At 43.5% G+C, this 136,316-nt stretch overlaps 1 protein-coding gene, 1 long non-coding RNA gene, 1 other non-coding gene and 1 pseudogene across 5 annotated transcripts; 3 read left to right on the plus strand and 1 right to left on the minus strand.

The window, feature by feature from the left end:
• Window positions 1-8,607: 8,607 nt before the first annotated feature.
• Window positions 8,608-70,837, minus strand: Virma (vir like m6A methyltransferase associated). 2 transcript variants are annotated; one of them, XM_075966966.1, is made up of 24 exons: window positions 70,731-70,837; window positions 60,632-60,747; window positions 56,213-56,299; window positions 54,141-54,189; window positions 51,535-51,703; window positions 49,893-50,015; window positions 48,646-48,918; window positions 42,932-44,072; window positions 38,104-38,592; window positions 36,228-36,382; window positions 34,736-34,818; window positions 31,049-31,142; window positions 30,362-30,906; window positions 29,637-29,872; window positions 28,765-29,017; window positions 25,172-25,389; window positions 22,878-23,010; window positions 19,438-19,590; window positions 18,813-18,973; window positions 17,311-17,407; window positions 14,605-14,771; window positions 13,649-13,980; window positions 11,023-11,166; window positions 8,608-8,943 (listed from the first exon to the last, which is right to left on the minus strand). In XM_075966966.1, exons 1-24 carry the CDS (start codon window positions 70,791-70,793, stop codon window positions 8,789-8,791), a joined length of 5,436 nt encoding a protein of 1,811 aa, XP_075823081.1. In that variant the 5' UTR covers window positions 70,794-70,837; the 3' UTR covers window positions 8,608-8,788. The 2 variants fall into 2 exon arrangements, with proteins under 2 accessions (XP_075823081.1, XP_075823082.1); XM_075966967.1 differs by lacking the exon at window positions 19,438-19,590.
• Window positions 21,684-21,784, plus strand: LOC142847421 (U6 spliceosomal RNA; annotated as a pseudogene).
• LOC142847458 (U6atac minor spliceosomal RNA) lies at window positions 25,869-25,992 on the plus strand. The gene has a single exon (XR_012910210.1). It is a non-coding gene; the product is annotated as a U6atac minor spliceosomal RNA (small nuclear RNA).
• Window positions 70,838-71,064: 227 nt separating the features above from the next.
• LOC142847317 (uncharacterized) lies at window positions 71,065-89,238 on the plus strand. Of its 2 annotated transcripts, XR_012910144.1 has the most exons (4): window positions 71,065-71,149; window positions 73,480-73,537; window positions 77,912-77,974; window positions 88,968-89,238. It is a non-coding gene; the product is annotated as an uncharacterized LOC142847317 (long non-coding RNA). The 2 variants fall into 2 exon arrangements; XR_012910143.1 differs by having other exon boundaries at window positions 73,480-77,974.
• The last annotated feature ends 47,078 nt before the right edge of the window (window positions 89,239-136,316 follow it).

Consider the following 136,316-nt stretch of genomic DNA (forward strand, 5'->3'; position numbering starts at 1 on the left):
CAGAGGTAGGCGGATCTCTGAGTTCGAGGCCAGCTTGGTCTACAAGAACTAGTTCCAGGACAGACAGAGCTGTGACACAGAAAAACCCTGTCTCGAAAAAAGAAAAAAGAAAGAAAGAAAGAAAGAAAGAAAGAAAGAAAGAAAGAAAGAAAGAAAGAAAGAAAGAAAGAAAGAAAGAAAGAAAGAAATCTTAAATTAGATACTCCTAAAAAGAGAAAGTGGTTAAAGGTCATTCGCTGAATTTTATCAAACAGTTTAACAAAAATTAAAAATCTTTAAAAAATAAAGTGTTTAATGAAGTTTGTGAACTAATGAGAACACGCGGTGCTGGCAGAAATATAAACAGGTGTGTTCACTTAAGAAGTAGCTTGACAGCATCTAATTAAAAGGAAAGGTGTGCTTTAAAGGTTTTAGTCCTGGAGACCTTTCCAAGTCTAAGGAGACACTTCATAAATTGAATCTGGTTTCTGGCAACTTCAGGAGCCAGGGTTATAAAGTTGGAGTACAGGGCCTGCTACAGTAAGATGCGTTCCTAAACCACACCACCCCTCTTCTTCTAAGGAACACAAAAGAAGGGTGATGGCCGGGCAGTGCTGCAGCCTGTCTTTAACATCATCTGTACCGAGCCAGTCCCAACTCACCTCTTACTTCACCCCGACTCTGCTGCAGTTCCCACCCTTTTCCCTAGCACGCTTGCTTCTTGACCGTCTCCGAATTCCTCTCAATTTGAGGGGTGTTTAGAGCAGGCTTTCTGCTTTGCTCCCTGGTATAAATAGTGTTTTGTCATAGCTTAGCCTGCTATACAGACAGCACACCAGAGGAAGGAGAGTGACAGTTGTATTCACACATCAAGACCAGCGTCAGAATCTCTGAGGAACTGCTCAAACACAGGTTTAAATTCTGTAGCTCTGAACCACTGCTAATGAGTTCCCAGAAACGCTGACACTGCTGGTCCGGATCACACTTAGAACCGAATCTACAAGGCTACTCTGGCAGGGACCGGGGCTGGCGGAGGGGGCAGGGGACGGGCACACAGACAGGTGCTCAAAACCTGGGAGTGTGGATGAGCTTTAAGAGAGATAAGCAGTGGCTACGCAGAAGGAGGAAGCTGGAGAACACCAAAGGTGGCCCCAAGACAGCAAAGTGGCATGGCAGGTGGAGCGTACTAGGCAAAGGGGGCGCTCATGTCACCAAAGGATCTTGCAGATTGGACATGCAAAACGATTCCCATTTCTTGTTGGTTCAGGTGCAGCAGGGACCTGCCAGTCTGCCTTGTTCTCTTGAATCTTCAGCATGTTTCTCTGGTCTCTGCATTTTGGATTTCTCCATATTGAATTTTTTTTTTGATGTCTGATCTTTGGGGGATTAAATGAAGATTTAAGGAAACAATAGAGTCTTACATGATATAAAATTGATCTTACCGTGATGCTAAAAATTCTCAGTGACAGATTTACACTAGAACGTGTAAGGCCCCTGGTTCACTCCCCTTCGCTGAAAAACAAAGTTGCCCTCTTACACTGCTGTTCAACACACTGTAATATCCTGATGGAGTGACAAGCACAAGCTTTTCAGACCTCCGGAGTCAGCCCTCTCCATCCAGTAGACCTACCATGACTTACCATGCAATGATGCTGCTTCAGAACACCAAGTGCCCCGGGTTCTCAGTCGATGTTTATCTGATGCCTCCTCTAAATGCAACAAAAATCATTGCTGTGCTTAATTAAAGACAGAGACACACTGGTGTTCAAGCTAGCTTTATTTTATTTATTTTTAGGTTTTCGAGATAGGGTTTCCCTGTAGCTTTTAGGACAAGCTAGCTTTATTCTGTGTTAAAACACATGTAATTTTTTTTGTTTGTTTGGGTAGCTTTGTTTATGTGTACTTATGTTGGTTTCTGTGTGTGTGCTTAAGCTAAAGTGTAAATGACCTGGGAGTAAGGGCTTACTCCTTCCCGGCTATAAACCTGAAACTTTGGGGGAATCTCACCAAAACCATAAACTCCCTACAGTGCAAACATGCCTGAACTCCCTCGTGAGCTATAGTCCTGCCCAGCACTCCTCAGGGACCGTGCCTGTGATGGCTATTCTTGACTGTCAGGGCGAAAACATCCCAAACCCCTGGATGTGTGCGCACAACCCTCTCTGCAGCCACCCTATTACACAGCTCATGCTAAAACTTCCTTAAGATTCCTGAGTGGAGGGGCTGGAGAGATGGCTCAGTGGTTAAGAGCATTGCCTGTTCTTCCAAAGGTCCTGAGTTCAATTCCCAGCAACCACATGGTGGCTCACAACCATCTGTAAAGAGGTCTGGTGCCCTCTTCTGGCCTGCAGACATGCACACACAGAATACTGCATGCATAATAAATAAATAAATAAATAAATAAATAAATAAAGTATCAAATAAATATTATTTTAAAAAAAAAGATTCCTGAGTGAAAACGAGAGCTTCTAAAAACAGTTTCTTCTTCATCTTATTAGGGTCCACTTCATCTGAAAGACTACAGGTGCAAACATTAGATATAGGCTTTTTTCTTTCTTTTTATTTTTTGGAGAGTTTCACTGTGTAGTCTTGGCTGTCCTAGAACTCACCCTGTAGATCATGCTGGCCTCAAACTCACAGAGATCTGTCAGCCTCTGCCATCCGAGTATTCTGGTACTAAAGGCCTGCGCCACCACCACCCGGCGTTGTACATAATTTTAACGTTGTGATTGTCTACAGTTTCAAATACAACACAACCACTTAGTAAGTTCTCAACCCCTTTCTACTTCACACTTTCCTATTTTTATTTTTTTAGAAAATGTGGCCCAGGACTGCTAAGCGAAAGGCGGAACAGCAGGCTGGCTGGTTTGTGGAAGAAGCTGGCACATCATTACCCTCCAGGAAAGACGCTAATAGAGGAAGGGCCTCACCATGAGGACCTCTTGTGGAGGAGCATGACAAGGGCTGAGGCACAGGGTACCAGAAACAAAACAGGGCCGCAGAAGGAAAAGAGCTCTCACTTAGAACCTGGAGAGCTTCCTTAAGAAGAACAGTTAAGAGAGAACCATCATGGACAGGATGGCATAATGAGGGACGTCCCAAGAAGAAAGAGAAAATCTCCCGAACAAAGGAGGATATCGGGTTCTTATAATTAGGGAGCGGGGGAGTGCCTTACACCACCTGACTTAGCTTGGGACCGCCTATGTCGACAGTGGAGGAGCCAGACGCTGGGTAAGAATATAAACTGGAGGCTGTAGACCCTCTGCACAAACCACTAGGAAGAGCGCTGGGGGTGAGACATGGGGCATCTGATCCTTCAGGCTGTGGCTGCCCCCTATGCTGAACAGCTTCTTAAGGGAGCAACAAAACTGATTTAACACCTATTTTCAACAGAGTTGTACTACGTTGCCCAGGCAAGCCTGGAGCTTGTAATCCTCCAGCCTCAGTCACTATGCCTGGCTCTAGTCATTCAAAACACAGCATACATTTCCACTCACGACTGTAGTATAGAAAACCAGAGCTAATTCCTATTAACACCACAATCCTAGGTCGACATTTCTGCTGGCTGGGGAGTCGACCATCTCCTCTCCTCGTGGTCTCTGTAGCGCCCCAGCTGTCCCTAGCTACCACATTCAATCCTGAGCTGCTAGGTTTGTTACAATGAACACCTGTGGCCTGTGCCTTCTGAGTCACACTTCCTCTCACACATCATGAGCGTCTTATATGCCAGGATGTGCGTTTCTTTAAAAGCTTCAGATAATTGTGTTTACATCACAAAGTAAGTTAATGAATCACAACACCAGGACTAGCACATAGCGCTCCTTGATTACTAATTTTCTTAGATTTCCACCAAAATCAGTTTCGGGAAAAAAAAAGTTACTAATAGCTTTTGATACTTTCACATGCTTCTGGAGTTATTCAGATGCCATAGTTAGCCAGGAAATAGCAACAGTATCATTCTGGAGTCTTCAGCCATCTAACTGCACCAGCCCCAGAGAAAGCAACTTCAAGCAGCTGCTTAAAAGGGGGATCAGGTTGCTTCACTTCAAAGCAATCCACAGTACTTGTGAAGCCTTTTCGAGCAAGAGCCACCACAGAGCAAACCCTGTTCCCCAACTCTGGCTCTTTTTCAAGATCTTTCTCAAGACCTTGAGAACAATTTTTTAAAACTAGGTTTTCATTTTGATTTGGTTTTGCTGTTGTTCTTGGGTATGTGTGTGTTTGTGCTCACATGTGCGTGGTGTTTGTAATCCCAGCACTTGGAAGGCAGAAGGATTCCAAGTGAGAGGCGAGCCAGCCTGCAAAAGCAAGACGGTGTCTGGGGTGGGGGTGGAGAAAGATGCAAAACAAAATGCCCACATATTTCACTTTTATTTTGCTTTAAAATGAAAACTATGCAAAAACTTAATTTTAAAACCCCAAAAAATCAGCCGGCGGTGGTGGCGCACGCCTTTAATCCCAGCACTGGGAAGGCAGAGGCAGGCGGATCTCTGAGTTCGAGGCCAGCCTGGTCTACAAGAGCTAGTTCCAGGACAGGAACCAAAAGCTACGGAGAAACCCTGTCTAGAAAAATTAAAAAAAAAACCCAAAAATGTATGACACACTAACAATAATAAAGCTGTCAAACTTACATTTCGGACTTGGAAGATGGCTCGGTTGGTAGCGCTAGCCACATACGCATGAGGGGCTGAGTTTGGATCCCTACCACACCCACATAAAGTCAGGCAGGCACAGGGACACACGTGGAATCCTAGTGCTGGGGAGTGGAGACACTAAGATCCCTGGAGCTCACCAGCCAGCCAGTCTTGCCAAATCAGTGAGCTCCAACTTCAGTAAGAGATTCTGTGTCAAAAAATTAGGAGGGGGCTAGAGAGACAGCTCGGGACGTAAAGGTGCCTGCCATCAACCCAGACAACTGAGTTCAATCCCTGAGACCCACATGGTAGAGAGAACTGGCTCCCAAACACACTGTTCTCTGACCTACACACACACACATCACATGAACACATATAAAAGAAATGTAGTTTAATGTCATTTTGGTTTTTTTCCCCCAGTAAGGAGAGGGCAAAAGGGCTGGCTCCATGGTTGAGAGTGCTTGCTGCTCTAAATTCTAGAGGACATGAGTTTAGGTCCCAGGACCAACACAGTACATCACGACTGCCTGTATCTCCAACTCCAGAAGGATCCCTGACCTTTGACCTTCTTGGACACCTGCATTTGAGTGCACAATACCCACACATACACATATTTTCTTATTAAATCTCTAATGGTTACAACCACAAATCTTATTTACCATAAAAAACTTCTTTCTTGTGTGTGTGTGTGTGTGTGTGTGTGTGTGTGTGTGTGTGTGTGTGTGTGTATATATATATATATATATATATATATATATATATATGCTTTGTTTTGTTTTTTTTTTCAGACAGGGTTTCTCTGTGTAGCCCTGGATGACCTGGAACTCACTCTCTAGAGCAGGCTGACCTGAAACTCACTCTGTAGACCAGGCTAGCCTTGAACTCACAGAGATCAGCCTGCCTTAACCTCCCAAGTGCTGGGATTAAAGAAGTGCACCATACCACTGGGAAAACATTTTAATCCTAAGAAACAGATCATAAGTTGCTTCAGTCCTCCCACAATCAACGGAAGCTCAAGAGCTGTTTAATCGGGAGCGCCCTACAGGGACACTGGCACCCGCTTGGCCCTGGCTATTCCCTGGTTCCCCACTGGTCCTCCATTCACCCGATACGTCTCAGCCTCTGTTATACTCCAGTCTGGGTCATTTCTCTAAATTAGAGGGCTATTTCCCCTTTAACATCTTCCTCATTATTTCTTTTTAAAGAGTTTTTTTTTATTTGATACAGGGTCCCACTAAGTCATCCGGACTGGCCTGAAACTAACTGTATAGACCAGGCTGGCCTCAAACACACTGATCTGCCTCTGCCTTTTTAATGCAGGATTGAATTAACTATTTGTCATCACGCCCACCATGTAATTTAGTTGTTTTTTAAGATTTTTGTTTTTGCTTGAGACAGGATCTCACTGTATTTCTAGTTAGCCTAGAACTCACAGAGATCTGCCTGTCTCTGCCTCCCGAGTGCTGAGATTAAAAATGTATACCACCACACCTACCTCTAAATTTATAAAACTAAAAATTGGCATAGATTTTTCACCTTAGCCTTCATTTAAAATAGTTCCCAAAAAAAGTTGTTACTTACTCTAACATTATAAAAGTGGCATTAAGGGCTGGAGAGATGGCTCAGAGGTTAAGAGCATTGCCTGCTCTTCCAAAGGTCCTGAGTTCAATTCCCAGCAACCACATGGTGGCTCACAACCATCTGTAATGGGATATGGTGCCCTCTTCTGGCACACAGATAGAATATTGTATACATAATAAATAAATAAATATTTAAAAAAAGTGGCATTAAGAATCCCTCCCACTTTATCTGTTTAGATATTTGGAAGCAGCTACTGTAGAGCACCCACAATACAATTAGATTGGAACATATTGGTTGGGTTATTTAAGAGTTCCAGGTCATTTCATACTTATACATTTAGAACTTCATATTGTTCTTTTTTTTTAAAGCTTTTTACTTTTCAAATTTTATTTATTTATTATGTATACAGTGTTCTGTCTGCAGGCCGGAAGAGGGAACCTGATCGAATTACAGATGCTTGTGAGCCACCATGTGGGTGCTGGGAGTTGAACTCAGGACCTCTGGAAGAGCAGCCCGTGCTCTTAACCTCTGAGCCATCTCTCCAGCCCCCATTATTGTTCTTTTTAAGGACGCTATTTACACGATCATTGTCTTTACTGTCTTGTACTTTTCCTGAGGGCAGAAGATAACCCTGCTGTAGGACTGTTGAGATGGCTCAGTGACCACATGGAAGCCTGATCCCCAGAACCCACATCAGAAAGGGAGAGTGTGAACGCTCTCAAGTTGTCCTCTGACCTACACACACATGCATGGCAGACATGCTTCCTCTCCCCCATATCACACAGACACACAATAATAATAACTACATAAAACATAAAAAAGAGAATACCTTGCTTTACTATTAAGGGCTGAACTAAGGCACATGGACTACAGGCCATGCCCAGGTGTGTTCTAGCTCTTGATCTTCTGTAGGTTTTCCCAAGCTGTTGTAAAAAGCAATAAAACTAAGCTGACTAAACTTCTACTGCCTGAAACACACTCATTACTACCAGCAACACTTTTTTTGCCTGTGTTTCTTGTGTGGCCCTGGCTGTCCTGGAACTAGCTCTGTAGACCAGGCTGGCCTCGAACTCACAGAGATCCGCCTGCCTCAGCCTCCCACTTGCTGGGATTAAAGGCGTGTGCCACCACCACCCGGCTTGCCTGGCTAATTGCTAACACCCTCTGTCTATGATTCATGGAAGAGAGCCTCATCTACACGCTGTGGAAAAGTCACCAGAACCCAGTTACACCAAAGGCCTGACCTTGGACTTCCAAGAACTGTGAGGTTTCTATTACTTAAGCCACCCAGTCTAGTGTATTTTATTAGAGCAGCCTGAGCAGACTAATAGCTTGGGTTGCTCCAGGATATTATTCAAAATTTTCATCACCTTGCACTTCAGCATCAGAATCTTTACACTGGAACTTTTCATGCACGTGCACAAATGTGGACACGCAAGCATGCGCACACACGCACATACACACACGCTGCTAGTGATTAATCACACATGTCAAACAAGCATTTCTACTACTAAGTTAAACCCTCACCTCTAAAGCTGAGCTTTTCAAGGCTCTTTTTCCTAATAAACAAATGTTAAATTCACTCACAATTAATCCCCCAAACACAGAATGTTAAGATGCAATGAGACTCATACACTTATTTTTGTTTAAGAGAACTCTGTATTTTATGCCATTTGTATAGGCTCAATGAATTAAGACATACCTTGGGGGAAATATGGCTCCTTTGTCAAAGTTATAAGTTTTATTTCTGAATATAAAGTAGATGCTTCTGATTCCCAAAATAACCATATTAGAATACGCCGAATTTTAGGCTTTAAATAACTATATAATAAAACAGCAACAGTCGGCCCAAAGCTGAAACAACGTTTGTACATCTAACATACAGAAGTGCTTTTCTTCTGCTGCAACAGCTATGATTTCTAAACTGTGGGGGGCACCTCAGGAAAAGAGCATGGGTGCTACACAATGTCTGAACTTTCCGGAAACCGCAGCATCTGCTGGACGCCACACAGACTACTAACCTGAGGTAGTTCACATTTTCAGCACGGGTGATAGCAGCACACACTTGTAGCAAACGGTCAGCGGTTTATGCACAGCACTGCTGGAGAAACCTGGGGAAAGGCTGCTGTCTCCAAGGCTGAAGCACTGAGCAGTGTCCACGGACCTGTGCTGATGGCGGAAAGGCTTCAGCTGCTTGGACCTAACTGTTTAATAAACACAAGTATTACATCTGCTTTTGACTGGGGACACTGTGAAATTACTACTGACACATTAAAAGGTGTCACAGGCTAAGAAAGTTTGGGAATTTATGTAGTATACGCAAGAAAAATACAAAACAAGTCATTTCTTCTCTTTCTATCTAGAAATTTTCTAAATAAATACCATATAAAAATGGGAAATATACAAACATACATACAAAGTTTGGATTTTTATTGAAATCTCGTTAAGTATCAAACAAAATCTCCTTTCTTCAGATAAAAATATTCTCTCAGATGTCTTCAGGTATAGCTGCTAAGTCTAAATTGGTCCTTCAATGTCTTTTTTTTTTTTTTTTGTCCTCATGAAATGTCCATTTCCTTGGAGTGTTCCCAAGTCTATCGAGTAAAAGACCGTACATGACGACCTCTCCCACTGCCTCCACTGACAAACTTCCCTCTGGAGCCTCCACTGCCGCTGTTGGTACTAGCCCAGGAAGGTCCCAGCCCCCCGCGGCCTCTGGAAGCTCTATCCCGAGGACTCGGGCGGTAACCTAGAGAGGAAAAAGACCACATTTAGTTCAACATCCTTCCTTTCCTGTGGTGTAAGCACTTAGACTTTTAAATAGGTAAGCTGATTATATCCCAAAAGAATTTATTTCAGAGCTGGAGAGACAGTTCAGTGGCTAAGAACATTTGCTGCTCTTTCAAGACTGTGCTCCACGCCTTCTCAGCATCTGTCAGGTAACTCAAGATCCAGGGAATCCAGTGCGTTCTGCCCTTTTCAGGAACCCATCTACCCCAACCCACGCGCGTGTGCACACACACACATGCTAGAGAGATTTGCATTGGTATGAATCTTGGTTTATTGATACAAATTTAAGGTCAATTTTGTTATATATATATATATTTCTGCTCTTGATTAATGTACTGTGTTTATGTAGCTCATTTAAAAAATGTAATGTATAATTAAGAAATATAGGTAAATAGAGAGTCATCTATAATAGTCAAGCTTATAGTCATGTTAGTTAGGTTTTCTAGATATGTAGAGATATATTTCAGTTAGATAGGTATTCTTCAAATCTTTCAGAGACCTTCAGAATATGGCAATTAAAATGTTCTAAGAAGTTAGGACTTTTTATGACAATGAGACACATCTGTTCCTGGCAGCACCAATCTACTTCAAGAGCATGATGGGCATTGAAGAGGGTCCTTATGGAGTTTGTTAGCCATTTGGGTAAGAAACTGCTCTTGCCTGGACTGCTTGATGCTATGCTGTATGAACTGGACATGCAGGACTCACAGAAAAATGACTGCTGAACTTGCCTAAAGGTGAGATAGTCCTTCAGGGTTCCTGCTTCATGAAAGAGTCTGCCAGACATTCTGCAGGACACAGAAGAAAGTGACTGACAAACTGCCAATATAGGCAGAACTGTCTTTGAAATTTTCTGCTTCATGGAAAGGTCTGCCAGATACTATGGGCCAGTAGACTGAAGATAGGTGCTCACAACATTACAAAGGACCTTTGGGTGACTGTCCAGGTAACAAGATGTCTCTGTCAATTCTAGTTTTGGAAATTGCTTATAATGCACTTCCTGTTTACTTAGGTAATATTATATCCTTCTGGAGTCTTTGATGGAGTTGAAGAATAGTGTAATTCTTGTTTTGTTAGATATAATTTTACTATGTTAAAGTTAAAACCTTCCATTTTATTTAGACAGAAAGAGGAAGATGATGTAGTAGGTCCTTCTGTACATGTGTTGCTTTAATGGTAAATGAATAAAGAAGCTGCTTTGGCCTGTGATAGGGCAGAGTAGAACTAGGCAGGGAAAACTAAACCAAAAGCTGGGAGAAAAAAGGTGGAGTCACAAGAAGCCATCAGGAACAGACGCGCTGGGACCTTGCCAGTAAGCCACAGCCACATGGTGATACACGAATTAACAGAAATGGGTTAACCAAAGATATAAGAGCTAGCTAGCAATATGCTTAAGTGATTGGCCAAGCAGTGATTTAAATAATACAGCTTCTCTGTGATTATTTTTGGTCTAAAGGGCTGGAAATGAACAAGAGGCCTCCCCCAACACACACACTTATACCCATATCTACATACTCACACTCCCTTATACAATACCCCCACCCCTATAAAATACCCCAAATACACCTATACATAATCTTTTTAAAAATGACTCACTTTTAGAATGTTGTTTTAAAACAAAAGCTACTTCTGACAAGAATCCTAAACTTGAGGTAGTAATGCAGAAAAAGGTTCTATGCTTATAAAACTGCACACTCAACAGCACCTACTGTATGTATGATGCTACTTTGCTATCAATACAGTATCTACCATACGATGCTGCCTTTGCTATCAATACAGTACCTACCGTACGATGCTACCTTTGCTATTAATACTTTGCAGTTAAAAAGCACCATAACAACTGGTTTGTTTTTAAATATAGTTTATCATCATGAGACATTCATTACTTATACTAATGGTTAAGTTTTTCATTCCCAGATATAAATCTAACTCTAAAATAAGTCAACATACTAAAATAGTCTCTCCCAATACAAAAGTGAATGACCTTTGTAAGCTGAAAGAGAGATCTCAGCAAGAACAAGCAGGGAAGAACATGTACCTGCAGAACTAAGTGGTCGTAATGGTGGAAGAGGACCCCTGTTAAAATTGCTCTGGCCGCCGCGACTTTCATTATAATTTCCTCGAGGAGTATTCTGAGCACTCCAACTAGAGCCTCTGGTTCCTTCCCGACGACTGTAGTTCCCTAAACACAAGCAATGTAATCAAAAGGATTATTTCCCTTGCTTGGGGATTTTTGAGAAAGGGTCTTGCCTTGTCACAGCCCAAACCAGCCTCAAACCTGCAGTCTTCCTGCCTTCCATCTCCCGAGTGTGGAGGGTACAGGTTGCTCAGCATCACACACTACCATCCAACTGAATTAATGAAAATCTCACAGGTTTTTCCTTCCTTCTTCTCTCTCTTTCTTTCTTTCTCTCTCTCTCTCTCTCTCTCTCTCTCTCTCTCTCTCTCTCTCTCTCTCTTTTTTTGGGGGGGGGGGGGGTTCTAGACAGGGTTTCTCTGTAACAGTTCTGACTATCCTGGAACTCACTTTGTAGACCGGCTAGCCTCGAACTCAGAGATCTGCCTACCTCTATGGCATCCCAAGTGCTGGGATTAAAGGCTTGCACCACTACTGCCCAGCTCACAGGCTTTTCTTAATCTTCAAATGCTATGAAACAGAAGCTGAAAGTCTCTACACTGAAGAGCATGTCACAGTGGTGAAGAGCAGGTAAGCACAGCCCAGACTGTCAAATAGTAGTTCTGCCACTTACATTCTCTTCTGTAAAATGGGTGCCAACAGAAATACACCATGGGTTGATACAGGGTGCTAGGTGAAGTTCTGAAAACAGTTCCTGATGTCATATGTTTGCTACTAATGCAAACATTTTCCTCTCATTCATACCCTCCTAACTTAGCAGATGTGAAAACACGCCATAGTTCACCAGTAAAGAATCTGGCTGGCTTGTGGTGGCACATGCCTGTCATCCCAACACTCATGAGGTAAAGAAGACACGTCCTTGACTACACAGTGAATGTGAAGCCAGCCTCCACACGTATTCATGGAGGATACATGAGACCCTGCCTCAAAGCGAGAAAGAGAGAAGAGAGTGAAGTGAAGAGAAGGGAGAATGAGAGAGCAAGAGAGAAAGGGAGCAGAAGGGGGGGAGAGGAAGAGAGGGAGAAGGAGAGAAGAGACAGGTCTCTGAAGCCAGTGGAGTAGCATATGCTTATGTTTCCAATACTTGCTGAAGCAAGAGGATCACAAGTTTGGGGTGAATCTTGCTAAATAGCAACACTTTATATAAAAACAAAACAGTAACAAAAAAGGAGTAACAGCTCCAAGTATAATCAATTTCTAAACTCAAGACAATTTAAAGTAAACCAAATACAACATTAAAAGAAAAGAAAGGGCTGGAGAGACGGCTCAGCAGGTGATAGCACTTCAGGTTCAATCATGAGGACCAGACTTCAAATACCAGACCCATGTTGGGCAGCTCATAAATACCTGTAACTCTAGTTCCAAGGGATCCAATGCCCACCTAGTCTGGACGCATATACACATGCACGGTATATGCCCTGGGAAAAGGAAGGCAGCAGGACTATGAGTTCCAGGCTAGCCTGAACTACATAACACCTGTCTCAGAAGGGAGACGGCTCAGAGGGGAAAAGAGCTGGCTACAAAGGCATGAGTAACTGACACACACATACTGGGCAAGCATAGGAGGCCACTTGTAATGCCAGCACTAGAGAAGCGGTGATGCTGGCTAGCTGGTCCAGCTGACCCAGCAAGCCCTGGAGTCAAGTGGAAGATTCGGTGTCAGGATATAAGATGGAGACCACTGGAGGAAGACAACCCATATCAACGCCTAGCATCTACATACCCTTACCTTCCTCCACAGACGTCCCCACACATAGCACACAGCAGGGAACACAGAAAAGACAAGAAACTAGTTAAGAAATGAACTATACAGAGAATCTTAAGAAAATGTTAAGAGGGATAACTGTAAAAATGATACATGTGTATTACTCAGGAAGGATATATGAAATATTCATTATAAGGGCTAAGTAGATAGCTCAGGGTTAAACGCACTGGCTGCTCTTCTAGAGGACAGGGTTCAATTCCTAGCACCCGCATGGTGGTTAGCAACCGTGTAACTCCAGTTAGAGAGGATCCAATACCCTCTTCTGGTCTTGTTGGGCAACAGGCACACGTGTGATGTACAGAAACACATGTAAGTAAGCAGAATACCCTGAAATAAAATATATTAAAATTGTTTGCAAGGGTACACTGTGCGACACTGTCTCAAAAAAAAAAATCCAATGTAAAAAGGAAACTAGTAAAAAGAAAAGGAAAAAAAAGTCAGGTGTAGATGGTGCACACCTTTAATCCCAGCACTCAGGAGGCAGAGGCTGGCAGATCCTGAGTTCAAGGTCAACTTGGTCAACACAGCAAGTTCCAGGACAACCAGGGCTACTGTCTCAAGGGGGTAAAAAAAAAGAAAGGAAGGAAGAAACAAAGAAAAGGAAAAAATAAAACACTAAAACTAAAAGAACAACATATCACAGGGAAGTAAACAAGAGAGCTACTTGTGGTTTTATTTTGTACCCCATGCAATAGCACTCTGCACACTGACAGAGGAGGAGTGTCCTCTGACCCGCTCCTATCTGGGCCACATGTTAGTTACCTTTCGAGGCAGGCGGTGTGAAGAACCTGTTCTGACTGTGAAAAGCGCCCCGTCCCCCGCGATTGCCTGAAAATCCACCGCGGGAAGAGATCTTCTGTGACACTTTGAGTGGCCGCTTCGGCTGGGGAAGTCCATCCTGAGGGACCACTTCTTTACTTTCAGCTGCTACAAAGTCATCCACGTGCATAGACGGTGGCCTACTTGTGTTCTGCTTTCTCTGACGAAAAATATCATGGGGTCTGATGCCCTGCCCAAATCCGCCCCGGCCCCGGCCTCGTGGTGGTGGCACAACATGAGCTCGCTTGGCAGGCTCGATGTATTCAGATTTTCCACTGTTAAGACAACATGGGAAAACTTCAGATTTCCAGTGAAAATGTTATGATCCATCTTTACAATACTAAAAGTGGAATTTCATTGTTTGCTGCTTCTATTTACAGGAACTGTTCCAGAAATATTACTTTCTGTAATAACTATCAGGTATGCTTGTTTGTTAATAAGACTATTTTTTTAACAATCCAGTCAGTCTGCTTCTTGCTCAAAGGAAAAACAGTACGATGAGGGCTCACAATAGCTCAGTGTGATCAGGAATTACAATGCCCTGGATTCAAACCTCAGCAACAGCAGCAACAAGAGAACATAATGCACCGGTCACCCTGACAAATTACTCACTTTAAAAGCTTATATTACAATTAAGCCAACTAAGGTGGTTCACACCTTTAATCCCAGCACTCGGGAAACAGAGGCAGGAGAATCTCTGTGAATTTAAGGCCAGCCTGGGCTACAGAGTAAATTCCAGAGTAAATTCATGATATTCAAACCTAGGCTTAATGTCAGAGAAACAATGTCAGAGTTACACAGAGAAACCCCACCTCAGGGGAAAAGGGGGTGGGGCAGATATGTGTCTATCTCCACAAGAGCAGCAAGTACTCTGAACTCTTCTATGGAATAAACATTACCTTGAAGTTATGAACGTTTCATGTTTATGCTTCCCAAGTTTAAATCCCTTAGTAGTCTTGGTTCTTCCTGGAGATGACGGTTCTGATAAAAATGAACGCTCTAATTCTGAGTGCAAATCGAAATCACTACAGCACTTTTCAGAGAGCTCAATCAGGTCAACCTTCACCTGTAGTCAAAAACATAAAATTAAATACATTAAATTTAAGCTTGTGTAGCTTCCACTACAGAAATTGCCATTACCAACCAATTCTATTTTACTCTCATGGTAAATTAGTTATAAATCTACTTCTCTATGTTTTCAGAAAGTAGCATCATTGGTATTAACAAAAAAGAAAGCCCTAGGAATTCAACTCATTATTTTGCAGCATTCCTCCTCAAAGTTGCAGGTCTGTAAATCTAGAAGACTGTGTTCAACCTTGAACTCAGGATTACTCTAAATAAATTAACACTAGAATACCTAACGAACATTTCCAATCACTATGGAAATAATGCACTGGGCCACCTAATGCACTACCCACACCTGTCAGGAAAGGGTTGCGTGCTACAGACTCTCAAAAGCCTGATGCATCTCATGATATTCAAACCTAGGCTTAATGTCAGAGAAACAAGAATTAAAGCTGCTTACAAGATGTAAAATTTCTCTAAACTGTGGTCACAGTGATCACTGGGAAACAGTGTGGCTCCGCTTTAGGTTAAAAATGGAAGGCTTAGCCAGGAGGTGGTGGCGCACGCCTTTAATCCCAACACTTAGGGGGCAGAGGCAGGTGGATCTCTGTGAGTTCAGAGCTAGTTACAGACAGCCAGGGCTGTTACACAGAGAAACGCTGTCTTGAAAAAACGGGGCAGGGGGAGTAGTTTAGCTGGCAGTGGTGGTGTACACCTTCAATCTCAGCGCTCAGAAGGCAGAGGCAGGTGGATCTCAAGGCCAGTTCCAGTATGTATGAACACACACACACATACAAATGGACACACACGGACACTAGGTTTAGTCTTGTTTTCTTTCTGCAGCTCAGTCTGGCCTGGAAAGATTCTGTGGCCTTCAAGTTTGAGCGATTCTCCAGACTCTGTCACCTTAGTGCTGGAGTTTCAGGTGTGAACCACCACTCCCAGATGAAGAAGAACAACTTCTCACACAAATATTTTAAATTATTTTTTAAAAATATTAAAATATTTAATATTATTAAAATATTAAAAATTACTTAAAAATATTTTAAAATTCTATCGCCTAATATAGAAACTCAGCCCTCAACTACATGTGAGGTTTGGTTTTCTTTTAAAGGCTATTTATTTACATTATGTTTATGAGTGTTTTGCCTGCACGTGCCCACAGAGATCAGAAGGGGCATCAGATCCCCCAGAACTGAAGTTACAGGTAACTGTAAGGGACTATGTAGGTGAGAACTAGAGGGATTCCTCCACAAGAGTAGCGAGTACTCTCAACTCTTGTGCAGCCTCTCCAGCTCCCATATGTGAGTTTCTAAATAAGAATTAGAACTCAATCACAGTAAAATTCAGTGCTTTTTGTGAAGAGACAGCTTCTTAACATGTGTAGCCCTGTGTGCTTGGAGCTCACTGTGTAGAGAGACTGGCCTTGAGCTCACAGATGCTCTGCCTCTGCCTTTCCTAAGACTGAGATCACAGGTGTAAGACACCATGCCTGACTAAAAGTCAGTGTTTTAGTCACACTACCTAAATTTTAATTTTCCAACAGTCACACAAAGCTACTGGCAACAATACCAAAGCCAGAAAAGTGAGGAACATTTCTACCCCTAAACAGAGTTTACTGGACAGCACAGTTCTAATGAATTCATTAAAAAATTCAGACCAAAAACAAATTCTTTAATGTAATTTTAGCTATGTGTATTTTTTTCCTTAAAGGAAAAGCAGCTATCAATACACTAAATGTTATCTTAAATCCAAATTATTTCATTCTTTCAGGCCCATTACTCATGATGAACACTAATATATTTTGGACAAGGAAATACCTAAGTAGATTTCTGGCTGGAGAGATGGCTCAGAGGTTAAGAGCACTGATTGCTCTTCCAGAGTTCCTGAGTTCAATTCCCAGCAACCACATGGTGGCTCACAACCATTTATAATGAGATCTAATGCTCTCTTCTGGCCTGCAGGATACATAATAAATAAATCTTTAAAAACAAATAACTCTCAGCTTTAAAAGAAAAAAAGAAAAGAAGAAATCAATATATAAGTTCAGTAAGCTATGGATAAAATTCTACAGAAATACCCCTCTTAGAAGCATCAAACAGTCGGTCTTTACAATCCTGAACCTTCAGCACTATGCTTACGAACATCAATTACACTGATACCATAATACACTGTACGAGTTCCCAGGGAAGAGACCGCACCATTCCATCCCTGAACCCAGTGAAGAACAAACAGCGCTGTGTCAGGTACGTTACTCTGTGCCCAGCAGCATAGAGACCACGTGCTTCAGAGGATGTGTGCACAACAGAATGCCTTACCTCATCACAGTCTCAAAATACAAATCAATACTAGACTGAAGCAAAACCAACAGAATAAAAGTAATGAGTTCTAGATTTCAGTAAGAATGTGACTGTCATAAAGATAACGCCTCCAATGGACATTAAGAGTATATCATATAAACTACTACTGGAATGCTAACAACACACAAAGCAACAAACAGAACATCTTCTTCCAAAACTTAGTAATCAAATCCTTCATACCAAATCTAGATCAGTATCGATTTCTTCAGCCTGAAATGGAGTAAACCACATAGACTTCAACTGATCATCCATGACATCAGCTAGCACATATGCAGTCCTAGAATATAAAAAAGGGATGTGAATAAAAGCAGAATCCCAAAACAAAATATTTTAGCTTTACCTAAGTAAAATCTATAGAAGACATAACTAAAATGATTACTCTCCAGATGACTAATAAGATTCACCCTTAATCCATCCAAAACCTATTCAAGAATAAAGTATCCTTAAAAACCAAAGCTTCAAAATAATCCTACAGTTGTGGGGGGCAATGATATGATTCCCACATCGGTGCCTAGTCCAGTTGTCAGAGAGGCTTCCTGCAGTAGCTGATAAAAGCAGGTAGAGATACAGTCAAACATTAGACAGAGAGAGAGAGAGAGCCCAGGTTGGAGGTCTCTATCCAGTCCCACCCCTGTGAAGTCAGGGAATCCTGCGGAAGAGGAGGAAGAGTAATTGTGGGAGCCAGATGAATCCAAGGGCACCATGAGGACATGGCCCAAGGAGTCAACTAAGCAGAGCTCATAGGGGCTCACAGAGACTGAAGCAGAAATCACGGAGGAGGCTGCATGTGTCTGTGCTAAGACCTCTGCATGTACGCTATGGCTGCTAGCTTGGTATGGGTGGGGGGCCTCCTGACAGTGGGAGTGAGGATGACTCTTTGCTATTCTTGGGACCCTTTCCTCCTACTGGGTTGCCTCGCCCAGTCTTGATGTGAGGTTTGTGCCTGGTCTTATTTCATCTTCTTGTGCTGTGTTCAGTGATATCCCTGAGAGGCCTGCTCTTTTTTGGGGAGATGGGAAGGATGAGTCTGGGGGACAGAAGAGGTTGCGGGAGGGGAACTGGGAGGAATGGAGGGAGGGGAAGCTTCAGTCAAGATGTACTGTATGGAGAATAATAAAACTAAATAAAAAGGCCCACTGTAATAGGCTTGGGGATTTCAGTAAACCAAATAGCCTGGTTTTAATTTCCAAAAGTGCAGGCTGATAGCACTGTACTAGTTTTAATAGAAACTGCTAATTCTTATAATTTCTATACAGAGACTATGTCACATAGGATGCTCAATAAGGCTTCAGTGCTCCCAAAGTTAAGAGGTGGACACCTTCCTCTGAGTACAGTGGTTCGCAGCTTTCATCCCAGTAGTCAGAAGGCCTAAGCTATAGGAGATCCTGTTTCCAAACGAACAACCACAAAAAAAAGTTCTACATTCTCAAAGCTCGGGGTCAGTCAACCTTGTTCTGCCAGCCTGTTTTTACACAGTCTGTATGTCCAGCATAGTATGCATAGTTTTTCCTTTTTAAAAGGCAAACAAACAACAAAAACTATAAAATATGCAAGAGGCTGTAGGTGGCCTACAAACACTGGAATTTTTGCTATCTCACTCTTTACAAAAAGTTTGTTGCCCCAACCAAGATTCCTGCAGCCATTATTTAAATCATCTAAACCTCAAATCCCTACTGACTCACCTATTGTTGAACAGATTCTGCAGAGATTCTGGAGCCGACAGTACGGGCTCTACATCCTGGTCACTGAGAGGCAAAGGGTCACCAGACGACTCCAGCATCTGCTTCAGTCCAACTACATTGTCCAGCAAAGAATCCAGATTGTCATCATCTTTGGAATGCTCCTAGACACAGACAGAAGAATAAGAAGATGCCAGCAAATAAAGCAAGAGCATTTGAGCCCTGCTCCGCTGAGTCCCATGTTCTACCGACTGAGCTAGCCGGGCAGTTCCCTGCTCCGCTGAGACCCTGCACATTTGGAACACCATCCAGAAGTCAACAACTTAACATTAAGCATATTAAAATAAAACAAACATCAAAACACTTGTCATTTTATTCCTAAACAATGGCAGCAGAGGCATCCTGCATTGAAAAACAAACAATCCAAACACACTTCCTTTGTTTGCTCATGAGACTCATAACATGATGGAAAAGTATATCCCAGATTATTAATCCAAGGAGCTACCTGGAGGGTATAAACACCCAGCTAAGGGTTATAATATTGAAAAAGGCACCACGGAAAGCTTGTACTAGTCACACTGAGAAGGAATGCTGATTTATTACTATTTTTTTCTGGTTTTCTTTTTACCAAAACAAGCTTCTCTAGTTCAAGGAACAAACTCTCTGGACCCTCTTCTTTGCTCTGTAGCAGCTGTTTGAGCTCTGCAGCATTAATGCTCATCGTCCGGGGTGGGTGAGCGCCCTCCACCTCCATGAGACCACTATCATCTCCACAACAGCCCTGTAAAGGTCACACACAAGTTACATTGACAACGGGAAATCTACAAAGATGCTTCTAAATTTATTCATCTATTTCAGCCATCTGTTATTATGTGCCCCTTCATGTTAAAACTTTTACAGCTCAATAAATGGCTAGCTTTAAAAAGGACTTAGTTTACTGAAAGTGGAAATGTTTTGAGTAAGATTAGTAAAATAAATAGGTAAACATATTTAAATTACTGACACAGTTTTCTCAAAAACTATTTTATAGCCATCAGTATTGGTATATTTATACTGGCACTTGATAAGACAGTTAACTGATGTATGTTCAAGAGCTAGGAAGACTCCTACAAGAACAGACAACTGAAGGAAATTGAATTATATCTCTCAAGACAATACAGGCAATAAAAACAGCAACTATCATATATAAGACCTATTGGACAGAAAAACAAGCATTTTCTACTTTAAAATCATACATATCACTATACACACAAAAAGATATACGTTAGATCTCTATGTACATGCCAAGCAGTAGCTGCTAGTCTGTCTAACGTCCTTTATTTTAAATGACACAAAATGAATTATGCTCTACCAGGAGTAAAGTTCCAAAATAAATGTGTCCCCACTAATCCTGATGCAGGATTTAATACTTTTTCGTGTGAGTTTTCCTAAGTTTATGTATACCACGTGCGTGCAGGAACCCATGCGGGCCAGAAGATGGTATCAGATTCCTTGAAATTGGAGTCACAAGCAGTTGTGAGCTGCTTGAGGTGCATGCTGGGAGCCAGGTCCTCTGCAGAGTAGTATACACTCTTAACACTGAGCCATCTCTCCAATCCTGAAGATTTAGTATTTTTAGTTTGTATAAAAATTTAAAATTTTGTTTGGAGTTAATAACATTTGTCCTATAAATGTTCAAATATCAAAAGCTAAATGATCGTTGTTGTTACTTTTTTTTTTTTCTGACAAGGTCTCCTGTAGCACAGTTTGGCCTCAAACTCACTATGTAGCCACTGATGCCCCGGGTCCATTTCCCAGTTGCTGGGCTTACAAGTAATGTGTTGAGTGAGAAAGTATTTTTAACAAAGCCTACCTGGTCTGAAAATGAGCCCGGAGGAGCACTAGCTCTTTTCAGAGGACACTAGAGTGAGGAAGGAACTTACTGTGCAGGAGGGCACTGGCTCTTTTCAGAGGACACTAGAGTGAGGAAGGGGCTTACTGTGCAGGAGGGCACTGGCTCCACAGCCCTACTGCTCTGCATCATCAGGGAAAGGTTAGACAAGTGAGACGGGGTGACTGGAGGAGGTGAAGGCTCTACCTAGACCACCCTCTAAAGGCGCCCTTCATAAACAGGGAATTCCGGACACCAGCCGTTAAGAGCCCAACCCGAGCAGTAGTCGGCTTGCTGGTTTATTCGCAGTGGGGTCAGGCCCAGGGCTCCCACATGCTCGGCAAGGGCTCCAGCATGTGTCATACTCTCAGTCACTACCAAGTTTATAAACAAAATACTACTCATAAAATACAACCCACCTGCTTCTAATTAAAAGTAGTCTTAGAAAATAGTGGGCACATCCCTTTAAACCCAACATTCAGGAGGCAGAGGCAGTCAGATATCTGAGTTCAAGGCTAACCTGGTCTACAGAGTGAGTTCCAGGACAACCAGGGCTACACAGAAAAACCCCGTCTCGAAAAACAAAACAACAACCAAAAAAAAAAAGCAAGAAAAAAATGGAGGGTCAAATTCAGCCTAAATCTTTAGAAAACACAACTGTCAAGATCAACAAAACTAACAAACATTTAGCCAGACTTAGAAGAAAAAAGAAAAGCAAGTAAGGGATGCAGAGCGCATCTTGCACATGAGGCCCCAGGTTCAATGTCAAGTACCACACCAAGAGGAAGACTCCAATTATAAAACAAGGAACAAAAAGGCAGACAGCTTACCAGAAAATTTTGGGTTTATAAGAAAATACTAAAGACAATTATATGCCATCAGATACTGAAGATAACACAGAGAAATACATTCTTAAAAGTATGAAAAGGCCTAGGCTTAAAAAAATCTGAATAGACTTAAATTAATTAGTACTTAATTGAATTAGCATTTTTAAGAAAAAAGGGGCTCATGTCAGCAGAACATTCTCTAAAACTGGAAGAACAGAGAAGATAAGCAAGGCCCCAGCACCAACAACACACTAATCTGTGAAGTATTCCCACTTTACACAAAATAGTTTCCCGAAAAAGAAAAGCCCAGACTCCAAATAGCTTCATTAGTGAAGTGTATCAAATAATTAAAGAATTAGTAATCCTTCACAAACTTCCATTCCTAAGAATGAAACCTGCTCAGCTTACTCAACGAACCCAAAAACATCACCAGAAAAGACAGCTACAAACCAAGATCCTTTATGAATACAAACATAAAATCCTCATTAAATAGAACACACAGAATGGATCAAACTGGAATAATCCTAGGAAAACAATGCTGGTTCAACAATCAAAAAAGCCAACCCATTCAAAATAATATGGAGAAAACCCTTGTGCTCATTACAACAAAATCCTAAGAAGCACTGGCAAAACTCAACAACTGTTCACGATATGAACGTAGCCTGCAGGCAGAGCAGGACAGCCTTGAACTAATGTTTCTCCTTCCTCTGCCTCTGAGTGCCAGGGCCAGAGCACGAACCACCAAGAACAGCAAGAACTTTGCAAACAAAACTGAAGGATCATGTCTAGACAAGGTCACCGAAGAGCCTTAGACAGATCACATGATAAGGGAAACACACTAGCTAGGGAACTCATATTTTTCTCATGGAATCTTTTATTTTGTAACCATGCAATAAAAGATACTTTACATTTTTTCTAAACAGTAACCCTAAGTGTGTGCTGAATTTCTTAAATATTGGAAAGTATGCAATAACCCATAAGATGTGTTACACACACACACACACACACACACACACACACACCCTAGTCAGTATTTTTATGCAAAGCTAGATTATGGTGCAACAAAAACATGCAGGAACTCAAGAGTTTTTAACAATATATTAATATATATAATGAATTTCCACAGCAGGAAACACTGCCAAACTATTTAACCCTAAGGCAGAGGCTTCTGGAATATTCACTACAGAAGACTCTGAATCATATTTGAACAAATACGAGCAAACAACCGTTCTGTCTTTTGCACAGCCCTCACTTTACAGAGCGATGGAAAAGGCATTACTATGCATTCCAATACATTTTGAAATAATTATTTTAGCCTGTGGTATTTCTAGTGTTTACAGACAGCAAACAGAAACACTAATGCACTCTTACCATGGCATCAGAGCTGAGGATCTGTCTCATGAACTCCAGAAACGAGGAGGCGAGCTCCCCTGTGTCCTTACTGAACGTGCTGACCACTCGCTTCAGCAAGCTGTGCAGAGCACTACTGTTCTTCCTTAGAGAGCTGAAATAAAGGCAAGAGCACAGACAGTCAGAGCCAAAAGAGAATGAAGAGGACAGGTAGACATGGTGTGCACCTGGATGGCCAGATCTCAGAGGGAACAGGAAGGAGAAAAGCCCTAGGCTGGTGATACTCCACCTCCCTAATGTTGTGACCCTCATGTCATGGTAACCTCCAACTAGAAAAATATTTTGTTGCCATTTCATAACTATAATTTTGCTACCATTATGAATTATAATGTAAATGTATGGTATGCAGGATATCTGATATGTGAGCCCTGTAAAAAGGTCATTAGATAACCAAAGGGGTCGCGACCCACAGTCTGAGAACCACTGTTCTAGGCCAAGTAGAGCTTCATGATGAGGCTGTCTTGAAAGGAAACAAGACAAAGCAAAAAAAAAAAAAAAGAGAGAGAGAGAGAGAGAGAGAGAGAGAGAGAAAGAGAGAATGTGTCAAAATGTTAAGTATATAAGAGTAGTATGAGAAATAACTAAGTTCAGAATACAATTTATTTCACCATTTAAAAAACATAAAGACATACATGTCTCTGTTCACAATGTAACAACAAAAAATCAGCTCATTTCAATATTTGATTTTTTTTTCTTTTACAAACTCTCACTATATAGGACAGACTAACCTCAAACTCACAATCCTCTTGCCTCAGTTTCCCAAATGCTATGATTACAGGTATGGATACAGTACATTTTCCAAAGCTATCATAGCCCACTTGCTAGCTCCCTATTTAAACTTCTACTCATGATGTGAGCGATCCCCTAGCATCAGAGGGCTGGCATTATCTCAGAGACCATAGGGAACCCTAACTGAAGAGTTACAAACAACAGGGAAACAAGGGTCTAGCGCAGAGCTCAAAGAACTTCTGCTTAAGACCCAGCTGGTAACTGTTTTGGCTTTGCGTGCTGCACAGCTCAGATTTCCCGCTGCAGCTGCTGGCGCAGTGGCAAGTGCTGGGCAATGCAGATGATGCCTGTGCCGCAGCAATGCCCTATATGCTGTACCCACAGAAAACTGGACTCCGCTCACAGTCCAGTTTGCCAAACTTGCATGACAAACCCCCTCTGGCGTATGTCTAAAGTCCTGATCATACTCTGCACTTAACACCGTTCCCAGTTTCAACAGAATTTCAAGGCGAGCCACTCCAATACTCAGTTGTCTCTAAAGCTCCAACACTGCCAGCCAGATGGAAATAAGCACATTGACAAGCAGGGCTCCAGCTACCAAATGGTCAGGTTGTGAGATCCCACTGACCATGGTAAAGCAATAAAGAGGAGAAGATCAGCCCCTCCTATTCTGAAGAACTTTTTAAACACAGATAAACAGGGATAAAAATCACACCTAAAGAAAAAGATAATAATGGAAAAATAATAGGCTCAAAACTAGACCTTCACAATTGCTACATAAAATCTTAAGCAAATGAGTTATACTTGTGCATTCTCTATCAAAAACTAGGGTCTGTTTTAAGCATTCGTTCATGGCTATACTCTTAGCATTCCAGGGGCTGAGGCAGGAGGATTACACGGTCCAGGTCACCCTAGGCTACAGAACAAGGTCCTGTCTCAAACAAACAACCCAAAACAAGAACAAAAAAATCTACAGCTAATATATCTACTAGAATGTCTTTTAGGAAAAGCACAGCAACATAATCTGGCAAAGCCAGGGCATGACGTGCATGTCTCTCCTCCTCACCCCTCGCCCAGGAGGCTGAGGCCAACCTGAGCAACACTGGCTGCTCCATGTCAACAAACAGAACGACCCCACGGCAGGAAGTCGCGGTGAGGCTAAGGGCTCTAATGCAGAGGGAATGGAAAGCAAACAGAGATCACTTTGGGAAACAGTGCAGCAGTGCTTGATGGGGTTAAACAGCTGCCTGTCACATGACCTAGGCACTCCACAGAGGTACCTAGCCAAGAGAAATACAAGTACCCACAGAAGCCAGGCTTATAAAGACTTATAACTGTCATTCATACATACTAGAAAGTAGAATCAACTCAGACAGTTAGAAAATATTTTAAATCCATTACTAATTATCAATGAAACTCTGCTATATATAAAACTTTTCCTACAAAAGACATCACACTTTCAACCTTCCATGAGTACAAACTAACTAAACGACAGGGCACAGCACACTAAATCCTGCACAGCCCACCTTTTCAAGTGAAACAGTCCATAGTCATGCTCTGCAAGGAACATCATTGTGCGGACACACGTCAGCAGGCAGTTGTAACTGCTTTCGGAATTAGCCAGAGTTGCCAGCAGACAGTCACAGATGGCCGTCATCAGTTCTTTACTCGGGAGGGAATTGGAGAGCTGCTCAAGCTCAGAGGCAGGACCTTCAGAAGGGCTTGGCAAAATGAGTGCAATGTCCTGGGGGGCAGGGAGAAACATTTCAAAATGATTATCACCATCACTCCTGACTGCTATTTCTAAACACACGCAATTCACACTTAATAACAATACCATTAAAATATTACTGCTGGGGGCTGGGGATGACTCAGCGGTCAAGAGCACTGGCTGCTCTTCAGGAGGACCAGGGTTCAATTATTAGTACCCCCAAGGTGGGTCACCACCATATGACACTCAGTCCCAGAGCCTCTGATGCCCTGCTCTGGCCTCTCCAGGGAGTGGGCATGCAGGTAGTACACAGACATGCATGTAGACAAAACAACCATACAAATAAATAAAAATTCCGAACATTATTGTTATGGTCCCATCCCAAACAGATTCAAACAGATAAATAAATCCTCTTTTCTAAAAGTTAATGTGAGAATATATAAGAAAATAGACATAGTGTTTTCCTTTATACTACTTTCTACCTTTAAAAAAACTTTTAAAATTTATCTTCCATTTACACAAGAGGAAGAGAGTTTGGCATTGACTCTGAAAAGGGCAGAAGAGTCACCTGGGCCAAACAACATAAGATAGATAAGGCATTATCAGCTACTTTCTGCCATCTAACTAATTTTTTATTCTCAGACTCAGAAACACAAATACCATTGTTCTCTCTCATACATGGATCCCAGCTCCTCATTTTCATGTTACTTGTGTGGGGCTGAGTGTGATATAGATCATGATTGTATAAGGGGAAAGAGGTTTTCAAGGACTGGGAGTATACTGCTCCATGAGATATGACGACGGAACGCAGACTAAAGCAGGCAAAGGGCACAGGCAGGCAGGAGTGTGGACAGGAGAGGAACAGAGGAAGAGGACTGACTGGCCAAAACACAGTACATATGAAATGCCATCTTCTCCTGCGAAAGTCAGTTTTTTTAGGGATGTGGCCTTTGATAGGCTGCCCGTGCTCTGGTAGATGGTCCGATACCCATGTATATGCTGGGGACACTATGTGGATTCAGTGGGTTAGAGAAAACAAGCACATGAAATTGGGAGATAATACTGGTGAGAAGAGAGGAAGAACTGGGGTGTACTGGAGAGGAAGGAGGGAATGAAGGTGAGGGGTGGACTTGATCAAAACAGATTATATGAGTGCGTGGAACTCTCAGACATATTTATACTTTACAGCAAAATAGAGATGATGGCCTTGGAAGGAAGTAAACGTGGCATAGTTTCAATTTTAAAATGCTTAAAAAGCTTTGATAGTAAAATACCTTAAATCAATCTATTATTCATGAATTTAGACTTCTTTTAGATTACAGAGGCTTCTAGAAATAAAATTTTTGGCTGAACTTTTAGTAAACTTATCAATAGTGGAATTTAAAGCTTCATAAAAAGGGATGGATAGAACAAACACTAGGCACAATCTTCAATTAAATGTGTCCTTCTACTTTTTATACTTTTAAAATTCAAGCAAGTCAAGTTAATCACACCTAAAGAAACATCCACTGCTCATTATGGGAGTCAACTGGGCTTTCAGGGTTCTACAAACACAATCTGCATCAGAAAGAAAAGCGGCATCAGGGTAGCTCTTAATGAAGTCTGAGGGAAGGGAAGAAAGGGGCCCTAGCCTTGGTCAGCAGTCACATGACACAGTGTGAGCACTTTATAAGCACCGATCACAGGCCCACTACTACAGTCTACCACTTCTGAAAACAAGTCCCATACAGTCCGAGGTCTTCAATGTAACAAAACTGCACTTCAATCCTCTAGCACAGGCTTTTCCTAACTATACTCTGTCTGGAAAAAGAAAAGCCATCTGCTGACTGGGGGCACAAGCATTCTGACCGGCAGGATCGCACTGACACATGGAAATGTTCCAGAAAGAACTGACGGCAAGAGGAAAGCACAACTGCTCAGGAGCAGCTGCATGCATCGGTCAGAATGCACGGACAGCGGTGACTCTCGCTGCTGCACAAGCATCGGTCAGAATGCACGGACAGCGGTGACTCTCGCTGCTGCACAAGCATCGGTCAGAATGCACAGACAGCGGTGACTCTGGCTGCTGCACAAGCATCGGTCAGAATGCACGGACAGCGGTGACTCTCGCTGCTGCACAAGCATCGGTCAGAATGCACGGACAGCGGTGACTCTCGCTGCTGCACAAGCATCAGTCAGAATGCACAGACAGCGGTGACTCTCGCTGCTGCACAAGCATCGGTCAGAATGCACGGACAGCGGTGACTCTCGCTGCTGCACAAGCATCGGTCAGAATGCACAGACAGCGGTGACTCTCGCTGCTGCACAAGCATCGGTCAGAATGCACAGACAGCGGTGACTCTCGCTGCTGCACAAGCATCGGTCAGAATGCACGGACAGCGGTGACTCTCGCTGCTGCACAAGCATCGGTCAGAATGCACGGACAGCGGTGACTCTCGCTGCTGCACAAGCATCGGTCAGAATGCACAGACAGCGGTGACTCTCGCTGCTGCACAAGCATCGGTCAGAATGCACGGACAGCGGTGACTCTCGCTGCTGCACAAGCATCGGTCAGAATGCACGGACAGCGGTGACTCTCGCTGCTGCACAAGCATCGGTCAGAATGCACGGACAGCGGTGACTCTCGCTGCTGCACAAGCATCGGTCAGAATGCACAGACAGCGGTGACTCTCGCTGCTGCACAAGCATCGGTCAGAATGCACGGACAGCGGTGACTCTCGCTGCTGCACAAGCATTGGTCAGAATGCACGGACAGCGGTGACTCTCGCTGCTGCACAAGCATTGGTCAGAATGCAGACAGCGGTGACTCTCGCTGCTGCACAAGCATTGGTCAGAATGCAGACAGCGGTGACTCTCGCTGCTGCAGCAGTTGTCCACAAGAAGCAGACAAGTGGCACACATGGTAGTCCAGCACTTGGGAGACAGAGGAGGGAAATCAGCGATTCAAGGTCAGACTTGGCTACAGAGCGAGTCTGAGGGCAGTTGGGGCTACAAAAGACCTACTCTCCAAAGAGTAACCACACAAAGAAGTTATCCTCACATTAATCAACTAATATCAATGTTATAAAACTAAAGAACGCCTTGGCACATGTTAATATAATTAGGAAGGAAAGCAATACAGTAAATACTAATTAGCCATAAAAAGCATTGGAAATTAGCACAAAAGCAACTACCCAGGATGGCAATACTATTACAAAAGGACATAAATCTCCTCAGAGACCCAAAGCTAAGCCAAAGAGAACTAGAATGCACTAAAACCAGCTTGCTTTTCTTCCACATATCAAACAAGCTTTCTAAATCCAGGAGTCATAGAACATAGGTAAGCTCTGCTCCCAGCCAAGATTTACATTAAGACAAGCACTCAGGCACACACCAACACACACACACTGACAATAAAAAACTCAATACCTGGTCACAGAGAGACTGCAAAATGGACGTGACATATTCCACACACTGCTGGCGAATAACACTGTCCCCAGGAGACCGTACCAAAGCTAAAAGATCCTGGAATATCTCTGCATATCTTTCATCGCCTTTAATAGTTCCGTTAATTAGATGCAAAATAGCTAATTTACAAGCTTTATGTGAAGCCAGAGCATCGAGAAGAGCAAGCAACCTGGTGGTTTGGCTAGTATACTGTTTCTCTTTATCTTCTGAAGTGCTGAAATAAAATCAATATATTCAGTAAACAAGCTTCTTGATGATAAAGACATTATTTAATATTGTCTATACTATCGATTCATACAAATTTTGCATAAAACATACATCTCATTCCTTTGATATAATGGTGGTTTTTTTCTGGAATTGTTTTATAAATTCAGGTCTTGAACAAATACCTCATGTCGGAGGAGTTCTTTAGACCTCGCCTTTTGAAACTGCACAACTAGGGTGGAAGGTGACTCAGTAAGTAAAGGCTCCTGCAGGGCAGCCCTAACGTGAGTTCAACCCTAGCACCCATGTAAAGAAGGAAAAAAAGCAAATGTATCAAGTTGCCCTGACCACACACACCAGCATATATATGCACACGTGTACACATTACACAGTTAAGTTAAACAAAAGCCCCAAATCAAGACCTTCACATGACTTGCATATGAAACAAGATAGTCTTCTGAAGAAAATAATTTACATACAATTAATTTATGCATACATGTGTGCATGTGTGTGTTTACACATCCATATGTTATCTGAGCTTACTAAACCCTAGTTTCCAAACTATGTACAGGAGGGTATCTGTATCAAGAGCAACGTGAGGAAAACTTCTTAAGGTGTAATAAAAATACCTTTGCACGTCTTCTACAATCAAATCCAACACAGTTCTCATGATCAGAAGAGCGGTTGGAGATGCAAGGTCACACAACTGAACACAAATACGCCGTAACATATGCTGGATGGGCTGGCAGGTTGTGCCAGAGAAAGAACGAACTATGTCTTGGAGCAACTTTGCTTGAACATGAAGGTGCATGCTCCACAACTTTCGGGTGTTGAGTGCCACTGAAATATCATGTGGCTCAATAACCTGTTAAAAAAGTATAACGTGTGTGTACATAGATTTTTAATATTTATTATAGTCGCAAAACTGTTCAGGAAGACTGTTATAAAAACACCTTTACTGCATGCTTAAACATAATTCACTATTGCACAATTAAACACTGTTTGAATTCATCAGGGCTAAAAACATTGTTCTCAGGTTGGCAGTCAGTTGAGCAGAGTCCATTGGCGAAGCAATCTAATTGGCAAATTCTAAACCATGATAAAGGGAGAGAAAGACGTGAGATAACAGAAAAACGCAAGTACAAGCGTACATGACATCATAAGACTCACTTTGACAAAGGCATTAAAATGTTACCCCACATTTCCAATTGGCGTCAGTTTCATCTCACCCTCAACTCAGTTACTCTGTCTTTGGGAAGGAGGATGCAGACTTGCTTGGGTTTGACCAGCATCCCTGCTTTATCTAAGGAGCTACCGCAGTCATGACAAGATGCATGTGATATGGAAGTGATACCTGCGTGGTCTGCATGGGCAAGGGAAGAGGCAGCAGCTCTGAAAGGAGTATGAGTCCAGAGAAGAAGCCTTCCGGAACCTTCAAGATAGAAGAGAGCACTTCCTTTAACATTAAAGACCAAGTATTATTGGCCAGGGTCTCTTCAGAGATCGTGAGCTTTTCATTAACTCCTTGTGTAAAAGTCAGTAAGATATCAATGATATCGTTCTGAATTTTCTGCTCATCACTATCCAAACGACCTGAGAGAGGGATAGAGCACAGGAGCATGTGTAAAGTAACAAGTGCTGAAGGGACACGCATGTCCTTAAACTCAAAGGATCCACCTCTCAGGAGCTCCGTCAGCATAGTTTTAAGGAGAGTGAGCGTGCAGCGAGCCATGGAAATAGTAGTAACTCTGTGCAGGGTAGTCCCCATGTTCACATGGAGCCTCCAAGGCTGCGTCAAAATAGTGTTCAATTTTTGCAGAACCCGAATAAAGGTGTCCATTCCTTCAGCAGAAAAAAGCTGAATGACAGCAAGGTTCCATTTCAGGTCTTTCTGCTGACCTTTATATAGGATAGGAAGAAATAGGAAAAAACTAATTACTTACATGCTAATAATCAATCAAGAATATTTTGAATATTTAGTAAATGATATTTACACTAGGCTGAAAGTATGGCAGTTTTCAAAGTATACGAACTATATTACCTTCGACAGGAGGTGGTGGACACGCCACATTACAGAGAACACGCAAGGCAGTGGTAAGGCCAACTCCTTCTGCAGTCATCAAGTTATCAATATTCTTTAAAAAATGAAAGCAGACAAGTTTAAGTTAGTGAAAACTATGAGCTTCTAGAGGTAGACCATGTACTTGCACGTGCAAGGCCCCAGGTTTGATCCTCAGTAGAGGCCGTAAGCACACACCATGACACTTTACCATGTTTTACACAGGAGAAAGCTGGCTGCAGTGGTGCAAACTGCAGCAGCAGCACTCAGGAGGCTGACACAAGGACAACAGTGCTGAGTCTGAGGCAGCCACGGTTAGACAAATACCGTCTCAAAAAAGAGACAGTATATAAGAAAAATCCTAGTACTAAAGAAATTAGTGTAAATTATATCACCTTGGATATGCTTTTTTTCTTATAAGATTTTCATGTTTTTTAATTTTTTTAAATGATTTATTTTTATTTCATGGGCATTTGGGTTTTGCTTGCCTGTATGTGTGTGAGTGTCAGATCCCCTGGAACTGGACTTACAGACAGTTGTGTGTTCCCTCTGTCTCATAAGTGGCTAGAATTACAGGTATGCATCCTGCCAGACTGTATCTTAAGAACCCCTTAATTACTAAAACTTTTTCAAGACTTAGGGGGAAACTTTGGATATTTATAGACTAAACGGCATTCATTTTTTTAAAATGCAGACACCAAGGGAGAAAAAATGTAATTGTTTTCTGTATTTAACAGATGACTACATTTTGTTTGCAAGCAATAAATAGTTTTGTTTACATTCATAGCTTTCAGGTGCTGGGAATTGAACCTGGGTCTTCTGGAAGAGTAGCCAGTGTTCTTAATCACCGATCCAGATCTCCAGTCCCATTATGGGTACATTTTGTACTGTATAATATTATGTAGAGAAAATATATTTGCATATTTCTAGTACTAAAATAAAGCCAGTAAATAAAAACCAATAATTCTTTGTATTAAGAATTTAAAATAAATCAGGTAATAGTGGTACACGCCTTTTAATCCCAGCACTCAGGAGGCAGAGACAGGCAGAGTTCTCTGAGTTTGAGGCCAGCCTGATCTACAGAGCAAGTTCTAGGACAGGCTCAAAAGCTACAGAGAATCCCTGTCTCAAAAATAAATAAATAAATAAAATAAAATAAAATAAGCAGGCAGTGGTGGTGCAGACCTTTAATCCAAGCACCTAGGAGGCAGAGACAGACAGATCTCTGTGAGTTCCAGGAAGCCTAGTCTACAGAGTGAGTTCTGAGACAGTAAGGCTGTTACGCAGATAAAGTCTGTCTCAAAAAACAAAATCACAAAACAAAACAAAGAGCCGGGCGGTGGTGGCGCACGCCTTTAATCCCAGCACTCGGGAGGCAGAGGCAGGCGGATCTCTGTGAGTTCGAGGCCAGCCTGGTCTACAAGAGCTAGTTCCAGGACGGGAACCAAAAAGCTACGGAGAAACCCTGTCTCGAAAAATCAAAAAAAAAAAAAAAAAAGAATTTAATATACCTCTTTCTTTCTATATACCCATTTTATATTACCTTCTCTCAAAAATGAAGCGCTGACTATACTGACAACTGAGCTTTTGTGTTTCAGGGGGTTTTGTTGTGTTGTTTTGTTTTTGTTTTGAGTCCAGATCTCACTAAATGTCTAGACTAGCCATGAAGACTTAGGGGGAAACCTCGGAACATTTGTAAACTAAACAGCATTCATCTTCTAAAATGCAGACACCGAAGACAAGAAAGAGGACAAGAAATGTAACTGTTTTCTGTAGTAGATGAAAATGTTCTATTTGCAAATACCAAATAGTTTTTTTTTAACAGTTTTAGCTTTCACAGACTAACATTATAAATAAATTCATAACTTGAAAAAATTATATTAGAGGCCTTTAAGTATTCCAAAGACTTCTAAATCTCAGGTATAAGCTTTAAAAACAAACCACGTCCATTTCTCTTTGCCCTTTCCCTTCACCCTTTTCTCGCAGTTCTACAGATTACTGTGACAAGAAATCCTAGGTTTCACACCGGATCCACTGTGTTTAGTGTATCTTAGGACAGGAGTCACTGACAGCATCAAAGTTAACGGGACAGCTGTCTGAGAAGGATGCAGCGTACACAACTGTAACCTTGGGACTTGGGGAGAGGCCAGCCTACATTCCAGAACCAGATCCCATCTCAAACCAAATCCCAAATAGAGATAAATAAATATAAGGTAATATAAAAATCAGAATTTTGTTCTTGCTGTTTTGGATCTTTGAGTTAGAGTCTCAGGTAGCCCAGGCTGCCTTGGACTGGTATGCAGCAGAGTATGACCTCAACTCCTGAGCCTTCTGCCCTCACTTCTAGAGGGCTGGGGTTACAGGAATGTACAACAGGCTCATGTAACTCAACTTCTAAAACTAAATTTCTTACTAGTTAATACTTTAACTCAAATCACTATACATTTACTGCACACATCATCAAAGATCACTCTACCATGTCCACATTAAGAGAATACACAACCAATCTGAGTTTACAGAGCATTAACTAACTACCAATGAAAGAAAAAAACAGACAAGTTTCACATGTCATTTGCAGCACTATTAAGACCACAACAGCATCAAAGGAGATAAAAGTATTCCTAAGAGCCAGGCACGGTTGTATACACCTTAATCCTAGCACTCAGGGGGGCAGGGACAGGTCAATTTCTGTACATTCTGGGCTGACTTGGTCTACACTGTGAGTTATAGGCCAGCAAGGGCTGGCTACACAGTGAGACCTTGTCAATAATAAATAAATAAACACCCAAACAAACAAAAATATTCTTAAGAGACACAAAACAAAAAGATAAGAATCACCAAAACAGCAAGACCTGTGACAAATAACTCTAAACAGTATCTTATTACTTCAAAATAGCAACAAGTTGGCCAATATATATAAATTACTTTATAAATTACTGCAAAATCAAAGAGGCTTTCCCTCTCACATACACAAACACACAGCGCTCATCAGATAGACAGTAGAAGATAATTCAGTCTATACTGATGTAGTTTGAAATGTTCACAAGTGTGTGCCTTCAGTCCATCTTGCTATGCTCTACACTGGGTCAAATAAGAAGAAAAAGAAAAAGAAGAAAAAAACTTTCAAGATTAATGATGAATGTACTGATTGTATTATGAAACATCCATGGATTTTTCAATATTACTATTATGAAGCATAGATTTTACAGATTTCAATTTTTATTTCAACTACAGTTGTCACTATTCAAAATTAGTAACAGAGAAAACTGGTCACACTGGAATTATTTGGGACTGGCTGTATCAATTTTCACCTAAATATTCTGAGTTAAATTATTTCACTAATTAAAGTTAGGCTCCCATATTGTTAACTTTAAATGTTTTTAGAGCCTAGGACAGTCCAGCAGGTAAAAGTGCCTTCCAAGAAGCTTGCTGACTTGAGCTCCAGCCCTGGACTCCACAAGCTGCCTTCTGACCTTCATACACGGAGTATCATATGCCTGTGTGTTCACGTACATGATTATCTACAGCCACGAATCCAATACTGTACTACAAAGCTAAAGGGGTCAATCAAGGCCATGACTTCTACATTATTTAGAAAGTAACTGCAATATTATCACTATGTATCATCACAGTTTCACAACAATCAAAGCCCCTTTAACTTTTACTCACCTGTTTAACATATTCAATTAGATTTGGGATGCAGTTAATTTCAAATCTCAGGTTTTTCAGAGGTTCAAGCCACTTGCCAAGTTCTTAGAAACAAAAAGAATAATCTATAATATTTTTAAATGTAAGTCTTTATAACAAAACTTTTTCCCCAAAGGAAAACATCACATCTGCAATCATTTGAATCATCTAGACTTTACGAAAGGATGAACTCTGGTGTCTAGTTCACTTTTGTTTTTTTAAGCTAGGTCTCACGCTATACCCCAAATTGGCCTTAAACTCATCATCTTTCTGTTTCAACCTCCCAACTGCTAGGATTACAGGTGTATGCCACTATACCGCTTTCTCCATATAATTCTTTACATGTACTTAATAAAATAAAAATGGAGCCCTGCTATGCTGACTCAAAACTTAGTAATTACTATTACCTATCTAAGTGCTTATCCAGTCTGCCTAATCAAAATGAATTTATTGCAGTAGTGAATGAAAACACTAAAACAAGATTTAGAAATATGATTATAAACTAATATAATGCAGCATTTATTTATCCATCTTTACTGTGCCTCCAACCTCCCCAAACAGACATATATACTTAAATATATATATATATATATTAGAAATATACATAGTACAGAAATATATATTTTTTCTAATATAAAGAGACATTTAGTTGAGTAACCCTTGTTCCTTTAGGAGAAAAATTTTCTTTTGTCTCTTTTGTGTGCTCCTGGGTTAGATTAAACCTGGGCTGCCATGCATGCTAGAGAAATATCTGTACATTGAACTGTATCACTGGCCTAATTCTGTCAACTTCTTAACTTGACATTTTAAAATGAACTACTTTTAATAGTATAATGTGCTATTAACTTATAAGAAGTCTTATAAGTTAACTCAGAACAGCACAAACATCTCAGTGTAGCAAAATATGCAGAAACAAAACTAGAGCAAAAACTCGTCTATCCTGGTTAGCTAGACCATTACTAGGCACTTTCAAACCTTTTCATTTATATTCTAAAACCTTAATGAAACCTTAAGTTTTACAAACTCTTTCCCTAAAAGGCAACTCAAGAAATTAAAAATGGATTGGAGAAATGGCTCAGTGAGCAAGGCGCCTGCTGTGCAAAGCATGAGGCTCTCAGTTCAGATCTCTGACACTCGTGCAAAGCCAGGCATGGTATAAACAGATGCCACACACCTGTAACACCAGCACTGGTGTGGCAGACAGATGTATCTCAGGGGCTTGGTAGCCAGTCAGTCTAGTTAAAATGACAAGCTTCAGGTTCAGTGAGAAACCTTGTCTCAAAAAAATGCAGTGGACAGCAGTTAAGGAAGACATCTGATGTCACCTTATAGAGTCAAGGCCTATGCATGCACACATGCATACACACCCCCACACACATAACACACACACAAATATGAAAAGGCAATGATAACAAGAATTCAGCCTTTTCTCTTCATGTATCACAAGTGTTTAAAACAGTTCCAGGTACCATACCTTGCAATTTAGCATTATTTTCATCTGCTTTACAAAGCTTCAAGAGAGACGCTGCATGCTGTTCCAGCATCTGGACATCACTGGAAGACTGAACCACCACCAAAATAAGTATGCATGCATAGTTATAAGCTACTGACTTCTTAGACTTGGAATCACTGAAATAAAACAAGGGTTTTAAGTGTGGGGTATGAAAATACTTTTTCAGGAATAATAACAATACTTTTTTGGTATGCTTTTTTAAAGAGATCAAGGAATTCACAATCCAACATTATCAACATCACCTAACTTCCTGAAAAAAAACAATCAGATTTTACACTTCACTTTCAAGTCACCTGAAAAAAGTATTAACAGTTGTCCCTCGGTATCTATGGAATACCGGTTGCAGGACCCCACAGACACCAAAATCCATGGTGCCACCAGTCCCTTGTATAAAATGACACAGTATCACATATTATGTGCACATCTTCCCATCTGTTTTACATCAACTCTAGACCACTTGGGATACTTCTATGTGAATAGCTACTGCATTGTTTACAGAATAAAGACAGAAAAAAGCTTGTACATACTCAGGGCAAACAATCTCACTATAGGATCCATGATGGCCCGAATTCCCAATCCTTTCCTCAGCCTCACATACTGGGATTACCGACAAGCACTACCACGCCAAGCTCAGAAGCATTTCTTCCAAGCCTATTTTTTTTCTTGAGATAGGGTCTCGTTCTGTTGACCAAGCTGCCCTCAAATTTACAGGTGTGCTCCAACATGCCCAATCTAAATATTTTGATTCACTGATAGCTGAATATTATAAACAGAACCCAAAGGTAAAGAGAGACAACTGGATATAAAAACAAACTCAAAAACATTACAGTGGGAAATAAAATTAATAAGAACAAATGAACAATAAAACACTAACGAGCATATTTCATTAACAATGACTGTTAGGAAATATGCTTCACTGTCTCCTTTAAAATCTTCACCTAAAGCTGGGCGGTGGTGGCGCACGCCTTTAATCCCAGCACTTGGGAGGCAGAGGCAGGAGGATCTCTGTGAGTTCGAGACCAGCCTGGTCTACAGAGCTAGTTCCAGGACAGGCTCCAAAGCCACAGAGAAACCCTGTCTTGAAAATCCAAAAAAAAAAAAATCTTCACCTAACCTTAAAAAATCAGAACAAATGTGATCACCTGCCATACTGACTCAGCCTTCCAGTGCAGCATCACAAAGACTCACTACAGCTAGACAGAGAAGCCACTAGAGTTTGGCTTTCATAATTACAGTGAGTTGAATCAAGTCCCCACTGACAGGGCAATGGGATAGTTATACGCTACTTAGTTATACACTACTGTTTTGATGACACTGTGGCCATGCCACCCTGAACATGTCCGATCTTGTCTGTTTTTCCATGACATAAGTTAGGAAGAGAGCAGATCTCTCTTCTCATATGCTAAAATCCTCTGCCCTATTGAACAGTTCTTTATATCAATAATTTCCTCAATTCCACCATTTAACCAAAGAAATTTCAGCAGAGCACCACGAATGGTAAGAGAGTAAATGCATCATACTTAAGGCAAATATTTCTGGGCTTTAGGATTCCCTTCTACACAGGGCAAAGGGATACTGTAAGTAGCCCTTTTAAGAGGTAACGGAGAGCAGCTGGAAAAGTCCTCAACATTGCTTACTAGTCACATTACAGGGGTTCTTGTTAGCCTGATTCTTAATTACCACAATGTTATGACAAAAGACACATATCTATCTTTAGATAAGCATATATATGTAAGTGTGTGCACACACGCAGAGACTTCTTTTGTAAAGAAGCTATCCCATTAGTGATCTAGTTCTCTACTGTAATTGAGATTGTAAGGAGGAAGCAGGAAATTACCCTAGGGCTTCTTTGGAATAATACTCCATTAGAGTAATGAGACTTTGAAGGTTTTTGTCAAGGCTGAAAACATGACCAACAGCTGATCTTCCCACAGGATTAAAAGTAATCAAGTAAAGATTGTGGAGGGTGCCCAGGAGATCCGAGTGGTCAGTTTCCTCACTGGCTGTGCACCGCTGGAAGTGGCTGAACAGCTCTGTAATGCACTGCAGAGTCTGGGTGGAGTCCTGCAGCCACAAGGCAAAGGCATCATCAGCTCCATCAGACTGAAGACCTTCTTCTTCATCCTGATCATAGAGGTGGCACAGAGCTCGGATCAGTAAGTTTGTCGCTTCATATTCTGACATGAAAAAGAGAAGGCCCTTTTGTGACTGTGCGAGAAACTTTAGAACATCCTTTGTGGCTTGCAGTACACCAGGGTGGGCACTTGTTATTGGAATTGACAGAAGCAGTGTAACCAACTCCAAGAAGTGATGGCTGTGAAGATACCTGTGGAAGGCAAAGCAGACACTTCAGGTGGAGCAAAGCATTCTTCATTAACTCAAAATCACAAGACTGGATAAAGTAAACATCTTAATGGCTTTAATTCTCATCTTCAGAAATAGTTTTCCCATAAATGGAAATAATTATTACAATGTGAGTACCAACTCTCCTCTGTGGGGGTCAATGAAAGTTCTGCATCATCAACAGACCTCAAGACATGACAGGTGACAGGCTTCTCTTTTTACTTGAGCATCACTGATTCAGGTTCTCGCTCCTTTTTCACTATGGTCTCACTCTACTTCATAAAATGCCAGTCTGTCTGAATTAGTGTATCCAGGAAATATACTGTCTATACAGGGCAAAAACATCTCGTGGATTTAGATTTACTATAGATAAGAGTTAGTATCACCAGGGAGAAATACTACAAATTACAAAATGTAAGTAGTGACTACTAAACACAAACTTTTGGTTTTGTTTTCTACATCAAATCTAAGAACTATTCCTTTTTTATTTTTATTTTTTTAATTTATTTATTATGTATACAATATTCTGTCTGTGTGTATGTCTGCAGGCCAGAAGAGGGCACCAGACCTCATTACAGATGGTTGTGAACCACCATGTGGTTGCTGGGAATTGAACTCAGGACCTTTGGAAGAGCAGGTAATGCTCTTAACCACTGAGCCATCTCTCCAGCCCTCCTTTTTTATTTTGAGTCAGGTTCTCAGGTTGGCCTCAAAGACACTATGCAGTGCCAGCTAACTTCAAATTCATGGCAATACTTCTGCCCAACCAAGTGGTACGATCACTGATGTTAATCATCAGGCTCTGGCTTCAGAACTATTTCTTTTTAAAATTGTGTGCGCGTGCACGCACGCGCACGCTGAAGTTAGAGGACAGCCTGAGGAAGTGGATTCTCTCCTTCCATTATGTGGGTTCTGGGGATTAAACTCAAGTCTCCAGTCTCGGGGGCAATGCCTTTTCCTACTGAGTCACCCTGTCAGACGCAGAACTCTTCTTAGTAAGTCTAACAGCTTTTTAAAGATTTACCTTTATTTTTCACCATGTGTCTGTGCGTGACTATATAACATGGCTATGGGTGTACGAGGAGACCTGAGGTGGTCAGAGCCAGCCGATTCCCTGGGAGAGGGAGTTACCAGCAGCTGGGAGCTGGGAACCAAGCTCTCCTCTCAAAGGGCTGTGCTCTTGAGCGCTGCACGAGCTCTCCAGCCACTCCCCCCATCCCCCCAATACACAATGTTAGGAGGAGAGAAGGTAAAACTGACAAAATTGCTCTAAGGACATCCTTACCTTCCTTATAGACTGTCTGGAAGTAGTTAACACAGCAAGCCTCACATAGACCCAGTTTGTAAGGTTGGCTCTTGGCTAAAACCTGTGAACCTGGATTTCACAGAGTCCTACTCCCCCAAAAGTTAAGGATGGCTTACCATGTCTAAGTTATTTGTGCAAACAAAATAGTTTATGTAAAATATCTGCTTCCTTTCTGGATGTAGAGAATTCTGGAACACTATAGGTAGTGAACGGAATCCTGGTGCCAACTAGTTTGATATATTCATTCCACATCGCACAGACACATGGAAATAGCATCTTCTTTGTTTAAGCCTCAGCGTCAAGTCTCTAACTCGAGTAGTAACACTTCCACTGACACAGGCTGCTCCTGGGGGAGTCAGCGGGTTCCACACAAGTCACGAGCTCTGGAAGGCTGCTAAGGTGCCTCCCTTTGCTAGCACGCCTGAGCCCTTGCTGAATACAGCTGCACACTGAGTCTGAACCTGCTAGAAAATACTGGGGTTGATGCTGTGGACCCTCAAATGTATGGTTAGAGCCTTTCTGTCACATCAAAGAAATCTTTCCAAAATGTAATTTCTTTTTCCAAGATGTCTGACTCCTAATGTACAAGTTCCTGTCAATAAAATCATAGTTCCAACTCTTGCCTTGACCAGAAAGCTCCAAATGCTGTTAGCTCCTTCTCACAACCTCTTACCTATGAAGTCCCAATGCTAGAAATTACCTCCTCCTAGACTCTCCACGACAGCACAGCATTTGGTCTCCCCTTACATACCACTGTAAACTAGCAGAGTATTTAGCATCCAGTACTCTAATTTTAGATCTGCTCATTTACCCAGCGACTCCAGTGACTTTTCCCTCACAGTTATCCTGCAGTGTAAAATTTCACAACATTACTTTAAGCAGATCTGCTACTCCAAACAGTCAGTGTCTTCCTAATTCCTCAGCACAGCGTCCAGGCCCCTCATTTCCTCCTCTCACCTGGAACGGGGAGGGCCGACATCTAATGAGCAGCTGATTACTACTTTCTCCTCAGCAACTGAAAGCAGCTCTTTCTTTCCTTCACTCAGTACCTTCAGCCACCAACAAGATACAACTTTATAACCCAGCAGTGGTGGCACATGCCTTTAATCCCAGCACTCAGGAAGCAGAGGCAGGCAGATCTCTGTGAGTTTGAAGCCAGCCTGGTCTACAAGAGCTTGTTCCAGGACAGGCTCCAAAGCTACAGAGAAACCCTGTTTCGAAAAAAAAAAAAAAAAACATAAAAAACCCAACAACCACAACTTTCCACCTCCCACCCCCAACCAAGTGACCAGCAGCAAAGCCTCGGTTTCTTTGTCTCTCTCCATATTACAAAAGTACCTGGATTTGCAGTCACATGGTTTCTACACTCCTGCCATAGCCAAAGTCTTCCTTTTTAAAGCTGGGCTTCTTTTTAGACAGGGTCTCAAAAGGCTGGCCTGGAACTTGCTAGTACAGCAAGCTAGCCTTGAACTCTGGAGATTCAAATGCCTCTGCCTCCCAGCACACTTCTCTGGCCCTCATCTCCTAGCAAACCCTGTTCCAGTAACTGATCTTTACTTCCCACATCACACCTATGTCCCTCCTTACTGAGTTTCAAACCCTGTCATCCTCCCAGTTTACAAACACACCTTTCTGGCTGTTCCCTTATCTCTTCATTTTCTAAGAGACAGGTTCTCACATAGTCCAGGCTGGCCTCAAACTGAATGCACAGACAAAGATGACATGATATTCGTGATCTTCCTGCCCTTACCTCCCAAATGCAGGAAATACATTCTGAGGATGTGACCCAGGGCTTCCTCAAGCGAGGCAAGGACCTACCAACTGAGTTACACCCCCAGAGCCTGCCCCTCATCTTGGCTTTGTGATCAAGTATCTGAGAAGAGTCACCCACACAACTTCCACATCCCCCTTCTGAGCCCGTCCACACTTCATCGCCTACTGTTACAGGTAAAACTATTCTCCCAGAGTTCTAACCACAATCCACACACCAAACACTCACTACATGACTCCCGCCCTCACTTTTGCAACGTCTCGCGTATACTTGGCTAAAAAGGCCATTCACTGCTTCCTGATCCTAGTTTCTGCTCTAATTTCTTGCTTTGCTAACTGTGCTGCCACCATCCCTGCTTCTCATTCTTGCTGGTTTCCTTTTCAGCACCGACTCTGCTCTCGGCTAACAGATTTGTGCTCCGCAGTGCTCCATCACTGACTGTGCTCTCAGTTAACAGATTTGTGCTCCGCAGTGCTCCATCACCGACCCTGCTCTCAGTTAACAGATTTGTGCTCCGCAGTGCTCCATCACTGACTGTGCTCTCAGCTAAGAGATTCGTGCTCCCCAGTGCTCCATCACCGATTCTGCTCTCAGCTAAGAGATCGGTGCTCCCCAGTGTTCCATCACTGACCTCTTACAATTCGGTCTGGCCTTATGGGTCTGCTTGGTTCTGTTACCTTTCTCAGAGCTTTCTTGAAAGCCGTGAGATTGCTCAGACCACAAGGAAGAGAAGCTCAGAAGCAGATAGGAGTGCCTAGTGGCCAATCTTCAACCTAAGAGGGAAAGGATTGGTGAACAAGGGCCCCATGCGAATCATTCAGTGGGATAAGGAGGGACATATTGTAGCCAGGTCCTCAGAGAAACCACAGGAAAATGAGCCCCATTTATGCACAATAAAAAGTATCCTAACACTTCCTTTATTAGCCTTCCCCCCCCCCCCCAGTTTTGTAGTAAAGTGAAAAGGGCTCTCTCCTTCCCAGGCCGTCCTTCTCTACCACGTCCCCGGAGGCGGCAGCTTTCATTTACACTGCTTACAGACAAGCTTACACAAGCACTGCTCTCATTCGCAAGCATCTGTGCTCCTAGTGTGGCTTTAACTAACACCACGCAGGCTCATTCCAATCAGTGGACTTCTGGGTTTGCTACTGAACACCTATTCTGAAATACCAAAGTCCTTAGGTACTGCACATGAAAGACCAACATCACCACATACAACTACCTCCGGATATTTGTGAAGTATCTTACCTAAAGAGAACAGGGTATGGGTCATCCCTCTCCGGAGGTCCAGTAATCCGTGCTATTGTTGGGAAAGACTTCACGGGCGGCTGGACCATTGTATGGGGTGCAGTTTCCATTAAATGAAAAACCTCCTCTAAGAGACTAATAAGCCTCTCTATCTCGCCTTCACTTATGTTTGAGGACTCCAACAGGTCCATGTCCATAGAGGCCTCCACTTCATTCTCATAGTCTGGGTTTGCTCGCTCAAGCCCAGCATCTGTCTCATGATCAGGTTCGCTGTGGTTAGGGACAGATGAAGTCTTCTCTGCTATATGGTCACCAAGTCTTTTAATCTCTGACAAGATTTCATAGAAATGGCATTTTTGAAGAATAGCTGAGCCTGCAGTGACAACCCTCACAGTCTGATCTAGAAGGATGAGTTCTAGTAGCTTTTGATAGCCACTTTTCTCACTCTGGGTGCCTCTTAAAAAAGCCTCCATTCCTTCTGTCATGCTAATGACACTGTCCAAAGCCTTGAAAGCATTTAACTTAAGGGAAGATGAGACGTGATCAGCAAACAGGAGATCAAACAATACGCCGATCACTCCTGCTTGCAGCAGTTCTGTGACTCCTGGAGCCCCACACTCTGCCAGCGAAGACACGAGCTTGGTCCCAGCTTTGAGCTGTCGGACATTTAAGGCTATGGGCTGGCGAAAGGCTACCTGTAAATTTAAAGCTTGCATTGTCCAGTCTACCAACTGACCAAGGGAGTCTTGTTTTGTGTTTTTCAGCTGCAAATAGCTTAATCCTTTTATAATTAAACTGGGAATTTCCTCGAGAGCCGTCACCCATTTTGCGCCCCTATCTTCGCGATAGAGATCCAGCAGTTCAGTTAACTTCACCGAGGCTTCTATTGCTCCTGAATTTTCCTTATCTGGACCCTGATCTTTCATTCTACTGATTTCAATCTCAAAAGTAGTCTTATATGGGCAGCTGAAATACAAGAGTGGCACCAGCTCTCTGTCATACGGGTCGTACGTCATGGGAGGAACAGACGCCAGGTCTTCTGGAGTGTACTCAACATCGAAGTTTGGATACTTAAAAGTTTCACGTTCCAAGTCGGCAATTCCATCTTCATCACTAGAGATCTGTTCGTAACCATCATCCCCTAAAAATAAGTTTAAACAGCATTTAAGTACTGCATCATTCTTATTCACTACGTAAACTCTGATTAATCAATAACCTTTTGGGTGGTAAACCAAGCATTCTAAATGACTGATTTCCTCAAAAAAAAAAAATCAACTTTTGCCCCTACTCATAACAAGAATCGACAACTTTAATAGGATAATTATTGATAAACTTATTAATCTATAATAGGATAATTATTAATAAGCTTATTAACAAATTCTTCTATTATGCCTGCTAAGCTCTATAACTGACTCTGAGATGACCTCTTTTCCTAACAGAAATGAGAAACTAAAAATAACAAAAACACCTCTCTTAGAAGGGAGGAAATGAAGCTTAACTTCTGAAATATCAAAATTTTTTAAAATTATGTTTAATTTTGCATGTATCTGTGTATGAGTATGTGCACAAGTGCCCAAGGAGGCCACAGGAGTCAGACACCCCAGGGCTGGAGTTACAGGCAGGTCTCAGCTACCCACGGGGGTTCTGGGAACGAACTTGGGTCTCCTGCAAGAACAGTTCATGCTCTTAACCACTGAGCCATCTCTCCAGCCGCTTTAGAGGGTTTTAAACACACTACGTACTTCTTTACTGGAGCTGGGAACACGTGTCACAGCACGTGTGCAGATGACACTGGCACGAGGCATTTCTCTCCTTCCTCTCGGGGAGATAACTCAGGTCAACAGAGTCGACAGGAAGCGCCTTTACTTGCTGAGCTATCTTGCAGGGCCAAGATTTAATTTAATTCTATTCAATTACTTATTTATATTTATTTATTTATTTATTTGAGATAAATAATAACTTATTCTTGATAATAAATATTCACTATTTATGACCTGGAATTCACAGAGCTCTGTCTGCCTCTGCCTTCTGGGTGCTGGGATTAAAGATGTGTGCCACCATGCCCAGCCTGAGGTTATTTTTAAGATTAAAAAAATAATAATATTAAGTGGTAAAATTAAGTAAGAATATTACAAATCAGGCATGGTACTCAGTAACTGTGATCCCAGTACTGAGAAGACAAGAGGACTTCTGTGAGTGCCAGGCCAGCCTGGGCTATATATCAATACTCTCTGAGGGCTGAGCTACGACTCAGAGGTTGAGTACTTGGTGCTCTGCCAGAATGCCCAAATCCCATTTCCAGTGCCCACACGGTAGCTGCCAACCATCCAGTTCCAAGGAATCTGATGCCTTCTGTCCTCTGTGAACACTGTATGCATATGGTACAGAGATATACATGCAGGCAAATTGCCTATACATACAAAATAAAAATACTTTTTTAAAAAGACTGTATCCAAAAAAAAGGGAGAGGTAGACTGAGGAGATGACTCAGTTGGTAAAGCGCCTGCCACTCAAGCACAAGACTCTAAATGCTGAAATGTATGGGCCAGTTGGCCTGGAATATACAAAGCTGTCAACAAGAGCCCTGTCTCAAAGTGGAAGACAAGAACTGACATCTAAACTTGTCCTGTGACAACCACACACATGTCTTACTCAAACACACAACATACACATATACACGCCAAGATAAAGGAAAGAGAACACTGAAATTACAAGATGAAGTATTTTCAAGAAAAAAATTGCTATAAGGGCTGATGCTCATACATATTTTCCAGAGGACCAGAGTTTATTCCCAGCACCCATATCAGGGGGCTCACAACCACCTATAACTCCAGCTCCAGGGGATCCAATGACCTCTTCTGGCTTCTTCAAGAGCCTGTACTCACGTAAACTTACCCATACACAGACACACAAACACAATACACAGAATTAAAAATAAAATAAATATCTAGCTGGGCATGGTGGCACAGTCCTTTGACCCCAACACTCAGGATGCAGAGGCAGGTAGATCTCTGTTTATCAGAGACCAGCCTGGCCTACATACTCAGTTTCACAACAGCCAGGGCTACATAGTGAAAGCCTATTTAAAAAATAAAAACCCAAAAGCTAGACTGTTCCATGCATATTTTCTTTTTTTTTTCTTTTTTTTTTTTTTTTTTGGTTTTTCGAGACAGGGTTTCTCTGTGGCTTTGGAGCCTGTCCTGGAACTAGCTCTGTACACCAGGCTGGTCTCGAACTCACAGAGATCCGCCTGCCTCTGCCTCCCGAGTGCTGGGATTAAAGGCGTACGCCACCATCGCCCGGCCTATATTTTCTTGTCTGAGTTAAATACCCTATGGAAAACAACATAAGCAAAAAAGCTAAGTTTTGCCTAAATAAAGCTTTCTCTTATTATTTTTGTAGTTGTTTACTTATGTGTGTGTGTGTGTGTTGAGTGAACCCAGAGCCTCATAAATGCTGTGCTGATGTAGGAGAGTCTTCTGTTTTGTGTTGATTTCATTGGTTAAATAAAGAAACTGTCTTGACCTTTTGATAGGACAGAAAGTTAGGTAGGCGGAGTAGACAGAACAGGATGCTGGGTAGAAGGCAGTGTGGCAGATACCATAGCTCTCTGGCCAGAGACGGATGTAGACTAGAATCTCTCCAGTAAGCCACAGTCATGTGATGATACACAGATTTATTAGAAATGGGTTAATTAAGATGTGAGAGTTGGCCAAGAAGAGGCTAGAGATAATGGGCTAGGCAGTGTTTTCAATGAATACAGTTTCTGTGTAATTATTTCGGGTAAAGCTAGCCGGGCAGTGGGACGCAGCCCGCTCACCTCATCACTACACTGTGCCAATGTTCTACCCCTGACCCACACCCCCCCCCCCAGTCTTTTACATTTCAAACTGCTGTGTGATCCAAGCAGCCTCCATTCACGACCTTTCTGCCCCGGCCTAAAAAACACCACCCAGCTTAAAAATAAAGCCTCTTAGTTGGACGGTGGTGGCGTATACCTTTAATCCCAGCACTCGGGAGGCAGACAGGAGGATCTTTGTGAGTTCAAGGCTAGCCTGGTCTACAAAGCAAGTTTCAGGATAGCCAGAGCTACAGAGAGAAACCCTGTCTTGAAAAATCAAAAGAAATGAAAAGAAAAGAAAAAGAAAGTCTCTTTTGTTAATCACAAATAACCAGGTTTTTTTTTCCCTCTGTATCAAAACAGATTTAAAGCAAAGACATAGGTACATCTTATTTCCTAACAATACTACAGCCTACCCTATAAAAAGGTAAAAACGGGCTGGGTGGTGGTGGCACGTGCCTTTTATTTCAGTACTCAGGAGGCAGAGGCAGGTGGATCTCTCTGTGAGTTAGAGGCCAGTCTGGCCCACAGAACTAGTTCAAGGACAGCCAGAGATACCCAGAGAAGAAAACCTGTCTTGAAAAATAAAAACCACAAAAAAATTAAAAGTGTGCAAAAATGGCCCCAAAAAGTAAATATCTCTAGACAACTGCTCCAGTCCTCTCGACAGTCCTTGGCAACAAGGCTTTTTGAAAAGAAGGGTCTCTGGGATCTGACTCTCCAACAACCTGGATACGTTCTAAGTCAAATTAACCTGTTCATTCTTGCTATCTCTGCAAAGTTGTCCTGCCTAAGAAAACATAGCCATCTGCCAGCCATACACAAGAAATCTAAATATGACTATTTGGCAATCTGGGAATGGAGAAAGCTAAAAAAAAAAAGTATCACTTAGTATTTAATTATGTGTATATCATACAAAATCGTGAGAATGAGAGTTGTTTTAGAGTTGCAGAGGCATTTGTGAGCTCACAAATGATTGTAGCATATTAGCCCACACACACCCCTGTAAGGCTAAAACAACCCTCACTATATTTTTAAGGCCAAGGCAGACTGTTACTTTGTATAAATGTTTAGTATTGCATGTTGCTTCTTGGGAAATTAAGAATTTAAGATATTTGAGTTAACTGATCAATTACATGTGTCTAGTCTCACACACACAACATATAAACAGATACATGTGCAAACATAAAAAAGAAAAGAGCAATGTAATAACAAGATGAAGTATTCTCAGGGATAAAAAAGTTATATGAGCTGATGCTCATACATCTTCTCCAGAGAACCAGAGTTCAGTTCCCAGCACCCATATCAGGGGCTCACAACCACTTATAACTCAAATTAACCAATTAACTAAATTAATGACCAATTAACTCAAATATTTCATTTTGTCTTTAAAAGAAAACTCAAACCTAATTAAAAGACTGCAACTTCAGCCACATGTACTTATAACTGAGCTACACAGGCAGACAAATTTCTAAAAATATCATAGCATTTTGTCAAAGTATCTCTGTGCCATCTATCTTTAGAAAGTTGGCCCAGCTTACGATACCTCATTGCTTATTCTAAAAACAGCCTACTTTTAAATTCTGCTTCTCTGGCTAACCCTGATGAACCAAGTAGCAACTCATGCATGAGCCAAATAAAACCTCTCCCCAGGGAAATGACAGAGTCAACACTTTGAACTAGTTAAAGAGGAGGATAACACTGTCGCATAAATAAGTTAGTTGACAGAGAGTAAGAGACAGAAACTTCATTTGCGATCATGTCTTAAGGCCAAACTATACGACTGACAGAGCTCTTCCAATGCATTTACTGCGACTGTGAACTTCTGCAATGCTCAAACCAACATGGAGAAGTCCTAGTTAGCATTTCCCACCTTCACCGTCTTCATCCTCTTCACCTTCTTCCTCTTCCTCTTCCTCCTCCTCATCAGGGATACTGTCTACTGTATGGCAGTCATCCTCATCGTCATCCTCTTCTTCCTCTACATCCACATCATCTTCATCATCCTCTCCTTCTTCTTGCTGTTCTTCTTCTACTTCCCCTTCATCAGAATACTGACCTTCCTGGGGGACAGAATTCCGATCAGGAGAAATGGGCTCAAAATAATCTTCTCTATGGGGGACGTCCTCTTCCTTGTCACCAGACACTGGAAAATGAGATTGAAAGCAGATTATTCAATGGTTTAGATATTATAAGGCATCAGGACTGGAGCCTACAGCCACATAATGCATGTTGGATGATTTAGATCACTAATGCTCTTTTAAAAGATGGTAGATTATTATTAAGACTGTTATGGTAACATATGCTTCTAATCCTAGCACTTGGAAAAGGAGTTTCTCATCTCCATAGTGAGACTAGCCTAGACTTAATAAGTGAAATCCTGACTCAAAATAAAAACAAGTCTCACTCACAGTATATACTACATAACTTCATTTACAATTAATAAAATATACTATTTTATAGTATTTTATGCTCTGCAGCAATATGAAACTCTTTTAGTTTTTAAATTAGTAAGTTGGTTTGTTTTTTAGACCAATACATACTACTTATTTCTAAGTGCTATATACTATCATGTTACATTAATACTCTATCCTCAAAGCACTGTTGGTATAGCTTCAAATTAACTGATTTTTTTTAACAAGTTGCTCTGCCAATGGGAAAAACAAAAATACCTGACAGGATGAGGGAGTCTAGGGAGAAGGGGCAATCAACAAGACTCGATCACCTCATGCTTTTCTGTAATCAATAAGCACCTGAGCTGGGCATAGTGGCGCACATCTTTAATCCCAGAACTTGGGAGGCAGAGACAGGTGGATGTACGAGTTTCAGGCCATCCTACTCTACAAAATGAGTTCCTGAACAGCCAGAAACCCTGTCTCAAAAAAAATTAAACAAAACAAGCCAGATGGGTTTTGACACACACCTTTAATCCCCAAAATTGGGAGGAAGAGAAAAACAGGGATCTCTGTGAGTTTGAGGCCAGCCTGGTCTACAGTGTGAGTTCCAGGGCTGTTACACAGAGAAACCCTATCTCAAAAAACAAACAAACAAACAACTGAACAAAACAAACAGAAGCACCACATATCACGAGTAGTGGAAAACCTAGCAGAGATTCTACACCTGGCAAAGACAGAGGATCATCCTCATCATCATCAGGGGGAGGAGGTCCTGGAGGAGTTCTTGGTCCGCGTGGCTGGGGTCTTGGAGGGCTTCCATTAAACTGATCTTCTTTCTCTCCGTCAGCTATAGGGGAAACAATGTGTTCAAATTATTAAAGTATACTGAAATGAATTCATGAAAAAAAAATTTTATCATCTGAACTTATCCTCAAAACTGAACGATAATACAAACTTTTCCTGCCTAGAGATTTAATAAAAATTTTGCTAACTGATCTAGAAATCTAGAATTTCTAACTGTCCACAAACAAAAACACAATATAGTCTAAGGAACTATATTTCTAGGTAACACCCTGGAAATATGAAGAATTATTTGTTTGTTTTGTTTGTTTTTAGATAAAGGGTTCCTCTGTGTAGTTTTGAAGCCTGTCCTGGAACTCACTCTATGGACCAGGCCAGACCTGAACTCACAGAGGTCCTCCTGCCTCTGCCTCCCGAGTGCTGGTACTAAAGGTGTGCACCACCGCTGCCTGGCTGACAGGTTAATGAGCTGTGGCGTGAACTGGGGTGAGGTTAGAGACAAAGCGCATGCTCAGCCAGCACGGGTTCCAGGTCTGAATCCCAGCACCTCATAAAGAGCAAGCGCAATACACGCACACTCACTTTCTCACACGCACACAATCTGACACAACTCATAATTAAAAAATAAAAATATTTTACCAGTACAAAAGAATAAAGCATTAAAAAAGAGAGAAATCCATTCAAATAAATTTGAAATCTACTCCTAAAAAATAAACATAAATATTCCAGCGAAGCCGGGCGGTGGTGGCGCACGCCTTTAATCCCAGCACTCAGGAGGCAGAGGCAGGCGGATCTCTGTGAGTTCGAGGCCAGCCTGGTCTACAGAGCTAGTTCCAGGACAGGCTCCAAAGACACAGAGAAACCCTGTCTCGAAAAAACCAAATAAATAAATAAATAAATAAATAAATAAATAAATATATATTCCAGGAATACATCCCAAACTTCCTAACTATTCTTCAATTCTTTCAGAGATCTTACTTAAATAAAGAAAAAAATTAATAAACTAGACATTGTGACGCCTACCAATCTATAAACACAGAGATCAGGAACACGGGCAGAAAGACAGTAAGTTAGAGGCCAGCCTGAGCTACAGATTGAGGCCTTGCCTTTAACACACACACACACAGGGGAGGAGGGCTAATACTGGGATTGCATTATTTTAAATGGAGCCAATAAGAAATACAGGAAGGAAGGAAAGGAAGCAGGGAGGGAGAGAGGGAGCCAGCCAGCCTTGGGACTATCTAGAATGCACTCCAGGACCAGGTGTGGTGGCACACACCTTTAGTTTCAGCCTCAAGCAGGCAGATTTTTGTGAGTTCTAAAATAGTCAGCACTATATACTAAATAAGACCCTGACTGAAAAGCAGGCAAGCAAGCTAGCTCTTCGGAAAAACAGAGAAAGAAGAACTAAAAGTAAAATCTTACTGACAAGAACAGGAGACTGACAAATACCATGTGAGATCTCATACAAGGTTAGAGGAAAGGTAGCAAAGGCCTTTGCATCGGTTTTTCTGGCTAGAACAGAACCAAACAGTTTCACCAGGGAAAGCAAACTGATTTCTCACCATGCTTTGGATTCCTTTTCAAAGTCGTCTGTGGTTGAGGAGGAGGTGGAGGTGGAGGAGGAGGTGGTGGCGAGTCTCTGTCATGGCTTATCACTCTATCTACTGATCCATAGATTGCCAGGGTCAGACAGTTGTACCAGCCTCTTAGCACCAGACCATCAGTATTTACCTGATTTTTAGGGATGGTGAAAGATCTCAAATTAATGTTTTAATATGCCAAATGTAAAGTGATATTAGTTTATGGTTCAGCTAAAGTCTTTAAAGCACTGCTGAAGGAATTGGAGGTTTAGCTCAGTAGTTAAAAGTGTTTGCCGGGTGATGGTGGCGCACGTCTTTAATCCAAGCACTCAGTGTCCATGAAGGCCAGAGGAGTATATGAGATTGCCTGAAACTGGAGTTACAGATGGTCATGACATGACTTGTGTGCTGGAAATAGAATTACAGTCTTCACTGCTGAGCCATCTCTTAAGCCTCTTTTTATTTTTTAAAAAAGATTTTACTTTTAATTATGTGTATATGTGTGTATCAGTATATGGATATGTGCATTTAAAGCTTAAGTGCAGTGCCTCCGGAGACCAGAAGGAGCACCAGACCCCCCAGAAGCTAGAGTTAGTTGTGAGTCCCCTAACATGAATGGTGGTAACTCAACTTAGGGCTTCTAGAAAAGCTGCAAACCCTTTTTTTTTTGTTTGTTTGTTTGTTTTTTTTGTTTTTCGAGACAGGGTTTCTCTGTGGCTTTGGAGCCTGTCCTGGAACTAGCTCTGTAGACCAGGCTGGCCTCGAACTCACAAAGATCCACCTGCCTCTGCCACCCACCCAAGTGCTGGCATTAAAGGCGTACACCACCATCACCTGACTAAAAAATAAGGTTTTTTTAAATTAAAATAAGCAAAAATAAATACAAGCATTCTAGAAAATGGAAAAGGCAAATATTGGTGAAAGTCACTCAGAGGCACAGATTTTATACGGTCCTCCAGATTTCTGCACCTAACCCATGCTAAGACCAAATCTTCCTGTCTATAGTTCATGTGGACTTTGTTCAAAGTGCATGGATAAGCTCCCAAGCAAGGAAGAAAACTGAGAATGAACTATTTGAGAGTCAGGGAAATACAATGCCCACAGTATGTGCGGTCTCCAGAATGATAAAGGTCCATAAAGTTCTAGCACTTCTCCCATCAGAACTGGGGGTATGTGAGATGCTAACAAATGCTGGCCATGAAATGAGTCATTCTCACAGGGAAACTTTCAGGTGATACTCGGGTTGCTATCTAGCCCACTGACCCCACCCTACCCCTTGCAGTATTTAATAAACTTGTCCCCTTTTTGGAGAAGAGGTTATTTCTTCAAGACAGGGTTTCTCTGTGTAGTCCTGGCTGTCCTGGAACTCACTCTGTAGACCAGGCTGGCCTTGAATTCACAGAGATCCATCTCCTTCTGCCTTCCCAAGTGGTGGGATTAAAGGTGTGCGCCACCACTGCACGGCAAACTTGTCTTTCTTAAAACAATTTTTTTTCCCAAAAGACCAAAGACAATACCATTAGCCTTCAATATTTATTATAAACTAAACAGATATGACAAATTGCACTTTTTTCAGAACTGAATCCGTGGCTCCACACATTAACTGTGAAGGGTAGTCTCAATCCTTCCCGTAACAAAACGTAAGTGTGTGAACAGCCGGCACTGCACCAGGCACGGCAGTGCATGCCTCCTATCCCAGCGCTTGGGCAGCAAGGCTGACGGCTGCTGCGAGCTTGTCTCACACACAGTAAAAACTAACAAGAGCTGAATGAAGGCAATGGACGCCAATTATGAAGAGGAGGTAAATAAAGATAACTGTTAAGTTCCGATTCTGTCATGGATTTTTTTGTATGTTTCAGTGGTGGATTACTACACAAAGATATTTGATACTGAAAGCATAAATTTTAATGTGGAGCTTCATAGTTCCTGTTCTAACTGTAGAAGCTCATGGGGATATTCAGACTTTTAGTCTATTTAATTTGGGTGTGTGATGTTTTGTTCATTTCCTTTTCTTTCTTTCTTTCTTTCTGTCTGTCTGTCTGTCTGTCTGTCTGTCTGTCTGTCTGTTTTGAGACAGGATTTCTCTGTGTAGCCCTAGTTGTTCTGAAACTCACTCTGTAGACCAGGCTGGCCTCAAACTCACAAAGATCCACCTGCTTCTGCCTCCTGAATGCTGGGATTAAAGGTGTTCTCCACCATTGCCTGGCTCCGACTTTTTTAATAATAAAGTGTTTGTTTTTACATTTTTAAAAAAAGGACCCCCCCCAAAATAAATAAATAAATAAATAAACAATTGAAAAATTAAAAAAAAAAGGAACAACTTGTCCTAGAAACCAAAGCCCCTGTCTTCTAAACTCCCTTCCCAGTGGCCTTCCTGGCTGAAGGTGAAGCGGCAGGAGTCACTAAAGCCCTCTACAGGCACTACAGGACAAAAGCAGTCATCAACCACCTGGACAGATGCAAAGACTGCAAGATGCTGACAAGAGGTAACATCCGAACACAGGGTCCAGTTCTGTCTCTGACTTATTTAAACCTGAACAGAAATAAGAACTTAAGAAAAAAGGCAAAACAGTAATATCTATAATTACCTTTGAGTTTGGTCTAAAGATGATAGATGTATTCTCATCATATTCCAGGCTGTAAAAGGGGGTAAGAATAGACACAAAGGATCAAATAATAATTTTACAGATTACAAAGTTTCGGCTGTTAGATGACTCACTGGGTAAAAACACTTAGCACATGAGTCTGACGGGCTGCACTCAATCCCTGCATCCTACACAAGGGTGGAAGGGGAAGCCCCTCCACAAAGCTGTGCTCTGACCGACACACCCTCACCACAGCATAAAACTAACAAAGATGGCGCTGTGGTAAGTCCTGGGGTCTCAGCCCCAGACCAGCCAAGCTGTTGAGAGTGCTGAAGGGCGGCCTCAGGGCTGGGCCTGGGATTGAACCTTGGGTTCCCGACATAGACCTGGGCCTACAGCACATGTGCGCAGTGTCCTATGTTTTTATCTTCCATAATACTTAAGAACTGATTAAAAGTACACAAAACGGGGGCTGGAGAGATGGCTCAGAGGTTATGAGCATTGCCTCCTCTTCCAAAGGTCCTGAGTTCAATTCCCAGCAACCACATCGTGGCTCACAACCATCTATAATGGGGTCTGGTGCCCACTTCTGGCCTGCAGGCATACACACAGACAGAATATTGTATAAATAATAAATAAATAAATATTTAAAAAAAAAGTACACAAAACGTAGGTTACTAGAACAGCTAATAAATTCTTTTCCTCCCAAGAACAGGAGGAACTTCTGTTGCTCCTGCATGGCTGACATTAGAGTACACAATTTGCTGTAATCTACACACCGAGTGTTACAAAGGTATCAGGGATAACCCTACAGCCTTGGCTCCCAGAGCCCACTCTCGTCAGTCCGGCACACTGATTATTTTGGACATTCTCACTGTCTGAAATCTACCACGTGTCAGGCACTTTAACCTATTTAAGTGTTGATCTGTTGACAGAACTTGTTCATTTTTTCAGTAACTCAAAATCAGCAAGGAAAACAGTTTTCACCAGCACTGCCTAGGTTGGAATGAAGTGGTATTAAAAACAAAAATAAATAAATACTTCTAAAAGTTTTTCTACTTTTGAATATTTCAATGTAGTCAAATATCAAATACTTTCAAGCCACAAAAGACTTTGATGTAACTGGTTTGGGATAAGCACACACACTAAGATTTTAAAAGTACCTCCACATAAATTTAATGTACAGACAAACAGAGAACCACATTATACTCTATGGGCTGAGGATGTCATTCTGTGATAAGACTGTTTGCCTGGTGTGCACAAAGACCTAAATTTAATCCCAGCATTGCTCCCCAAAAAGCACACTAGGACCAAAATTTGAGGAAATACTCTACAGTTGGGGTTACACCTCAGCGTAGAGCATCTGCCTAGTTGTCTGAAGTCCTGGGCTTTAAAATTTTTAAATTGTCAATGCAATCACCCATGAAATCACGAGAATCAGGAAAGAATAAGTAAAGTTGCTAATTCCTACTAGAGGCATATTTTTTCATCTTTAAACTGCCTTTAATTTTTTTCATGTTGTAATGAGTTCTTACTAAACTCATCCAATGGTTACACTGGCAGCAAACATGCAGTTTTAGCATCTACCACATATTAGGTAATCTAAAAAGGGCGTATCTACTGCTAAGTCTAATCTGACAGTCTGACCATGAAGCAAGCTAAGCAGCAGAGTGGTGTAAAAGAAAGCCACCAAGTTCTAGTTCTTGCTGCTAACAGAAGTTTTAATAATCAAAAGGCTGCCTTTCCCAGACCAGGCTGGTAGTAAATCACAACAGTGACGTGTTTATAATGCACATACGCACAAGTAACAAGAAACAAAAGATGGCTATTATTTCACACACTTGAGCTTTTATGAAAATCTCTCAGTTCAGCATTTCTTTCATAATGCCCACAGAGAAAATTAAACCCTGCATTCTTGTGTCTACCACCAGACACTTCCTTCTATCTACGTAACACAACTCAGTGAGGTTTCTGATAAAGTTATTAGTACATACATACCTTCCCAACCTATTGAACACTTCTATCTACGCAACACGACTCAGTGAGGTTTCTGATAGTTATTAGTACATACATACCTTCCCAACCTATCGAACACTGGAGCACTGGGTTTGCTCACATTATTGAAGAATAAGTCTAGCTGAAATGTGTGTGGAGATGTCTCCCTGTAAATCAAACAAAGACAAACCATCAGCCTTTTTAACAATTCGCTCCTATAGTAACACAAAACCACAGTAAGTACAAAGTCCTGAGTAATTTTAAGACCTGGAAAAAATATTCCTCAGATTTAAATAAAAGAGCAAATGACTTACATATTTTAACAAAATTCTATCCAATACTCAAGTAAGTCATAAAAGTATTATTAAAAATGAACTTTTATCCCAGCACTAAGGAGGAAAAGACAGGTGGTTCGAGGCCAGCCTAGTCTATAGAGCTAGTTTCAGGACAGCCAAGACTACACAGATGAAACCTTGTCTAAAAATACCAAAACACCAAAACAGCCAAAAAAATTTTTTTAAAAAATGACTTTAATCATGAAAATTAGAAAGATAGGAAGATAAACGTAGTCCTTCTGCCTGCTGCTCGGTATCTACCTTAAGCATTTGTGTCAGGGATACAGCTGAGCTCCTGCCTAGGATGCAGAAGGTTCTGAGTCTTATCTCCAACACAACAAAACAATCAAAAGGTAATCTGACTATATTAGACTTTTACAATTTAATGACTTAAAAACATAACTTTATGTAACATGGCACATTTATAAAAGTAACAGCACCAGCAAAATGGCTCACATGACAAAGGGCCCTGCCACCAAGTCTAATAACCACAATCCAATCCCCAGGACCCACATATGCAGTGGAAAGAGAAAACTGTCTCCTGAATGTTTTCCTCCAACTTCATAAACACACTGTGGCATCCACACATCCACACATCCTCTCCATATAGGTAGACAGACAGACAGACAGACAGACAGACAGACAGACAGACAGACAGACGCTGTTATCCAAAGCCAGATTTGAGTGTGTGCCTGTAGAAAGGTGAGCTACAAATTCAAGGCTAGCCTGGGCTATACAACGAAAAACAGGCCAGTAAGTAAAGAACAAAATGGGCTGGAGAGACGGTTCAGTAGTTAAAAGCAAGTACTGCTTCTACAGAGGACCCAAATTTGGTTCCTAGAAACCACCACCTGGGCAGCTCACAGCTTCTGGTAACTCTAGTTCCAGGGGTTCCAACTTCCTCTTCTGGCTTCCATGGGCACCTACATGCACACAAGCATGAACAAACACACATACACAGAGAAACAGAGAGATACATATAGATACAATTAAAGCTAAAAATAAATCTTTTTAAAAATACATCAAGCTAGGTAGTGGTAGTGCATACCTTTAAGAAGAGCAGTTGGGAGGCAGAGACAGGTGGATCTCTGAGTTGGAGATCTACAAAGTTAGTTCTAGGACATCCAAAGCTACATGAAGAAATTCTGCTTTGAAAAGCCAAAACCAGCTGGGTGGTGGTGGCGCATGCCTTTAACCCCAGCACTCAGGAGGCAGAGGCAAGACAGATCTCTGTGAGTTCAAGGCCAGCCTGGTCTGCAAGAGCTAGTTCCAGGACAGGCACCAAAAAACTACTGAGAAACTTTGTCTCAAAAAACAAAAACAGACGAAAAAAAAGAAAAGCCAAAACAAAAACAAATAAATAAAATAAAATTTAGGATTCTCCTCTCAGGATAGAGATATTACAGGAATTTTATGTTTACCTGTAATTTCTGAGTTTTACGGGAAGAAAAAAAACATTATAAGTATGTTACATTCTTAGCATTACTTTTGAGCTTAATATTCCAGGTTTCAGGGCAGGTAAGACTGCTGCTGAGACTCACACAGTGGAAGGAGAGAACTAATTCCCAGAAGATGTCCTCTGATCTCCACCCATGACACATGAAGAACTACACAAACACACACATACACACAAAGTATGCAATAAAAATTTGTAAAGGAGGGCTGGAGATATGGCTCAGTGGTTACGAGCATTGCCTGCTCTTCCAAAGGTCCTGAGTTCAATTCCCAGCAACCACATCGTGGCTCACAACCATCTGTAATGAGGTCTGATGCCCTCTTCTGGCCTGCAGGCATATACACAGACAGAATATTGTATACATAATAAATAAATATTAAAAAAAATTGTAAAAGATTCCCTATAGATTTCTTTTTATATCTGTACTATTCCATTAATCCTTAATTTTATCGTTCTACATGTTAAGCATGTGTAAATGTTTCTGGTACTTTTGTATCTGGAGTTACTACAGCATAAGGAGCCATTCACTCACTCCCAGCTAAGAAAACAGGGAGAATAGAGAAAAATTATATTCTACACATCGTAGTAAGTGCCCGAGATCTACTTTTTCTGCTGTGATGGCCAGCCTCCAAGATGTCTCCAGTGGCCCATGTTTCCTGTTATTCTCAACCTATAGAGAGTCCCCTCCTACACTATACTAACACACACAGCTGAGACTCCAGGAAAACTAACGGTGTGTCACGTCAAGCAAATTGCATAGCACACTAACTGAAGCTTCTTCCAAGGGACACTCCCTTGCACAGCACTCATTCCAGAGGAAGCTCTGTCACGATATGAGCGGGGTGAATCTCCAAGGAGAGTATCTGCTACCAAGGAACTACGACTTCTCACCAGCAGCCATGTAAGTGAGCGTCCAAGCAAACTCTCCAGCCCCACCCCCAGAGAGCCATGCCAACTGCATCTAGAGTACAAAAATGAAGGAACTGAAGCAGCTTAGCCATTGGCAGACTCCTGGCCCTGAGAAACAACGAGAGAAGAACTTACTGTTCTGTGTTGCGATGCTGGGGACTGAGGCTCAAGCATGCTAAACAAGCGCTCTACCACTGAGCGATGTTCCTTTCCAATAGTTACTGCTTACAACTGCCAAACCTGCAGTCGCTTGTTACAGAAAGATAATAGCTTGTTCTTTTGTTTTTCAAGACAGGATCTCATGTAACTCTGGCTGTCCTGGAACTCACTCTGTAGACCAGGCTGGCCTCAAACTCAGAGATCGGCCTGCCTCTGTTTCCTGAGTGTCAGAATTAAAGGTGTGCACCATCACTGCAGCTATATCTACTTCTATAAATAACCAGCCATTTTTCACAATTAGGAAGAAATAAACTTTGAATCTGGGCCATAATATTCACCATGAAGTAGCTGATTGAACCATGGAGTTACAAATAGTATCAATAAAACGAAATAAATCAATATATAAACCCAGCGCCTGGGCTATGAGTTAAAAGTTCTTTTAAAATCACATTCATCATATGTATTTACGTTTCATGGCCAAACTTTGGCTTCTATCTCCAGCCTATAGTACTAAAATTGGAAAATAATGATTATTCACATTATACAAAAATCAAACCTCTTTTATGTCAATTATTAAAGTCATCTCATGTCAGGATTAAAGGTCTTATATTTTATTTCCTACCTAAACCAAGAAACAGAAAGTTAACAATAATCACTTGCTAATTCAACCAAGGGCTCATTTGAAGCTACAAGTGTAGAAAAAGCCGTATGTATAAGGTCTGGAGAGTGGGTCAATAGATAAAATGCCTGCTACAGAAACATGGGGACCTGTGTTCACTCTCCCAGCGCCCTCATAGAAGCCAGACGTGTCCATAACCATGCTGGGTGCAGGGCAGAGGTGGGAGAATCCCAGGAGCTTGCTCGTCGTCCACTCTAGCCCAGCAGTTCAGTGAGAGGAACTATCTTAAAAACTAAGGTGAGGGAGACACTGACCTCTGGCTTCTGCACAAATGCACAAAATCACATGGACAGTGTAAGCTAGGCACAGTAGTGTATGCCAATAGTCTCAGTTGCTCGGGAGACTGAAGTAGAAGCCTACATAAAGGGTTGAGCTGGACAACTTAGTGAGACTGTCTCAAAATAAATTAGGAAACAGGAAGTGAGGAAACAACACTGGAGAGGAGGTCAGTGGTCCTGAGTCAGCCCCCACTACCCCAAAACAAACAAAAATACATACTTTAAAATATTCAAACTAGAGGCTGGAGAGATGGTTCAGCAATTAAGAGCACTTGTTATTTTTGAAGAGGACCCAGTGGCTCATGATCATCCGTAAGTCCAATTCCAGGGGATCCGACAACTCTTTTGACTTCTGCAGGCACCAGGCATGCATGTAGTACACATACATACATGCAGACAAAATCCTTATATATGTATATACATACATATACGTAACAGATATAAAATGAATTCTCTTTTATCATAAAAGGAAAAGTCCGATCAAATCAGTTCACTAAGGCTGTGAATGGAGGCACCACCAAAGATATTTTTAAAAAAAACACATATGGCAAGATTATGGAGGTACATGCATTTGCTAACAGCACTCAGGAGAGAGAGACAGACAGACCAGCCTCGTCTACATAGTATGTTCAAGTCAGTAAGTCTTCTCAGACACTCACTCAACACCGACAGAGTTGACTTACCCATACGCTCTGTTGTCAGGCAAGCCACTATGGGCTCGTACTCCTGGGGGTATAACTCGGACTTCATTAATATAAACCACACATGGAAAACGAACCACATCTATATGGGAACTTTGCTATAAAAAAAGAGGATGAAAACATCTGTAAGTAAAACAATTATTTTTTAGTTCAAAATACACTTTTTTTTCAGCTTAAAATAACACAAACAATCTTAAAATCCAGGGATGAATATGTAACTCAGTTAAACAACATGCCTCACATGTTCAAGACCCTGGGTTGAATCCCCATTACTAAAAATTAACAAATCCGTATCAGTAAATCTATCATTTACACTAATTAAATGCTGTATGAATCACTTTCTAAAAAACAGTTGATGATGGGACCACAGAGAAAACTCAGCAGTTGAGAAGGGTTGCTGTTTCTCCAAAAGGACCAGGGTTCAGTTCCCAGCATCTACCTCCAATAAGTCACAATTCCAGTGTCCTCTCTGACCCACATAATACTACACACAGAGAGATACACACATATACATGTAAATGATAAATATTTTTAAATAGCTGGTGATTTATTGTGATGATAATGTACCTAATTATCTTTCAATTAGTATAGATAAATTTTCTGCAGCACATTTACTTCCCCACTGATGTTTTGCTTAGATCAAGGGTTCTCAAACATTTTATATCATGACTCCAGATACTCAAGATATTTTTAAGGCTCTATGGACAAAACAGACATCCATTGATGACGGAAATGGAAATGAAGCAGGCAAGTCTGGGTCATGTGATGGAGGAAGGTCATTGGTTAAATAAAAAAGAAACTGCTTGGCCCTCATTGGTTAGAAGATAGGTGGGAGGAGTAAACAGAACAGAACGCTGGGAGGAAGAGGAAGTGAGCTCAGACTCCACAGCTCTCCTCTCGGGAGCAGACGCCTCAGAGAGAGACGCCATGCTCCCGGCTCCTGGGCAGACACACGCAATGAAGCTCCGACCCAGGATGGACATAGGCTAGAATCTTCCCGGTAAGCGCACCTAGGGGCGCTACACAGATGATTAGAAATGGGCTAGTCCAGGTGCGAGAGTTAGCCTAGAAGAGGCTAGATAGAAATGGGCCAAGCAGTGATTAAAAGAATACAGTGTCCGTGTAATTATTTCGGGGCATAAGCTAGCCGAGCAGGCGGCCGGGGTGCTGGGAACACAGCCCCGCCGCTCAATTACTACAGGCATGTTATTCCTAGGATTTTCAATTCTTTCCAAGATTATTTAAGAAGAAAATCCTATCCCATGTAAGGCCAAACAAAACAAAATAAAACAAACACTTTTTTATAGTTAGTTTTGCACACTTGAGCTACAGCAGAGCCCCCAAAGAACAACTTTAAATCAGAATAACCTTGAACTTTTGACCTTCCTGCCTCTGCTTCCTGAGTGCTGCAATTACAGGCATGAGACACCAAGTCTAGTTTTATGTGGGCTTCATGCACGCTAGGCAAGCACTGTACCAAAACCCACACCTCCAGCCCTAAAATGTACTACTTATAAACAGGAAATCTATAGCCAGGCAGTGGTGGCACACGCCTTTAATCCCAGCACTCGGAAGGCAGAGGCAGGTGGATCTTTGTGAATTTGAAGCCAACCTGGTCTACAAGAGCTAGTTCCAGGACAGACTCCAAAGCTACAGAGAAACCCTGTCTCGAAAACATCAAAAAAACAAACAAACAAACAAAGCGGAAATCTTCTCTATTAGCTTTTACAAGTCCACCCCAAGACAGGTTTCTCTGTATCCTGGCTGTTCTGGGAACTCACTCTGTACACTGGCTGACCTCCAACTCAGAAATCCACCTTCCTCTGCCTCCCGAGTGCTGGGATTAGAACAACCACCACCTGGCTTATTGTTATCAATTCTATTAAAATATATTACATATTTTTGTAAACTCAAGGCTAGCCTAGACTGCCTAATGGGCTCAAGGTCAATCAGGGCTATGCACTGAGATCCGTCTGGGAAGAAAGGGTTTGGGGAGACCAGTGAATGAGGGAGAAGAGCTTTCTGGTCAAAGGGAAAGGGACTGCATCAGAGGAAAGCAAACAACTTCAAGTTTCAAAAAACTAGGAGCACAGTTCACTAGGCCTAGAGGGCAGAAGAGGGAAGAAGAGGGCCGGGGCTGAGCAGAGCACAAGCAACAGGTTACAGAAACAGATCTCCACCTAGGATCCTTCTACTAAGGTCCAGGGATGTCTCCTTTTGAATGTCTTCAGATACTTCAGACCTGGCCAGTTCAAACTGACTCTGTCCTTCACCCTGCCAATCACTGCCACAAAATGCCCACTACATTGTCATATTTGGCTCCCATCTTTTCATTTCCAAACCGTTGGACTGAATGTCTGAACAGTAAAGTCTCGGCAGCCCCGTCATTCCTGCTGCTCCCCAGATCTGCACACTGGACCACTCTAACCTCACACATGAGTAGGACCCAAACTGTCTTTGTGATTCTTACTCCGCTTCGCCCCACTTTACAACTGAAAAAGTGATGTGGTCTTTTTAGAATATAGACATCTAGGAAGTCCTTCCTGCTTTCTTCCTTCAGCAAAGCCAAATTCCCAGGTCTAAGAAACCTGACCTCTTTATACTCCAAACCAAAATACTGTATGTGTGAATTTCCCTGACATGCCATGCTCTTTTTCACCTGCACAACCTCAGTTCTGCTGCTCTCTCTGATCAGACTCCCTCACCCCAACTCTCTGTAGATGTCAACTCTCTCTCAAACCTAAAACAAGGCAGGTTAGGTCCTCTCCATGGTGTGCCCAAAGTTCCTTCTCGAACTCATTTATCACTCTTTTTTACCTAGCCCATTAGAGCATATGTTTCGAGATTTACTGTAAATTCAGTATCTGGCATATTCATTTAACAAAAGACCTGTTAGTAGGTGTTTAAAGTAACTTGTTTTAAAGAGTTAAAGATAAAACCCTGGGCTGGGAAGACAATGCATTCGAATGCTTGTCTAACATGCATGGAAGTCCTAAGTCTGGTCCCCAGGACCATGTAAACTGGCAAGAAGGATCAAGAGTTTAAAACTCATCTGCTAGCCTGCTAGCTACATAAGATTCTGTCTCAAGAACTAAAATAAACTCACGACAGGTTGAGACTGAGAACTCTGGGAAGGGTTAAGATCATAAAGTAGTGTAAATATGAACACAATAGTCAGATTTCTTTTCTTTTTTTTTCTTTTTCTTTTTCTTTTTTTTTTTTTGATTTTCGAGACAGGGTTTCTCCGTAGCTTTTTGGTTCCTGTCCTGGAACTAGCTCTTGCAGACCAGGCTGGTCTCAAACTCACAGAGATCCGCCTGCCTCTGCCTCCCGAGTGCTGGGATTAAAGGCGTGTGCCACCACCGCCCGACTAATGGTCAGATTTCATGACCTTATTTTTCCACATTCATCCATAGGAGTCACTCAGAATACACTGTGCTATCTTCCTGCCTGTCTTAGTCAGTCTATCTCTAACTGCCTTCTCTCTCTACCCTCTCCCTGACCTTGTTCATCTACTGTCACTTACGCTGTCCCTTGTGCATACATGATGCATATTGTTTCAAAACTAAATTCTAAAGCAGTGGTTCTCAACCCCCTTCACAGAGGTCGCCTAAGACCATAAGAAAACACGGTTATTTACATGGTGATCCATCACAGTAGCAAAACTTCAGTTATAAAGTAGCTACGAAAATAATTTTATGGTTGGGTTCACCACAACATGAGGAACTGCATTAAAGGATCTCAGCATTAGGGAGGCTGAGACCCACTGTGTTAAAGGTCTCAGTGTTAGGGAGGCTGAGACCCACTGTGTTAAAGGTCTCAGTGTTAGGGAGGCTGGGGACCACTGTGTTAAAGGTCTCAGTGTTAGGGAGGCTGGGGACCACTGTGTTAAAGGGTCTCAGTGTTAGGGAGGCTGAGGACCACTGTGTTAAAGGTCTCAGTGTTAGGGAGGCTGGGGACCACTGTGTTAAAGGGTCTCAGTGTTAGGGAGGCTGAGGACCACTGTGTTAAAGGTCTCAGTGTTGGCCGGGCGGTGGTGGCGCACGCCTTTAATCCCAGCACTCGGGAAGCAGAGGCAGGTGAATCTCTGTGAGTTCGAGGCCAGCCTGGCCTACAAGAACTAGTTCCGGGATAGGCACCAAAGCTACAGAGAAACCCTGTCTCGAAGAAAAAAAAAAGGTCTCAGTGTTAGGGAGGCTGAGAACCACTGTGTTAAAGGTCTCACGTTAGGGAGGCTGGGGACCACTGTGTTAAAGGTCTCAGTGTTAGGGAGGCTGAGAACCACTGTGTTAAAGGGTCTCACATTAGGGAGGCTGGGGACCACTGTGTTAAAGGGTCTCACATTAGGAAGGCTGAGGACCACTGTGTTAAAGGGTCTCACGTTAGGGAGGCTGAGGACCACTGTGTTAAAGGTCTCACGTTAGGGAGGCTGGGGACCACTGTGTTAAAGGTCTCACGTTAGGGAAGCTGAGACCCACTGCTCTAAAGCAAAAGCCCTTCTAGATCACCCACTCCCTTCACAGTGTATCTGAACCCAGCAAATCCACTCAGACAATATTAAAGGAATAAAAAGTGCATTATCTAACCTCTTTGGGGTTTCTATAAAAAGTCAGAAGCATAAATCACACATGTTTAGTACACGGATAATAAATACTATCACCACTTAAAGCCACAGATGTCCAGCTGACAGTGATGAGACACTTTTTACTGGACACCCTTTGTACCTCTTAAATGTGTAACTCACACAAGTCAAAGCACAAAAGGAAGTTTTCTTTACACGACACTCACCTTCACGCACGTTTACTGTAATATGCTGTTAAGTGGAAAGAGAAACCACAAACCAGTACTAGGACGCTAATATAGAAGGGTATACACATTCAGGCTAAGCATATATACTGGGAGATCTGGAAAATAGTAACATAAAGAAATCTGCTATTCAGCTACAAACTATAAAGTACATTCTAATATAATGTTTGGGGGCACAGATGAAAGAAATTAATACATCAAAATATATTAGCTAATTTACCAAATATCTATGTAAATCTTACTTTTCTGAAATACATATGTGCATACTAGAGTTTTATCTTGCTTTTGTTTGTATTTGTCTGTCTGTCTGCATCTGTGTGTCATACAGCTTAGGCTGGTCTCAACCTTTCTATGTAGCCAAATATAATTTCCTGATCCTAATGCCTCCACCTCGTGAGTGCTGGGCTCACAGGCACAGGCCACCATGCCCAGGGGACTTTGTAGTTTGATTTGCAATACTGTTTTGTTCTTTTATTGGAATATCCAATGGCAGTTAGTCTGAAACAGAAAACTGGACTTATAACTACCTAAGCGAGGAAGCGACTGTTGGCAAGAATGGAGGCCAGAGGAAGACACTGGGCACCTCGGAGCTAGAGTCACAGGCTGATGTGGGTGAGAACCACACATCTTAGGTCCCTCAGCAAACAAGTATTCTTAATCACAGCCATCTGCAGGCCCAAAGGATTTTTTTTCTTGAGACAGGGTTTCTCTGGGTAGCCCTAACTGTCCTAAAACTCGTTTTATGTAGGCCAGGCTGGCCTTGAACTCACAGAGATCCATCTGCCTCTGCCTCCCCGATTTGCTGGCATTAAAGGCGTGCACCACCACCACCACCCGGCTCACTTTTATGATTTAAAATCCTGTGCACTAGCCGGGCGGTGGTGGCACACGCCTTTAATCCCAGCACTCGGGAGGCAGAGGCAGGCAGATCTCTGTGAGTTCAAGGCCAGCCTGGTCTACAAGAGCTAGTTCCAGGACAGGAACCAAAAAAAAAAAACTACGGAGAAACCCTGTCTCGAAAAATCCAAATAAATAAATAAAATAAAAATATAAAATCACATGCACTGGTGTGTGCTGAGGGGAGTTATGGGCAGGTGACTATAAGCACCCAGAACTGAACCCAGATCTGTGGAAGAACAGTATATACTTTTTTAAGGTTTATTTTAGTTTTAACCATGTGTATTTGTATACAAGGAGAATATGTTGTATCCCATGGAGCTGGAGTCACATCTCTTTTCCTCCTGACATGAAAACTAGGAACCAAACTTAGGTCCCTACATAAACAATATGTGTGCTTAACCACTCAGCCTTCTCTCCAGCCCCATTTTTGTTTTTATTTATTTGTTTGTTCATTTATTTATTTGGTTTTTCGAGACAGGGTTTCTTTTTGTAGCTTTGGAGCCTGTCCTGGAACTCTCTCTGTAGACAAGGCTGGCCTCGAATCCACAGAGATCCGCCTGCCTCTGCCACCCAATGCTGGGATTAAAGGCGTGCGCCACCACTGCCCAGCTCAACCCTATTTATAAAGGAGGAGTAATACAAACCAGGATTTTGTTTTTTTTCTTTAAATATTTATTTTATGTATAGGAGTGTTTGCCTGCACATGTGTATGTGCATCACATGTGAAGCATCACACACGTGCTGGTTCCCAAAGAGTCATCCCCTGAACTACAGTTATACAGCTCGGAGAACCTGGACCCTCTTGCAAGAGCAGCAAATGCTCTTAACTACTGAGCCATCTCTCCAGCCTGTTCAAACCGCCATTTGTAACTCATTTAGAACTCTTCGCAACCTTCTTCTGTGGAAGTTTACTCTTTACTCAGAGGTTAACTTCCCCGTTAGATTACGAATTTCTTTAAAAGCAAAGCAACGACTCTTTTTTTTTTTACTTTCATTTTTACTTGCACTGCCCCTCCTGCATAATGTGGCCTACACGTATTTCTTTCTACTCAGTCCCACTGCAAAACGGAACAGCACCGCTTTAGAGTCAGGAGAAATGGATGTTTGTGTATTTGTTACTCTTAATAGTTATTAAGGGGAAAGCCCTAAATGGTTTCTGTTTAGTTGATTTTATTGACTTATTCCGTGGGGGGGGGGTCTGTGGGCCACAGTGCTTGTGTGGAGTCCGAGGACACCTGTCTGCAGTCAGTTCTCTCCTTTGAGAAAGTGGGGGAGTCCAAGAACACCTGTCTGCAGTCAGTTCTCTCCTTTGAGAAAGTGTGGAGTCCGAGGACACCTGTCTGCAGTCAGTTCTCTCCTTTGAGAAAGTGGGGGAGTCCGAGGACACCTGTCTGCAGTCAGTTCTCTCCTTTGAGAAAGTGGGGGAGTCCGAGGACACCTGTCTGCAGTCAGTTCTCTCCTTTGAGAAAGTGGGGAGCCCGAGGACACCTGTCTGCAGTCAGTTCTCTCCTTTGAGAAAGTGGGTTCCAGAACAGGGAACCATCAACATACCTTGTTTTTGTTTGTCTCCCATGTGGTCCAGGTGGCCTTGAGCCTGCAGTTTGCTGCATATTAGGAAAGCAGACACGCACAGCCAGCACACAGAATGTCATTTCACCTTAATGCAGCCTTGTCAGTTTAAGGAAACCACCTAACCTTCTACCATAGTTTTCACAACTATAATATGAAAACAACTTTCAAAACTAACAGAAGAGCAGAAAAAAAATTAAATAATCAAAGCACTGTTCCTGGCGCAAAGCCATCAATAAACACCCCACATGTCAACTGCACGTACTGACCATCTCCCACTACATCTCACTTAGGCTTCCTGAGTTTGCTACCCGTTCTCTCTGAACTGTTCTGAATACGACTGACCAACTCGTCTACCCAATGGAGTTTACTAATCATATAATTTCCCTGATCAAGAGCTATAGGCTTCCAACGAAGAGTCTATACTACTCTAGAATATTTAAAGAGAGCCATGATATGGTGGCAGTCCACACAGCTACTCTGTGTAACCTACCAGAAGACTGACTGCAATAGTCCCCTTGTCTCACAACTAAGTAACAGTTCCCATTTTACCAAGACCAACATATGTGCCAAATGCCTTGATAGTCACAAAAAAGTAACCTCTCTCTAAAATCTTGTACCCTTTATGTTCAAAGAGAGAGCTAAATAAATATCAGCTGGAGCAGTCTACATCAGATTCTGATTAAGAACTGTGTTTGCGCTTGCTGGTTTTTGGTGGTGGCACACATCTTTAGTCCCTGCGCTTGAGAGGCAGAGGCAGTTGGATCTCTGTGAGTTCAAGGCCAGCCTGGTCAACAGAGTGAGTTCTAGAACAGTCAGGGTAACACAAAGGAACTCTGTCTCAAAAAAAAAATTGCTTCATTTCAAGGCCTCTGTTTCGTAGACTTTGAATTGTAATTTGAATTATCACTCTTTTAAGGACTACACTCCAATGATTAGGCATTTGGAGACAAGAGGGCAAACTTAAGGAATTCCGATGCCTCTTTACACACCAAATTCTAGCTCTAACCCAAACACGTCGGTACTTATCTCCCACGCACCCTTACTCCTTCAAGAGAAGTTCAACTGTGATTTCTTCTAAAGCTCCTTCAATCCCTCCCAGAAAGTCTCCTAGGATGCTTAATGTCTAAGACTGAGGAGAGAAACCAGAGATGAAGGAACGGCAATCCTCCTAAATTAGATGCGTACTCCACATGTATACTTATTTCTTCAAAAACCATTCTTTCTAAAGACAAGTTTCTCTGTGCAGCCCTGGCTGTCCTGGAACTGGCAGAGACCACAGCGGCCTCGAACTCACAGATTTTCATCTGCCTGTTTCCTAAGTACTGGGGTTAAAAACATTCACAGCAGAGCCTGGCATAGTGGTGTACACCTTTAGCCTGAGCACTCAGGAGGCAGAGGCAGAGGCAGGTGGGTCTCTGTGAGTTCAAGACCAGTCTGGTCTACAGAGTGAGTTCCAGGACAGCCAGGGCCACATAGCGAAACCCTGTCTAAAAAAAAGAAAAAGAAAAGAAAGAGAGGTAGAGAAAAAAGAAAACAGAAAATAGATCAACACCATGCCTACTTTTTCCTTCGAATTCTGTGGCTCTCCTCTTCTATAAAGACATCTGCTCTGGTAACGACAGCTTGCCATTTAGAGCTTTCTCAAGTCTAGCTGAACTATAGCCTAACAGTCACTACAAGCACTGTGTGACCCACTTGAAATGTGGGGACACAAATAGGTCCGTTGTCAGTAAAATACGATAACTCAAAGCACCAACTCTTGACTTTCACAGGTCTACAAACCATTCATTAAAGAAAACTGACCTCCAACCCAGTTCATTATTTCATAGGAGAATATTTTAAACATTTTGATTCAGATATTTATTAAATCTGTCTTTCCCTAGACACTGTCCTAAACACTGTATACAACTGAGGAAGAACATGAGACACTCTACCCTAGTTTCATGGTACGTCCATCACATAACAGCACACTCTTCATAAAGACAAAACAATCCCCATAGAATGCTTCTCTAAACGACCGAGTCTGCAGGGAGACAAGAGATATGAGATATGCTCATCCGCTCTTCCTCCCACCCGACATTCTCTGTGGACTTCGTTAAAGTTCATTTTTATTGCCTTTTGGGAACTTTCGTTAATAAGCCATATTCAGTATATTCACTTTCAGTGTCTGATGGCCATTCGGAGACGCTCAAGAAAGTCTGCACACGAGACTACTCAACACCCCCTCGCGCCCCCTGAAAACAGCAGACTTGCTTTCTGATGACAGCCTTTATTATGATCCTTCAATTCTGCAGGCTTCGGAAGGATTTCCCGTGCAAAGGAGACTCTCGCAGGCATGTCACATCCTAAGAGGCAAATTCCTGCCTACAGCATTCAAGTGTCACGATCGACTGAGCGGCAAGACTGCCGTTAGGAGAGCGAAGAGAAGGACCTGGAATCGCGGCCACTCGGGTACCCTGAGGGCATCAGAACCCGGCAGGGCTGTCAAACGCCAGAAGCCCCAGCTCGTGCCTGCATCCTCCTGAGCCCCGGGAGCCTCCTCGGGACTCAACGCCGACAGGACAAACTACGCACCGCCAGCAGCAGGGTGGACTCGAGCGAAGACGCGGGGCCCTCGAGCAAAGCAGGGCAAGGCCGGGCCGCCGCCCAGGGCCACGGGGCTCGCACCGGGCTGGGGGAGGGGGTGTGGACCGGAGGACTTCCCAGCGCCACGGCGGGAGGACGCAGTCCGGACGACCCCCGCCTCCACAGCAGGGGTACCCGAGCTGACGGACCGTGTCCAGGTCGGGTCGCGAAGCCTTACCTCAGCGCTCGGATGTTTAAAAGTATCTAAAAATAGCAGCTCCATGGACGAGTCCACCGCCATGTTTGCCGCGGGCGGGGGACGGGGAGATGACTTCCGGGGCAGCTCTCCAACCTCCCGGGCTGAGGCTCGGGGGAGGGAAAAACGGCGGCACTTCCGGCAAGCTGGCCGCCGTCGCCTCCAGCCTCGGCCTATCGCGTCGCTTCTCCAGCCTCCAGTCGCAGGCCCCGCCTTCCCCAGCGCGGCGGACTGGGCCGAGGAAAGAGGGGCGGGGACTACGGCGTCCGCAGCGGTCCAAACCCCGTCGTTCTCCTGCGCTGCGGTTCCACGACGCTGGGAGGATAGGAGGAGACTGCCAAGTCGACACACACAACACCGTACACCTCCCACGAAGCATCGTTTCCAAGCAGAAATGTTCAGTGAGTCAATCTGGAAAGACAGTGTTTGGTTTCCTTTCTTTCTTTTTAAAAAAGGGCTTATCTGCTAGCCAGTTTTCTGGAGGTAGAAGCAGGAGAATTAAGGATTTAAGACCAGCCTTGACTGTATTGTGAGTTGGAGGCCAGCTTTGGCTACATGAGACCCTGTCTCAAAGAAAAAAAAAGGGGGAAAGAGAAAAAAAAAATACTTGTCTGAGTAAACGAAAGGAATATTTTCTCATTTTTAAAATGTAAAAAACGATGAATTCCTAACCCAGGGACAGATTGTGAGGATTAGTTTGTAATGACGTTAGAAAAAAAGTATATAAACGAAATGTCACGAAGAGTACAAAAGAGACACAGTGAATGTCCCCTCTGACTGATGTGAATTCTGTCAGTTCCAGCACACCAAGGACAAAGGGGGAGTTTGAGCTCGAGGCCAGCCTGTACTACTCAGTGAGACCCTGTCTCAAAATCAAAAGTTTGTTTTAATTCTGCCGAATGTTGTGAAAGACCTCCTGAGCGGGGAGACTCTCACTCAAGTCTCGGGATAACACGACCCCCCAGGAACTCATGAGAGACTGTCCTTGCTGCAATCACACCGAGGTTTATTGACAGGACAGAAACCAGTGCACTGGGCCGAAACTCATTTCCCACGCAGGGGTCTCTACTCTCTAGTTCGACCCCGAGTAGCTGGGAGAAGGGGTATTTTTTTTATTTATTTTATTATTTATTACAATATTCTGTCTGTGCGTATGTCTGCAGGCCAGAAGAGGACACCAGACCTCATTACAGATGGTTGTGAGCCGCCATGTGGTTGCTGGGAATTGAACTCAGGACCTTTAGAAGAGCAGGCAATGCTCTTAACCACTGAGCCATCTCTCCGGCCCCCCGGGAAAAGGGGTATTTAAGGAAAGAAACCACAACCCAGTAATCCAAAGTGGGGAGGGAGGGCGTCATTGGAAAATTCTGAAAATACCAGTGATAATCACAAGGGGGTAACTCCCTGTTTCTCAAGATTATAATCTAACTTTATCTTCAGCTAGTTTCTGAAACAGAGTCACTGAACCCGGCTAACTTAGATTTTTGGCTCTTCTCTTTCAGCTAGATGGGTCTGGATTTATCTGGGTCTTTCAGTTGGATACCAGCAATTATATATAGTCCTAGGGAGAGTGTTGGGGAGCTTCCCTCAATTCTAGAACTCTCGGGAACCATTGATCAAGACACAAAGTGGTAGCAAGTAAGCAAAAGCAGTTATGTAAAAGCAGGAACAGGCGGTGGGAGAGAGTGAGGTGGATCAGCTCACAGGGTCTGCTTCTCGTCCTCTGATAAGCAGGCTTGAAATGTTGCCTCTCTCTAGAATGTTTGCCAGAATTGCTTTCAACTACAGACTATCTACTCATTTTTTAGGTTTGTCCAAGGTCTTATATTTGATCTCATGGCCTTCTCTTAGAACATTTTCTTCTTTTTAAAACTGAGGTTTCACACTGAAGACTGAAGCCAGGGTAAACAAGAACCAGAACTCAAGCTGTGTGTGGGAGTTCCTTCTCCCACACCCTTGCTCATGTCCAGCATCCCCCTAACAAGATATGCAGGAAATAGCAAGGAAAACCTCACCTAAAAAAAGCCTGCGTGTATGTCCAGAAACACCAATTCAAAATGTCCACACACACTTTTGCTTTTCTTCAGTTGTGGGACTCAAACCTTAGACCTTGAGAAGGTTTGGCAAGAACTAAATCCCTAACCCCCAGGCTTTAAAGACTCTTAAATAGCGCAAGGGGCTGTAAAAAAATGCAGCCCTTCTACCTCCACCTCTCGGATTACAGAGATGCGCCAGACCTGGGTGCCTTGTTTCTGAGCAGTTTTACAAGAAATCGCCCAGACAGTATAGAGAGATCCATAGTTTCTCTTTCCCAACTCAGAGTCTCTGTCCATCAATAACTTGTGTTAACATTGTGCATGTATTACAACTGATCAGCCAATATTGATAAATTGTTATTATGTAGTGTTATACAGTTTGGACAAATACATAATGCTACGTAGCCACTGCCACAATCACTTACAGAATAATTTGGAAAACTTTTATTTCACTCTTTTTCCTAGGAGACATATCTGTTGGTTTGTGTGTAGACCCTGTCATCCTGATTGCTCTGAAACTTACTATGTAGATCAGACAGGCCTCAAGCTCACAGAAATTTGCCTGCTTCTGTCTCCCAAATACTGGGGTTAAAGCTTTGCACCCCATGTTCGCTTGCTTGCTTGTTTTTATTTGAATTTGTTTGTTTTGGTTGGGTTTGGATTTGAGTTTCTTTGCTTTTGTTTTTCTGAAACAGGTTCTCACCACCTAAGTGTTTCAGCCATTCTCTGATAGATTGGATCCTTGATGCAGAGGTATTTCATAAGCCCATTCCTTTGCGTACACTATGCTCTTTTCCTTGACCAAGACGTCTTCACTGTGGCTTTTAAAATCCACTTTTAGATCCGGGGAGATAACTCAGCTGGTAAAGCAATTGCCTTGCAAGTATGAATGGGGTCCTACATTCAATCTCCAGCACCCACATAAACAGCCAGCCACAGTGGTGTGGTTTTGTAATCCCAGTACTGGGAAGGCAGACACAGAATCCCCGGAGCTCACTGGCCAGTCAACCTGTCCTGGTTGGTAAACAACAAGCAAGGTGGACAGTCCCTGAGGAACTAACCCCAGAGACTGACCTCTGCTCATTACATGAACATGTACATGAGCATTGCACACACTCATACACACAACACATCACACATACATACACGCGTGCACACACACACACGATGGGGGGAGTAAAAATTTATACACAGTTATGTAATATCCGAAAGAACAACCTACCTGTGTCAGCTTTCATTTCTGAGACAAAATTAAGATAAAATAGCTGAGAGAGTCAACTTACTACAAAAGGAACAAAGATCACTTGGCCCTATCCCTTTGGGCCTGTGGTGAAGCCAACATCTTAGCACAGCAGTGGACACATTCAGAGCAGAGCAGAGGCAGTCAGGTTTTTGCTCATTCAAGGCCAGCCTGGTCTACATAACCTAAATAAGGAGTTCCAGGCCAGCTACAGCTATACAATGAGAACATGTTTTAAAAATAATAATAATAATAATATAATAATAAGGAGAAGGGCAGGTCCTGTGGCGGTTTGAACAAGAATGGCCTGATAGGCTCATGTATTTGAACACATGGTCCCCCGTCAGTGAAACTGAGACGGCACAGGAGCTATATCCTGGTTGGAAGAATGTTGGAGGAAATGTTGGAGGTCTTGTTAATATGGCAATACCAATCAAACTTATTTTCAGGTTCATCTCACCAGCTTCCAAAATGCTAGAGGTCAGTCAATACATGGTGCTACACACTCAAAATCTCAGCATATGGGGAAGGAGGGTCTTGAATTTGATGGCTGCCTTGGCTACATAGGAAAATCCTTTCTCAAACAAACAAACAAAAACCACAGCAATCGAGCCAGATCAAACAGAACAGAACACTTCCAGTAATCTTTTCCTGAAGAAATAGAAAAGCTAAACAGATAATCAAATTCACAAGGAATTTCTTAGGACCCCAAACGTACAGTACAATGTTGAGAACTAAGAACAGTTTTGGAGGACTCAAAGTTACTGATTTCAAAACTTACTGCATACACTGCCGGGGTCAAAATGATGAGGCGGGAGTTGGAGAGCTGGCTCAGCAGTAAAGAGTGTTGGATGCTCTTCCAGAGGACATGAGTTCAACTCACAGTACCCACATGGTGGCTTACAGACATCTCTAACTCCTGTCCCAGGGGGATGTGACGTCTTCTTCTGTCCTTCTCAGGCACCAGACTTGCACATGATGCACAAACGTGCAGACAAAACATCCATACACAAAATAAACAATAAAAAATGTAATTACTGTGTGACAATGACATCAGAATAGACATAGAATAGGCTCTCTGATTCATAGAAAACGTTCCAAGCTTCCCAAGACATCCTCTACATGCAATGTGATTTCCCAAATGTACACACACGAACGTAACGTCTTTTCCACCATAACCACATTACACTGTTCTTACGTGACGCTGCGTCTCTTGTCACTGAAGTTGCCATGCAAAACCAGCACAGATTTCTTGCTCTTCTTTACCATTTGATGACTAGAAGGTTTGTTCTTCCCGTGTCTTAGTCACAGTTCTGCTGCTGTGAAGAACCATGGGTGAGGCTTGCTTACCGTCTCAGCAGGTTTCTCCACTATCATCATAGCGGGAAACAGACAGGCATGGCGCTGGAACAGTAGCTAAGAGCTTTACGTCCTGATCTGCAGTGAGCAGGTAGAGAGAAAAACTGGATCTGGCGTGGGCCTTTGAAACCTCAACGTTCAACCTTAGTGACACACTTCCTCCAATCTCCTAATCGTTCCCTAACAGTTCCACTAACTGGTGATCAAACATTCAAACATATGAGCCTAAAAGACAAAACAAAACAAAAGCTGGGCAGTGGTGGCGCACGCCTTTAATCCCAGCACTTGGGATGCAGAGGCAAGCGGATCTCAGTGAGTTGGAGGCCAGCCTTGTCTGGTCTACAGAGTGAGTTCCAGGACTGAGTCCATAGCTACTAGGAAATCCTGCCTTGGAAAAAACAAAAACAAACAAAACAAACATATGAGCCTGTGGGTGCCGTTCTCATTCAAACCAGCATAGCATAGATCTTTGCAACATCAGCAACTTTTTTCTTTCCTAACTAAGTTAACTGCCTTGTTCTTTTCACTTAATAGCAGCAACTTCTGACTTAACTCTGAAATATGCAGCCTATTGGCATCACTGCTGGTGATGGTTAATCTGGTCCATTTGCCTGGATTTAGAATCACTATGGAAACACACCTCTGGGTATGTCAGTGGTGGCATTTATAGAAAGGTTTAATAGGGAAAAGAAGACCCATCCTGGATGTGGGAGTCTCAGATTGAATAAGAAGTCAAGCCAAAGCACTGAATTCATCTCTCTGCTCTCTGTCTGCAGATATAATATGATTGATGTCATGCCATTCCTTCCTTTAAGGGTGGACTATACCCTTAAACTGTAAGCCAAACCAAATATTCGCTCAAGGTGGTTTAGTGAGTAAGGTCACTTGATGCCAAGCCTGATGACCCATACTCAATATTCAATCCCTGAGATACACAGTATAGGAGAAAAATCAACTCTCTAAAAGGTCTCCTATATGCTCTCTCTCTCTCTTGTTCTCTCTCTATATATATAAAATTTTAAATTTGATCACATCAACATGAGAAGTCACTAAAACACTACTCAAGCTTTGGGATGGTTCTTGGTTTTTGTGGATAAGTTATGGGATTTGGGGGTTGGAGAGATGGCTCAGTGGTTAAGAGCATTGCCTGCTCTTACAAAGGTTCCGAGTTCAATTCCCGGCAACCACATGGTGTCTCATAACCATCTGTAAAGAGGTCTGGTGCCCTCTTCTGGCCTGCAGACATGCACACAGACAGAATATTGTATACATAATAAATAAATAAATGTAAAAAAAAGTTATGGGATTTGTTTGGGTTTAACTTTTCAAAAGACACTTTTCATAGCACTTCACTTTCAAGAAAGCCATCTCACTAGAAACTGAGAAAGACATTTAATGCGAGAATATAAGCTCCACGATTCCTCCTGGGAATAGACACTCTGGTCAGTTTCCTCAGCAAAGGTTTGTGTCAGACTTCCCTCCCAGCTTCTACTAAGACATTAATACAAGGTCTGTCTGTGTGGACTTTTTCCAGAAATTACAGTGAAGATTAAGATCTTACTATTTTGGTCTTTCCAAGTAATAACACATCAGAAAAAATAAAAATCACTTTTCCCAGGGGGCCGTATGTTGGCTTGTTACAACACGCCTAAGCTAGATATTCCCCGGCAGGTAGGAGAGGCTCACAGCAGCGTACATATTCTAAGACCACTTCACGTTTTTCCCAGACCAGAGAGTTTTTATATTCAGAGACATGTGGCATGTCAATTAGGCTGATAGTCTTGGATTTACTAGTTTGATAAAAAAAAATATGTTGCTTCAAGTTTCTTGGGCTTGTTCAAATAACATTCCAGAACCATTTTCTTACCTGATGGTAGGTGTAGGGTTAAGACAACCCCTCTAGGGGGCGGGGTTTGCCTCGGGCGAATGCCTGCCAATAAATGGGTGCATGGGGAGGCCGCTCGCTCTCTTTCCCTCCCTACCTGTACTACGCTGGAACTTTGGTTCTGTAAGTTTATCATTAAAGTGGTAAATATTCTTTGATATCTGCATTGCATTTATTTTGTGCGGGTACAATTGGCGCCCGCCCCATGGGGCTTTGCCGAGAACCGGCCCCAAATCGGAGTCTTGCACCCCGGGCCGCTGCGGCGGTCTCTCTGGGCGCGAGCTGAAGCAGCTGAGATTCTGAGCGACTCGATTTTCCCTGCTGCTTGCTAGAGTATCAAGCAGCGGGTTTGAAATCGACAGAGCCTTTTTAACAGCGCCTAAGTCTCTGTTCCGAGCCGCCCCAGCCAGAGCCACCTTTTTCCCGTGCCCTCTCACGCCGGCGTGCGCGCTCTATCTGTTCCCCTCCCACCTCCACCGGCGCCCGGGTCACGTGACAGCGGCCTGCGAGCCCTAGCACAAAAATGCCGGCATCCCTTTGATTTGTTTACTTTGCTGGCTTTTCTTTATTCCTTTCCTGGCCCAATTGCTACTTATCAGCCTGGTGTCTGTTTCAATTTTGTTTTTGAGTCATTTTATTTCAGATTTAGGACACGTGGATTCAACTGGACTCTTTCGCCACCACTGGCAGGAACCAGTTATTACAGGTAAGAGAATTTTTTCTTTTATAAATAATGTCTGAGAACGTGACGATTTCAGATTTCAATAGCTTTTTTGAGTGTACCATTTGGGAGATCTTACAAGAGGTGTCTACCACACCACATATATGGATATTCCTGGGATTCTTAATTTTCCTTAGCACTGTTTGGTTTGATAATAGGAAAATGATCAAATCTCTTAAGGCAGAGGTTGAACGTTTGAAAACTATTGAGAACGACAACAATCTTCTCAAGAATCAGTTTGAAGTTCTCCAGGAAGAAAACAAATCTTTGTTTAACATGACTCGGTTAACTGAGCAAAATCTAGAAAAGGTACAGGCTGATGTTAAGGAGAAATTCATTACTATGGAAGAAGGAACAGCTGAATTAGATCGTAAGTTCCAGCAGTCCCTTTCTGTAGGAACTGAAACATTAACTGAGAGAATCAAAACTGCTGAATGTGGCAATCGAATTTTGTCTAAAGCTTATGACAGATTGGCGGAAAGATTGTCAATACAAGAAGGCACGGTTTATGCCATAAAAATTATGTCCAAAGATGACAAGTTATCTCTACTGGACAAATTTGATACTTAAGAATCCTCAATGAAGGCTTTAGAACATAATTCTGGGCAGGAGATTCATACATTACAAAAAGCAATGGTGAGTAGAATTGAAAAGATTGAGGAATTTCTAAATTCTGATGAAGAAGAGCAAAGGGTAGAAAGGCAAGTTTTAACTACATCTGTGGATAAATCCCTCCGGGACAATTTCCACAAAGCTCTACCTACAGCCCTACATGCCTTTCCTGTAATAACAACAGAAAAGGTGATTGGTTCCAGAAACCCTAGGGTCATCAAGGAAGATACATGGGAGCCTGTCCGTATAAATGATCTCGAAATTAAATAGGCCGTCATGTCTTTTGGGATGCAAGCCTCTTTTGTTAAAGAGATGCTAAAATCTTGGGCCACAACAAGCAGAGCAACCCCCTTGGACTGGCTCCAGCTGAGCTCCGCGGTCCTTGAGAGTGGACCGCAATTAAAATGGAAATGCTTATTCGGGCAAGAGGCTAGACTTTTAGAACAGCAGGAAAAGGTGAAGGGAATTGACGTTTCCCTAGATAAAATTCTAGGTGAAGGGCTCTTTTCCGACCCTCAGGAACAAGCTAATTTGGATGAAAACATACTCTCCATGTGTACTACAGCAGCCTTAAGGGCTTGGGACAGAGTACAAGACCCAGGACAGAGAATGGAATCATTTGTCACAGTTAAACAGGGTCAGAGAGAACCCTTTAGTGACTTTTTACAAAGATTAACTAAGGCTGTACAAATAGGGATACCTGACCCAGAAGCAAGACGTATAATAATTGAGTCTTTGGCTTACGAAAATGCTAATGTGGAATGCAAAAGGATCTTGGGGCCTTTAAAGTTCAGATCAGCGTCCTTGGAAGAATGGGTCTTGCATACACTAGATGTTGACACATTTGACTATGGCACTGAAGCATGGGTAGAAGAAGCAATTTCCAATGGTAAAAGGAGACACCACAATACCAAATGTTTTAATTGTGGCAAAATGGGTCATATGAAAAGGAATTGTAAACAACGGGTTTTCAGAAATAATAATAATGCATCTTCTAGAAATAACAGGAATAGAAGGACTCAGCCTTCAGGTTTATGTAGAAGATGTGGAAAAGGCAGACACTGGACAAATGAATGCAGGTCTACAAGAGATAGACAAGGCAACCTGATACAGACGGGAAACGTGAGAGGGGGGGGCCTCTCAGGCCCCCATGGCAAACATGGTTCAGTCATTTCCAGTTTCTGCAGAGAACATGCCTCGTCAGGACAATTAGAAAGCCACATGCCTACTGTTACAAGCAATAGTAATCAGAAAGATGAGTTACGTGTGTTTTGGCAAACTTCTATAAATGATCAAAGACCTAAGCTGAGAGTGTGTGTAAATGGCATTTTTATTACTGGCCTGCTGGACACAGGTGCTGATGTAAGTATCATTACCCCAGAATCTTGGCATCCGTATTGGCCTCTTCAGAATGTAAATGTTCAGCTCCTGGGAATTGGAACCCTATCTCGAGTAAGGCAGAGCACGAGATGGGTTGAATGTATAGGGCCTGAGGGACAAATAGGAAAATTAAGGCCATATGTAGCCAATATTGCAATGAATTTATGGGGTCGTGACCTATTACAACAATGGAATACTCAAATTAACATTCCTGCTACTTCTAGAGCCCATATTTCTGAAAATAATATTAAAAGTTATTACAAACGGACAAAACCGGCCATTAGGGCTGTGCAAGAACAAGCAATTGATGTCCCTTCAGAAATACCAACAGCCTTGCCTCTAAAATGGTTGACTGAGAAACCAATATGGACAAAGCAATGGCCTTTAGCTGAGGAAAAGTTACAGGCTTTAGAACAGCTGGTACAAGAGCAACTAGATGCTGGACATATAGAAGAATCTACCAGCCCTTGGAATTCTCCTGTATTTGTGGTTAAGAAAAAATCAGGTAAATGGAGAATGGTGACAGATCTCAGGGCCATCAACAAGGTTATTCAACCTATGGGCCCTCTGCAATCTGGAATTCCTTTGCCCTCTTTATTACCAAAAGGATGGCCTCTCATAGTTATTGATTTAAAGGATTGTTTTTTCACTATACCTTTGCAAAAGGAAGATAGAGAAAAATTTGCCTTCACAGTGCCTACTTATAACAATTATCAACCTTCGAGGAGGTACCACTGGACCGTCCTCCCCCAGGGTATGTTAAATAGCCCCTCCCTGTGCCAATATTTTGTGAACCAACCATTGCAAATAATACGCAAGAAATTTCCCAAATCTATAGTATACCATTACATGGACGACATATTTTTATCTGATTCAAACATAGATACCTTGAACAGACTGTTTGAAGAAATACAGATACTGTTACCTAAATGGGGATTGCAAATTGCTCCTGAAAAGATTCAGAAGGGAGATTCTGTTAATTATTTAGGTTATAGAATAGGTTTGCAAAAAATTAAGACACAGAAGGCACAAATTCGGAGAGATCGCCTACGGACTCTTAATGACTTTCAAAGACTGTTAGGAGACATTTCCAGTTTACGACCAACTATTGGGATAACACTTGATCTAATAATTCATTTGAACAAGACCTTGGATGGTGATAAAGATTTAAACAGTCCCAGAGAATTAACAGCTGAAGCAGAAAAGGAACTGACAATGATTGAGGAGAAATTACAACAGGCACATGTGGACAGAGTGAATCCAGAGCTCGATTATATTCTCGTCATATTACCATCAAAAATTTCTCCTACAGGAATTTTAATGCAGAGAGATGATATTATCTTGGAATGGATCTTTTTACCACATAAACCAAGTAAGAAACTGAAAACTTTTTTTTTTTTTTGGTTTTTTTGAGACAGGGTTTCTCTGTGGCTTTGGAGCCTGTCCTGGAACTAGCTCTTGCAGACCAGGCTGGTCTCGAACTCACTGCTACCACCTCCCGAGTGGTGGGATTAGAGGTGTAGTCATAGGTGTCCAAGTTACCAGTCACAGGAGGACCAACCCAGGGCAAGCGTTCTACTAGCTGAGCTATCTCCCTAGCCAAAAGACAGGTTTTAAATATAGAATTACACATTAAGACTAGTATCATAAGGAAATCACATGTGATAGAAAAATAATGCTCTATATAATGTATGTTACCAAGTAAGATAAAGGAACTGGCGGCCAGCGGGGCTAGGACAGAGTGCCGTGTGCACTGAGCAGATGGTAGGCAGTGTTGCTGGACTGCAGCAAATATCGGCCGTGGATACTCGTTCTTCTCCTTCCCAGAGTAAGGGAGAGAGAATGCAGTCTTGGGAGGGGGAGTGAAAGCCTGAAACATGAGTCTAAAGGTGAGTGGTTAAGGTGGTCTTGCTAAATGACAGCTCACATGGCTGGAAACCAAGGGGCATCATCAAGACTGTGAAAAGGCAGCCCCACCACGGAAAGAAAACACTGGTGAATCCTACATGGGATAAAGATGTGCTCTGCAAAACATATAGTCTTACAATTCAGCAACAGAAAAATAACCATTCAATTAAAATAGGAGCAATGGGCTAATGAGATGGTTTAGAGGATCAAGGCACTTGCACGCAAGCCTAAAGACCTAAGTTCGATTCCTGGAACCTGTGCAAAGGTAAAAGGGGAGAACTGGTTCCACAAAGCTATCCTCTGACGTCCACATTCAGTTGGGACATGTGCTTGACAACAAACACATCATGCATATACAAGCACATTAGTAATAATTTTTCAAGTTAAATATAGAAATGTTGGAGCTGGAGAGGTGGCTCAGCAGTCAACAGCACTGACTGCTCTTCCAGAGGTCCTAAGTTCAATTCCTAGCAACCATGTAGTGGCTCACAACCATCTATAAAGAGATCTGGTGCCCTCTACTGACCTGCAGGTATGCATGCGGTAGAACACGGTACACCTAATAAATAAATAAAAAAATTTTAAAAAATAGAAATGTTGTTCACTGTTCATAATGCTCCCAGGTTCTATTTTTGTACAGTTTTTTTCTTTTCCTTTTTAGTTTTTTGAGGCAGGGTCTCTCTGTGTAGCCTGGTTGTCCTCTGTAGACCAGGCTGAATTCAAACTCAGAGATCTGCCTAACTCTGCTCCCGAGTGCTAAGATTAAAGGCGTGCACCATCACGTCCTGACTTTTCTACAGTTCTGAGTAACATTATTCAGCAAGTTTTAACCTGAGACTGCAGTCACTGGGAAGAGGAAGACGGACTGAGGTGTGTGCTCTGACTCCTGCTTGTCACACTGGGTCCTAACCCTGCCCATTGGGTGGACTCAAGGCAAGAGCTTTTCTTCTCCATATAGACAGGTCTGACTTTGTAGCTCAGGCTAGCCACTAACCTGTGATATTTCTCAAGTGCAGGATCACAGGTGTGCACTACCGGGCACACCTGGTCTATGCTGTCCTGGGATCAAATTCAGGGCTTTATTAGGTGAGCGTTCTGTCAAATGCTCTACATCCCCAGGCTTAATCTGGTTATTTGTTTTTGTGGGCTTTTTAAAAGATTTTTCTGTATTTATTATGTACATAGTGTTTGTTTGTATATTTACCCGTATGCCAGAAGAGGGCGCCAGATCTCATTATAGACAGTTGTGAGCCACCATGTGGTTGCTGGAAATTGAACTCAGGACCTCTCAAAGAGCAGTCAGTGCTCTTAACCTCTGAACCATCTCTCCAGCCCATTTTTTGTGGTTTTAACTACTAGATATATTGATAATAATTTGTACTTAGGTGTCAAATCATCAATTACAGAGCCAGGAGCAATTTACAATTTATATAATGATATCCTTTTATAACTTTTAGCAATAAGAGAAATCATTTCATAATTTCATGAGAATTTTGTCTGTCAAGGATTGTCATACAAGTGTGCCTATCTCTTGCTTATAACTTAAGAGTTTCCTTGGTGAACGGCTGGCTGAGGAGCACAGTCTTGGCACAGATTGAGCTCTGAAATCACAACCATACCAGACTGTATCCCTTCCACCACTGTCACAAAATGAAGAGCACCCACATGTGTCTTTGTGCAGAATGTGTACAGACTTCCCTTTTAATTGTGTGTAATACGTCAATTTCTTTGAATGTTTCTTCTCACAGGTTAACCGATATAAAGGCAACAAGGAAATCAAAGTCCAAACACAAGTAATACAAAATCAAAATACAAAAGCCGTCATTCTCCACTACAAAACAGAAAAACAAACAAAAATCCAGTCATGACAGTTCATACCTGCAATTCTGCCGCTCAGGTAGTGGAGGTAGAAAGGTCATTGCACACCCAGCTTGAGCTACAGAGTAAACTAAAGGTCTGCTTCACACTCAGCGCCCAGAGAAAGGCAGAATTCCCAGTGTGATGTTTGAATGGTACCAGACACCAGTGCGATGGTAGTTAATAGTCTTGCCGGCTCTCTGCCTTCCTGTGGTCATCTCTCCCTGCCTTTCTCCCCATGCTTCCCTCATTCTCTCCATCTTGCCACCTTGGATTTGGATTACACTTTCATATAAAACTCCAATTTTGCATTACACTATGGTTTAAAATCTATATTGCCAGGTTATTGCCTTTAATCCTAGAATGCACAAAGGCAGAAGAATCTCTGTGAGTTCAAGGCCAGCTACTTCTTGAGTGAGGACTGCACACACGTTTTGCCAGGAGGCTGCTTGCAGACAAAAAGTTACCTTTGGTGGGCACAAGGATCCCAGTGACATGAGACTGCCTTTGGAAACTCCTGATTCTCCATTTCTTTCTTTCTTTTTTGATTAAAAGATAGTCACTTCGTTTCCATTTTTCCCCCCAGTCCCCAGCAGCACAGATGAGAACCCTCTAACACACAAAATATTTTAAGAAAGCATGTTACAAGATACAAGCTATAAGAAATAATGTGGCAGAACTTTATCAACTCTAGAGTTCATAAGCCCCTCATCCAAATTTATAATTTAAAAATAAAAGTTAACTGTATTTAACATATATTGCAGCTTAACATATACCACCACACCTGGCTAGTATAAATAAAAAACTTTTTTTTTTTTTTTTTTTTGGTTTTTCGAGACAGGGTTTCTCTGTGGCTTTGGAGCCTGTCCTGGAAATAGCTCTGTAGACCAGGCTGGTCTCGAACTCACAGAGATCCACCTGCCTCTGCCTCCCGAGTGCTGGGATTAAAGGCGTGCGCCACCACCGCCCGGCAATAAAAAACTTTTTAAAAGATAAACATTATTTTAAAACTTGCAAATCAGTAAAAACATCACATACCAAAATGAACCAGATCTAAAGTCTACACAACTTGATGAACCTCCATACAGTTGGAATTGGCATTGAAACACAAAGCTCCACATTGAATTTGACACTTTCAGTAGCTAATCTATTTTATGTAGCTATCCAACACCAAAATCAGAAACTTTTTTTAAAATTTATTTATTATGTATACAACATTCTGTCTGTGTGTATGCCTGCAGTCCAGAAGAGGGCACCAGACCCCATTACAGATGGTTGTGACCCACCATGTGGTTGCTGGGAATTGAACTCAGAAACCTTTTTTAAAGATTTATTTATTTATTATGTATACAATACTCTGCCTCTATGTATGTCCACACACCAGAAGAGGGCACCAGATCTCATTACAGATGATTGTGAGCTGCCATGTGGTTGCTGGAATAGAACTCAGGACCTGAAAGAGCAGCCAGCACTCTCAATCTCTGATCCATCTCTCCAGTCCTGGAACTTTTTTTAAAAAGATTTATTAATTCATTAAGTATATAGTGGTCTGCCTTCAGGCCAGAAGAGGGCACCAGACCTCATTACAGATGGTTGTGAGCCACCATGTGGTTGCTGGGAATTAAACTCAGGACCTTTGGAAGGGCAGGCAGTGCTCTTGACCACTGAGCCATCTCTCCAGCCTGAGAAGGTTTCAGGTTTTTGTTTGTTTGTTTTGGTTTTGTTTGTTTGTTTTGTTTTTTGTTTTTTCGAGACAGGGTTTCTCTGTGGCTTTGGAGCCTGTCCTAGAACTAGCATTTGGAGACCAGGCTGGCCTTGAACTCACAGAGATCTGCCTGCCTCTGCTTCCCAAGTGCTGAGATTAAAGGCGTGCACCACTAGGCATGAAACTTTTTTAAGTATGCCAAAATCAAACTTTTCCCTTTCCTCTTCATTTTCGTGAAGCAAGATGTCACTATGTAGCCCTGGCTGGCCTCAAGCTTGTGGGAAATCCTCCTGACTCTGCCTCCTGGATGCTGAGATCATAGGTACATACAACCATGCTGGGATACTGCTAATTATTGGTCGTTCTTAATGTAGTTGCTAGGGTGCATTGAGTCATCTTGAACTTGAACTAGTTCACAGGCTTATTACATAAGGGATGCAGCAATACTCTGTGATTATGCTGATTACATTGGCTTCCTGTCTACTGGAACATACTGGCATAAACAGATTCGGCTGGCAGTGGTGTTTGCCTAGCATGCAACGCCCTGGTGCAATCTTCAGCACTGGGGGAAGAGCCACAGGTTTCTTTTTCTGACAGTTCTAAAAGCCAGCAATCTAAAAACCAGTCACCAAAGTTTGTTTTGGAAGCTCTTTGGGAAAATCTGCTTTGTGGCCTGTTGCTGCTCCTAGGGGTCACTCTGAATTCCTTAGAGGGTCCCTCTTCCCTCATGTTCAGAGTCAGAAGTATCTCAAGCCGGGCTGTGGTGGCACACGCCTTTAATCCCAGCACTTGGGAGGCAGAGGCAGGCAGATCTCTGTGAGTTCGAGGCCAGCCTGGTCTACAAGAGCTAGTTCCAGGACAGGCTCCAAAGCTACAGAGAAACCCTGCCTCAAAAAACAAAACAAAACAAACAAACAAACAAAAACAAGAAGTATCTCACATTCAATGCTCTTTCTCATCTATGCTTCCATTATACTCTTTGCTTAAAGGACCCTCATGGTTGCAAGGGGTCCACTTTAACAAGCCAGGACAGTCTCTCCATATCTAAATCATTAATCACATCATCAAAGCCCTTGGGCCACTTAAAATAATATAGTGTACGTGGACTTTTCTGTCCCACCAACTGGTTCCCAAATAACCACAGAGACTTAATATTAATTATGAATGCATTGCTGATAGTTGTTCTTAGCTAACTCTTATTACTTAAATTAACACATTTCTGTTCATCTATGTGCTGCCCTGAGACTCGTTTGCCTCATGAATGTACTGATGTGCGATAATCCTTCTGTATGCTGTGAATATGTATTACTCTTGCTGGTTAATAATAAAGCTGATTGGCCTATATAGCAAGACTGGATAAAGTTAGGTGGGACAATCAAACTGAGGACTCAGATGAAGAAGGGTGGAGTCAGGGGGAGATGCAATGCTACCCAAGAAGCAAGATGCTAGAGAACAGATAAAGCCACTAGTCATGTGAATACATAGAATATTAGAAATGGTTTCATTTAAATGTAAGAGCTAGTTAGTAATAAGCCTGAGCTATTGACCAAGCATTTTGCAATTAATATAAACTTCTAGACTGGGCAGTGGTGGTGCACTTCTTTAATCCCAGCACTTGGGAGGCAGAGGCTGGTGGATCTCTGTGAGTTCAAGGCCAGCCTGGTGTACAGAGCTAGTTCCAGGACAGGCTCCAAAGCTACACATTGAAACCCTGCCTCAAAAAAAAAAACCAAAAATAAATACATAAATAAATATATAAGCTTCTGTGAGTTTATTTGGGGTTAAGCAGTCAAGGCAGGGAAACCTCACCTCTGCTTACAATGCCCTTCCCATCCTGCCTGCTTGCTCTGCATCTTGTGATATCTCCTCTATTTGATCCTTCTTCCCAGCATTCTCTCTGCCCCCAAAATCCTGCCTAGCCATCGGCCATTCAGTTTTTTGTTAACAATGAGAGCAACATGCCTTCACAGGGTACAAAAGGCTTATCCCACAGCACTATAGTGACAGGTTCTGAAGACTGAGATGTGGAATTGGAAACAGGGATCAATATTCAGTCTACTATAATGCCCAGTATTACAGCTATAACAAAGAAAGCATCCCCAACATGAGTGCGTCACATCAACAGACCCAGTGCTGAGCTGGCCCTTGCAACAGCTGCGTGGTAGAGAAATTGCCTAGCATAAACAAAACCTGCTTGCCCAATAATCTGACCCAATGCTAAAAGTATTCTCTCACTTAGAGGCGTCTAGAAAGAGTTATGTGCACCGCTGGACAAATATTGAAGACTGTGGACACAGACCCTGCTCTGAAGTTCAGAGATTAGTGCAGGAAGGAAGACATTGAGTAAGCAAATACAGTCATGAACAGAACGCCAATCCCCAAGTTCATAGGCTGAATTAATGCCTAATTCCCTAGGTAATGGTATTGGGAAGTAATGTCTTTAGGAAGTGGTTAGTGCCCTTGTCAAAAAAGACCTGAAGAGTTAGCCAGCATCTTCTGCCATCTGAGCAATATGAATGGATCTGGGATCTGTGAGCACCCACCAGGATTTCTGTATTCTGTGTCCAGGAACAAAGAATTGAGCAGGGCAGGACACAGTCATAGAGAAAAACAGAAAGCAGAGAGACAGTTCACTAAGAAATAATATGCTGGGGCTGGAGAAATGGCTCAGTGGTTAAGAGCACTGACTGCTCTTCCAGAGGACCCGGGTTCAATTCTCAGCACCCACATGGCAGCTCACAACTGTCTGAAGATCCAGTTGCAGGGGATCTGACACCTTCATACCAATGCACATAAAATAAAGTTAAATAAACCATAAAAAATATTTTAAAAAATATTAAAAAAAAAAGAAATAATATGCTAGCCGGGCATGGTGGCGCACGCCTTTAATTCCAACACTCAGGGAGGCAGAGGCAGGCGGATCTCTGTGAATTTAAGGACAGCATGGCATACAAAGCAAGTTCCGGGACAGACTCCAAAGCTACAGAGAAACCCTGTCTCAAAAAAGAGAAAGAAAGAAAGAAAGAAAGAAAGAAAGAAAGAAAGAAAGAAACCACCTCCAAGGACAGAAGGGTAGAAGTATATAGCACATGGGGTAAGGCAGAGCTCTCTCTCTCTTTTGTTCTTTCTTTCTTTTTTAATTTATTTTGTTTATTATTATTTTTTTATGAGACAGGGTTTCACTGTGTAGCCCTGGCTGTCCTGGAGCTCACTCTGGAGATTAGTCTGTCTCTACCTCCCAAGTGCTGGGATTAAAGGCATTTGCCACCACCACCACCTGGTATTTCTTTTTTTTTTTAGGTATAATATAATTAAATCATTTCCCCCTGCCCTTTCTTCCTTCTAACCTCCTCAAGTCCCCCTTACTCTCTTTCAAATCCATGGCCTCTTTTTTCATTAATTGTTGTTACATGCATATATGTATGTGTAGATTCATATATATTCCCTAATATAACCTGGCCTATATAATATTACTTGTATTTTAAGAGTATGCCAACATGTGTTTATGTGCTCCAGGTGTGAGCTACCACGTGGGTACTGGCAACGGAGCAGAGCAGCAAGCTCTCTCTCTCCAGCTGCGGGAAAGGTCATCCTCTTAGCGCCGGCTCATCCTACGCGAGGTCTCTCTGCTGCAAGCTGGCCTAGGAAGAAATGGCTTCCAGCGTTCCTCTTGGCTAGCAGGTGTTTACTGAGTGCTAATTCCAGTTTTCGCTCTTCTGCCTCACGAGGAAACAGCAAGAACCCATTGTGAACCTTCATTGCGCGCTGACGTTGCCGGCATCCTGCACTTAGACTTCTAGGCTCCAGAATGGCGAGATATAAAATTTTATTGTTTATAACCTAACAAGTTTATGGTATTTTGTTACAGAAGCTCAAACAGACCAATGTGAAAATCAATAAATTCAATCAATAATTAAAAGCTGCAAAGAAGGAAGCAAACAGAGTCCTGAGGGAGAATCAGTAGGGTGGCGAAGACGGACCTGCAGAAAACGGTTACACGTAATAAGAGATTTGCAGGACTAGGATCGAGTGCTGTGTAGGCAGAGGAGAGAATTTGGCAGAGGCCCTACCTGCAGGAAAGCTTACGGGCTGGACCAAGCATATTCAGGTAGCAACCCTGCCTGTACAGGGCCACGGGGGAATGTGACACACATCAACCCTTTGATGTGTCGGCTGGGCACAGGTTCTATGAAGAAAGAATACTCGCTTCCTTACAAGGCTTGTCATTTTGAGGGTTCATTCACCTATGGCCGGTTCCTCCCTGTCTCAGATTGGCCACTGCCCAAGTCCCTCCCCTTGACCAGCTACATCAGCAAAGAAGTCTTTGCCCCAGTTCCTGCCTCCTCACTGCTGGGAGTTTGGTCAAGGTCTTGCAACAGACTGCTTTTCTGTAGGAAAGAAAAATCAGGTTCCAGAGTTAGGTGACCAGTATCTAACATCACTGGTGTGATGGAGCCGTGGATGACGTCATGCTGACAGGGTCTAGGAGTCAAAGCTCTGGGCATGTCTGTGAGGGAGTTTCTAGACTGGGTCCCCTGGGGTGGAAAGCTTCACCCTGCGTGTGGGAAGCACTGGCCGCGGGCAGGTGTCCTGGGTCAAACTGAAGAGTGAGTTGAGCATCACCTTATCTGTGCTTCCTGACTGCAGAGGAATGTTCTCCATGTTCATGCCACGATGCCTTCCCAGCCACGACAGACTGCGAGCCGGAACAAACCCTTCCTGCCTTAAGATGATTTTGTCCCCTAATGAGAATATTAATGTTATTTATATTTATGTTATTTTAAATCTACCAGACTACCCAGGCACGGTGGCACACACCCGTACTCTCAACGGTGGGAGGATCATGAACTTGATACCAGCCTGGGCTATTTAGGGAGGGCCTGTCTCAAATGAGCAAACTCACGTTCTCACAGCCTTTATAATCACGGAACGAAGCAGCTATCCTTTAACTAAATACAAATTAGACACAGGACTTTAGCTATTCCTCAAGTATTTGAAAATAGCGATACTGGCATCTCTTATCTCCTAGAGCTCGCCTTTCTCCTGGGTTTCTATTTGCCGGTCCGCGGGCTGACATTGGCACATCCCTATGCGTCTCACTGCTAACCACGTTTCAATCACCTAGACTTTGTATTCTATTTTTAGGACAGAATGCTTGATTTAATAAACAAGCAAAACAGTCTCTAAACTAACTTCCTGGCATGTAAAGACCTTCTTCAAAGGAGGCCAACGGAAGGCCACAAAGGAAGGAAGTCAGTGTGTGGATCGCTGCAGTGTAGTGACTTGATGTGGCCACCAGAGGGAGGCACACTGTAAGACTATTTTACCAACGGCCCTGAGCCAGCCTTAGGTATTATCTTTGCCTTTGAAGCCCAGATATGAGTCTAAATTGGATTGCGGCTGCCTCTCTGTCTCTATCCATGACTCTCTCACTCTGCTTTTCCGTCTCTGCCTCCCTTCTACCCCCCCCCCCCCCCCAAGAGCCCCAGGGATCTCTACCTCCTCTGCACCAGGACTACAAACAGATGTGGTTGCCAGAGACTGAACTCAGGTCCTCCGGTTTGCATGGGAAACGCTTTACTGACATGTGCCCCCAGCCCCGCAATCCAGGTTTGCTTCCCTCGGATACTATAGTGTCCACAGGCTTTCCAGGTCTTTTCACCCAAGTGTTTGAGATGTCAGGATGATGAAGTGCGTCTTCTAAACAGAGCTCTTAGGATTCGGGTTCTAGCCGCTGCCGTGCAAAGCAGCCTTAGTAGATGCAGATGCACCGGTGAAAACCCCAAGCAAGCTAAGCTTTTCACGAATGCTCTCCTCTTTTATTACAGTTAGACTAGAACATTCTCCAAGGTGCCAAAAAGAGAGTGTAGGAACCCTGCACCCTGAAAAGACATCGTGGCTTCTGCCAGATTGTAAGCAGCATTAAAACCACAAAGGGCGACGCGCAACAGACTCTGGGCCCTGCCCACCGGTTTCACAGAGGTAGAATTGCGAGGATAATCTCACACGTGGGAGTTCCGGTGACCGATGCAGTCACCTGATAACTAGTGGGCCACAGGGACTGTTCCAGCATTTATATTAATAACTATGTAACGACAGAGAAGGCCCTGGTTATTTCATGATGAGCATTCGAGTCCGTGGGAATGTGACCCCGTGCTGCGGCTGCATCTACTGAAAGGAACGAGCCTGGAGTTATTTAAATTCTCTAGGTTTTTTTTTTTTCTTTTTATTTAGGGTGCTGGGAATAGAGCCTAAGGCTTTTTTTATACTTACCAAGTACACGTTCTTTTTTTTTCTTTTCTCTTTTTTTTCTTTTCTTTTTTTTTTACTTTTTCAAGACAGGGTTTCTCTGTGGCTTTGGAGCCTGTCCTGGAACTATAAGTACACATTCTATCCCCAAACTATAATTTTAGCTCCTTTTTTTAATTTTTTAAATATTTCCTACTAGGTTTTTTTTAAATGGATTTTTATTGAGCTCTACATTTTTCTCTGCTCCCCTCCCTGCCTCTCCTCTCCCCTTCAACCCTCTCCCAAGGTCCCCATGCTCCCAATTTACTCAGGAGATCTTGTCTTTTTCTACTTCCCGTGTAGATTAGATCTATGTATGTCTCTCTTAGGGTCCTCATTGTTGTCTAGGTTCTATGGGATTGTGATTTGTGGGCTGGATTTCTTTGCTTTATGTTTAAAAAACACTTACGAGGGGCTGGAGAGATGGCTCAGTGGTTAAGAGCATTGCCTGCTCTTCCAAAGGTCCTGAGTTCAATTCCCAGCAACCACATGGTGGCTCACAACCATCTGTAATGAGATCTGGTGCCCTCTTCTGGCCTGCAGATGTACACACAGAAAGAATATTGTGTACATAATAAATAAATAAATATTTAAAAAAAAACACGAGTGAGTACATGTGATAATTGTCTTTCTGGGTCTGGGTTACCTCATCAAAATGTTGTTTTCTAGCTCCATCCATTTGCCTGCAAAATTTAAGATGTCATTTTTTGCTCCTATGTAGTACTCCATTATGTAAATGTACCACGTTTTCCTTATCCATTCTTTGGTTGTTTCCAGGTTCTGGTTATGACAAACAATGCTGTTATGAACATAGTTGAGCACATGACCATGTGGCACTATTGTATAGCCCTTTCTTTAAAAAAACAAACAAACAAAACAAAACCCCAAGTCTACTGTGTACTCCAGGCCAGCCTAGAATTCACTATGCAACTGGTTGTAAATGTGTGATCCTCCTGCCTCTGCCTTCCAAGCCCTAGGTTTATAGGCACATGCTGCAATACCAGTCTACTTTTATTTTTAACTGTGTCTTCTGGATTTTCGTATAGTGCTTATAGTATTTCTGGCTCAGAGAAACAATTATTTTTTCATTGCATAAAAATAACAGAGTTGGGGCTGGAGAGATGGCTCAGTGGTTAAGAGCATTGCCTGCTCTTCCAAAGGTCCTGAGTTCAATTCCCAGCAACCACATGGTGGCTCACAACCACCTGTAAAGAGGTCTGGCGCCCTCTTCTGGCCTTCAGGCATACAGACAGAATATTGTATACATAATAAATAAATAAATATTTAAAAAAAATAACAGAGTTGGATTGGAAATATGGCTAATTGGTTAAGAGCAATGGCTGCTTTTTCAGAGAACCCAGGTTCAATTCCAGCACCTACATGGTGGAACACAACTTCTGTAACTCCAATTCCAGGGAATCTGGCACCCTCACACAGACATGCATGCATGCAAAACACCAGCAAAAAAACAATGCACAGGGCTGGAGAGATGGCTCAGTGGTTAAGAGCATTGACTGTTCTTCCAGAGGACCGGAGTTCAATTCCCAGCAACCACATGGTGGCTCACAACCATCTGTAATGAGATCTGGCGCCCTCTTCTGGCCTGTAGGCATACAGGGAGGAAGAATGTTGTATACACAATAAGTAAATAAAATCTTTAAAAAAATGCACATAAAATAAAATTAAATCTCTAAAGATTATAATGCCTGGCAATGGTGGTGCATGCCTTTAATCCCAGCACTTAGGAGACAGATCTAGGTGGATCTCTGTGAGTTCACCACCAGCCTGGTCTACAGAGTGAGTTCCAGGAAAGACAGGGCTACAATGAGAAACACTGGCTCGAAAAACCACAAATAATAATAATAATAATTATAACAGAATTTATTGACTGAGTAATTTAATATAATGTCTTTGTTAGAGTTTCTGTTGATGTGAAGAGACACCATGACCATAGCAACTCTTAAAGGAAAGCATTTCTTTGGGGATAATAGCTTGTAGTTTCAGAAGTTCAGTCCATTATCATCATGGTGACAGGGTGCAGGTAGACATGGTGCTAGGGAAGGAGCTGAGAGTTCTACATCTTGATCATCAGGCAACAGGAAGTGAACTGTCACACTGAGCATAGCTTGAGCATAGGAGACCTCAAAACCCGCCCCCACAGTGACACACTTCCTTCAAAAAAGCCACACCTACTCCAGCAAGGCTACACTTCCTAACAATGTCACTCCCTATGGGCCAAACATTCAAAGACGTGAGTCTAGGGGGGGCGGGGTCAATCCCATTCAAACCACCACAATATTGTTGCTTGTTTGCTTTGTTTTGTTTCTTTTTTTTTTTTGTTGGATTTTTTTCGAGACAGGGTTTCTCCGTAGCTTTTGGTTCCTGTCCTGGAACTAGCTCTTGTAGACCAGACTAACCTCAAACTCAGATCTGCCTGCCTCTGTCCCCTAAGTGCTGGGATTAAAGGTGTGTGCTACCACTGCCTGGTCAGTATAGTTGCCTTCTGTGCAAGACTGTCCAAAGGCTCTCTCGTCCTTCCATCCTGCTGACCCCTTCTCACAGGGACCAAACTGTGTGCATCTTCATGCATTTCGTTATTGACTTTCTTTCTCAGCTTAGGAACACCATCTCCTTGCGGTGCCCTGCCTTTCCTAAAGCGCTGCTTTTGGTTTCATTAACTCACTCATTCATTCATTCAGGAAACATTACTAAAGGTTTGCAGTATATCTGTTACAGTCTTAATTCGATAGGAAACATAGACCATAGAGAAGGCCCTCCCATGGACAACAAATGGGAACATCTCTAAGAAAGCATGCTTAGAACTGAAAATCTATCATAAAATTAATTCCAGAGTCTCATCTGAAACAGATACCAGAAGCAAGCACCACAAGATACATGCTATATCCAATGGTATTTAATATTTATATCAAAATACATGATTCAATGCATTTTATTTTCACATTTGTATAAGTAAAACAATTATATGTTTGTCCCATGTCCCTCCTATTATTTACAGTCAATGCACTTGGGAGGGATCACAAGAAACTAAAGGGAGAGTCAGGCACAGCAGCAATTCTAGACAGAAATATAAGAACTGGGAAGTTGAGGCAGGAAGACAAAAAGTTCAAGTTAAATAGTGAAACCCTGCCTCAGAGTAAATAAATATTAAGCCAGGTGTGGTGGTGCACTTCAAGGGCTACTACACAGGAATTCTCACAAGTTCAAGACCAGCCTGGATACATGGACCACATCACACGGAGCTTCATAACGAGTCCCTATCTCAACAAAACAAAATAAAAATAAACCGGAGATGAGAGAGTGAACCAAGGACCTTGGTTTGTCTTTTTGTTTGTTTCTATATAATTTGCTCATTGCATTTACTTATATATTTTCTTAGCATGCAGGAAGGAACACTAATGCCAGAGTTTACATGCGGAGGTCAGAGGACAACTTTCAGGGGTCAGCTTTCTCCTCCTAGTGTGTGGATCCCGGGGATCCCATTCAGGTCATCAGGCTTAGTGATAACTGTCTTATCTGCTGAGCCATCTCGCTGGCCCAGAACTTCTCTGTCCATGCATTCTCTACACTATCCCGAAAGCTTTAGGTGGTAAAATAAAGGCAAAACCAAATTTGTCTTGAGTGCTCTGTGGAATTCCAAATTGGATCACTGACCCTAAAACAGACAAAGATGAGAAATTCAGTTAGGGGTTAGGAGCGTTCTGCGGAGGGTGTGTGGATGCTGGAGATCAAGCTCAGGTCCTCACACTGGTGGACTTCATTGACTGAGCCATCTCCCCGACCCCTGATTTTCTTCCTCTTCACAAATGTGTCACAGTACCGTAAAACAATACATTAGGGGAAGCTGGGCACAAGGACACAAGTGTCCTTCCAAGCACACCCAGCCTTTGGCACCACAGGGCTGTCATTCACAAAGTGCATGCAACGAGACACTAAAAGAGACTCTCATGATGTTTTGAGTAAAATTACAGTTTTATATTGAGTCATGTTCATAGCTGTCCTGGGGCACCTGAAGTCCAGGGGCTGCAGGCTGGACAACTCTTCTATTGTTTTCTGCCTGGTGTTCTCACTCTCTCTTTGTGTGTTGGAGGGCTACGACAAGGTCTCTAGCCTGGGTCTCAAACTCTGTCAAGGGTGATTTTGAACTTCTGACTGTCCTGCCCCTACCTTCTGAGTGTTGGTATTACAGACATGCGCCACCATTGCTTTTGAACAGTGCGGGTATCATGCGTGCTAGACACCCTTCCCTACCAACCTGGCGACCTTGCCAGTCCTCTCCTGTAAATCAAAGCTTCCAAAATAAAAAATTTAAGCACAGTACAGTGGTGAAAACTGTAGCAGCAGCTAATCAAGAGGCTGAGGCAGAGGATTACAGACAAGCCTAGGCAATATAGAAAAATGCCATTGTTATACACCTATAAATGAAATGAAATGGGGGCTGGAGAGGTGGCTCAATCTCAATCAGTCAATCAACCCACCCACAACTAACCAGCTTTGAGTGTAACTCAGGGGTAGGATGATCCCCCAATATATGCAGGATCCTAACAGAGAGGGGGTGTGGCTGGGAGGCCGGTTTTTATGTAGCAGTTTCCTCTGAGATTAAACACTCCATCCTGCAGGAAGCTCCTTAAACAGGAAGGCAAACAACTCAAAATGGCTTCAAAAAGTCCCTGAAACGGACCAGATTTTCAAGGCCCCTCCTGCCTAGATTAGCAATAAAAATCAAGCAACCCTCTCAGACTAACTGAGCAAAGCTGGGGAGAAAGATCAGCTGCCTGCCGGAAACCAACCAGCCATTTGCCTGGATGTTGAAACCAACGAGACACCTGGAGAGGGCACACTCCAGCCTGGTGACGTGCCTGCAGGCTGTGCAGCGTGCTCCTGGTTCCCAGCTTTGTGAGCTGTCCCAAGTGGGGTGCACTGTGATGATACATCTGTCTTGGAGTCGTTTCTGCTCCTGTAAGGAACCCTTCACCACACTCCTCTAAGTAAATCAGTAAACTGAACTTTGATGGTGTCTGTACTCTGTCCGTCATGGGCTTCTGTTGGGGTGACGTCTCCCTAGGAAAAGTTCTGTCACACAACAGCAGGGGAAAGGACAAATGGTTCCAAGATGAAGAGCATTGGCTGTTCCTGCAGAGGAACGGGCTCCCACGTGACAGCCAACAATGCATCTGTAACTCCAGTTCTGGCTTCCAGGGCACTGCATGTGCACAGAAATGCATGCAGGCAAAACACTCATGCACAGAAAGATAAATTCTTAACTCTTAAGAAAAGGTTTTGGGCATGGTGACACATGTCTTTAATCCCAGTACTGGGGAGACAGAGGCACGTGGATCTCTGTGAGTTCATGGCCAGCCTGGTCTACATAGTGAGTTCTAGGACAGCCTGGTCTACATAGTGAGTTCATGGCCAGCCTGGTCTACATAGTGAGTTCATGGCCAGCCTGGTCTACATAGTGAGTTCTAGGACAGCCTGGTCTACATAGTGAGTTCTAGGAAAGCCTGGTCTACATAATGAGTTCTAGGATAGCCTGGGCTACATAGTGAGTTCTAGGACAGCCTGGGCTACAGAGGCAGCACTTCCAGCTGTACCTTTCCACTAGCTCACTGCGCATGCTCCAAAGACGCTATTTATAAAAAAAAAAAAAAAAAAGCCCGCTCCTCCCCTGCCCACCATAGTCGCTGCGGCCAGTCAGAGGTAGCCACTATTTTGTTTCTCTCATGTGATGTTTGTTACATAGTGTGACAAACTATAATATATAACTTAAAATGACAGTTTCAACTGCTTGCGATTATTTCGCTCAGCTAAGAGTACATAAGGCTGTACAACCACAGCTGACATCTACCAGAATTTTTTATAGTTCATTAAACAGCTGCCCGTTTCTTCTCCTGGCAGCCAGTGCTCTGCTTTCTGTCCAGTGAATTTGATGACTCCAAGTACTTCTGATAGCGGGGTCATACGTCATTCACATATGACTTATCAATCAGCATATGGTGATTCTGCCACTCCACCCGGTGCAGTTCCCTCGATACTAGTCCAGTGGGTGCCGGTGACAGCCACAGGCAAGCGGCTGTTTCATGAATTTGTGCCCCACGTTTGCAGCCAGATGAAGTGTTAGTCTAAATAATTCTTAATCAATAAAAACCTGGAAGATCAGATAACTGGGAGCCATTGCCACTTGCTTCCTGTCTCCTTCCTCTTCCTGTCCAAAAATGCATGAGATTCTGTCTGCACCCCACCTTATGACTTCCTGTCTCCACCTTCCTGTCTCCACCTTCCTCTCTCTTCCTCTCATGCTGGGATTAAAGGCCTGTTTTACCACTGCATGGCTTCCATAGTTAACTAATAGCTAGCTCCGCCCTCTCATCTCCAGGCAGGCTTTGTCAGAACACAAACAAAATACCATAGGACACTGTTGGCGTCATTTTGTTTTGTTTGTTGCTTGTTTTGGGGACAGGCTCTCTCTGTAGTCCTGGCTGACTCTGTGTAGACCAGGCTGGCCTCACACTTGCAGCCCCTGGGGTACCACAGCCATGCACCGCCACACCCCACTCTCTCGGTATTTGTGTGCGTGTGTGCGCTATGGGTGTGCACACCAAGGCGTACGTGGAGGCAGGAGAACATCTTGCAAGAGTGGGTTCTGTCTTTCCACCACGTGGGTCCCAGGGATCAAATTCTGATCAGGTTTGGCAGCTGGCCTATGCCCTAGTTTTTGTTTATTTTGAGACAAGATCTCACTGTGGAGCGCAGATTCACTCACACTTCTTGTTTGGTAGCACAGGCTGACTGGATTTGCAATCCCGCCTCCTCGGCTGGGACAAAGACGCGACCCACTGTACTCATTTTAACATAATGTTCTTCATGTTCATCCACATTGTAACGTTGCATCAGGACCGCATTCCTTTTAAGACGGATAGTCCTCTAGTCTGTGTATACTTCACCTTTCATCCGTCCAGTCCTCTGTACGTAAACATACTGGAGACTGAGTAAACAACTCGTGGTGGAAGCATTTGCCATGCAAGCCTCAGGACCTGTGTTTGATTGCCCAGAACCTATATACAGATATAGACATGGTGCCATAACTCCTACGGTGAAGCGTGAGGGCCCGGTAGCCTGGAGTGTCCTGCTCAGCAACCAGAGAGAGACGGTGCCTAAAAGTGGAAGGAAAGAACTGACTTCTGATGCCAGGCAGCATTGGCCGGTGTTTTTAATCCCAGCACTTGGGAGGCAGAGGCACAACACACATGCACAACACAGACACATGCACACACACAAATAGAGAATGAATAATAAGTACGTCTTTTAGAAACAGACTGTTTCTACCATATGACTATCAGGAATATTTTCTGTGTCCTGTGTATCCTTAAAAAGTAAATTGTCAACGAACAATTACACTTATGTATTAAGATTTGTCACACTCAAGCAGGGCAGTAGTGGCGCACACCTTTAATCCCAACCCTTGGGAGGCAGCAAAGGCAGGTGAATCTGTGGATTTGAGGCCAGCCTGGTCTACAGAGTGAGTTCCAGGACAGCCAGGGCTACACAGAGAAACACTGCCTCAAAAAAAATTTTTTTTTGTTACACTCATTAATATCCCACCTAGGGAAACGGGCACAGAATTCTGCTGGGAAAACATGGCAGGTGAGGGCAGAGAGAGATACCAGAGAGACCCTGCAAGGCATAGAGCCCAGAGGACACTGAGCTAAGCCTGGCTGGGTGGTTAAAGAGTTAAAGAATAGAGCCTAGATCCCCAAAACCCAAAAGCAGAGTCTGCCTAACCGGATGGATCAACAACTGTCACTCACCCAAACAAAGCCACCAGAAAAGCCAGTTTGGTGGCTTAGGAGTGTAGAGGAGCAACCTCAAGCCTTTGATTTGAACATTGCAAACATAATCTGGGCAGAACCCTTTCACAGTTTGGACTTTCTTGTTTTCATTTTTGTTTGTTTGTTTTATTACCCTGCTAATGCCTACTCTGCTGTAAGTAATTTCTGAAATCTTTATAAGCATAACACATGCATAAACCATCCAGGTATCCACAGTGAAGGTCTTGCACCAGCTTCTGAAAATGCTTGTCTGGGTGTGCATAAGCAGGGGATGCCAGGGAGTGTGTCTCAAGTGTTAGCCTACCCAGAAGGCCTTTCATGGAATAGCAGCACACTTTCACTTTTTAAGTAAAAAAAAAAAAAAAACTTTCCATTTCTATTTCCTTTTTCCTTTCCTTTTGTTAGAATTGTTAGGTTTGGTTTTTTAGTGTGTGTGTGTGTGTGTGTCTGTGTGTGTGTGTGTGTATGTGTGTGTGTGTGTGTATGTGTGTGTATGTGTGTGTATGTGTGTATGTGTGTATGTGTGTGTGTGTGTCTGTGTGTGTGTGTGTGTGTGTGTGTGATGTGCTCATGCAGTTGCCTGTGGAGCCCAGAGGGTAACCTTGGGTACCATTGCACAGGGACTGTCTACCTAGAGTTTTTTTGAGACAGGGTCTCTCTCGATCCTCAATCTGATCAAGTAGACTGGGCTGGTCAGTCAGTAAGCCCTGGAACCGTGTCTGACCCTGAGCCTGGCACTAGGACCACGTGCACAGACCACGACACCGGCCTTTTTCCACGTGGGCCCTGGAACCGTGTCTGACCCTGAGCCTGGCACTAGGACCACGTGCACAGACCACGACACCGGCCTTTTTCCACGTGGGCCCTGGAACCGTGTCTGACCCTGAGCCTGGCACTAGGACCACGTGCACAGACCACGACACCGGCCTTTTTCCACGTGGGCCCTGGAACCGTGTCTGACCCTGAGCCTGGCACTAGGACCACGTGCACAGACCACGACACCGGCCTTTTTCCGCGTGGGCCCTGGAACCGTGTCTGACCCTGAGCCTGGCACTAGGACCACGTGCACAGACCACGACACTGGCCTTTTTCCACGTGGTCCTTCAGGTTTGTGTCACCAGCACTTTACCCGTTGACCGATCACCCCAGCACCTCTGCACCCAAATACTAGATTTTCTTATTTTCTTTTTAGACAGGGCCTTAACATGTAAGCCCTGACTGGCCTAGAACTTGCTATGTAGCCCAGGCTGTCCTCAGACTCACAAAGGTCTGCCTGCCTCTGCCTCCTGAGTGCTAGGATTAAAAGAATGTGCCACCATGCCCAGTCCCAAATGTTAAAATTTCATATTCTTCTCGTCCTCCCTCCTTTTTTCATTTTGAAAGTGACTTTTTTTGCTATATATAGATCTTGCTGACTTCCAGCTCATAGTGATCTTTCTGCCTCAGCCTCCCTTGTGCTAGGATGGCTTCTTCATCATCATCATCATCATGCCTGAGGAAATACCTCTGTAGTAGATTGTTTATCTAGCATGTGCAAGTCCTGAGTTTTACACACACACACACATACACTCACACACACACTCCCCTTAGATGAGAGACCATAACTATCAACACAGAAAGGGGAAGACTGATTCCAGAGATATTAAAAGATAATCACAGGCTTAGGACCCACTGGCTGTGGGAACTGAGGAGACAGTAGCATGCTCTACGGTCAGAAATCACTAGGGGATTGGTAATGACGATGATAAGGCAGGCGGGCAAGGATCAGGGCTGGGAAAGATAATGTAGTACCTTCAGGATATGCTCAGGAGCTTGTACTTCAGAGTCACCGTGCCCAGTAAGGACAGGTCTGGCCGGAGGTGAGACCTCGAGAGAATGCAGAACGAGGAGGAGACTATTGTGGCCAGTCTCGCAGTTCAGCGCCTGTGCCTCTCACCTCACATCAGGGCCGAAGTGGTAATGCTCTTTTTTTTATCTACGGTTTTGACTACAGAAGACCACCCACATTTAAAAACAAACCAAATTGGGGAGCTGGAGAGATGGCTCAGCGGTTAAGAGCATTGCCTGCTCTTCCAAAGGTCCTGAGTTCAAATCCCAGCAACCACATGGTGGCTCATAACCATCTGTAATGGGGTCTTCTGGACTGCAGGCATACACGCAGACAGAATATTGTATACATAATAAATAAATAAATAGATTGTATACTTAAAAGCATGTGGTTTGCGAGGCTGAAAGCTGGTGCAGACATTATGAGTACATGTTGCTCTCCAGAGGACCGAGTTCACATTCCAACACACACATGTTGGCTCACAACCAAATATCTCCAGTTCCTGGGGATCTAATGCCCTTTGCTGGCATCCAGGGGCACCAGGCATGCATGAGATGCATACATACACACATGTAGGCAAATCCTTCATATGCAAACAAAAATATTTTTTAAGATGATACAGTTTGAGTATCTGTGAAAATTAAAATATGGGCTGGCGGGAAGAATTGGGTTCTGGGGCAGCTGAGGTGGGGGTGCTTAGTAGAGTCATTCATGGAAGCGGAGGTTTTGCATGTCATTTCCCCTGTAAACAGCCAGCGTGCATGCTCTCGATGGCCGCTGTACCCTGCGTGCGCGCTCTCGATGGCCGCTGTACCCCGCGTGCACGCTCTTGATGACCACTGTACCCCGCGTGCACGCTCTCGATGGCCGCTGTACCCTGCGTGCGCGCTCTCGATGGCCGCTGTACCCCGCGTGCACGCTCTTGATGACCACTGTACCCCGCGTGCACGCTCTCGATGACCACTGTACCCCGCGTGCACGCTCTCGATGGCCGCTGTACCCCGCGTGCACGCTCTCGAACAGTGAAGCCTGGTGAAAGGACAGGACCATTTGGACCTCAGAGGTTCAAGGTTCTTAGAAACATGGAGCTTTTAAAGAATCTATTTATTCTTTAGCAATTTTGTACAAGTATGTGATAGATTCAGGCCACACACACGCGTTCTTTTACCTTCTCCCTGTCCCCACTACATACCACCATCCCCTCAAGTCCCAGCCCATTTTCTTTTCCCCCACATTGGTGTTATGCCATGGAACTGGAGTGACAGACAGTTGTGAACTGCCATGTGGGTGCTGGGAACTGAACCCGGGTCTTCTGGAAGAGCAGCAAGTGTTCTTAACCACTGAGTCATCTCTCCAGCCCCACCCTTGTTCTTATCTTTACACTTTTGTTTTGTGACCCACTGGGTTTAACCAGGGCCTCTCCAGGGAGGATGGGTGTGGAGCTCCACCCCTCATGGATAATCACATCACTGAAGACAATTGCTTTCTTTCCCAGCAGCCTTCAGAAGCAGTAGCTCCTCTGGATGAGACTGGGCAGCATGAACTGTCCCCATCCATGACTGAATGTTTACAGGTTCAGCCTTGGGCAGGCACTATGCATGCAACACCAGCTACTGCAAGTTCGTGAGGAACATGGCCCTGTTGTGCCCATGAAAAAGCATTTCACAAACCTCCTCCCCATCCTCCTAATCATACACTGTTTTTCACCGTCTTTTCTAAGAGGCTCCCTCAGCCTTGGATTGGGTGATACGGGTGCCACAATGCAGGCCCTCAATAGTCAGTCACTGTTCTCAGCACAACGGCCAGCCACCTCTCTCAGCACCGACCTGCCTTTCGACACAAAGAGAAGCATCTTTGACCAAGTCTGAGGACGCCAGTCTACTTTTGGACAATATGCCCATTTTGTAAAATGAAAAGGTAGGCTCACCCCTGGACCTTTTAACCTACAGATCCACAGAACTACTGGGCATAACCCCCTCCTGAAGATGGGGCCTCAGATTCAATCAAAAATCAGTTGGCCACACCCATAATAATCATACCACTATTATACCAGAACACACCTCTTACCTAGCAAGCTGGGATTGCAGCATGCAAGATCCAAAGTTAAGAAAGACCATTGCACATGTTCCTTCTCCAGCAACTCCTATGAAGGCTAGTCAGCTAGGAAGAAGCTTGCAGCTCAGTTCCAGTGTGATTCCTCTGTGCTCAACAAGCAGGTACATGGAGGCTTCATCTATGGAGTCTTAGCATCCAGCCAAGGGCAGTGTTTTGGGGGAAACCTCTGGGGTCTTCTTGGCTATCAACTATTAAAGAGGCGTACCATACCTGACACTCGGATTTTTGTTTAATAGCCCATGGCTTTGCTGGGCATGGTGGCACACATCTTTAATTCCAGCAGTCAGGAGGCAGAGGCAGGTGGATCTCTGAGTTTTAGACCAGCCTGGTCTACAGAGCAAGTTCCAGGACAGCCATGGCTATACAGAGAAACCCTGTCTCAAAATGACAAAATAAAATAAAAAGCCAAAACCAAAAAAAAAATGACTTCTGGGATCATTATTCACCCACACATTGTATCTCTGTTCAAACTCTTTTAAAATTAGGAACATAGTTTTTGTTTTTACTTTATTCTGAGACGAGGTCTCACTATATAGCAACATCTCTCAACCTGTGGGTTGTGGCCCCTTTGGGGCTTGAGAAACCCTTGCACAGCAGTTGCCTAAGACCCATAAGAAAAACCAGATGTTTATATTATGATTCATAACACTAGCAAAATTACAGTTATGAGGTAGCAACAAAAACAGTTTTAAGGAACTGTATTAAAAGGTCACAGCATTAGAAAGGTTGAGAACACTGCTCTATAGCCTTCTGGCCTGGAACTCGCTCTGTAGACCAGGCTGGCCTCATGGAGATCTGACTGCCTCTGCCTCCCAAGTGCTGGAATGAAAGGCATGTGACACTATGGCTGGCTTTGTTTTTAACTTTTATACATTTATTTGAGGGAGTGCACAGGTCGCCATGCACATGCCGAGGTCAAAGGGCAACTTATAGCCCATTCTCCTCTTCTACCCGATGGGTCTCAGGTTCCAGCTCAAGTTGTCAGGCTCAGCACCGATGTCCTTACCTGCTGGGCCATCAAACCAGGCCAGAAACATAGGTTTTGATTTTCACCTAAATACCAAACATCTCTGCCCCAAATACAAGGGCACCCTCACATGTAAAAGAAATACTTCTAAAGCTTAAATCACACATTAAACCCCACAGACATGGGCTAGAGTGATGGCTCAGCCATTAAAGGCTAGGCTCACAACCAAAAATATAAACCCCACAGACTACTAGTGGAGGAACATCAACACCCAACTCTCACCACTGGGCATGTCTGCCAGACAGAGACATCTATAGAACATTCCATCCCAACATAAAAGAATATACCTTCTTCTCAGCACCTGGTGGAAACTTCTCAAGAATTAACTACACACTAAGTAACAAAGCAAATCTCAACGGATACAAAAAAATTTGGAATAACCCCATGTATCTTATCGGATCTCTATGACTTAAAATTAGAATTCAATAGCAACACTGATTTCAGTAAGTCCACAAACACATGGGAATCAAACAATGCTCACCTGGATCACCAATAATGAAAATGACCACATACCCAAATTTATGGGACACAATGAAAGCAGTGTTAAGAGGAGAGTTTACGGGATAAAGGCAGCTACATTCAAGGTTGATATTTCATCCTCAGTTAAATGCTCACACGGAGAGAAGTGTATCTCCTAATTGATTCTAAATCCAGTCAAGTTGACAGCGAAGATTGCCCAGCACATGTAGTTACTGGGTAGCTTCATAATGTCTTGCTTATGAACGGAACAATAAATGATACAAAGTTCTTGTTTGGTTGGTTGGTTGATTGGTTGGTTGTTTTTTTTCCAGACACGGTTTTTCTGTAGCTCTGACTATCCTGGGTTTTTCTGTAGCCCTGACTCTCCTGGAACTCACTCTGTAGACCAGGCTGGTCTCGGACTCACACAGATCCGCCTGCCTCTGCCTCCCAAGTGCTGGGATCAAAGGCGTGCACCACCACTGTCCAGCGGATACAAAGTTTTTATTATGAAAAAGGTGAAGCAGCCGTTCCCACAGGTTTATATTATACATCCCAGTTTCTGTGGAATGGATTCGGTGTAAACTCTACCATTAGAAGTACCATTCCCAGCCCCGCCCTAGGGGCTGTGGAGAATACAAGCGTGGGGGACGTAGCCAGGAGACAGGAGACAGTGTGAAATGGCCTTCATGGTGCCACAGAGAGAGCGGGGTCGGACCCTTTAAGCAGAGAGACAGTAGAGCGCCTTTCACCTTCTTCAAAGGATAGCCCACCAGGAGGGCAGTTTGAGGAAGGGAGGACAGTCTTTCCAGGGACACGCGTGTGCTTCCAATTTCAGCTACTAGAGGGCAGAATTGCAGCACTGGTAATGGCGAAATGGTCCCGGCCCCGAAGAAGCTGGAAGCCAAACTAGACACAAACCCAGTTTTAAAAAAGGCAAGGTGCAAGCCAAAAAAGGTACAGGAAACAAGGGCAGAGCAGCCCTGGGTGGGTGGGACCGGGGTGTGGCCGGACCAGGAACGCACTGCTGAGGTGGCATCTAACAACTGCTGATGGAAGAGAGGGTGACCCCCGGGTCCTGGCATCGCCTCAAATGAGACTGTCGAAGGTGTGGCTGCCACAAAGGAGAAATCTCTGAGCCTGGAAACTCAGACTTCTGTTCAGAGGTGGGGGTGAGGGTGGGGAGTCCTCCTAGGGAAGAAAGTTTTCCAAGGGAAACTCCCAGGAAAGTTGGAGGGGATCCAGAAGCAAGTACAGACAGAGTGTGGGGGTGGCCTGTAAAACGCAAGGGATGACTTTTCTGGGGAGTGAAGAGATTCTCCTCAGTTGGTAAGCTGGTAATTAAAATCTCACCAGCCTGCTGATCTTAGACCTCTGACCTGAGTTCCAAATCAATGCCCCAAAAAGACAGAGTCCCCTGAGTACCTGCCAGTCATCTAATATACGGTGTGGATTACTAATTAAGAAACATTAATCACAGAGAAACCCTATCTTGAAACCCCCTCAAAAAGAAACATTAATTGGCACTATTGTGCACAAAGAACACATACAGTGCAAAAAGGTTTTAATTTAGAAAAAGAAATCTTAATTGAAACCAAGCCTGATTGCATAGAACAGGAATCCCCAGCTAGTCAGAAAACTGAGGCAGGAGGGTCATTAGTTCAAGGTTTACATGGGCTATAGTGTGAGTTGAAAGCCAGCCTTCGAAACTTACTGAGATCCAGTCTCAAAATGAAAAATTTTAAAAAGGGCAGAGAATGTAGCTTTGTGGTAGAATACTTGGCTAGCATGTGGAGGATTGAGCCCCAGCACCATTTAAAAAAAAAAAAAAAGGAAGGACTTTTAGCCAGGTAAGTATGCCAGTTTAAACCTGTAATTCTAGCTCTTGGTAAAAGACTTCAGGTCCTTCTAGGCTATGTCAGCATTTGAGGTCAGCCTGGACTACCTGATCCCGTGTCTCAAAGTGAGTTCCGTCACTTTGGGGGTGGGATGAAAGGTTAATTGAGCCCATGACTTATGGAGCTAGAGTACCATTTAGGTTATCTGGATCATAAACAGTGGACAAGTATATGGAGAGAGAGCAGAAAGGAGTAAGGAAGGCTGGGCAGGTTGGGGTGTCCCTCGGAACACGTGGTGGCAAAGGCATCCATCTCTCCAGTATAACGTTTGAGCCAAGGCTAAATGCTAAGGAGCTCAAGGTGCAAAGACGTGTGGGGAAAACCTTGCAGAAAATCTCTGTGCATATTTAGGGCTTTATTATTTACTATTAGACATTGTAGGCTCTGAAATAAGGGGCTGGGTTTTATTCTTATCACAAAACAAAATCGGTAGAGGATTTTAATCAGGACATTGGTTTAAATTTACCTTTCTTTTATTTAGTATTGGGATCAAATTCAGTCTCAAACATAGGCAAGAATTAATCCCTGACCCCTAAATTCCCCCCCCCCATTTGTAATAGAGTTCAGTGGACCTGGTATGGTGTCTCATGCCTGTGATCCCAGCACTCAGGAAGCCGAGGCAGGAGGACCATGGCAAGTTCCAGGCCAGCCAAGGCTATATAAAGCAACCTGTGTAAAAATACAAAGTAGGGCTGGTGAGATGGCTCCGTGGGTGAGGGTCCTTGCTGCCAAGTTCGATGATCTGAGTTCAATACTGAGATCCAGATGGTGGAAGATAACTGACCCCCACAGATTTTCCTCTGACCTTTACACACACATATATACAGGCACACATACATACATACACACAGACATACACATATACATTCACACAAACACACATGCACATACACAAACATACACACACAAACACACACAGGCACACACACATACACACATACACATGCACATACACACACAAACACACACAGGCACACACACATATACACGTACACAATAACTTAGTAAATAACAACCAATAGTAATCAGTGAAATATTAACTCTAAGGAGACAAGAATGGAAGCTGAGCATAGTGGCGCATACCTTTAATCCCAGCATTAGGGAGGCAGAGGTAGGCTGTTCTCTGTTAGTTCAAGGCCAGCCTGGGCTGAATAAGAGAGTTCCAGGACAGCCAGGGCCACCTAGAGAGTCCCTGTTTCAAAGAAATGGGGCAGGAGGGAGGGGGATGCAACCTGCAGATTCTTTTCAGGGCTGAAGTGTGGCTCAGTGATAGAGGGCTTGTGTGCCATCCACGATCCTCTGCCTTCCATCCCCAGCACTGCTCACAAGAGAAGAAACAAGCTGGCAGTGGTGGCGCACGCCTTTAGTCCCAGCACTCGGAAGGCAGAGGCAGGCAGATCCCTGAGTTCAAGGCTAGCCTGATCTACAGAGTGAGTTCCAGAACAGCCAAGGCTACACAGAGAAACCCTGTCTCAAAGAACAAAACTAGTTTTTTCCTGGTACTGGGAACAAACCGAGGTTCTCATACATGTTACAGAATGGGGAGCTTCCCTTGGCAAGGGCATTATAATGACCTGGGGGTGTTCTGCTTACACCCCAACCCTAAGAGGAACGCTTTTGTGAAAGAGAGCTTACAGAAGCTCTCAAGAGGGGACTACTCAAGAGATGTCAGACCAAACCAATCCAAGAACCGGAGACATATCCTAAGTAGGAGAGAGTCCCAACTTGGTTGACTACCATAATCTTTCAAGGAAGTTAAACGAAACGAAAATCACATTGGGTGGGTGAAAGGGTGCCCGGGGCAATCCTGATCACTTGAGTTCCTTCGATCCTCAGGACCAGGTAGGAAAGGAGAACTATATCCTTCAAGTTGTCCTCAGACTTCCACACAGCCCCAACACCCAAATAATAAATAAATGTAATAAAAGTAAAAGGACACATGCACACACACATCACACACACATGCATACATATTACACACATGCACACACATGCACATATCACACACGTACACATACTGCACACATGCACACATATACATATCATCACACACATTACATACATAGGCACATATCACACATGTACAACACATATCATGCATTATGCACTTACACATATCACACACATATCGCACATGCATACATATCACACACATATTGCACAATACACCCACATAGAAAACATGTCATACACATCACACATATGCACACACAAATACACATATCACACACATCACAAGCACACGTTTTAGTCCCATCCCTTTCTGTTGAATAAGAGAGAACATTAGCGTCTGTACTGGAATCCCGAGGCAGCTGTAATTTAGCTAAATAGAGCAGAACGCTGGGCAGGAGGATTCCCACTGCAGCCCCGCCCCTCTGCTGTGATGGGGAGAAGTACGTAGGTAGAAGACTCAGATTTTAGGTTGGTCTCCCCAAATGTTTTCTTCAACCTTTAGGTCTGGTGATCACTGGTCTCCAATGAGCTCTACTGAAGCCGAACTCAGTGTTTCAAGGAAAACTCAGAACCAGCTTGCCCTCAATTAACTCTTTCCTTTCTCACTCTCGTGTGGTTCGTGGCAGTGCAGAGGCACCGTGCCCACAATTAGGGGCCATTTTCTTTACTGAACTGAGAAACTGGCTGGTCGTAAAGTTTTGCTGTCTGTGCACAGACACTGTCAGGACTCTGCACCACGACAGTTTGCAGAATAACCAGAAAGAGCCTTCATATTTTCACCACATTTTATCCTGTCTCCTGACTCCATGCTCAGGAAAGTCATTTCCTCAAAGGAGGCCCAAGAGTCTCATTCCCTCTTGAGATCAGAAAACTATTCCCAAAGAGGAGCAGTTTGACAGACCTGGGAGAGGAGAACAGGAAAGACAGGTCCCTTGAGTGGTTGAAGTAGCACCCTCCTTAGCACGCTGGGCGGGCTTATCTCATGTGATCTGGTCTGTTATGGTTTTTGTTCTTGTGACTGGCTGTTTCGTGTTTTAAACTAGGACTCACTTTGTAGCCCAGGCTGGTCTGGAACTCTTTGTAGCCCAGGCTGACCTCAATCTTGTGGCAGTCAGAAATCCTTTTATCTCAGTTTCCCGAGTACTGGGATCATAGGTGTGAACTTTCGCAGAGAGTTTTGTTGTCGCTCCTTGCAAACAATCTCTCTAAGTAGTTGGACTAGAATTCTCCATGCTCTTGCCTTGGTCTCCTGAGTTCGGTGGCGTTTCAGACAGGTAGGCATGCAGCGCCACACCCGGCTCACTCGATTTTTATATCATCCCTGAAACAATGCTATTATCCACTTCCTACCATTTAATACTAGTTAAATAAAATACAGATTCACAAATGGAGGCTTGGGTGGGTTATGACAGCCATTTCTTCACATGGGAAAGCACAGATGTTGACAATTGAACTCTGCCACAGCAGGGAGCGAGCACCGAGTGGTGCAGCAGTTTGGATGATTCTTCAGGGAGCTGAGTACCTGTGCCAAAAAGTCTACATACTCTATTCGGGCAGTGGTGAGGCTCACCTTTAATTCCAGCATTTGGGAGTCAGAGATAGGTGGATCTCTGAGTTCGAGTTTAATCTGATCTATAGAGCAAGTTCGAGGACAGCCAGGGATACATGGAAAAACCCTGTCTCAGGAAGAAAAAAAAAATCTACATTTTAGAACTGGCAACAGTGGTTGTCAAGGGCTGGGTACCACGGGAAGAGGTGATGCAGGGGATGTGGTGTGTTTACTTTAGGACAGTGTGAAGGATGCTGATGGTACTGTTCGGTATCTAGAGTTCACGGACCTTCCCATGTGACCATAGTGTGCAGATCTAAACACTCACACAAGTAAAACTGGGGAACTTTCAGCGGGGCAGTGGTGGTGCACGCCTTTAGTCCTAGCACTCAGGAGGCAGAAGCAGGAGATCCCAAAGAGTTCAAGGCCAGCTTGGTCTACAGAGTGAGTTTCAGGACAGCCAGGGCTACATGGAGAAACCCTGTCTCAAAAAATAAAAAAACATAACAAAAAAACCTGGGTAGCTTTGAATAGTGAATCTTCCCAGTAACCTAGTTATGAAAATGCTACTGTTTGGGAAAACTAGATGAAAGATGCAGAGAATTTCTCAGTGTAATTGCTGAGAACTTTGCACGAATCCATAATTATCTCAATAAAAACTTCCATTAAAATAATGAACGAGTCAGGTTGTGTCCCTGGCGCCTGGGTCTTGCAGGCTGCATTATGTGTCACCTCTGAGTGTGACAGAGGACGATAGGATCTGAACTTTACAACCCCCATACTGACTCACGTATTCTGGGCAGGCTGGAAAGTGGGCATGTCTAAGTCTTATCCTAGGAGATATAATTAAAGACAATTTATTACCCAGAAAAAGTTCCAAAAATGTTCCCATCTTGAAAGCCAGGATGACCTAAACTCCACTGAACACGGCAACATTTTCACATGCTTGAGTCAGCTATTCTGACGCATCCTCTCTGCGTTTTCCACGACTCCTGTGCTCACATATTGACTGGGGACAGTATTGAGGTAGGAGCAGGAGAGAGAGGTGGCTCAAAGGTTAAGAGCACTGGCTGCATAACAGAGGAGCCAGGCAGGTTCAGTTCCCAGCACCTACACTGGTCTGCTCACAACAGCCTGCAGCTCCTTCTTCTGGATTCTGAAGACAGCGCGCGCGCGCACACACACACGTGTACACACACACAGAAGCAAGAACTCTTTTTTTGTTATTTTAATTTTTTTTCAGTAAGAAAAGAGGAAAAACAGCTAGACGGTGGTGGTGCACACTTTAATCCCGGCACTTCAGAGGCAGAGGCAAGCAGGTCTCCGAGTTTTAGATCAGCCTGGTCTACAGAGTGAGTTCCGAGACAGCCAAGCTATTCAGATGTTAGCCTGACTGACTCCATGATGGAAATGCATTCAGGCTGTAAAACTCAGCAATAGACCACACTGCCTGCCAAAACTAAAATAAAGACCTAACCATCAATGTCCACAGTTCTGAGAAAGTCTTGAGATGGACTAACTTTGCTTTTTGGCTTCTGCCGTTCTGCTTCTGGCTAACCACTCTTGTTTACTGAAGTATGTCAACCCAAAACATGGTTTTTTGTGTTTAAAAACTTATCTTGAGAAAGGCTCGGGGCTACACTGAGATCCTGAACACCCCGTGTAGTTGCTGGCTAGCTAATAAAGACTTTCTATTGGCTTAAACCCATTTCTGAGCATTCTTCTCTGATGAATACCCCACAACACTTCTGGAAGTCCTGAGATCCCAGAGACCCAATCTTGAGACACTGGGCCCTGGTAACTGACCTTCATCTGGGGTCCACAAACCTTCTAAGTTAGTCAGACCAAGGTATCTTATACCTAGACTGGGCAGCCCAGTGCAGGATGTCTCAGCCAGATGCCAGGTTTGTATTTAAGTGAATCTGGGTAAGAGAGCCCTCACCCAGGAAGGGGTTCAAATGAGAGATCAATGCCCTGGCAAACTCTGGGAAAACGAACTTCACTGAGATCCAGCCTGCTAAGGAAGGTTAAAAGTACCTTTTAGTTGTTATAGATACCTTTTCCAGGTGGGTAGAAGTTTCCGTACCCTGACTGAAACCCCTCAAATTGTAGCTAAAAAGCTCCTTCAGGAACTGGTTCCCTGGTTTGGCCTCCTGCTAGCAATGGGGTCTGTGGTGGTTTGAAAGAAAACAGACTCCAAAGGAAGGGCACTCTCAGCAGGTGTGACTTCTATTAGAGTGGGCATGGGCTTGTTGGAGGAAGTGTGTCACTGTGGAGGCGAGCTTTGAAATCTCATATATGCTCAAGCTATGCCCAGTGTTTAGACCACTTCCTGTCACAGGATGTAGAACTCTCAGCGACCTCTCCAGCACCATGTCTGCCTGCATACAGTCATGTCCCACCATGATGATAATGGACTGAACCTTTGCGCCATAAGGCATCCAATTAAATGTTTTCCTTAAAGAGTTGCCACGGTCATGGTGTTTCTTCACAGTGACAGAAACCCTAAGACAGGGTCCAACAATGGCCTGGCTTTCATTAGCCAAAATATCCCAATTAACAGCAAAAGCTTTATATATAGATTGAAAACTGCATTTTGCAAAGAGACCTCAGAGTTCTGGGCAGGCAGAAAGAATGAACAGGACTTCAGAGGAAACCACCAAAATGCTCACTAAAGAGTCCGGCCAAGGGTGTTGGACCCCCTTCCTTTGGCGTCATTTCAGGCCAGCTGCACTCCACATCAGGAGGGATTTTTCTTTCTATGTGATGATGTTTGGATGCCCTCCCCCACTGCTTCCCAGGCTCAGAGAGCAGCAGTTGGCAGAGCTCTCTCTCCATTCCTTTCTGCAGTCACTATGGGCCCTCATGTCCTCCATACAGGCTGTTCATTGGGCTGTCCGAGAGACCCAGCAGACCTGAGTACCCGGGCAGTTTCCCCTTGTTCCAGTCCAGTGACACTGTCTGGGATCAGGCAGGGGGCCACAGGGGCACTAAAACCAACTTGGAAAGGACTCTACATGGTAATCCTCTCCATTCTGTGGCTGTGAAGGTAGCGTCTACCATACCAAGGTAAAGAAAGTGGGAAGCCACAGAAGCTGTCAAATGGGCCATCTCCAAACTATGAGCTATTGAAATGAAGGTTCCTTTGGACCCACAGACCCCTTCCCTCTCTGCTTCTCTACCCTATCCTGAGACTTGTGTTTGGTACAAATACAGGGCTATGGTCCAACCCCTACTGCCTCAGTGGGACGTGGGAGGTAAGGAGACAGGTGTGGGGAAGTTATTAGCTAATGTGACTACAGACCAAACCCATATTCATCTTGACCTCTGCTCACTGATGCCCACTTTAAGTGTCTGGTTGTATTAGAGTTTATCTTTTGAGATAGGAATAGAGTTTACAACTCTATGCATGCCCTGTGGCTGGGGACCCTAGTTACCAGAAAGAAACCAGAAAGAAGGGAAATTTTCATTGGAAAAGCTGGGGTTGTAAAACTGCGGTTTCCTGAAAATTTCTTTTAAAGGATTCTGTCCTTTGGGAAACAGGGAAAACCCAGGGAATCAGAAACTATGCCACAGGAAGGGACCCTGGGGAGAGAGTTAATCATTCCCACCCCAAAATCAGCCAGGACCTCTGGCTATGCTTGGACACCTGGCCCCTGTACTATAAAGGGCTAGGAACTAATATTGTCAGCCCGTTGACTGATGAATCTGATTATTACTAGGAACAATCCAAATTAACTTTAGAGGGCTAATAAGGGGCTAAAACTTGTCTAATGTCTAAAACCTTTAACCTTGGTGCTTCCTTTATTCCTTTTCTTTTGTCTGCTATTCTACCTATGAGTTAGTTCATCTGGATAATAGCAATATTACTGAGCCCCTGAGACTACCTGGGCATTAACCAAATAGTTTGACTAAATGCGCCTCTTCTGATGCTTTCCAAACTAAGTAGATAGTTTGATCAGGAACTGGAGGTATTAAAGTTTCTGTTTTTAGCGGGGCGGTAGTGGTGCACGCCTTAATCCCAGCACTTGAGAGGCAAAAGCAGGCAAATCTCTAATTGAGGCCAGCCTGGTCTACAGAGTGAGTTCCAGGATAGCCAGGGCTATACAGAGAAACCATGTCTCCAAAAAAAAAAGTTTCCTTTTCTGAATTAAAACAACAGTTAGATTCCTGAACACTCAGTGCAGTTGCTGGCCAGCTGATAAAGACTTTTAATTGGCTTAAACCCGCATCCCAGCAGTCGGCTCTGGTGGACAGCCCACAGCACCCACCTACAGAAGAAGAGCCATGATTCTGTCTGAAGTCACTTTCGGTTTTGTCTGAGTCTAAGAAAACGTGCCTTCCTAGCAAAGAACGCTGTAATCCTGGGTAATCTGGGTTAAAAACAGAACAGAACTTGGAGTTCCTCTTCATTCAGACCCTTTCTGGAAGATGTGTATTTTTCTGGGGAAGTATGTGCCATGAACTCAAGTCTGTACAGCCCAGTGTAATCAGAAGCGTGCACGACCCGTGATCAACAGCGAGAGTGGAGCTGGCTAATCAAGATTGGGCAGAGTCAGGAGGGAAGGAGGGATCTGGCAGAACCTTGCTGAAAAAGGAGAGTGGTTCTTTTCATGCGTCCAGCAAAGGTATGAAAAGAGGTGATTTGAAATAGTCGCAAGGAAAGGGGAAGCTGTCACAAAATCAGATCGCCTGATATTAGAAAACAAACATTTTGTGTTTGTCATTTGTCTTGAGATAATCTAACAGAAGGAATAGCCACCATCTGCCTGGCAGCAGAAATCACGCAGCAAGCCCTGCTGGAGTAGCGACTTCCTGGATAGGCTTGTGGTAGCAGCATGGGTTTCATTGTTCTACAAATGTCTTGGCTGGAGGGAAAATATTCCGAAGTTACCAATAGCCCTCCCTTGGCTATCGACTTTTGAAACACAGGAAGCCAAGGAATTGGAATTTCTCCAGGAATCTCATGCTGGGAGAAGGGAAGGCTGAAGGCTGATGCCAGCCAGAAGAGGAATTTGTCTGCAGGGAGAGATTTCACACTGGCTGACGACTTACGTCCCTATTAGTTATGTTTCTTTGGCTGTGACCAAACACCATGACCAAAGCAGCTAACTTACAAGAAAGGGACGGTGAGACAAGGCTAGGACCTCTGAAAGTACCCCACCCAGTGACATTCTCCTCTTAAAGTTTCCATGACATCCCTCAAGCAGCAACTGGGAACCCAAGTGTGCAAAGACCTGAGCCTATAAGGACATTTCCATCCCAAACACCACATCCTTTTCAGAAGAGACCGAGGCAGACACAGCAACGGGTCAGGGATTGACCAGAACTGTTATGATGCCTACCTCTAGCCCTTTATTTAGACATTACACTCATGCATTTTCCAGTGGATTTGGGGGTGTGGGGGGTCACTGGACCTCTTCATCTGTCCCTTTTCTCACTGTGGCCACACTGAATAAAGATCATCTCTCTGTTTCTCCCTTTGCATGTCCCTTTAATTGTCCTAGTAAGGACTAGTGGCCAAGTCTGCCTTATTAGGGCTGTCGGGGTCCAGACTTTGACCTTAACAATTCTGGTAACAATGTAGTGGATAAGCAGGTCTTTGCTGTGGTTTTTTTTTTCTTCCTCCTTTGGCTTTTCCTTCAAACCTTACTGCTAATATTACAAGGCACGGGCATGGCAGGCAACAAACAGTGAATATCCATGGGGAAGTGTTCAGAAATTTCTGTGCGACCTCATTTGCTTCTGTTTTATTTATTTATTTTTTTATTTTTATTTTTTCGAGACAGGGTTTCTCTGTAGCTTTGGTGCCTGTCCTGGAACTAACTCTTGTAGACCAGGCAGGCCTCGAACTCACAGAGATCTGCCTGCCTCTGCCTCCCAAGTGCTGGAATTAAAGGTGTGTGCCACCACCACCTGGCATAGAACTTTTATTCTTATTCAAGTTCGAACTCAGACTCTCCATGTGTTCAGCACATTGGCACAATCAGAGAGTCCTTAGCTCAGTTGGGGTGGGGTTTTTTATAATAGCAGAGGTTGAGGTGACCCCTGATTGGCTGACATTTGTTTAGGGGTGCCCTGGTGAAATCTACAATAGTTGAAATCTTAGGAATTTTGTTTGGAACTTTAGGTACTTTCCTCGTAGATGGTTCGTTCCTGGGTGGTGGTTGGGTGGTTCCAGTTTGTGGTCTTTTCTGGAGTCAGGTGTTAGTTACCCTTAGGGTGGTCTCTATAGAGCCTGCCTTGTACCAAGCTGCCTTGGGCCCTACACCTAGAATCATAGCAATTGGGAACTGAGTCAGGAGGATTGCCATAAGTTTAAAGCCAGCCTAAGCAACATGGTGAGTTCTAAACCAGCTTGGACTGAGTTGCAGACTACCCTAGACGACAGTGTGAGATCTTGTCTCAAAAAGAGAAGGTTGTCCAATCCAACCTTCAACCTCTGTGCCTTCTCACTAGCTGGGGGATGGAGCTGAAACTGCCAACTCTCTTGGGTTTCTTCGGTCTTCCAAGTGAACAACTCCGGAAGCCACTAAGGGCTACCAACCACCAGTCATCTTATTACTATCAAGAAATGTAGGATTTGGTAGATTCTAGGAATTTTATTACCTGTATTTTAGGAAATGGATCCAAAGACCAAACAAATATATACCATATTCTGATTGATCTCACAGTATGCCAGAGGTAGACAAAGAGTCTCAGCAGAAAGCCACCAAACTGTGCTCCCAGACAATATTCTTCCATTTGGTCAGTGTCATCGTTAACTTAGAGACACTCTTGATTTTAGCGATGTGGCTAGCACAATTAAGACATATGTTAGCTAGGTTACTGGAGGATCGCTTGGGATTCTAGAATCAGGGAACTTGGGCTAAGAGATCTTGAAGCAATTGAGATAAGCAATGTGAAGTGTTATAGGTGAAAGAAAGCAAAGACAGGAGGTGCTGGGTAGAGATGATAAACAATTAGAATTACAGGATTTTAATACCTACCAGCCAGGCATAGTGACTCCACTGAAGCCACAGTGGCAGGGCCATTACTGGAATAACTAATCACTTTCTTTTTCCATTTGATGCTCAATCCATGAGACTTCAACTCTGATACTGTCTTAGGGTTTTTGTTGCTGGGAAGACAGACCACGACTACGGCAATGCTTACGAAGGAAATCATGTGATTAGGGCTAACTTATGGTTTCACAGGTTTAGGCCACCATCATTGTGATGAGAAGCATGGCGGCATACAGGAAGACACGCTGCTAGAGAAGGAGCTGGGAGTTCTACATCTTGGTCCACAGGCAACATGAAGTGAGCTGTCAGTTGGGCATTGCTTGAACATATATGAAACCTCAAAACCTGCCTCCACAGTGACACACTTCCTCCAACAAAGCCACACCCACTCCAATAAAGCCACACCTCCTAATAGTGCCACTGCCTATGGGCCAAGCAGTCAAACACATGACACTATGGGGGCCATAAATCACCACAGGTACTAAACATTGTCAAAAGTCTCTGACTGGGACCTTGTCTAGTAGGAAAGCTTTTGCTGTTGCTTTGCTAGCTGGGCATTATGTAACTGTCAGATTGCCTTCTAAAATATTATGTTTATGCCAATAGAATAGCAGTGATTTTAGTTGTGATCAAGAAACTTTTTTTGCAGTGGTGACTGATAGCAGAAATCCATAACTGGTCAAAGAACTGAGAATTAATGACTGTGGAAAGTCCAGTCACAGATAGGGCATCTATATTAGACCTTCTAAGGACCAGAAAACATCCAGAGTGAACATAGATCCAGGAGAAGAGGGGAGAAAGATAAAGATGTGTGGAATGAAGACTTCAGGCATGGCAAGTGTTGTACCCTTAGACCCAGAGTCCCTGCAATGACGCGCACCAGACCTGCCTGGCACTAGGACTGTCAACACCTAATCACAGAAGGGCAGGGGCTCACAGGGCCCTGCCCCTACCTGAGGACATGATTAATAGGTGATAGCAGAGGGAGAGACATTGTTCTCAGTGATGCAGCCACTGGTAAGGTGTCCATGCTGCCGTGGACAAACTCGCACTCATGCCTCTGTGAGCAACCGTAGTGAAACTTCTTGAGACACACACAGGACACGAATGTAGAAACATCTTAAATGCCATGTTCTGTAGATCTCTGAAGTGTTTGAAGATAATCTATCTAAAATGTATCTCTGTTTGACCTTGAAAACATACCTAATATGACTACAAGTTCAGTTGTAATAGATGACTAATTACTAACCTGCATTTCCTTATTATTCTAAATAGTTGGTAATAATAACGTTCAAGGGCAAAAAATTTGTATTATACTGTTAAGTGAGCTATATAGGCACAATACTTAGAATAAGACTAGAAATGTGTGTACAGAATCTTTTAATAAAAATAACCTCAAATTTGTATCAATATACACAAAAATCTAAGCCAATGTAAAATATTTAAAACTAGTAGTTGCTTTTTCAGTTTAAAAGCAGATTCAATAATTTACATTTTTATTCTATTTCTATATAACCCCTTTTTCTTTTCAGAGTAGATTTAATAATTGACCCTTATATTCTATCTTATCTATATCCCCCTTTTTTTCTTTTAGAAACAAGAATCCTGGATCTAATTTCCTTTGTTTAACTTTTTTCCTGACCATTACCAATAACATCTTTTAATTATTATTTATTTATTATGGATACAATATTCTGTTTACATATATGCCTGCAGGCTAGAAGAAGACACCAGACTTCATTACAGATGGTTGTGAGCCACCATGTGGTTGCTGGGAATTGAACTCGGGTCCTTTAGAAGAGCACACAATGCTCTTAACTGCTGAGCCATCTCTCCAGCCCCCTACCAATAACATCTTGTAACCAACCTCCCTAAACAATGACAAATAGACATAACCCAATGAAAGACCAAAGACCACTCACTCCAGTTCTTAGGAATGTGAGTGTCCTGTTCTTAAAGTTACTCCTGATGTCTGGGGCGGCACTAGGGTCTTTAATAGCTCTTGGAAGGAGTTTCCTGATGACAAGGGGCTACCTTTCCTGCCCCTTATTTACCTGCATTCATTAGTCCAATGTCTGCCTTTGCCACACATTCTCCAGAAGGGAGGGGCATTCTGTTTGAATTATGCGTAGAAAAACATTGCTTCTAGGAACAACTTATTTACAGTCCCTTTTTAAAAAGTGACCTTGTTTGCCACAACTGAAACACTTGACATTTCAATTTCTCTTCAAACCCCTGGAAATCACCTCCTTCTCCTACCCAAGCATCATCATGGTCATGGGTTCAATACTGATTGTATCTTCAATCTGTTCCTCCTAGGGTACTGACCTTGCCTTTAGTGACCTAATTATCCTTTTGCATTAGCATTTTCAAAAGCCAGATATTCAGTTATTATTTGTCCAGCTTCTGAATTTGGTATCATTCTAGTTATGATATGCCCTGGACATCAAGCCGCTGGCAGCTTGTCTGGTCCTCAAACCGGAAGCATGCTAACTGAAGGGAGGCCTGGGGAAATAGAGCTTCTGAAGGTCTGAGGATGCAGTCCGGTGGTAGACCACTGACTTAGGGAATGCACGGTCCTAGGCTGATCTCCAGTACTGCAAAAACAAAAGGAGGGAAGGAGGTGTGTGGGAGGGCGTGTACAATCATGTGCAGAGGTCAGAGGATTGCTCCTGACGCCCATCTGTGGAGATTGAAGGTTTGTGTCGTGTAATAGATTCCTTTGAGATTGAAACATTCCATCCTCAGGGAAGTGCCTTAAACAGGAAGGGAAAGAATTCAAAATCGATTCAGGAAGTCCCTAAAACTGATTGGGATTCCCTAGGCTCCTCCCTGCCAGAATAACCAATAAGAAGGTGAGGGTCACTGGGAAACTTGCCTCTCAGAACAGAACTGTCAAGAATCTCAGCCCAGATCAAGCTGCCTGGAAGAATCAGAAAACAGCTGAGCTGCCTGGAAGAGGTTTAGACCAACCTAGTGAGCTGCGGGCAGGTGTGCAGTGTGCTCCAGGTCCCAGCAGTGTGAGCACACATGCTCGGGTGGGCTTTGGCGATGTAGTGTGTAAGTCGTTTCTGCACCTATTCATAACTGCTTACCCAAACTCCTGTAAGTAGCCCCAGTAAATCTGGTTCACCAAGCTGGACTCTGCTGGTATCTGTACATTGTTCTGTTGTGGGCTCCTTGTCTGGGGTGAGCAGCCACGGGTTGCATCTCTCCAGGAAAGGCTTTGGTGCCACTAGGGATAGCTTATTTTTTCCTGGGTGTGCACACTTTAACCCTTTGTTTCTCTAATGTGGATTGGAAACTCTGAAATCTGGAGTGGGCTTCATTCTTGTTTATGTTCTCAATGGGCCAGGCATTTCGTAGGTTGAGCTGGGTTTAGAAAAATTCATTCGCAGAGAAGTGACCCCTGGGATAAATGACAAGTTCCTCTACAGCGAGCTCTGTGGCCTGCACGGTTTGATGAGAACTGTACACTGTGCTACTGACAGCTGCGCACGGACTTCTGTTCTCGTCAACTGTGCACTTCCCAGTCTCATAGAAACCTATTTTCTCATCAGCAGCTGCTGGCTTCCTTGCGTTGCTTCTTGATGGATGCCTGCTTATGAAATCGATAGTACATGCAGTGTGATTTATTAAAACGTTTAAAAGATCAAGCTTAACAGTTCTCTGCTGCATTGCTGTTTGCACAGAGACAGCTGTCAACTAAGAAGTCAACTTCCTGTCTGGGAAGGAGCCATAGTAAAAGCAACCAGTGAGCTGCCTTAGCAGGCTTTGCTGTTGACTAGCTGTCCGGACTGGGAGATGCCGTGCACCGCTTTCCCATGTCTGCGCTCCGTGCACCGCTTTCCCGTGTCTGCGCTCGGTGCACTTGAACCCAGTTACCGAGCTTCGGGCAAGGGGGCTGGAGGTTAAAATACACAAACACACACAGACAGAGACCGTGACACGGGTCATCCTTGAATTCCCCAAGAATGCCCCTTTATTGTGTTCAGGGCCAGAATATATAGAGATAGTCACGCCCCAGCCAAACCCACCAGAAACCACTCTCCTGCCATCAGGAACTCCTGAAGGTCTCATGGTCAGAGCAGCTGTAGGCACTCAGATCAGGGGATTACAAGTTGTTTACAAGAAATTCAGGTTCTGGGGTCTCACTGCTCCCAACAGGAGAAACCACTCCACACTCAGCAGCGTCTCATCTGTATGATGAAGACACTGACTGTCTCTCCATTTCTTAAGAGATTTGACTATCAGATGGCACACTGCACATGAGATATTCCTGTGTGTCTGATGCTGGGGACTGGACCTGTTTGTCAAGGAGTCTACCAGTAAGCTCCATCCCCAGGACTCCCAAATCCTTGAATAGTCCTATTCAAATGCATAGGGTGTTCTTAAGAAATTCTCAGAGAAGCCTCCAAAATGCTGGTGCTAAATCAAATATAAATGCCTCACCTAAGGTGGGACATTATGACATCTGTCAAGAAGATGGTTTATTTATTTATGGACACATCCAGCCCCAGGTACAACCCCTGGGCAGAAAGTAAGTAGTGAATTAACAAAGGAAGAAATCTGGATAAGTTGATGTGAACAGGAGGCGTCAGGCTTTATTACTTACTGTTTATTAATTCATCCTCTATCTCTGAAGGGAGAGCGCGCCATGGAATGTGTGTGCAGTCAGAAGGAAACTGTGGTAGAACTTTTGTTGTTTCTTGTTGGTAATTTGGTTTGGTTTTTCAAGACAGGGTTTATCTGTAGCCTTGGCTGTCCTGGAACTTGCTCCATAGACCAGGCTGGCCTCGAAATTAAAGATCCATCTGCCTCTGCCTCCCAAGTGCTGGAATTACAGGTGTGTGTCACCACTGCCCGGCTAGTTCTCTCCTTCTAACACATGGGATGCAGAGATGGAACTCAGGTTTTCAGGTATGGAGGTCAGTGCTTTTACCTGTTGAGTCGTATCACTGGCCCCAACGGAAGAATTGTGACTTCAGAACTGTTAGAAAGTGGGGCAGAGTGAATATCCCACACCATTGTCTGTGCTTTCCTACATTATCAGAACTTACTGAATGACAAGAACGTGACAATCTACTCAGTTCTGTTGGCTGCAGTTTGTCATGTAGCTTCTATCCCCCTTGACTGGTAGCCACTGGCAATCAGTTTCCTTTATTCCCATCTTAATATTACCTTTGAGATCACACGTTCGCACCTCACAGTGTACCTATGCAGGTGAGAGAACATCAGATAAAGGGTTAAACTTTCAAAAGATCAGAGAGGTTGTCCTGAAATTGGAGCTGGGAGCTGGTACAGACGCAAGGAAGAACCCACGGCTGACTAGACAAGAGCTGTTCAGTGCGAGCTGTCAGGAGTGGGCCTGGGCTGTAGACCTGAGAGTCAGCTAAGAGAACCCCGCTCAGAGGGGAGACTGAGCTGGAGTGTGGGACAGAGGTGGAGCTCCTTGACTGTGAGGTTCTCCTAGGTGAGGATGATTGACAAGCGGCTGGGTGAGTAGTCAGTGCGCCTGCTGCACTGCAGTCTCGGGCTGCTCCCAGGTAAGGGGCTCTGTCCAGTGTGATCGACACGCTTGCGTGACTCGATGTATTTGCTGATGTCATCCTTCACTGGCACTGTGTGCCTGCCTGCCGGTGTACAGGAGCTTGCTCACTTGCAAAAGCAAGATGTACAGTCACCCTTTCTTGGCACTTAAAATGGAATAACTCAGGCTGCAGCTGCTGCTTCATAAAATGGAGTCATTCAAGTGAGGCGCGACCTGAAAGCAGCTCTTCCGTACCACACACGTGGGATCCAGAGTAGCCCTTCCTGTTCTCATGTAGTATCCACTGTAGACTTTGTGTGGATGTGTGCACACGGTGCCTTTCTGTTTAGCCATGCCCCTGGGCCCCACCCCCAGCTTTTAAATCAGGGTATCCAGAGTGGGTGGAGATGGCTGTGGGCTGCCAAGGAAGAGCTGTAGGGCTGGCAAGATGGCCTCTTGGGGAAAGGCATTTGCTGCCAAGCCTGATTACCTGAGTTCATGGGGGGAGGGGAGAACCAGCTCCTGAACACTGTTCTCTGAACTCTACACACATGCGGTAGCACACATGCACACATACAAAATAAATATCATCTTCAAAGGTTGTCAGTTTTACAGCTTTGACTAAGGAGGCAGGAAAATAGATAAAGGCAGGGGCAGTGTTTTGTCTGAACGTAATTTCACCTAAACTCCACTGATCAATATCAGTGAAAGAGTGGACACACTCAGGAGGCAATCCCACGCTCCTGTCTCCTCTTCTGCTACTCAGAGGAGGATGGAAGGCCGGGGCCGAATGTTGTGAATCTCCAAATGTCTGCTGGATTGTGGCCTCTGTACTGGAAGAAACAGTTATCCTTCCCAACTGCCTGTCATATTTTAACTCACTCAAAGATTACATCAATGAATTAATTACAGGTTTGTCATGTTTTGTTTGTTTTTGCCCGAAATAATCACATAGAAACTGTATTAATTAAATCACTGTTTGGCACATTAGCTCTAGCTTTTTATTGGCTGATTTTTACATATTAATTTAACCCATTTCTATTAATCTGTGTATCACCACGTGGCTGTGGCTTACCGGCTAAAGTTCCTGCATCTGTCTCCAGTGGGGATACATGGCTTCTCCCTGATTCTGCCTCCTTTCTCCCAGCATTCCATTTAGTTTTTTACACCTACCCAGAGGTAGGCCCAAGACAGCTTCTTTATTAACCAATGGTATTCAGAGCATACAGAGGGGAATCCCACATCAGTAGGGGAAGCTTGAACTCAAGACTTCTCAGGTGCAAACAAGCACTCTATTTCAGAACCACACTCACACCTTCATCAAGTTTATTGTACATCCGAATGTACACAGCATGTAGAGATGAAGGAAGCACATGTCTCTCTTGACTAGGACAGGGTACGAGCAAACAGCTCGAGAAAAAAGTGCGAGAGGGTCTGGTTTTCAGATCAGCTTTATTGACACATTGCTTACACACTATCAATGTGTGCTGTTCGGTGGTCTTTAGCATATCACAGAGTCTAAAAATCAACTTTATTATCAAATTTCAGAACATTCCATCACCCCCAAAAGAAACCTGAGATCCACGACCAGAGATCCATGACCAGACATTTCCTGCTCTTTGCTCTTTTATTCTAAGTCCACAATAACTTTATCATTATTATTTTCCAGACAGGGTTTCTCTGTGTAGCCATGGGTGTCCTGAAACCTCTGTAGACCAGCCTGGAAGCAGAATATTCACAGAGACAAAAAGTAAATAAGCTGTTTATTTTTTGTAAACTATATAAGCCAGATGGTGGTGGCGCACACCTTTAAGCCCAGCACTCTGGAGGTAGAAGCAGGGGGATCTCTGTGAATACAAGGTCAGCCTGGTCTACAGGGTAACACAGATAAACCTGAAAACAAAAAAAAGAAAAAAAAATTCTACTTTTTGGCATTTCATACACACGATGTCATTCAATACACAGTTTCTCTGCTTAGCATATTTCATATTTTCAAAGTTGATCCAGGTGATATCATGTATTAATAATCCACTGCCTTACAAAATTACTTTCTTTCCCCAGTACTGAGGAATCAAACCTAGGGCCTCTGAACCCACACACAGACTACATAGGCGCTCCACCACCAAACTGCATTCCCAGTCTCTGTCCTTGCTTTCCTACAGCTAAATGATACTCCCCTGTAGAGAGAGGTGACACATTTTAACAATGTTACTCCACTGTAGAGAGAGGTGACACATTTTAACAATGTTACTCCACTGCAGAGAGAGGTGACACATTTTAACAAGTTATTAGTTGGAGAGGCGTTTGTGTGGATGTTGCTGTGTAGATCTGTGTATGGACCTGTGTTTTTATACTTCCATTCCCTGACTTCCCCCTTCCTTTCCCTTTTTCCCTTCCTCCCTCCCTTCCTTCCCTCTTAGTGTGTAGCCCTGGCTAGCCTAGAACTCTGTACTTGGAACTAGGCTGAGCTCAAACTTGTGGTGCTGACCTCTTCAGCTTTGTGGAATTACAAGCACATGTTGACTGAGCCGTTTGTTTTAGTGTTTCTTAGGTCTGTGCCCGGGAATACGATTGCCAGGTCACATGGTAATTCTATGTGCAACCCTCTGAAAACCTGTCAGTGTTTACCAGCATGGCCATAGCACTGAACAATTCTTCCAACAACGTATAAGGGTTCAATATCTTCACACCTCTCTCTTTAATCTTGGCCAGCCCAATGGGCTGAAGAAGTACTTCTTCATTTTTACCAGAATTTCCATAATGACAACATTAAGTCTTTTCATGTGCTTATTGTCTAGGTGCACATAGACACATATCAACATAAACATATTTGTAGCAGGGTCTAATTGTGTTGCAGAGAAATTGGCTTCAAATTCTCTGTAGGAGGGAGTGAGCAACTTGTTAGTTCCTGGCAGCTCAGCCCCGAAATAATCACACAGAAACTGTATTAATTAAATCACTGTTTGGCCCATAGCTCTAGCTTCTTATCGGATAACTCTTACATCTTAGTTTAACCCATTTCTAGTAATCTGTGTATTGCCACGTGGCTGTGGCTTACCAGCTAATGTTTTGGCATGTCTGACTCTGGTGGCTCCATGGTGGCTCCCTGACTCTGCCCTTCTTTCTCCCAGCATTGAGTCCAGTCCTCCCTGCCTAGCCCTGCTCTGCTGTAGGCTCAAAGCAGTTCTTTATTCATTAATGGTAATCACAGCACACAGAGGGGACTCCCTCTTCAATTCCCAATCCTCCTGCATCAGCCTTCCTATTGCTGGGCTTACAAGGTGTGTGCTACTCCCTTATTCATAGATATATTTCTTCCCCCAACATTCTCCACCCTTTTTTTCTTCCAATGCTAGAGACAAAATCCAGTATCTCATTCATAGAAGGCAAGCTCTTCACCACTAAGTTCACACTTCTGTCTCTGAGCCCATTTGTATATATTCCTTAAGGAAATATCTGCTAATACCAGTCGTATGGTATACATCTGTAATACCGTCATTCAGGGGTGTGAGGCAGGAGGCTTGAATATAAGGCTAGCCTGAGCTATATAGCAAGATCTCATCTCAAAATCAAAGGGAAGCCTGCTCAGGAAACACAAGACCCCGGGTTTGATCTGTTTGTTTCTGTGCACATTCATACTGTTTGCCAGTTTGGTGAATTTATATAATGAATTTTAGTTAGCTTTCGTGCCCTATTATTTGTCACTGAGTTTGACTGTAAGAGAACTAATTTGAGCCTGGCGTGGTGGTGCATGCCTTTAATCACAGCACTTGGGAGGCAGAGGCGAGTGGATCTCTGTGAGTTATAGGCCGGTTTGGTCTACAGAGTGAGTTCCAGGACAGCCAAGGCTACACAAAGAAACCCTATCTCAAAGAGAGAGAGAGAGAGAGAGAGAGAGAGAGAGAGAGAGAGAGAGAGAGAGAGAGCGCTTTAAGCAAAAGCAGCTATATGCACCAAGACCAATCGTGAAACTTAGCATATTTTCAGGACAACCCATCCGGGTAACCATGGACACCACAGGGGAGAGCACTGGCCCCTGAGGCAGGAGACCTGAGCGATCAGTACAGTTGTACTACCTATTAGCTGTGTCATCCTGGTTGGCTAAGTCCCTGAGCTTCTGCTCTTGCGAAACAAGGGCGTTGGGATAAAACAGATACTTGACTCTTTCTAATTGGTAAAACATAGCTTTGATGACACACTTGCTGTTTATTTTAGCTAACATGGTTTTGTAACATCATTGTAGAATGACACTCAGTGTGTCTCAGATGTTCTTCCCAATCCATGACTGTAATTATCCATCTGCGGATACACTGCGCTAGTACTTTAGAGAGTGTGAGATGTGTGATCACTGCGTAGTAAACAGGCTTACAGTGGCTTCCCTGCTGTGTTGGTGAGGGCTATCCAAACTCACAGGGAAATATTTTTGTTAATCTTTTAAAGAAGATCTATTTGTATCTAGGTGTCTGGGTATATGTACTGGTGTGTAAGGAGTCATTTGCTGTTGTGTACATGGAGGTGCTCAAGGAAAGCATCAGGTGTTCACCACTACCATCCCGTCTCCTCCACAAGGCAGGACCTCTCCTTAAACCTAGGGCCTGCATTTTTTTGGCTAGGCTGGAAGCCAATCACCCCCAGTCCTCCTGTCTCTGCCTCCCTCAGAGCTGACGGTCATGCTCAAGGGATGAGTGGCTTATTCCATGGGTTCTGGGATCTGAACTCAGGTCCTCATTTTTGTCCAGCAAGCATGCTTTTAGCCAGATCTCTTGAGATCTCTAGCTCGGAGAACTGTGTGTAGGGTGTTCACCTGCGTCCACTCTGGGCACAGTGTGGATGTGGCCATCCACGCTCATGACAAGTACTTTAGTGACTAAGCCACCACTCCAGCCCCAGGACGGTATTTTAATTTCTGACCGTCGGCTCCAAGAGCCTCTCATTCCGTACGGTGCAGTCGTGTCAAACACAATCACTGAAATGAGAGTCCATATGTACGAATCTCAGTTCTGTCCATATCTCCCATGTTGTATTGACATTGTACAATTAAAAATGTACCATTACCCTTTTCCGGTCGGAAATGCACACAACGATGTGTGTGGAAGTCAGGGGAGGACTTGAGAGAGAGTCAGTTCTCTCCTACTGTGTGGGCTCTGGGGATCAGCTCAGTCTTCAGGCTGGGTGGCAAGCGCCTTTACCTGACGAGCCATCTCAGTGACCCCTTTTCTGAGACAAGTCTGTGGTATACAGATGGTTTCAGATTGGTGAGTCTCCAGTCTCAGCTTCCCAAGTGCCAAGATCACAGGCATGTGCTAAAATGTTTGTGGTCTTGTGCGTATTTTGGTGTTCGTGTTTATTGACAGACAGTATTTACAATACTCAGTCATTTCCTGCATCTCAGAACACGGAAGACCAGCCCCCTTCCTCTTCTCCCCTCTTCTCTGGATTCTTCCCAAACTTGAGTTTTTTGAGAAAGTGGAATCTAGAATTTTCTCCCTGGACATCTTATATGGTTGGCCTCTTGTTCTCAGAGCAACGTTCACCCATTCGTGTGAACCAAGGCCAAGAGCTTGAGAGTCTCTGCTCGGTTGTGCATGTCCAGACCAAATTCCGGATGCAAATCTTTGGTGGTAACACTGGATCACAGCTAGTTTACTCAGTGGCTCAGGTCCAATATCCTTGATGCCACTAGGATGGCAGAGGTCTTGCAGTTTGTCTGCACACAGGCTGGGCAGCAAGCCCATCAACCCATGAGTCATCTTGCTGGCTCCAGATTAGACTTCTAGACTACTGCTTACTTGTTTGCTTTGGTTTTCAGGACAGGGTTTCTCTGTGTAGCCCTGGCTGTCCTCTAGATCAGGCTGGCCTCAAACTCAAGAGATCTGCCTGCGTCTGCCTCCTAAGTGCCAGAATTAATGGTGTGCGCCAGCATCACCTGGCTTAGACCAATGTTTAATAGTGTGAATGCATAGTGTTCAAAAACAAAATGGGGCTGAAGAGATGGCTTGGAGGCTTAGAACACTGGCTGGTCTTCCAGAGGTTCTGAGTTCAATTCCCAGCACCCACTTGGTGGCTCACAACCAAATGTAATGAAATCTGGTGCCCTCTATGGGGTGCAGGCAGACATGCAGGCACTATGTACATAACAAATAAATCTTTTAAAAAATGAAGAGGTAAAATAAATAAATAAATAAATAAATAAATAAATGAATGAAGAGGTGATAAAGGGGAGGAGCTGCCTCTGGGAAACCGGACTGGAGTTTCGGAAGGATGCAGGTAGGTGGCTGCAGATTTCATTATAAATCATATAGAAGGAGCTGAGCATGATTGTAGAGACTCAGGTAGTGGGACTGCCGGGAATCTGAAGTCAGTACATAGAGTACTGGGGTACAAAGGGTCAGGACAATTGGGAATACAGAGGGAGATCTTGTCTAAAATGAAGGGAGGTCATGAGCACTTGCTGCTCTTCCTGAGGGCCCAAGTTTGGTTCCCAGCACTGATCTTGGCTCACAACCACCTTAAAGCTTTAGGGACTCTGGTGCCTTTTCCAGGCTTCAAAGGCATTTGCAGCCTTGTGCATATACAGAGACGCATATACATACACATAAAATAAGATAAATATTACAAGGAGGGAGGGAGGAAAGGAGGAAAGGTAGGAGAGAAATAAAAGATGCCACAGGGCTGAGGATATAGCTCAGTTGGTAGAATGCTTGCTGAGCAAGCTAACAGCCCTGGGTTTAATCCCAAACAGCAGAAATGCTAAAAGTATAGCCCAAGCCTAGTACTCAACAGGATGATCAAGAGGTCAAGGTCATCCTTCACCATAAAGTGAGCTAGAAGTCAGCATAGGTTACATGAGAGCCTGTTTTTTAAAAAAAACATAGTGAGGTATATAGAAATATATATATAGTAAGCAAAAATGGGTTTTAGGGAAATCAATTTGTTCATAATTTTCAGAAAAGATTAAGGTAATGATTGCAAACCCTAGTATATGATTCATTTTTTTCAACTGAAAATGATATGACCAATTCTTCATAAAAAGAAAACCCAAAAAACAAGAACAAAATTTCTTTATTCTTGATTAGTCTTTTTGATATTAAAACTGTCTTTTTCTGAGACACAGTGTCACTATGTAGCCTTGAACTCAAAGAGAACTTCCTTCAGTTAGATTCCTAAATTGAATTAAAGACAGCTAAAACTACATTCTTATATGAAATGAAAGAATAGTAATTCCTATTAATTATTTTAAAACATTTCTCAGGGCCAGGAGATGGCCCAGTGGGTAACAGCACTTACTGCACAAGCCTGGTGACCCAAATTTGATCCCCAGAACCTATATAAAAAGCCACCTACAGCCAGGTGATGGCACACACCTCCAATCCCAGCACTCAGGAGGGAGGGGCAGGCGGATCTCTGTGAGTTCCAGACCAGCCTGGTCTACAGAGTGAGTTCCAGGAGAGCCAGGGCTACAGAGAGAAACCCTGCTTCCCCACCCTCCCACACAAAAAGCCGTGTGCAATAGTGTACATCTGTAATCTTAGCTTTCTCCCCCACCTTGAGACCTTGAGACAGGGTTTTTCTGTGTTTCCCAGGCTGTCCTGGAACTTACTCTGTAGACCAGGCTGGCCTCTAACTCAGAAACCTGCCTGCCTCTGCTTCCTGAGTGCTGGGATTAAAGGCATGCAACACCACCGTCCAGCTATCTATCCCATTTTGTGTGTCTGACTAGTTCTGTATCTGATTAGTGACTCCTTTGACTCCACCCTTTTTCATCCCATCATTCTTAGATTTGTTTTCCCGCCTAACTTTATCCTGTTCAGCTATTGGCTGGTCAGTTTTTTTTTTTAATTAAATTAAACCAGTCACAGTGAGGAGACTTCACAGTGTACAAAAGGATTTTCCACAGCAGTGTACCAGCATCTTCTGGCAGTCTTGGCTTTCTTCTGGTGAGATGGGATGCACAGGCTGGGAGAACTAATAGAAGCCAAACGTGGCTACGGTAAATAAAAAAAAAAAAAAAAACAAAACCAACCAAGCAAAAAAAAAAAAAAGACCCGAACTCAAACAAGCACCAAGATACAACGAAAGAACCAACTCCCAAAAGAGGTCTCTGATCTCCACAGGTGTGCTGTGGAATATGCACACCTGCACACGTGCACACACAAACACACACACACACACACACATATATACAAAGACAGGAATGTTATACAGAGACAGGAAAGTTAGATTCACACACACAGAGTCAGGAATGTTACACACACACACATATACAAAGACAGGAATGTTATACAGAGACAGGAATGTTAGACTCACACACACACACACACACACACACACACACACACACAGAATCAGCAACGTTAGAGAAAGTCCATGCTTGTCAACCACTTGGACACAGCAGGTCATGAGCAACTCCTAAGTTCCTCCTCTATAGACAATTCTGGCATGCTGTGATCGCTCCCAACCTTGAGTCTAGAGTGTGGAGTCAGGGCCCTGCTTCTGAGAGCACTTGTACTGTTTATGCATTTGGTTTTGTGTCTAGCACTTGGTCATCGCCCTCACTGAACAAGGGCCATGTTTGTCTCTATTCGCTATTGAGTCTCCAGTGCCTAACATCCTGTTTGGGGCAACAAGTCTGTCAACAGTATTAAATGAATGACTGACCACACCCACTGAGTCCCAGGTGAGAGGTACTGACAACACTGTTTGAAGCAGATATAGACCCATCGTAAAAATTATCTTCCTTGTCTCCAAACAGCAGTTTCTGCCAAATGTGCTCTTGCAACCTAACATTTATATCCTGCAAACACACAAAGTAAGGAGAAAAGGATTTCCTGGTTCCTGGGTTATATTTTGCCAGACTAGCAACACTGGCCCTTTATCAGCCAAAGGGTTGGCTAAGCTGACTGCAAGGAAGCCAGAGACTTATAAGAGACAATGCTTCCTTTCCCTGAAAAGCAATCAGTGAAGATTAACTAATATTGTATAGGTTTTTAATACATGGATGACGTCATAATCACCCACACTCCTTTTTCTGTCCCCTTCACTCCTGGTCTCCTTGCTCTAACTTTCATTAGAGTTGCTCACAGGAGCACGGAAGGTTTATTACAGGGAGCATGGCTATGGTGGTTTGAAAGAAAATGGTCCCCCAAAGGGAGTGGCACCATTACGAGGTGTGGCCTTGTTGGAGGAAGTGTGCCACTGTGGGCGTGGCTTTGAGATCTTCCATGCTGGAGGTACTCCCCACGTCTTAGGCCATTTCCTGCTGCCTGCAAGATGAACTCCTAACTACCTCTCCAGCACCATCTCTGCCTGCACACGGCCATACTCCCAGTCACCATGAAAATGAACTGAACCTCTGAAACTGTAATTAAATGTTCTCCTTTATAAGAGTTGCTGTGTCATGGTGTCTCTTCGCAGCAATAGAAGGCCTAAGACCATGGCCCACATCCTCTTTAGTTCAGGTCTTTAAAGCCCAGCTGTCAACCTCACCTTGACTTAAAGGAAAATCTTGCTGCTGGGCTTCCTCTCTCTGGAACTTGTAAAGGAGCCCGAGTAAGGAACAGGTGGGAAGAGGGGAGTTGTGCCAAAAGGCGAGAGTAAGGAGAGAGGAGTTTCTGGGGGCATCACTTCCCCCTAGATGCTCAGTGAAAAAGCCTCGTTTCTATAATCTCCAAGCATTGGTGTCTCATGCTGCTATGCTGTCCAGATTCCTTGTGTCTTGTATCTGCTCTTTTCTCTAAATTTGCCTATGACAAGCAGGGGTTGGGACAAGGTCTGGTTTAAACACCTTGCCACTCTCTTTTGTAGGGGTTGAAACAGAGTCTCATTATGTAGCCCAGGCTTGACCAAATGTCCTGAATTCCAACGACTACTGGGTTTGCTGTCTTTAAGACAGAGGCTGAGAGTCCGTGACGTTGTGGTTCCTCTCTCAGGGAGTCTTCTCAGTACAACCTTCCTGGCTTTTAGGTTTATCCTCTTTAAGGAGACATTTACACATCCCCGTTTCCTTAAAGACCACGGAGTCATGTCACCATTGGCACCTGATTGTCACAATGAGAAACCAAGTCCCTTTGAGACTAAAGAACAAGCCCAAACCACAAGATAGCAAGAGGCAGAGGCCACTATTAAACTTATATTTTTCTACGACAGTCTTTGATAATGGCTATAATCAAGGGTCGGGCCAGTGATATGTTTAAATGTGGAATACACAGGATAATAGGAAACTGTCATTTAGTCAGTCATCTGTCTTTCCTTCCCTCCCCATTGCAGAGGTTTGGTCCGATCAGGGAGAAGATGAGGTATCTTACAACCCCATATGCAGTGAATACCCAGGAAGATCAGTGATTTCTGATGGTCCCGAACACAGATTTCCACTTGGTATTTTAAAACCTGAGATGCTAGTTACACGCTAGGGCATTTCTCCTATTCAGGGTTACAGTTCCACTGTCCTTAGTGCAGTCACAAACGGGTACAACCATGAGCATGAACGCTGTGAACACTACCATGCTTGCCTTCTCGGAGTATACGCAGGGACCTGCTGGGCTGCCGCTCCAGCAAGGCTGGCATGGGTACAGCGAGTGCAGGCGGATTGAGCCAGTTGCAGAAATCATGACAGCTCTTGATCAGCAATTGCAGAGCGTGGACACAGATGAATGTCTCAGATACATGCTTGAGTGTTTTCAAAATCTCAACCTCATTTCCTATCTGGGAGATATTTCTTTTAAGTTTTTGAGACAGGGTTTTTCTGTGTAATAGTCCTAGCTGTCCTGGAACTTGATTTGTAGACCAGGTTAGCCTTGAACTCACAGAGCTCTGCCTGCCTCTGCCTCCTGAGTGCTGGGATTAAAGGCGTGCGCCACCACCATGGGGAAGAGATTCTTATTCAGGATCTTCATATTTTTAGTAGGGATGTTGTGAAGCTCCTTTTGCTTCTGACAGGAGGGCGTCAGTGGACATTGCCAGAGAGCCACGCTGTTCATAAAGGGGTTTTCAGTTGTGAAATACTCGTGTTGGGATTGGTTTTTATCTTTACTCTTTTGATTTTTTTACTCTTTAGGGGCCTGCCACCCAGCTTCCAAATAAATCACACACGGAGGCTTATTTTTAGTTATGAATGTCTGGCATTACCTTGGGTTGTTTATTACCGGCTTTTCTTAACCTAAATTATTCCAACTATCTTTTGCATTTGGGCTTTTTCCTTTTCTTACTTCTGCATCTTACTTTCACTCTTACTCCTTGGCTGGCTGGGTGGCCCCTGGTGCCCTCCTCTCCTTGTTCTCTTGTTGCTTCCTCCTCTTCCTTGGTTCTCCTTCTATTTATCCTCTCTGCCTGCCAGCCCCGCCTATCCCCTCTCCGGCCTATCTATTGTCCATTCAGCTCTTTATTAGGCCATCAGGTGTTTTAGACAGGCACAGTAACACAGCATCACAGACCTAAACAAAAGCAACATCAACAAAAGTAACACACCTTAAAAAATATTCTCGCCAGCGGTGGTGGCGCTCGCCTTTAGCCTTTAATCCCAGCACTCGGGGAGGCAGAGGCAGGCAGATCTCTGTGAGTTCAAGGTCATCCTGGTCTACAGAAGATAAAAGAAAACGTCAGTCACTAGCTGCTGTCTCCATTGTTCCTAGACACACAGTCTTCTGGCCCCACTGGCGCATCTCTGATGGGCTGGCTGGAGACTTTGGAGCAGGCTCTGAATGCTGGCTTCTGATGAATGCCTGATCTCGGTGGCGTAGTAGCTCCTCGGCTCTGATGTGTCTTCCTCCCAAGCACTCAACTCCTCCAGGTCCTGACAGCAGGATAGCATGTGAGCTCTTCAAGAGAGAGAGGCAGACTTTCCCCATCTGACACCTACACTTTTGTTACTACGCTTTTGTAGTAACAACCAGGAGTGTGCAAGTGAGAACTAAGAACGATGCAGAGACTCGAGTGACATTGGAATCATTAAAGTAGTCGTTCTCTGGTCTCCACGTGTACCACCCACCCTGAAACTGAAGAGAGCTTCCAGGTCAGCAAAGTCACGGCCATTCTAGACTCTATGAGATCTTTTCTTAAAACACACAAAACCCCCTAAAGAGCAAGTTCAATTACCAGCGCGCGCGAGGACTAAAAGAGGCTAAGAAGGCAATTAAAGAACAGGAAATGAAGGTTGCAGCTGTTCAGTGTAGGAAGGGTCACTTAACAGCTACCTTAAAGTGTATGAAATGATTGTGATGGGGAACAAGGAGGGGTGAAGAGACTCAGCCCATCAGGGCACTTCCTGTTCTTGCAGTGGTGCTGGGTTTGGTGCCCACATCCGGAGACTCAGAACTGCCTGTAATCCGGGTCCTGTCCTTCACAGTCAACACGAAAATACTTATGCTTCCACCCCAATTAAAAAGAAAAAGAAAAAAACTAAAACCAAAGAAAACCTTTTTTTTTTAAACCTTTATTCTATTCACCAAAGAAAAGCAACAAAAATACATGAATTCTATGGTAATGAAGTATTACACCACAGAAGACAGTGGTGGCACAAACATTGTTAAATCCTTGCACGGCAGTAGCTGGGGCGGGGTGGGGCAGGATGGGGTCGGGGAGCACGGTGGGCAGGGAGGCTAACACACAGCCTGGCAAGCATGAAGTAATCTCAGTCTCACAGAAGCTGCCGAGAATAGTACAGCGGATTCTCTCCTCTACCACTAAGGCTGCATCCGGGAGAAAGTAAGACCTAGGATTGGCCCCCAGAGGATAGGCCGCCAGCATTGGGGTAGGGGGGAAAAGTCCCTCATTGGATCATCATGGTAACATCTATGAGGTTTGTCTGAATCCTTGGGAAGCAATTTCCAGACATTTTTCTTTATCGCTAGAATGTTCATTCATGCATTCTTAAATCGAGGATGAGCTCCTGCGTATGCAGTGCCGCCCAGTTCGTGAGGCACAAGTCATGAGTAACCCACAGTGTTACTCAAGTCTGCCCTTTATGTTTCTTTTCCTTTGGTTTCGAATCTATTTTTCTTTCTTTTAAACAATATTTATTTTTCGAGACAGGGTTTCTCTGTAGCCTGGAACTAGCTCTTATAAACCAGACTGGCCTCGAACTCACAACTCAGAGATCCTCCTGCCTCTGCCTCCCCAGTGCTGGGATCAAAGGCGTGCACCACCACCACCCGGCCGAATCTATTTTTCATAGACACAATCTCTCTCTGGTAGCTAGAACTCCTTGGTCTTTATCTTTCTCCTCCTCCCCAATGCCAGGATTATAAGCATGTCCTGCTGTGCCCAGCTCCCTACAGGTCTTTAACTTTTTTTTATAGGACATTTGAAAGTTAAATTTTCTGCAGACTAGCCTTATGTGGTGGTGCACTTCTTTAATCCCAGCACTTGGGAGG

Source organism: Microtus pennsylvanicus, chromosome 3 (assembly GCF_037038515.1).
Source record: "Microtus pennsylvanicus isolate mMicPen1 chromosome 3, mMicPen1.hap1, whole genome shotgun sequence".
NCBI lineage: Eukaryota > Metazoa > Chordata > Mammalia > Rodentia > Cricetidae > Microtus > Microtus pennsylvanicus.

What these genes read in the sequence shown, in the direction of transcription:
- Virma (XM_075966966.1), bottom strand. Translation starts at nt 70,793, where the DNA reads ATGGCGGTGGACTCGTCCATGGAGCTGCTATTTTTAGATACTTTTAAA. An exon ending in CCATACCCTGTTCTCTTTAG is followed by an intron (nt 38,593 to 42,931) that starts GTAAGATACTTC and finishes TGCCTTCCACAG; the next exon opens with GTATCTTCACAGCCATCACT. An exon ending in AACTAGAGAAGCTTGTTTTG is followed by an intron (nt 18,974 to 19,437) that starts GTAAAAAGAAAA and finishes GTCTGTGTCTAG; the next exon opens with GAGCATTCCAAAGATGATGA.